General features: G+C 39.9%; 1 protein-coding gene across 1 annotated transcript; it reads left to right on the top strand.

The window, feature by feature from the left end:
- The first annotated feature begins 1,818 nt into the window (after positions 1-1,818).
- LCA5 (lebercilin LCA5) lies at positions 1,819-65,791 on the top strand. Its single transcript, XM_088840547.1, has 8 exons — positions 1,819-1,987; positions 19,651-20,033; positions 24,643-25,172; positions 57,200-57,337; positions 58,267-58,363; positions 59,084-59,226; positions 62,134-62,266; positions 62,636-65,791. Exons 2-8 carry the CDS (start codon positions 19,841-19,843, stop codon positions 63,493-63,495), a joined length of 2,094 nt encoding a protein of 697 aa, XP_088696673.1. The 5' UTR covers positions 1,819-1,987; positions 19,651-19,840; the 3' UTR covers positions 63,496-65,791.
- The last annotated feature ends 56,105 nt before the right edge of the window (positions 65,792-121,896 follow it).

Here is a 121,896-nt window from a genome sequence, read left to right as displayed (position 1 = left end):
GTCCTCTTCTCCTCCCGCCCCTAATCCCTCCCAGCATCAGAGCCTTTTCCAGTGAGTCAACTCGTCGCATGAGGTGGCCAAAGTATTGGAGTTTCAGCTTTAGCATCAGTCCTTACAATGAACACCCAGGACTGATCTCCTTTAGAATGGACTGGTTGGATCTCCTTGCAGTACAAGGGACTCTCAAGAGTCTTTAACACCACAGTTCAAAAGCATCAATTCTTTGGCGATCAGCTTTCTTCACAGTCCAACTCTCACATCCATACATGACCACGCGAAAAACCATAGCCTTGACTAGACCGACCTTGGTTGGCAAAGTAATGTGTCTGCTTTAACGGAGTACTAACTAGTGAGCTATTTTAATGAAGAGTATCAGCATTTAAACAAATTAATGAAAAATTATTTCAGTGCATTTTCTGATATTACTCATCTTTTTCACCCTCAGATAATTACTCTTCTTCAAACGATTATTAGCACATAGAGAAAATTACATTTAATAATGGTATTGTTTGGGCCTCCCAGGCAGCATTAGTGGTAAAGAATCCGCCTGCCAACGCAGGAAACATGTGAGACAAGGGTTCAATCCCTGGGTGGGGAAGATTCTCTGGAGGAGGGCAAGGGAACCTACTCCAGTATTCTTGCTTGGAGAATCCCCATGGACAGAGGAACCTGGAGGGTTACGGTTCATAAGGTCGCAGAGTCCGACAGTACTGAAGCCACCACGCAGGCACACATGGTATAGTTTAAGTGGGTTAATCTTTAACTTGAAATGAAATATATTGATAGTATGAAACGAAAGGTTTGAAACAGTGTAACTCTAAAACAAGGCCAAGCAAGAAACGGAATTATCACAATTCATGGTCAGAAGATCGATTAGAACGCTTTTGCCTTCAAGAATTAGACTGTCTGAAAAATGCAAGTCCTAGAGCTTTTAACAATGGCAAGGCAGCGGAGTGTGGTGTTAAACCATCTTGATAATCAGAAGGCTTAGAACGGCTTAAAAGAACCTTCATCACAAAGAGGGATTTTTTTTCTTTTAACCTTCCTCGCCTCCCGCAATTAATGCCGTTTAATACACTGTCCATTATTTTTAAAGGGAAAATATGCCATACAGCGGCTCTTAATAGTTACTGGCATGCGCCACAGATGTTTTCTTTAAAAAAAAAAAAAAAAGCCCAAATGTTTCACATGTCATTCCACCTCAAACCCTTTCTAAAACACGGGGCGCTTTTGTCCTTCACGAAAGCCAGGATCGAGGCAGAAGAATCATTATGGTTACTCTACACCCTCTTGAAAATCAGCAATTTCAGTGCTAAAAACAGAGAAGCGACTGGATGTTTCTAATTTCAAACCAAGTGATTTCCAAAAGCCATCCGAGACAATTTTCAATGTTTTCAATTAGGCAGTGGCTCATTTTTACAATTCACTTCACCAGAGGCCTTCACCTCCCAACCACCCACGAAGCTCCTAAACCCTCTGCGGCCACGACTGGCTCCGCGCAGCCTAAAAAGGGCCGGGCGCGCTTCTCTGCGCCGCGGCTCGCACGGCTTCGCCCCTCTCCTCTGTCGCCACAGCTAGAGCAGTCAGCCAATGGCCGCCTTCCCTTGTCCGCATCGTTCCGCCTTCCAGTTCCACCGCAGCCAGTAGAAAGAGAATCCTGTAGCAACAGAAGCCAATGGGAGGTCGGGGGCGGGCATATCATTGGCTGCGGGCGCCCCGCGGTGCAGTCTGGGCCTCCGCAACCGTTACCCTGGAGCCGAGGTCGCCGCGCCGCGGCCGCCCGGGGCTTACTGTCTCCGCCCCTGCTCTAGCGCCGTGTTCAAACCTCCCGCACCCCAGCCCCCTCCGCGCCCGCCCCGCAGCTTCCCCTGCCCCCCGCAGTCGAGTCAGGCACCCCCCCCCCCACCCCCTGTTTAGCCGACAGACGCCGAGGCCCCGCGGAGAGAAGGCAAGGCGGCGGGCGCCGCGGGGCCGGAGCGGGCTGGAGGTGGGCTTTGGGGTGGGCGTGGAGACAAGGGGGCGGTTGGGGGTGCGGGGCGAGGCCGGGCTTCAGGGGCGCTGGCGAGGTGGCTTTCGCGGACAGGGGCGTGCGAGTGGACCTGTTAAAGGATATGGGATGGAGGAGGATGTGGGGACTCGGGGAGGAGAAAGTCCCTAGAAAAGTAAATCTCGAGCCCGGCGCTAGGAGGGTCCCGGGAAGAGGGGAATTCGAGGGTAAAGAGTTAGGGGAAAAGGTTGATTTGGGGATCGGGAAGAGAAGGAAGGGAACGCATTGCAGGAGTACTTAGAGAAAGGGGTTCGGAGTTATTAGAAAACCCCAGAGGCCTGTAGACCGCAGGTGGGAAGGGAGGACCAGAGTCAAGAAGGGGATGGAGGCTGGGAGGCTTTGGGTAGCTCTGGGATGATAAATGGTGGGAAATGAAGACTGGTTAGCGGGGAGAGGATCTTTGGTGCAGGCTGTGAAATCTTTATGAATCCTTCAGAGATGGGATGAGAGGAAGAACGAGTTGGCCCCCAAAAATGCCTTTTTGGCGTAGGTGAGTTGGAGTGGGTGCTCAGATACTTGGTGTTTGAAGTTGGCAGGACCACGGGATACTGTTTAATAGTGGTGAAGAACACGGGTCCAGTTCACCTGAGCTTCATCTCCTCTCTTTGACTCACCTGGGCTTAACCCCCTCTCATTATCTCACCTGAACGTAAATCCCTCTCATGCACTTTGCGGCCCTGGATAATCTACAAACGTCAGTTAGTAACAGATTCCTGGCTAGGAACAAATCACTAGCATCATGTTTTCCCATTTCAGAATGGGAATGGTATAGATACCGTGAAGATTAAATGTATTGAGGCTGTTCACATCTATACCTCCTGCTAAGTCACTTCAGTCGTGTCCGACTCTGTGTGACCTCATAGACGGAAGCCCACCAGGCTCCCCCCTCCCTGGGACTCTCCAGGCAAGAGCACTGGAGAGGGTTGCCTTTTCCTTCTCCAATGTGTGAAAGTGAAGTCGCTCAGTGTCCGACCCTTAGCGACCCCAGGGACTGCAGCCTACCAGGCTCCTTCATCCATGGGATTTTCTATACCTACATAAGTGAAAAAAGAATTGGATATTAAATAGTATGCCCTGACTGATGATTTTCAGTCGTGGAGCACCCCTCTAAAAGTCTGAAGAAAGTTTTGGCCCCTGTCTCTACGAGAGTACACTTGGGCACCTACATGTTTATGATGGTCCTTTACTTCAGGTTAAGAGTTTGGATTAGGTATCTCTTTGGGATCAGAGTCATCATTTAAGTGATTTTCGTTGTTATTGAAGGGGCTTCATGCAATTTGGAAAACAGTAAAACAGAAAAGGATACAGTTCTGGAGATTCTTTACTTTTTTTCTCACTTTAGTGCGGTTATTATTTTAATCTCTGCAGTTGCAGTTTTACATTTGAATTTTATATTACTGTTCTAAATCTTTCACTTTAGGATTTTGCTGAATGTTGACTTGCATGTTTATTCAAAACATAATAGGAAATAATTTGATTCTCTTGGGTTGACAGAGTGTCATTTTAGATGTCAAAAACTAACTGTGACTTTAGAAAGGTGATTTTTCTTCTGTCAGAGTCTCATCTCTTCTGTTAAACAATCATGGAACCATAATTCTGCGTGACACAGTAGAGGACTGTTAGGATAAACATGCTAATCTCTCCTGGCTCTCCTGCCTGTCTCCTCATCTCCTGTATGGAATTCTGTATCCGCCACTTAATTATTGTGTTTCCTCATAATTCAGTCTTCTGCCTTCTGTTCACTCTGTGTTCTTTTCTTGGCTGAGTTCTTTCTCAGGCTTTTGATAGTCTTCACTTCCGCCTTCCATATTTTTGTCAAGATACAATGCATTTTTTCTTTTTAATCTCTCCTGGAACACTTGAGGTAGCTACAAATTTATATAATCGATTTTTTGGTATTTCCACATAGATTTCCCATAGGCATCCTCAACTCGCTGTGTCTGATATCGAATTCATCAGGTTTCCCCGCCAAATCTGGACTGTTGAATGGTACCATATTCACCCAATTTTTCAAGGGTTTATTTAGGTTCATTCTCCTACTCCATATATAATCGGCCACAATGTCCAGTTTATTTTACTTGATAAATATGTCTAAATCAATTCTGCTTTCTCTAAGTTACCAAACCTTAGTTCAAACCTCTATCATTTTTCACCTGGTCTCAAGGCCAGTTGTTATCATTCCTTAAGCTTTATTGCTCTCCAATTCATGAATTGAGGATGAATCATTGTATTTTTGAATCGTTGTCAGATCTTTGTTGGGGTGGTTATTTTAATCTTATTGAAGATCCTTTGCTTTCAGTCAACTTCAGTTCAGTTCAGTTCAGTCGCTCAGTCGTGTCCGACTCTCTGCGATCCCATGAATCACAGCACACCAGGCCTCCCTGTCCATCACCAACTCCCGGAGTACACTCAAACTCGTGTCCACAGAGTCGGTGATGCCATCCAGCCATCTCATTCTCCGTCGTCCCCTTCTCCTCCCGCCCCCAACCTTTCCCAGCATCAGAGTCTTTTCCAGTGAGTCAGCTCGTCGCATGAGGTGGCCAAAGTATTGGAGTTTCAGCCTCAGCATCAGTCCCTCCAATGAACACCCAGGATTGACCTCCTTTAGAATGGACTGGTTGGATCTCCTTGCAGTATAAGGGACTCTCAAGAGTCTTCTCCAACACCACAGTTCAAAAGCATCGATTCTTCGGCGATCAGCTTTCTTCACAGTCCAACTCTCACATCCATACATGACCACGGGAAAAACCATTGCCTTGACTAGACGGACCTTGGTTGGCAAAGTAATGTCTCTGCTTTTTAATATACTGTCTTGGTTGGTCATAACTTTCCTTCCAAGGAGCAAGCGTCTTTTAATTTCCTGGCTGCAATCAGCATCTGCAGTGATTTTGGAGCCCCAAAAAATAAAGTCTGACAGAGTTTCCACTGTTTTTCCATCTATTTCCCATGAAGTGATGGGACCAGATGCTTAGTATGGCATAAAAGTCATTCTTGTAATGGTCTCTTCCACTTAACTCTGTCTCACTTATTGTTATCAATACTTTATCACTACCCCCAGTCAATACAGTCATTTTAAACCAGCATTGTCCAATAGAAATATAATGTGAACTGTATATGTAATTTTCAGAAACCACCCAAGAAATTACATACTGGTGAAATTAATTTTAATGTATTTTATTTAACCCAAGATACCCAAAATGCTGTTTCAATACATATTGAATATTAAGATTATTAAGATATTTTATGTTCTTTTCATGTACTGTTTTCAAAATCCCATGTGTATGTTTTACTTAACAGCTTATTTCTTTTCTAACTAGCTGCACTTCAGGTTCTCAGTCATCACTGTTTTGGACAGCACAGTTATGAACTATTTGCAGTTTATCTCATGCGTTTTACTTTTGCACATGTTGTTTCGGTAAGAGGAATCTTACCGAAATAGGGTCTTCCTTCATCAGCTGTATTCTTTTGCTAACCTTAGCTGTCATCTTGCCCCCACAGAACACAAATACACAACCCAAATCATAATTTTACTTGACCTCTGCTAATACCAAATAACTCAATTTTAGGCATTTTCTCCTCTGGGCAGTCTTCCCATACTCCCTTTTGTCCTCTCATCATAGTTTTGAGTTTCCTCAGCTTCCGTTACTGCCCTTTATCATTAGTATTTAATACTATTTATCTTTCTTTTCAGTCTGGGAGTTTCTTAATAGTAGGGATCAGTTGTCTCATTTTTGTGTCTCCAGCTTTATCCATAGTTCAATGCCTGATAGTAGGTATTCAGTAAATGCCAAATGAATTAATATTCTGTGATGTTTGCATTTTACTGACTGAAGTTTGGGAATACATACTGTAGTTAAGATGCTTTAGTTTGACCCATGTTTCCATGTGCTATTTAAAAGAAGTTGATTATACCTTAAATCTTAAGTCTAGGCTTTACTGTGATCTGACCTAGAGTCTAGAAAACTATACTTAAAATGTAAACATAGTTTGATTTTTAAGCAAAAGTCGGTGTTATGTAAATATATGTAGGATAAGGAACCACTTAGCAACATCCTAGAATGTTGAGAAGTAGAGGAATGGAAACACTACTTGTTTCTAATCATTTCTCCCTTATAGGAGAGAAGGAGTTATAGCTTTAATGCAGCAATATTGTTTTTACCTTAATATCATCTTCAGTTATTTGTGTTTTTGGTGGGAGAGAGGGTAGATATTGTTCATATCTTTCTCTCCTGGTTTATTTTTATTTCACTCATCTAGTTGGCTATTGTGTGAACTCATGTTGGCAACAGAGGTAACAATGTTTTATGCAAAGAAGCTGAACACAGGGAAATGGCAGGAAAGTAACAGTTTTTTGATTTTACATAGTTTTTTTTTCTTTTTCTTAAAATGAATTTTTCTTGAAGTCACGTGGATCAGATGCTTATTATAATATTCAGTATACAGTGGACTCTACAGCTTTGGTTTACTTTCTGATTCATTTGAAACTGGATTTGTATATCCTTTATAGGAGGCAATTCTGTTACTGCAGAAGCTTGTGGTAATCTTTTTTCTGATTTGTGATGTGTATTACTTGGGACTTTTTAAAGACAAGTTGGAAAATGATAAGTGCTAGATTTGATGGCTTTCTAGCATTGCCACAGTAGCACTCCTGGACACTTTTGGAAGATAAACAATTCTTAGAAATTGAAATTGGACAGGATTTATAGTTTTTGTTTTTATCTGGTTACCCTTGTACAATTAAAAGAAACAGATGAACAACTGTTAACTGACTCATTCTATGTCACAAAAAATTAGTTTAAATTAGCTGGAGAGCTATACGTGAAGTATAAATCTTTAGTGTTCTCTGTTGATAATTTTTTAAGAAAAAATTTTATTCATTTAATGTGACTAGTTTATATTAGTCTAATAGAAATTTTTGTAACTGCAGGTGAAATTTATTTTGTCTCAAGCCCTATAGGTTATTTCCATCATTTAAAATTAACCCAGTAAGAATATTCTAACTTTATGATGGGAATGGCTCAGAGCAAAACTTTTGACTTGTTCGTTTTCTCCCTTCTTAGGCATTTTAGAGATTTATGTAAGTCTTATGCAATTAGTTGAATGTGGGGCGATTTAATTATTTTGTTTAAAATAGAAAGGTACATTTTACTGAACGAAACTACTAATATTATATTCAAAATAGCATTATAGATTAATCATTCATTTCACAAAAAGATTAATACATGGTATTTGTGATTATTCTGGTGAACTAGACAGATAAGATTTCTGTTCCCATGGGTCTTATATTTAACAGGAAGAGACAAATGTGAGATTATTCCCAGTAGTAACGAAGTCTGTGAAGAAAATAAAGCAGAGTAATCTCACCCTTGTGAAGTTCTAAGGGAAGGTCCTAGGTAAAAGGTGCAGCAGATCTCTGAGTTGGTGACATGTTTGGCATGTTAGAGGCACAAGAGAATGCCACTGTGGCTGCAGAAGATGAGGGGAAGAGATGAGGCCTGAGGTAAGGATGGAGATGGAGAAGGCAATGGCAAGCCCAGTACTCCAGTACTCTTGCCTAGAAAATCCCATGGACAGAGGAGCCTGGTGGGCTACAGTCCATGGGGTCGCTACTAGTCAGACAAAACTGAGCGACTTCACTTTCACTTTTCACTTTCACACATTGGAGAAGGAAATGGCAGTGTTCTTGCCTGGAGAATCCCAGGGATGGCAGAACCTGGTGGGCTGCCATCTATGGGGTTGCACAGAGTCGGACACGACTGAAGCTACTTAGCAGCAGCAGCAGCAGCAAAGATGGAGAAGTAGGCAGGAGGGCCAGATCTTACAGGAGTTTGTGGGTCTGGTTAAGGAATCTGATAACTATTGGAAGCCATTGAAAGGTATTAAGTGGAAGGTCTGCTTGATGCTGTCTGATCTCTGTGTCACGTAGCTTTCTATAACTGGGGCAGCAGGAATGAAAGCAGGATATCAGTTAGGACGCTATTGCAGAGAGAAGATGGTGGTTTGGACCAGGGCAGTAGCAGTGGGGATGATAAGGAATCATCTAATTTGGAATATATTTTGGAGATAAACCAGCCTGGTTTTACAGATGGTTTGGTTGTGGGGATGTAAGATTAAGAAGAAATCCAGGATGATCCTTCAATTTGTGACATGGATAATTTAGTAGATGGAAATGCCATTTAAATAATGAGGTCAGAAAAACAGGAAAGAGTTGGTGAGAGTAGAAAGTGAACAGATCATGATTTTGTATTGGCGTGTTTAGATAACCAGCTGGAGTTGTCAAACAGGAAGGTTAATGTATGAATCTGGAAGGCAGGTCTGGATGAGATCATCTAAGAAGAGAGTGTAGATAAAAGAAGGCCTAATGCATGGTGCCTTGTGTATCCCAGCCTTTAGAGATCAGAAAGAGGAGACAGATACACAAAGAAGACGAAGAGATAGCCAGTGAAGTAGTGAGAAAACCAGGAAAGCAGGGGGCTTTGGATGTTATAAAGAGTGTTGTAGGGAGGAGGGAATGGTTAGTCTTTTCATGTGCTTCGTGAGGTCAAGGAAAAATAGGACAGAAAATAGATTTTTGGATTTCCCCAGGAGGAATGTCATTGTTTGTTTTGATAAAAGCTATTTCAGTGGAATGGTCACGATGAAAACCTGACTAGTGCAAATTTAGAAAAACGTTGGGAAGGAAGCAGAGGTGTTCTAGATTATCATATAATATAGTATAATATTCTAGTATAGGTTGGGCTTCCCTGGTGGCTCAGTTGGTGAGGAATCTGCCTGCAATGCGGGAGACCTGGGTTCGATCCCTGGGTTGGGAAGACTATTCTGGTATAGATAGAATAGTCTTCTTTTATTGGAAGATTGGAGTGGAGAAATTGGGTTGTAAATGCAGTAGGGACCTGGAGCCAAGCAACAGCTTTAGTAGAGCCTCTTTGTTAGTAAGAATGATCCAGTAAAGAGGGCTGAAGTGCAGGTATGCCATCCTTGAGATGGAGAGGAGTGGAAAAGAAGGCAGGTGAGAAGTTTAGCTCTTAAAAAGAGCAGCAATGCTTTGTCAGTTTTAGCAGGGGAGAGCCACAGAATGGTGTAGTTGCAGATAGAGGCGCCTTTAAAGATAAGGTAGTTTTCACCTGATTGTTGGTATTGAAATATTGAATAGGTCCCTCAACTAAAAGTCAGAAAACTTGTAGTCCATTTCAGATTTTACTAATTTAACTCTGTGACCTTAGATAAATTGCCATCTTGGGTAAATCACTTTGTTTTTTGGGGTCTTTGTTTCCTTTATCTATGCAAAGAAAGGACCGATTTCTCAGGGTTCCTTCCAGTGCTAAAATGTTATGTAATCTTGTTTAACTAGTAGTAATTCATGGGTTTTTATTTGCTTGTTCAGTTCAGTCGCTCAGTCGTGTCCGACTCTTTGTGACCCCATGAATCACAGCACGCCAGGCCTCCCTGTCCATCACCAATTCCGGAGTTCACTCAAACTCATGTGCATACAGTCGGTGATGCCATCCAGCCATCTCATTCTCTGTCTTCCTCTTCTTCTCCCACCCCCAATCCCTCCCAGCATCAGAATCTTTTCCAGTGAGTCAACTCGTCGCATGAGATGGCCAAAGTATTGCAGTTTCAGCTTTAGCATCAGTCCTTCCAATGAACACCCAGGACTGATCTCCTTTAGAATGGACTGGTTGGATCTCCTTGCAGTCCAAGGCACTCTCAAGAGTCTTCAACACCACAGTTCAAAAGCATTAATTCTTCCACGATCAACTTTCTTCACAGTCCAACTCTCACATCCCTACATGACCATGGGAAAAACCATAGCCTTGACTAGACGGACCTTGGTTGGCAAAGTAATGTCTGCTTTTTAATATGCTATCTAGGTTGGTCATAACTTTCCTTCCAAGGAGTAAGCGTCTTTTAATTTCATGGCTGCAGTCAGCATCCACAGTGATTTTGGAGCCCCCCAAAATAAAGTCTGATACTGTTTCCACCATTTCTCCATCTATTTCCCATGAAGTGATGGGACCAGATGCCATGATCTTAGTTTTCTGAATGTTGAGCTTCAAGCCAACCTTTTCACTCTCCTCTTTCAAGAGGCTTTTGAGTTCCTCTTCACTTTCTGCCATAAGGGTGGTGTCATCTGCATATCTGAGGTTATTGATATTTCTCCCAGCAATCTTGATTCCAGCTTGTGCTTCTTCCAGCCCAGCGTTCCTCATGATGTTCTCTGCATATAAGTTAAATAAGCAGGGTGACAATACACAGCCTTGACGTACTCCTTTTCCTATTTGGAACCAGTCTGTTGTTCCATGTCCAGTTCTAACTGTTGCTTCCGGACCTGCATACAGGTTTCTCAAGAGGCAGGTCAGGTGGTCTGGGATTCCCATCTCTTTCAGAATGTTCCACAGTTTATTGTGATCCACACAGTCAAAGGCTTTGGCCCCTTTGTAACAAGGTTATTAGTTATTATTCTAATAGCTGCATTATCTTGTCTGTATCCATTTCTTGCCTTTCATCTTTTTGGTCTAATATTTTGTATATGTTCAACTTGTTTTGTTTCATGTTTGCTTGTTTGAACTGTTTTTTTCTGGCAGCAGTGTCAGCCAGGCAGCTGTGTTTTTACAAGGACTAACACCTAACTTTATAAAAGAAAAATTTCACAAATGTCTAAATTTCCATTCTTTAGGAATGCTTAGATCTTTCGGTTGCTATACATTCTAAGGAATGCTTGCTTGTTGTCATGAGGAATTGTAACATAATATGGGATACATATTTTAAAAATAGCCTACCTTTTTTTGGCATAGATGCTAAGTAATCAGAAGTTTGGCAAAGGCAAGAAAATACTGTCTAGTGTTCCAGGGACTATTCTTTTTTTTTTTTTTTTTAATTTTATATTGGAGTATAGTTAATTTACAATGTTGTGTTATGTGTTAGTTTCAGGTGTACAGTAAGTGATTCAGTTATACATGTATCTGTTCTTTTTCAGGTTTTTTTCCCATGTCACTTATCACAGAATATAAAGTAGAGTTCCCTGTACTGTACACTACTAGGTCCTTGTCGATTATCTATTCCTTATATAGTAATGTGTATATATTGATCCCAAACTCCTAATTTATCCCTCACCCAGTGTTTCCCCTTTGGTAAGTGTAAGTTTGTTTTTGACGTCTGTGAGTCTGTTTCTGTTTTATAAATAAGTTCGTTTGTATCATTTTTCTTTTAGATTCCACATGTAGGTGACATCATATGATACTTGTCTTTCTCTGTCTGGCTTACTTCACTTAATACGGTAAATCTCTAGGTCCACTGCAAATGGCATTACTTTACTCTTTTTATGGATAAGTAATTCCATTCTATATATGTACCATATCTTCTTTATCTATTGCTCTGTCATTGGACATTAGATTGCTTCCACGTCTGGCCTATTGTAAATAGTGCTGCAATGAACATTGGGGTGCGTGTATCTTTTCAAATTATAGTTTTCTCTGCATATATGTCCTGGGGCTAAATTTAATCACTTAAAAAAATGTTTTCATGTAGTTAGCATATAATATTTTTAGGGAATGTATAAAGGATACATAACATAATTTATTGTCTTTTTTTCTTAATTGGCCATCTTTGATAGAAGAACCAAACCCTACCTTAAAGGAACTCATAGCGTGTTTTTGCTTATCTTGATTCCCTCATTGTCTTTAAACGGCATCTGTTGCTGCTGCTGCTAAGTCACTTCAGTCGTGTCCAACTCTGTGTGACCCCGTAGACGGAAGCCCATCAGGCTCCCCCGTCCCTGGGATTCTCCAGGCAAGAACACTGGAGTGGGTTGCCATTTCCTTCTCCAATGTGTGAAAGTGAAAAGTGAAAGTGAAGTCGCTCAGTGGTGTCCGACCCTTAGCGACCCCACGGACTGCAGCCTACCAGGCTCCTCCATCCATGGGATTTTCCAGGCAAGAGTACTGGAGTGGCTTGCCATTGCCTTCTCCGAACGGCATCTGTAGCCATCAGTAATTTTTGTTGACTGAATTGAACAGGTGTATGAATTGAATAGTAGTTTCATAAACTTTGGAAAAGTGATTGCTTATATCAAGTTCTCTTAAAAGTTTGAGAATTATTATTAGGAATAATTAGCTTACAGATGACTCATCCTGTGACTGATTCATGTTGATGTATGGCAGACACCAACACAGCATTGTAAGGCAATTATCCTCTAATTAAAAATAAATTTAAAAGAAAGAAGCAGCCATTTACTTAAAGTTATATTTGCTGTTAAAGATGTAGATCTGACCATATGTATTTGTCTTTTCTTCTAGTTGGAGACAACATTAAAATCATATTAGGGATAAAAGAGAATAAATCTTTAACATTGAAAGGATGATAGAATACCCTCAGTGGATGAGAGATTATTAATACAACACGTTTCTGAAACAGGAAAGGGAAATGATGCATGAACAGATTAGAACAGCGAGAACTATGTCTCAAGATACTCAAGAGGGAAAGAAATATTCTGATGTATCCTGCAGATTCTCAGAGAATCTTAGGATTTAAAGTCAGAAAGGAAAAATTAAAAATGGGAAGAAAGAATAATTGAAAAACAATAAATGGAATAGTTATGTCTCCTTTACCACCCAGCCCTGCGCACATAATAACAGTCAGTGTGATTCTCTCTGCCCTTCACCCCTTCCTCTCTTTCCCATTAAAAAATACAGACGTAATTTCTTCTGGAAATGAAAACAAAGATGACACATAAAAAGTAGAGTTGCCATGGTGGACATTTGTGTTTGGAGATAATCCCTCCTCTTTGCTAACTTTCCGTAAGTCCCCCATATAGTGCTGATTCTCTGCTGCTCATCCTGAAGCAACGTGTGCTTGTCAGGAGGCTAGTTTTAGTCATTCTTTTTCTTCTTTCCTATGGGTGACCAAAAGGTCAAAGAAATAAAATCCACAGTATTTTAAAAAGCCTAGGCTAAACAAAGTGAAAAACTATAGCTATGTGAAACATAATTTCTGCATCAGAAGAGATCTTAAACAAAATGTCTATTTAAAGTATTCTCAGGGGAGGAAAATGTATTGCCTCATTAAAGCAACAATAGAATAATTGTTTTTAAAAAATCAGAACAAGAAAGAGTTCTTAGACAATAAGATTTTTGCACAAATTCAAAAACCCTGGATGGTTTTGAAGATAAATTGAGTAAATGTCTTTGAAAATAGAATAAAAAGACAAAGAGAGAAAGTCTGTTATTTAACCAGTAGAAGTTTAAAAAAGAGTAAAGGGAAAGTCAGTTCTCAAAAATGTAACCTAAGCACAATAAGGAAGAGGGAAGAAAAGGGCAACACAATGGAAAAAAAAAAAACCAAAAACCTCACACCTATGTGTACGTCTTTGTGACATTTCAGTATAGCAAGAGGAAAGTTCCTAAAGGCAACTAAGGAGTTTTGTTTTCTTTAAAGATTACCTATAAAGAATGAGAATCAGGTGGACAGAACTGGAGTGGAAACTCCGTAAGGCAGAGATTTTTTGTTGTTTTTTTCAGTACTATTGCATAATGAGAGCACAAGAAACATATGTTGAATAAAAGAATGGCTGTCACATCTCATAAGCAGCTCTGAGGCTTTGAAGACAGTGGAGCGGTGTCTCCAAAGTTCTGAGAGAGAATGACTTAGAATTTGGAACCTAGAAAAACAATCAAGTATGAGGCAAATTAAAGACATTCTCAGGCATACAAAGACTCAGAGCTTTCACTTCAGATAACCCTTCCTGAAGAAGTTACGTGAGAATATGGAGCAGTGAAACACAATGAAAACTGATAAAAATGACATGGACTACTAGAAAAGGTAGATTAACACAGAAGTACAATAAAAATAATTCCAGAATGACAGTGGTACAGCAAGTAGAAAGTAATTAAGTTAGAATAGGAAATTACTCCAAGAAAAAAATGTCTTTAAGAAGAAAAACAGATTTCAGGCTATAGATAGAATGACTAAGAAACTGATAGATATCAGTGACATGGTAAGAAGGATGTTTTTTTCCTCTCAAGAAAAAAGGACAGAAATTCTAAAGAAAAAACTCTGCATAACCAACGTGTTATGGCTGCATGTTGCAGCCATTTAAAAATGAAATGTGAGTTAAATCCTTGTCTTTCATAGTTTAAAATTACTAATTGAAGAAATTGTATAAGCACACTACTATATATAAAACAGTTAACCAACAGGGACCTGCTATAAAGCACAGGAAACTATATCAATATTTTGTAATGACCTGTAAGGGAAAAGAATCTGAAATTGAATATATATGTGTATTTATATGTATGTATAATTACTGTGTTGTACAGCTGAAACTTCCCAGGTGGAGCTAGTGGTAAAGAACTCTTGCCAATGCAGGAGACTTAAGAGACTCAGGTTCGTTCCCTGAGTCGGAAAGATCCCCTCGAGGGGGCATGGCAACCCACTCCAGTGTTCTTGCCTGGAGAATCCATGGACAGAGGAGCCTGACAGGCTGCAGTCCATAGGGTCACAGAGTTGGACACGACTGAAGTGACTTAGCACGCATGTAAACACACTGAAACTAACACAATATTTTAAATCAACTATACTTACTGGAAAAGACTCTGATGCTGGGAAGGATTGGGGGCGGGAGGAGAAGGGGACGACAGAGAATGAGATGGCTGGATGGCATCACCGACTCGATGGACATGAGTTTGAGTGAACTCCGGGAGTTGGTGATGGACAGGGAGGCCTGGCGTGCTGTGATTCATGGGGTCACAAAGAGTCGGACACGACTGAGCGACTGAACTGAACTGAACTGATACTTCAGTAATAAAAAGAAATAGTATAAGCAAAAAAGTATAGGCCATTAAAATAGTTGTCCCAGGGAACAAGACTTGGATAATAGGACAATGGATATTTCCTTATTTTTTTTAAAGATGCATATATTGGGGGCGGGGGGTGGGTAGGGAGAGAGCTTGTGCTGGTACATAGGAGATGAATGACAGGTAATGTTTTTGTGGATTCTTACTGGTAAAGACTCTGATCCTGGGAAAGGTTGGGGGCGGGAGGAGAAGGGGACGACAGAGAATGAGATGGCTGGATGGCATCACCGACTCTGTGGACATGAGTTTGAGTGAACTCCGGGAGTTGGTGATGGACAGGGAGGCCTGGCGTGCTGTGATTCATGGGGTCGCCGAGAGTTGGACACGACTGAGCGACTGAACTGAACTGACCTGAACCCTTTGCAAGAAAAGTTAGGTGGATTCCTGACTTAGAGGGGATAGGTCATAGGGAACTACTTCTGCTATATGCATATAAACAGAAATAATCCTCATCCGTATCATATAGTTAACTTTTAATTATGCTATTAAAATTAAAACTGAACGTCTTTGACAGGGAACGTTAATCAGAATTTACCGAGCATCTTGTATGTTTGTATTATAAATATAATTATTGATATTTACCAAGTGCTTACTGTGTGATAGTAAATTATTCCATTTAGTTGTCAGAGCAATTTTCTAAGGAAGATAACATTATTATTTCCATTTTACAGATGAGAAAATTGACATTTAGATGTAGATTGAGATTTGCACAACTGATAAGTGATGGACCCACTTAATTGCCTTAATTCATTATCCTTTTTCCTTGAACAGTTTTTTACATGTGTGAATATTTTCTTTCATGATTTGCAAAGTAAAAGATTCAGGCTGATTTCTATTTTTCTAATATTAGTCCTTGCCTTTGCTGATTTCAGCTCAAATAGCTAATTGTAACAGAGAGTGAGATTGCCAGGCAATAAGTCCTAAGTTAGTTTGCTTGATTTTTAAAAAATCTTTTTTTTTTACTAAGGGAAATTTCAAACAGATACAGAAGCAGTGATATTAGATTAATGAAGCTGCAGGTGTCCACGGTGTTCACATTGTTTTTTACTAATTCATGGCCAGTCTTATTATATACTTTTACCTCCTTCTCCATGGATTATTTTGAAGTAAACTCCAGACATTATTTAGTTTTATCTATAAATATCTCAACATCTACCTTGAAATATAAGGACTCTTAAAAAAATAACCATAATATCATGATCTTACCTAAAGCAATAGCAGTTCCTTAATGTCATTAAATATCTAGTCAGTGTTTTAATTTTCTCAGTTTTATAATTTTCTTTTGCATAATTTGTTTGAATTAGGACTGAAACAAGGCTCATAGATGGCAGTTGTTTGTTTTCCTGAGACTTTAAAAATATATAGATACCTTTCCCCATCTCTTCCTTTTCTGCTTGCAATTTATGTTAAAGAAGCCAGTTGTCCTATAGAATTGGCCACAGAGTAGATTTTGCTAATTGCTTCCTTGTACCTCTGTCCCCTGTGTTTTCTATAAATTGTCATTTCAGTTTAGAAGTTTCATCAAAATCAGATTTTATTTTTCTTGTAGAAGGAATCTATTACCTTAGTGGAATTGTTGCGTCTCTTCTGGAGGAACACTGTGTCTGATTATTTTCTGTGGTGTTAGCAGCCATTAGTGAGCATGATCTAGTTTCATTATGTTGTTAGTACAAAATGACAATGTTCTAATTCTGTCATTTGAATATTCCCCTTCTTAATTTATTAGCTAGAATAATTCTGTAAAGAAATACTTCCTCTTACCGACTATTTTGTTGTTCAAAGATACAGCTTGTAACAGTGTAGACAGTATACATGTTGGATTTTTTTTCCTCTTCATGTATCAATTTTCAGAGGAGTGAGTTGGTTCCTTAGTAACTTTCAGAGGTAACTCATTAGTTTTTGAAAATAACATATGACCTCATGAATTTGAACACATTCTATGTGTTTTAATCCTTTGCTAATACAGTTCTTACTGAGGATGCAATTGTCCCATCATTGACTGTGGGTGCTTCCTGGAGCACTGTCCTGAACCCTTCTGACACTCCATCAGGAGTGTTTCATAGCTTTCTTGTTTTCTCGTATGACCACATTTCTAGATTGTAGAATAATACCAGTAATGCGATTATGGAAAATTGTCTTTAGAAAAATTTTGGACCTCTTTTGTCAGTAGGATCATCTCCCTAGGGATTGTGTTCTTTAAAGTTGTTAGTACTGGTTAATCTGTGTGGCTTTGCCACCAACTGTATATATGAAAGTGAAAGTGTTAGTTGCTCATTGAAAGTTGCTTTGTTAGGTCTGACTCTTTGCGACCCCATGGACTGTAGCCCGCCAGGCTCCTCTGTCCATGGGATTCTCCAGTCAAGAATCCTGGAGTGGGTTGCCATTTCCTTCTCCAGGGCATCTTACCCACCTAGGGATTGAACCCAGGTCTCCTGTATTGCAGTTGGAGTCTTTACTGTCTGAGCCATCTACAGTTAGATTTTCTTTTGATTCATAGGAAATGCTTTTTAAAAACCTAATTTCCAAAAAGCATGATTTCCAGCATTGAGTCTACAGAAGTTAAGGTAAAGAAGTCTAACTCCTATCCCTGTCGCTCAGCTCAGCTTCCTCCCTTCCTCTGCAGCTGTATCGTCCAGTCAGCTAACTACCAGTGCATTTGGCTTTTAGCAGTTAATTAAAATTCACCATAATCCTCATTCACACTTAGCACATTTCAGTGTTCAGTAGCTGCATGCGGCTAGCTATCATACTGAACTGGTTTTAAAACATTTTTGTATTTTAAAATTGAAGTATGGTTGATTTACAGTGTTGTGCTAATTACTGCTGTACAGCAAAGTAACTCCATTATACAAATATGTACCTTGGTTGGTTTTTTTTAATACATACCTTCTATTCCATTATGGTTTATCATAGGATACTGAATGTAGTTCTTTGTGCTGTGCAGTGTCCATTCTATATATAAAAGCTTACATCTGCTAACCCCAACCTCCCACTCCAGTCTTTTCCCAGCTCTTTCCCCCTTGGCAACCACCACTCTCTTCTCTAAGAACATTTCCATTCTCGCTGACAGTTCCGTTGGACACCCCTGCCCTGGAGAACCCATTGAGTTTTCATGAAGTGTATAGTTTATTCCTCTACTTTTTAAAAATATGAAAGTTATAGATATGAATTTATAACCCTCCTTCGATAAGTGGTAGCATACTATGCATGCCTTTCTCCTTCTTCCTTTCCCTAGTGTATCTTGGCGATCACTGCAGACTGCAGAGAATACGCAGAGGCAGTCCTCATCTCCTTAAGCGCTTGGTAGCACAGTTCTTCGCTGTGTGGAGGTGTACAGTGTAGGTAGCTGGTTCCCTGTTGATGGCCATTTGGATTGATTTAGTCCTTTACCACCACACAGTGCCGCAATGAACAGTAGCAATGCTGCCTTGTGGATGTCTTTTTCATTTATCACTAAACCCAGTATTCTTTTAATACTGATTTCCTCAGTGGACTTTGTTTCTTCTAAATATTGAGAATTCTGATTATAAAAGTAATCTGGTTTCATTTTACTAGAAAATTGAACTCTGTTCAACAGACAGATAAACTTATCTAAAATTTGTGTTGCCCAGACAGAAATTATTTTTGTGTATGTGTATACCTTGGTTTTTGCAGGTGTTTTTTTTTTTCCCAGTTCCTGAGTTCAGTTAAAAAGAGTACTCAGCATTTTTCAATGACTGTGTAGTTGAGATCATATTGTATACAACACTTTGAATTTTTCCTTTACCATAATAGTATAAGTATCTTCCTTGTTAACAAACTTTTTGTAAACATTTCTGACATCTGCATGATATTATGCTGTATTGATTTTTCAATACGTTTCTTAATTTCTTATTTTGCACTGGTTAGACATTTAGGTTACTATTTTTCTTTTTAATTGTGCCACATTCAACATTTGTGCGTAACTTTCCTCCTGTTTTTAGGGTAATTTTCTTGGTATCCAGGAGTAGTAGTATTGGATAAAGGTTAAAGGCATAATTAAAGTTTTAACCTGTTTTGCCCGCGTTTTTCCCCCAGTCTTGATGGCCATTTTGGAAGCATTGAGTGTTATTTTGAGGAATCTTTGGAAATTTGATAGATTTAAAAATGATGCGTGAAGTTGAATTTTTGTGCCAATTTTTGTATTGCCTGCTGTGGGTCTTAACATGTATTTGCCCATTTATCTTTTGACCTCCTATCTTTCTTGTGGCATGATATGAGGTATTTATTGATTGTTAAGGATGGTCATGATTTTTCTGTCATATTGCAAATATTTTTCTTCAAGTGCTTTAATTTGATTAATTTTTTGCATGGTTTTACATTTTTATGCAGTCAGTCTTAGATATTTTTTCTAATTTTTGTTAGCAGGCTTGTTCTTTACCACCCTTCCCCCCACCCCCACCACCAAAACAAAAAACTGGTGACTTTATTATTCACCTAGCATTTGTGTTTGTTATAAATCTTAAGATTCAAGGGAGTCGGATTCAGTTAACATTTATTCAGAAGCAAGTGTATGTCAGATACTTTCCATGTTCTTTATCTAGCCTATGACAGTCTATCTTTTCTCCAAATATTGTAGACAACTATGTATGAAAATATAGATAAATTATGGCCTCTTTTTAAAATTCTAAGCAATATGTTGTTTTGCTTTTGGTATTTTTGATTGTAATTAACTCTTGAAATCTATTTCATGAAATATGATGAGTTTCCCTCCCTCTTCCTTAATTGTAGAGGAAAAAAGAATATCTTCTGGTTGCTATTGTGAATTGTGGACTAAAGATACAAAGAGAAAACAAAATGCACAGACCTGAATATTATCCCTGGGATCTGAAGACTCAAAAATTGCTCTTCAGGCTTCTTGTGGATTTTTCTGAGAACAATCTGTGAAACTGTGTGAACAGAGACTTATTTTTTCAAAGCCATGGGGGAAAGAGAAAGAAATCCAGCTACTGATCAAGAAAGTAAGACAAGCAGACCCTATTACTGTTCATCTGATTTTGGAACTACTCCACAGTCTTCTGGCCGGTCGTCAGTGGTGCATCCCTCCCCACCTGCAAGTGTTAAGGGAAAACATCCTAAAGAACAAATTTCAGATAGCCAAGCGCATCATCACGGTAAGCATCCTTTAAAAGATTCCAGTAGACTTAGAATATTCATTCTGAGTGCTTACGGAAACCTGTATGAATGAGAATAGGATGTATTTGTATAAATGTTGCGTACAGTGCTGATCTCCGAAGAATTGATGCTTTTGAACTGTGGTGCTGGAGAAGACTCTTGAGAGTCCCTTGTACTGCAAGGAGATCCAACCGGTCCATTCTAAGGGAGATCAATCCTGGGTGTTCATTGGAAGGACTGATGCTAAAGCTGAAACTGCAATACTTCGGCCACCTCATGCGACGAGTTGACTCACTGGAAAAGACTCTGATGCTGGGAAAGGTTAGGGGCGGGAGGAGAAGGGGACGACAGAGAATGAGATGGCTGGATGGCATCACCGACTCTGTGGACATGAGTTTGAGTGAACTCCGGGAGTTGGTGATGGACAGAGAGGCCTGGCGTGCTGTGATTCATGGGGTCGCAGAGAGTCGGACATGACTGAGTGACTGAACTAAACTGACTGACAGTGTACTATGCTTTGTTACATTCACAGCCATACTGTGTCCAGAAGAAAGAACTCTGAGGTTTTTCATTTTTGTTTTCGCTTGTTCCTGAATAAATGATTGTCTTGGGGTTTGTAAAGGCGAAAAAAAAAATCACAAAACATTTGTACTTTCTTTATTTTCAGAAAGTTGTGAAAGGCATGGATATAAAGTGGTTAAGGAGCATTTTTATAGATTGGGTAAAATTACTTCTACTTACTGAAAAAGTTCAGACTCAGCTTAGAAATGGAATTTGGGACCACCAGTCTGTTTTCTATTAAATGGTGTTATAATGGAACAGCATAAATCTTTAGAAATAATTTTTCTTGTTAGAATGTTATTAGTCTGGAGCTAGGTATTAATACATATTTGACTGCATAATATTCTGGAAATCTCTTCTTCATCTTAATAAATCCCTAGTCAAGAAAATCTGTATGTACTTAGTAACAAAATATGTAAGGACTGCTAGTACATCATACGTAAGCTAAGGTAAATGAGGTTTTATTTGTTGTTATTCAGTCACTGAGCCGTATCTGACTTTGCAACCCCATAGACTACAGCACGCCAGGCTTCTCTGTCCTTCACTATCTCCCATTGTTTGCTTAGATTCATGTCCATTGCGTTGGTGATGCTATCTAATCATCTCATCCTCTGCCACCCCCTTCTCCTTTTGCCTTCAGTCTTTCCCAGCGTCAGTAAAATGAGGCTTTATAGTACCAGTTATTAGATACAATGCAGCCATCACATTAGTAGCCTAGAGTGGTAAGATTGCAAGGCAGGAAGTAGTATGTCAGCTGAAAAGGAAAACAGGGTGAGGTTCTGAAATGCCTAGAATCCTGTGTTAAGATATTGACTGTTTCTGTGGGGGGCATAGTTAGCTATTGAAAAGTTTGAAGGAGGGGTTTGATTAATTTTCCTTTATAAACTTTCACTTTGAAAAGTAACATTTGCCTTTTTAAAATCTGCAAAGAATGTGTGTTCCTTTGGAAAGCAACCTTATCGTGAATCCTTGATCAGGCTTCCCAGGGATGTTGACACTTTTAACAACTTTTAAAAACTTTTTTTTTTTTTCTATATGGTTTTTGCTGGTATGTTTTTGTTTGTTTATTTTTGCTGCAAGTGCAGTGCTGCAGGTTTCATAGTCTCTTCCTCCAAGTTGTCTCGGTGTCATTTTCTTGTTTTGATTTTATGGTGAGAGCATGATCTGATTAAACTTTTGCTGTATAATTAAGAATAAACAGACCTTAGGGTTGAACCTTAGAAAATGACTGTTTATTCCCAAGAAATCATTCACATACCTTGGGAATTATAGGTAGGAATACTTTAATTTTTCACTTCTTACCTAGAAGCAGTTTTATTTAAGAAGATAATTGAGAAAAAGCTGTGAGAAACAGTTTGAGTATCACCCAGAAAAATTTCAACCTGACTTGTACTGTTTTCTGCTTTGCATTGTCTTTTAAATTAAAGTCTGTGGTAATATGTCTACTTTAGTGCACGCCAACGGGGCCAAACTAATAACGTCCTTAAACACTGATTTCTTTCACCTTAAGTTGGCAATTATCAGTGTAGACTAAACTAAGGAAAAACCAAATGTGATTTAAAAAGCATCTTGAACACTTGAATTTGCAGAATTTCATATTTGGTAACATATTCTTCCTTCTTCCTTTTACATTTTCAGCTTATTTTATTATTTTAGAAATAAAATTTGTGCTCTATCAGAAGTTACATGCATAATACAATTTAATAATAATTTAGGTTATACATATTTATATATTATATATTATGTACATATTCTGTTTCTTATTTTATCAGTAATATAAACCTACTAAGTTTTTGGTAGATGCATAGTTTGTCTTTGTTACATGTTTTCTTAATGAGTCATACTGTAATTTTAACACCTGATAGAAGGAAAACAGTATTTGTCCACCGTCTTTTTGGTGGTAACTTAACAAGGGGGAGATAAAGAATGATATATGCAACAGTCTGTCATCTTTCTTCTGAGTGTTACTGGCCCTGTATTTCATCTTGATCATTTTTAAAATGAAAGAGATAGAGGAAAGGTGAGAGATATTTTTTTGAGTTCTGGTTAATAGAATATAGTAGAAAACAATGTTCAGATTTTTAGGATGTCAAATGTTGGTGGCAGAAGCCCTTTTTGTCTGGCTATATCATAGAATGAAATATTAGTGGAGAATTTGTAACCTGATTCATATAATATCTAGGCTTTCACTTCTCAAATTAGGTTTCCATGTACATGAAATCTTACTTGCTGAGCAATATAATTTTATACATAAAAATAAAATATTTGGGATGATTAACACTTATTCTTATGTACAGCCATTTTTATGTATAAAGTTTCTGTCATTCCAAGAGCTGAATACATATTTTATAATAGCATATAGATACTAAAACTCTGTTCACTCAGTATGTTGGGAAAGAAAGAAAATTGAAATGATAAATGCTCCAATTTTTCTCCAATGGAAGTATTATGCAAATCGCAAATGCAAGCCACACATACAATTTTTTATTGCCACATTTAAAAAGAAAAACAGGTAGAAAGGTGGAATTAATTTTAATAATTTTCATTTAGCCCAGAATATCCAAAATATTATCATTTCTAAATATAGTTAGTATAAAACATAGTTGTGGAATATTCTGCATTCCTTTTTTTTCTCTTTGAATTAGGTGTTTGAAATCTGGTGTGTATTTCAGTTATGGACTCAGTTTGGATCACCCACATTTCAGTTTTCAGTAGCTACATGTGGCTAGTGACTACTATATTGGCTAGCATAATTTCCAAAGTTACTAATAGGCTTTCCTTCATTTCTTTTTATTAGTACTTCCTTTCAAATATTCAGGCGTGTATGGAGCTGGAATCCCAAATCAGTACATATTTAATATACCCTCTACAAAATTTCTGTCCCTTTAAATGAAACTTTACAATGTTAAATTGTAAACATGTTTTTCTTTACTTGTTTACATAGTAAAATCAGAGTATCCATGGCTGGTGAAGTAGGTAAGGAAAGATTGGATTTTCTAGTTTTTCTTCATTTTTCCCCCTCTGGAATGCATTTCCTTCTGGAAAAAATGCAGTCACCTTGGAGATTAAAGTTAGCTGTTTCAACTATGGCAAACTTCCAGATGCCTCTTTTAAAGGGCAGGTGCTCTGTATATTGAGGCCAAGGTTTAATGAACTTTGAATAAAGAATATTCAAAATTTTTTGTGAAATGTTGTGATATCTACACTTTAAAGATTTTGTGTGCTTTTATTTTTTTAGGCTGGAGTCGTTTATCTTGTTCTTAAATTATGCCAGATGTTTTTGATTTGAACATCACACAAAAGAAAGCCTCTGAGAAAGCGTTTAGAATCACATCTGTACTGCTAAAGTGTTTTCCATTTTCAATCACTGATACGTGGGATTAAGTTCTTAATACGGACAGAATATTTGTGGAGAATTTTCTGTCTTATATGCATCCTTCAGTTAATCCTCACAACAAAAGGGAAAACAGACCTGGAAAAGATTTAAGTTGAATCACCCAAGGACCTATGAAGTAGTAACTCCGAGTCCCAAATCTTCTGTCATGTTGTCATCTTCTTTCCTAAAATAAAGATTTCTAATTAATTTTTAAAAATCATACGTTTCCACATTTCAAATTATGATCCCACATATCTGGGCGCAGATGACTTGATTATCATGACATTTTGTATTTATTAGGCACCGTGCTAATGCTGACCACCGTATCTGCAAAGGTAAAAATGGTGGAGCCTGATGTTGCCGTCCTTTAAAACAGTGTAAAATAATTCCTTGTAAACCATGGGATATTGTTTTGCTGGATCAGAATATGTTTCTTGAACTGTCTTAAAAGATTTCAGACTTTTCTTAATAAAAATGATATATTAAAAGCCCTAAATAAAACCAAATATTTAAATACTGTAAAATCATTTTTTAAAAATGTTTTAAAAAAATGTTTCCTTAAAGGAGACAAAATGACTAAAGAATGTTATGGATTCGCTTGTGTTAGGGTGAGTCAATAATTCTGCATCTGATACAGCTTTCGCTTTACATTATTACTGTTTCTTTTTCAGCCCCTAGGAGACCAAGCCCTAAGGGTCCACCAAACAGAAAGGGAGCCCGAGCAGGATTTCGCTCCCAGAGCCTCAATAGGGAGCCACTTCGGAAAGATCCTGATCTTGTTACAAAACGGGTTCTTTCTGCAAGACTGCTAAAAATCAATGAATTGCAGAACGAAGTAACTGAACTCCAGGTCAAGTTAGCCGAGCTCCTAAAAGAAAATAAGGCTTTGAAAAGGCTTCAGTACAGACAGGAGAAAGCCCTGAATAAGTTTGAAGACACAGAAAATGAAATCTCACAACTTATTGCTCGTCATAACAATGAGATTACAGCACTCAAAGACCGCTTAAGAAAATCTCAGGAGAAAGAACGGGCAACCGAAAAAAGGGTGAAAGAGACAGAAGGTGAACTACTTCGGACCAAAATTTCCTTACAGAAACTGAAAAAGATCTCTGAAGCTAAACACCTACCTGAACGAGATGATTTAGCAAAGAAACTCGCTTCTGCAGAGTTAAAATTAGATGACACTGAGAGAAGAATTAAGGTAAAATCCCCAGTTTCACTGTGCTGTTTTGTGTTATTTTTCACTGGGCATTTGAGGTGCACTTTTAAGACTGCTTATTGCAGTGCAGCACTTGCTTAGAAATGAAATCTGATTTTTTTTTTTTTAGTGTCTTTCTGAGTAAGAGATTAGGGAAAATTTAAGATTTTAGTCTTTAAGAGCAAGATGTGAAAGATTGTATATATTAATGGGCCACATGATAATAGATGTTTAATTCCCAAATCTTAGCTATTTGGGGGAAATACACTGTTTGATTATGTGATTGTTTCTTTAAAATTGAAAATGATACTATAAGAGCTATAGTATATAAAACTGACATTTGGGGCCATTGTGTAAGAAATGCCACATGAATAATTTCTGTTTTTATTTCTTTGAACATTTGTGAAAGATATATTTTGGGGCAGGGTGTGCTTCTACTCCCTCAAATAAGACTTGATGTGAAAAGTGGGTGGAACGATGCTGAGTTAATAGTCTGAGAATACAGCAGATCTTACAAAAAAAATTTTTTTTCTTGAAATTAAAGGAAAAGAGTACTACCCCATGACTGTTATATGGAGAACTTTTTTTAGATGCTACCTGATATATATATATATATATATATATATATAATCTGTTTGGAAACAAAGGTTGGGAAAAAGTATGAGAATAATGTTTGCTGTCAGAGTTCTTTGAACAAGGGAAAGTCAGAACTATAAACTAGCTTTTCTGCAACGTATTAACTAGATATTTTTAGTACCTGGTGTATAAATAGTACTTCTTAGTCTATAAAATATACCAGACTCTATATACCAATGCCCTGCCCAAAGAGAGTGGCTTATTAAATAGAGCGTATATCAGTGGCCAGAAAAAGAATTTAGCTTATTCTCCAAAATTAGCAATCATTAACTTTTGCTTCAGTTCACAGAAGATATCTTATTGCATAGGTTCCACCAGTGATCAGGTCAAACTGCAGAGCAAACATATGAAAACCTTTTTTGAAGGACCATTTACCTGCCTATATAGTGGGGTGAGGGTAGGGGATGGAAGCAACTATTGTCATAAATAGCTGCCATTTATTTTTAAAGGGAGGTACAAAATGTGACCATATGGATTTTAAAATTAGGAACCAAGAGCACAGAAGGTTGATTATTAAGTATGGTTAAAAACAACCCACACCTCTGTGTGTATTTCTGTAAAACTAGAGAGAACATGGAATTGTAGTGCACACACATGTATGCACACACCCCACACACGTATACTGCAGTTCTTTCTCACAGCCTGTTATGAAGGGGGTTGTTGGAATGGTAGAGGAGGAAAGATAGGGAAGGAAGAAAGGAAAACTTGAACAAATCTGTGGATTCTGTGTGGTAGATGGAGTTGAATTATGTGGCTACCCACTTGAGAGCCTGAAAATCAGTCATCTGTGATAAGTCTGTGAAAGTGAAAGTATTAGTCACTCAGTCACGTCCGACTCTTTGTGACCCCATGCACTGTAGCCCTCCAAGGTCTTCTGCCCCTGGGATTCTCCAGGCAAGAATGCTGGAGTGGGTTCCCATTTCCTCCTCCAGGGGACCTTCCTGACCAAGGGATTGAACCCGCATCTCCTGTGTCTCCTGCCTTGCAGGCAGATTCTTTACCCGCTGACCCCTCAGGGAAACTTCTTATATAGTGTTCTCATTTCTTAGGTTTTTCTTACTGGAGTAAGAAATTTAAAAACAAATTTTGGTGTTAATTGTAGATTTACATGCAGTTAAAAAAAATAGAGAGATCCCATATGCTCTCCATCCATTTTCCCCAGTGGTAACATATAGCATAAGTAGAATAGAATATGTTATTGTTTAGTCACTTTTGCAACTCCATGGACTGTAGTGCACCAGGCTCCTCTGTCCATGGGATTATCCCAGACAGGAATACTGGAATCGGTTGTCATTTCCTTCTCCAAGGAATCTTCCTAACCCAGGGATTGAACCTGCGTCTCCTGTGTTGCAGGTGGATTCTTCACTGCTGAACCACCAGGGAAGCACATAGACAAATATAATATTATAATCAGGAAATTGGGAGTGATACATTGATACAGCTCATCCACCTTATTCAGATTTAACCAGTTTTACATGGACTCATTTGTGTCTGAGTGTGTATGTGTGTGTGTGTTTAGTTCTGTGCAGTTTTATCACATGCAGATTCACGTGACCATCACTATGGTCAAGATGCAGAACAGTTCCATCACAGGCTCCCGTGTGTTACCAACTTTTATAGGCATAGTTACCTTCCTGCTTTCCCTAGCAGTCTGACCTGTGGCATCCACTGATCTGTTCACCATTTCTATAATTTTGTTATTTTAAGAATGTAATATAAATGGAATCTTCTAGTGTTTAACCTTTCAAGGTTGGCAGATTTCATTTTTTCCCTTGAACTCAATCAGAGTTGTTGCATGTATCAATAGTTTGTTCCTTTTTTATTCCCAAGTAGTATTCCATGACATGGATATCAAGAGTGTTATGGTATATCCCGTTGAAGGACATTTGGGTTGTTTCCAGTTTTAGTTATTAACTAATGAAGCTACTGGCTTCTCTGGTGGCTCAGACAGTACAGAATCTGCCTGCAATTCAGGAGACCTGAGTTGGGAAGATATCCTTGGGAAGGGAATGGCAACCCAATCCAGTATTCTTGCCTGGAGAAGTCCATGGACAGAGGAGCCTGGCAGGCTACAGTCCTTGGGTCTATGGCCATTCATGAACAGGTTTTTGTGTGAACATTAGTTTTAAATTCTCTGGGTTATATGAATGAAAGTTCACTTGATGAATTGTTTGATAAGCACATTTGGTTTTGTAGGAAACTGCCATTTTCTTTTGTAAAGTAGTAGTACCATTTTACATTTTTACCAGCAATGTATAAGTGATTCACTTTCTCCACATCCTTGTCAGCATTTGGTGTTACCACTTTTTAAAATTCTAGCCATTCCTATAGGCATGTAGCAATATCTCTTAGTTTTAACTTAATATTATTCCTAATGGCTTATGATGTTGAACATCTTTTTAAATGCTTACTTGCCATTAGTAGATCCTGTTCATTTGTTTGTTTTTTGCCTATATTTCTAATTGTTTGTTCTTTTACTGTTGATTTTCAATAGTTCTTTATATATAATAGATTCTGGTTCTTTGTCAGATACATGATTTGCAAATATTTTCTCACTGTGTAGCTTGTCTTTTCATCCTCTTACTGTCTTTCAGAGAGTTTTAAAAATTTGATGTGGTCCAGTTTGTCAGATTTTTCTTTTATGGATTGTGCTTTTTGGTGTCAGGGCTAAGAATTCTTTGCCTATCCCTGTCACCCTTTGCCTATAGCCCTAAAGATTTTCTACTGTATTTTACCCAAAAGCATTACAGTTTTATGTTTTACTTTAAAGTTCATGATTCATGTTGAGTTGATTTTTATATAAGTTGTGAGGTTTAGGTTGAATTCATTTCTATTGTTTTTTCCCTGCCTATGAGTCGGACACGACTGAGCGACTGAACTGAACTGAACTGAACTGATGTTGTTCTAGTACCATTTGTTGAAAAGGCTCTTCTTCCTTCATTGAATTTGGCACCTTTGTCCAAAATCAGTTGGGCATATTTTTGTGGGTCTGTTTCTGGATTCTTTAGTCTCTTCTTCTGTTGTATATGTCTTTTCCTCTGTTGACACCACATTCTTTTCATTATAGACTGCGTCATAAACCTTATATGTATGATTACGATAGAGTGATTCCGCTCATCTTATGCTTTGTTTTTATTTTTTTATTTTATTTTTTTTATGCTTTGTTTTTAAAGTGAAAGTCGCTCAGTCGTGTCCAACTCTTTGCGACCCGATGGTCTATACAGTCCATGGAATTCTCTAGGCCAGAATACTGGAGTGGGTAGTCTTTCCCTTCTCCAGGGGATCTTCCCAGCCCAGGAATTGAACTGGGGTCTCCCGCGCTGCAGGCCGGTTCTTGACCAGCTGAGCCACCAGGTTTGTTTTTTTGTTTCATGCCTCATCCAGTGTTAAATTTTACTTAATCCTTTTTCTTCCCAGCTCAGTACCACTGACTGTAAGGGTAAGGGAGGAGTTTAAGAACTGTTGTGGTGTTTCATTTTGCAAATGAACTAAAAACAGAGAAAGTCCTGAGTGTCCCTTGAAATTGCAGTAAAATTCTTGTAGTGCTGACTTTAAGGTTTGTGCTATTCTTTGCTAAGGATGACTGATGTTTTTTGTTTTTGTTTGGTGTAGCCTAGTAGCTCAGGTGGTAAAGCATCTGCCTGCAGTTCAGGAATTCCGGGTTCAATCCCTGGGTCGGGAAAATTCTCTGGAAGGAAATGGCAACCCACTTGAGTATTCTTGCCTGGAGAGTTCCACGGACAGAGGAGCCTGGCAGGCTATGGAGTCTCAAAGAATCAGAAATGACTGAGCTACTAACACACAGCATTTTAACAGTCCTTAAACTGGAACTTGTGACAGGCAGATTTGTTTGTAGATTGCCTCATCCCGGAAGGGATTTTAAGCCACAATTCTTATTCCTCTTGTGTTATATTTTCTTTTTAGGGGAGGAAAAAGAAAGCATTCTTCAAGGTTACCTCTGAATAGTTGAGCTGTGAAAAACTTATCTCTGCACCCTCTATAGATTGTTTACAGGTTTATTTTGTTAGTTGATGAAAGTGACAGAATGCATAGTCTAGGTAACTTAAGAGTACAGTGACTTAGAAGTAGAGAGATGGTTAGAACCAAAAAAAGTATGAGTCAGGACAGTCACCCATGGCAGTTGCTGCTTGCCAACCTTGTGTGATGTGGTCTGCTGGGTCCTAGGTCATATGTATACTTGGGATAAAGAGCTGCTTGACAGGGTTAAATTTAAAATTGGTTAAATTTGAACTCTGTCCAAAAGGGAAGACAGCTAAATCAGGCTGCATGTTTCTTTCTTTATTTACAGTTGACTTTATACCTTCATTTTGGCTTTTACTTCAGTAAGATTGTTGAATACAGTCCTGTCAAAGTATCAGCCCCATTTAAGTATATTTATTTTTTCATATTAATAATTATATGCATATTATTATTTAAATAAAACTGCAACAAACTGTAAAAAGCTGCAAAAAAAAAAGCTGTTAAGGTGCTACCATTTATGGCAGTAAAATATTAATAGTTATATAACGTAGCAGTTCTCAAAGTTTTTGCTTTTAAGACCCTTTTATACTGTTAAAAATTATTGCACACCCCCCAGTACCACAGGAGTTTTATTTATGTGGGTATATCTATTGATATTTATCATATTAGAAATTAAAATTGAGAACATTTAAAAATATTTTTTAATTTATTTAAAATTAATAAAAACTTACTACATGGTATCATAAAATCTTTTAATGAAAAATACCTATTCTCTAAACCAAAATAAATTGGAACAAGAGTGGCATCATTTTATATGTTCACAAATTTATTCAGTGTTAGGAGAAGGAAATGGCAACCCACTCCAGTGTTCTTGCCTGGAGAATCCCAGGGACGGGGGAGCCTGGTGGGCTGCTGTCTATGGGGTCGCACAGAGTCGGACATGACTGAAGCGACTTAGCAGTAGCAGCAGACTTAACAGAGGACAGCTGGGTCCTCATATCAGCTTCCACATTCAATCTGCTTCGATATGTTGTTGTGGTTGATAAATACAAGAAAATTCAGCCTCACACAGATGTCTATAGGAGTTAGAAAATAGAGGAATATTTAAAAGCTTTTCAGATAACTGGATATTCTTTGATATTATATCAAAACTTAGTAAGTGGTGTTCTCAAAGGTTTGTTGCAATGTGGAATCTAAAATCATATCAAATAACTTTTCATACTCTATCATATTAAAATCCCTTGGTTTTCTCCTTTGAATGAGTGTTTTATCCATGAATGATTTTGTATTACCATACATTACTCATTTGGAAAATGTTCGTCATTTGGAAAATGTTCATTTGTTGCATTAAGCAATAAATGACGTTTCATTTGGTATGTAATGTCACATGTTATATAGCCTTTTGAAAACTCCACCATACATTCATGATGGTGAGTGAAAATAGCAAGCAATATTGTATCATAAAGTAGTTCTGACCTTGCAGACTCCTGAAAGTGTCTCAGATCTTTAGGGTCCCTGCACCACTCTTTGAGAATCACTGATTGAATATCAGTGGTTCATTGTTATCAGCTTCATTAGCAGTTTCCCCAATTTTCAGTTTCTATTAATGACTGCCCAGCTGCATTCATTGGGCCTAGAACTGGCCTCCAGTAGGGGCTGAAGACACCAGTTCTCTCCCATCCCTTATAAGAAAGACTTACAGTGGAGGTTGCTTTCCTGATCTAAGGATATAGTAGAGATGAGTCAGAGCCACGATCAACTCTGTCATAAAGCAAATACTGTGAGTTGCTAGCTATTGTAAGTATCCTTAATCACTAAATGGGAAATTATCTACTAAGCTTTATGAAAAGATCATAAGTGTAATAGCATGTACATAATTATTACAAGTAATCCAGTAAACTGTAGGGCACACATTTTTAATACATTAAAAAATCCAGCTCTGTTTTAACATTAAATTGGCACAGAGTGAATAACCTTGTCAGAAAAATATAATGACACTATTAAGTAAGCTTTCTCTCCCTTTTAAGAAATTTCTAAAGATTTGGGGAAATGATTTGAGTAGCCTGAATATCATAGAGCTCTCAAAGTTTGAATAGACTTCTTTCTCTTTTGTTAGTTTTTCTTACGAGAAACTGGCATTCAGATTCCTTTCACCCGAAAGATGCCTTCAAGTAGGTATTTGTTTCTTGTTGATAAATTAATAATATCGTCCTCCACTGGAAATCAGTTTCAGAAGAAAGAATTGATTCAGCCTTGTCTTCCCTACCCTTCCTAGTTTATTCAGAATGAGAACTGAGCTGTGCAGTGTTGGCCAGTTAGATTCCTTTTTCTGAATCTTTCCCTGCCATACCTTATTCTAGAAGCTAGTTCTCTGCTCTAAATGTTTTTCTGCTCTTTTACTTCCCCGCTTCCCCCCCGCTCCCCCGAAACTCAAATCCAGAAGACATGTTTGCCTCACCTACCTGCTTTGTGTCTTAATAAAAGAATGAAGTTAACTAAGACAGAGTAATAGAAGTCAGACCAGGAGTTCAGCTCCATTCTTCCCTTGCTCTGATGCTGTGAGCCCTCTTAATGCTCAGACTTAGGTTGCTTCATTTGTGGAATTAAATGATTCTGAGGCCACTCTCAGGTCTGAAATCTGATGAGTCTAAATCATATTTTTAAACTTTTCATGTCTCAAAAGGTTTTAGTATGGTAAACCATATTTATTTAAAAAATTATCCTTATGTCTATTACTGAATGTTGCAGAAATGAAAGATTTCTAATGTTGAAAAAAGGGACTGATTGTAAAATAAATATTTATTGAGATACTATTAATTTCTTATTGCAGAATAATTTAAGAAATTGGCTAGATTTTGTTACTTACAAGTTTCTTTATCATTTTTGGTAGACAAAGATTTACAATGAAATTATAAGATCTGTGATTGAAGGGCAAAGTTTAAACCATTGCAGAGAGTAAATTTTGTAGTGTTCTTAAACACTGCACATTAGAACAATTATTATAGGAATTTCAAGTTAATATTTAAAATCATAACTTTCTACTGAAAAAATAGTAGAAGCACTGAAACAGGCCTGAAAGTTCAAATAATACAGAGAGGTGTGTAATGAAACACCAGTATCCTTTCTATGCTATCCTTTCTATCTCTTCCCAAGAAGTGATCTCTGTTAAGAAATCATCTCTGCATGCACATGGTTATATGTGTCTGTGTATAGTTTTTCTAACTACAAGTGAAGGTGTGCCATACGCACTGCTTCATGTGTTTTCCACTGAAAATATATTTTGGTGCTCTTTGCATACCCTTGTGGATATATGCGCAATATATAAATGTGTGTAAAATCACATACTCATATATTAAATCTGACTCGTTTTTATTTTCTGTTTTTCCGGTTTTCAGTTCAGTTCAGTTCAGTCGCTCAGTCGTGTCCGACTCTCCGCAACCCCATAAATCACAGCATGCCAGGCCTCCCTGTCCATCACCAACTCCCGGAGTTCACTCAAACTCATGTCCACAGAGTCGGTGATGCCATCCAGCCATCTCATTCTCTGTCGTCCCCTTCTCTTCCCGCCCCCAACCTTTCCTAACATCAGAGTCTTTTCCAGTGAGTCAACTCGCAGCATGAGGTGGCCAAAGTATTGCAGTTTCAGCTTTAGCATCAGTCCTTCCAATGAACACCCGGGATTGATCTCCTTTAGAATGGACTGGTTGGATCTCCTTGCAGTCCAAGGGACTCTCAAGAGTCTTCTCCAACACCACAGTTCAAAAGCATCAATTCTTTGGTGATCAGCTTTCTTCACAGTCCAACTCTCACATCCATACATGACCACGGGAAAAACCATTGCCTTGACTAGACGGACCTTGGTTGGCAAAGTAATGTCTCTGCTTTTTAATATACTATCAACGTTGGTCATAACTTTCCTTCCAAGGAGTAAGCGTCTTTTAATTTCCTGGCTGCAATCAGCATCTGCAGTGATTTTGGAGCCCCCAAAAATAAAGTCTGACACTGTTTCCACTGTTTTTCCATCTATTTCCCATGAAGTGATGGGACCAGATGCCATGATCTTTGTTTTCTCAGTGTTGAGCTTCAAGCCAACCTTTTCACTCTCCTCTTTCACTTTCATCAAGAGGCTTTTGAGTTCCTCTTCACTTTCTGCCATAAGGGTAGTGTCATCTGCATATCTGAGGTTATTGATATTTCTCCTGGCAATCTTGATTCCAGCTTGTGCTTCTTCCAGCCCAGCGTTCCTCATGATATACTCTACATATAAGTTAAATAAGCAGGGAGACAATATACAGCCTTGACGTACTCCTTTTCCTATTTGGAACCAGTCTGTTGTTCCATGTCCAGTTCTAACTGTTGCTTCCTGACCTGCATACAGGTTTCTCAAGAGGCAGGTCAGGTGGTCTGGGATTCCCATCTCTTTCAGAATGTTCCACAGTTTATTGTGATCCACACAGTCAAAGGCTTTGGCATAGTCAATGAAGCAGAAATAGATGTTTTTCTGGAACTCTCTTGCTTTCTTCATGATCCAGCGGATGTTGGCAATTTGATCTCTGGTGCCTCTGCCTTTTCTAAAACCTGCTTGAACATCTGGAAGTTCATGATTCACATATTGCTGAAGCCTGGCTTGGAGAATTTTGAGCATGACTTTACTAGCGTGTGAGATGAGTGCAATTGTGCTGTAGTTTGAGCATTCTTTGGCATTGCCTTTCTTTGGGATTGGGATGAAGACTGGCCTTTTCCAGTCCTGTGGCCACCTCTGAGTTTTCCAAATTTGCTGGCATATTGAGTGCAGCACTTTCATAATTTGGCATATGTATAAGTTTAATGTGTACAGCATAAAGATTTGACTTATAAATATTGCAAAGATATTACTGCAACAAGTTTAAATCTCCATCACCTCATATAGATACAGTGAAAAGAAAAAGCAAAGAAAGAACTTTTTTTTTTTGGTAATGAGAACTCTGGTTGCTCTGTTAAACAACTTTCATATATATTCTACAGCAGTGTTACCTTTAGTCCTCATCCTATATATACATCAAATGCCTAGTACTTTTTAACTAGAAGTTTGTACCTTTTGACTACTTTCATCCAATTCTCCTCACCACCCCCACTCGCCGCCAGCTACACCTCCACATCTAGTAACCACAAATCTGACCTGTTTTCTCTATGAGTTTTTTTGTTTTAAAGATTATTACATACACGCACATACACACCCCTCACAACTTCTTTATCCATTGATGAATAATGGACATCAGTGGACACTTAGGTTATTTTCATGTCTTGGATATTATAAATATGTGCTGCTATAAACATGAGAATGCAGATATCTTTTTGAGTTAGTATTTTAATTTCCTTGGGATATATTCCCAGAAATGGAATAGCTATATCATCTAATAGTTCTATTTTTAACTTTTTGAGGATCCGCCATCCTTTATCCCATCGTGGCTATTCCAGTTTACAATCCTACCTCCCATCATTCTAATGGGTATGAGGTGTTAACTATTGAAGTTTTCTTGCATTTCTCTAGTGACTAGTCATGTTGAACATGTACTTTTGACCTTTTGTATGTTTTCTTTGGAAAAATGTCTATTCAGGTCTTTTGCCCATTTTTTACTTTGGTTATTTGTGTCTTTTGTTAACAAGTTGAATGAGTTCTTTATATATTTTGTATATTAACCTCTTAGTGCAAATAATTTTTTTCCCATTCTGTAGGTTTTATTTTCACTTGCTGATTGTTTCCTTTGCTGTACAGGAACTTTGTAGTTTGATGTAATGTCACTTATTTTATCTGTTATTTTGTTGCTTGTGCTTAGATGTCATATCCAAAAAAATCATTGCCAAGACCTATATTAAGGAGCTCACTTTCAATATTTTCTTCTAAGGGTTCCATGGTTTCACATCTTACATTTTTTAATCCATTTCAAATTGATTTTTGTGAGGCATAAGATAGGGGTCTAGTTTCATTCTTTTATATGTGATTAGTTAATTATCTCAGGACCATTTGTTGAAGAGGCTATGTTGTCTCCACGGAATGTTTTTGACTCCCTTGTCAAGTATTAGTTTTGACTTTATATGCATGGATGTATTTCTGGCTCAAAACTGTTTCATTGATCTCTTTGTTTTTATGCCACTACCATACTGTTTTAATTACTATGTGAGAATGTGCATCCTCAGTTATATCTGACTCTTCATGACCCACTCAGACTGTAACCCACCAGCCTCCTCTTTCCATGGGATTTCCCAGGCAAGAATGTTGGAGTGGGTGGTCATTTATTCTCTAGGGGATCTTCCTGACCCAGGGATTGAACCTAAGTCTCCTGTGGCTCCTGCATTGTCTGGTAGATTCTTTACCACTGAGCCACCTGGGAAGCCCCTTTAATTACTATATAGTATTAGCTTGAAGTCAGGAAGTGTGTGACACCTCCTGCTTATTGTTGTTCTTCTTGAGGATTGTGTTGGGTAATATGGTTTTTTTGCCAGTCAATATAAAATTTAAGATTGTTCTTTCTGCTTTTGTTTTTTTAAAACATGCCAGTAGGTACAGCAAAAACTAATACAACATTGTAAATCAGATATATTTCAAATAAAAAAGATAATTTAAAAAATACCATTGGAATCTTAATAGTGATTGCATTGAATCTGTAGATGGCTCTGGATAAGTGTGGACATTTTAGCAATATTCTTCCAATCCATGAACACTGTATACCTTCCATTTACTTATGTCTTCTTTGATTTCTTTATTAGTATCTTGTATCTTTCAGAGTAGAAGTTTTTTCATTTCTTTGGTTAACTTTATTGCTAAGTATTTTATTGTTTTGATGCTATTGTAAATAGGATTGTTTTCTTTCTTTTTCAGATAATTTTTTAGTGTATAGAAGTGCTCCTGATTTTTATATGTTAATGTTAGGTTCTCTAACTCTACCCAATTCAGTGATAGCTAACAGTTTTTTGGTTGAAGTCTTTGGGATTTTCTGTATATAAAATCATGTCATCTGCAAATAGAGACAGTTTTTACTTCTTCCTTTCTAATATGGATGCTTTTTCTTTTCTTGCCTGATTGCTCTGACAAGAACTTTCAGTGCTGTATTGAACAGGAGTGGTGAGAGTGAGCACCTGTCTTATCTTAGACAAAAAGTTTCAACCTATCACAGTTGAGAATCATGTTGGTAGTGGGTTTGTCATATATGGCCTTTATTATATTGAGATATAAATCTTATAATATATTAAGAATTTTTATCAGAACACATGTTGAATTTTGTCACATACTTTTCCTGCATTTTGAGATATGAGGTTTTTTTGTTGTTGTTCTGTTAATGTGGTGTACTACATTAATTGATTTACATGTATTGAGCCATCCTTGCATCCCAGCTATAAATCCTACCTAATCATGATCATCCTTTTACTGTGCTGCTGACTTTGGTCTGCTAGTATTTTATTGAGAATTTTTGCATTTCTGTTCACCAGAGATATTGATTGGTAGTTTTTTATTTCCTGGAACTGATATTTTCTATTTTTAGTGGTAGGGTGATACTGGCCTTGTAAAATGAATCTGGAAGCATTTCCTCTACTTTGACTTTGTTTTTGTTCTTCAGCAAAGTTACTGGTGAAGCCATCTGGGTCCTGTGCTTTGCTTCACTGCTTTTGGTTGCTGATTCAGTCTCCTTACTAGCAATTGGTCTATTCAGGCTTTGTTTCTTCTTGAACCAATCTTGATATACATATATATAATTTTTTCTTAGTTGAAGTATAGTTGGCTGTACATTATGTAAGTGACAGGTTTACAATATAGTGATTCAAAAATTTTAAAGGTTACACTCCATTTATAGTTATTGTAAAACATTGGCTGTATTTCCCTTGTTGAACAATAATATATCCTTGTAGCTTATTTTATACCTAGTAGTTTGAACCCCTACCCCTGTATTGTTCCTCCCCCTTCCCTCTCCCCACTGGTGACAGCTACTTTGTTCTCTATACATGTGACTCTGCAGACAGGGAGAGGCACTGGGCTTGCTCTCCATTCAAATGCCACTGTCAGCAGGGCTGTTGGGTCGGCTCTGCAGCCCACTGTGTGCTCTGCTGAGGCTCCCTGGTCAGGCAGGCTGAACACTGTCTTCAGCAACAAGTGAGGCTGTGAGTTCGTTTCCCGACCCAAGCTCATCAGCTCAGTATCTCCAAGGCCACTGCTGCTGTTTGTGGCCTTGACTCAAGTCAGCCTGCGCCCCAGGTTCACTGGCTGAACAGGTGCTACTGACTTTGCTCTGGGGGCCGCCGTTCTGCCCACTCACCTGACCATCAGCTCAAGAATTGCTGGGTTGTGCAGCTTCTGGGTGTTCTTGTTAGCCCTTCCCGTCAGATGGGGGCAGGCAGGGACCACACTCCATGGTGGGCAGGGCTGTGACCCGACTTCTGCCTGGGTGGAGCTGGGAGAGCCCAGTTCAGGCAGCTCCCCAGTTTTCCTGAACAGGCTTTCTGGTAGGAGGGGCTGGGAGCCGCGATCCACATGGTGGGGGCAGGGGGGCTAAAACTCAGCTCCTCTGCTGAATGTGGGCAGACCAGGCTGCAGGGCTGGGAGATCTCTTCATCTGAAGGCCCGAATTAGGCAGACTTACATCCCACCCGAGTTCCCTGGTCAGACTGTGCCAGCCAGTTGGGCTGCAGCAGAGCAAGCTGCTGGTTGGGTTTCCTGTATGTGCTCTGCAGGCAGGAGCCCTGTCCTCCAAGACCCCAGTGCTGCTGGCGGGAAGCCCCTCCTCCCTCTGTCTGTCACAGTCAGGTTCCCAGTGGCTGAGCCCACAGATGCTCTGTGATTCCCATGGGGCGAAACCAGAGCAGGACTTCCCAGAGGTGACCCCTGTGCGCTCCTTGGCCCTGGAGGAGCTGTCGGCAGGGTGCCGCGCTGGGGAAAGGGCCCTGCGGTCAGCGCGCGGCTGTTCCTCCCACGCTCTCTGAGTCTCTCTCGTCTGTGCGGCGCGGCACGTGCGTCAGCCTCATTTCTGTGTTCTGAGATGGGCTCAGTGATGTCTTCTTTTATAGTTACTTGTTTTTCTTTTAAAGTGGAGCCAAGTCAGGACCAACTGTGTCATCATCTTGGTTATGCCATTCTTGCCTTCTCATTCTTTTTAAAGGCTCTGTATTATTCCACTGTATGTATCTCATCCTCTGTCATCCCCTTCTCCTCCTGCCTTCAATCTTTCCCATCATCAGGGTCTTTTCTAAGGAGTCAGTTCTTTGCATCAGGTGGCCAAAGTGTTGGAGCTTCAGCATCAGGTCTTCCAATGAATATTCAGGACTGATTTCCTTTAGAATGGACTGGTTGGATCTCCTTGCAGTCCAAGGGACTCTCAAGAGTCTTCTCCAACACCACGGTTCAAAATCATCAATTCTTCAGCACTCAGCTTCCTTTGTAGTCCAACTCTCACATCCATACATGACTACTGGAAAAACCATAGCCTTGACTAGATGGACCTTTGTTGGCAAAATAATGTCTCTGCTTTTTAATATGCTATTTAGGTTGGTCATAGCTTTTCTTCCAAGCAGCAGGTGTCTTTTAATTTCATGGCTGCAGCCACCATCTGCAGTGACTTTAGAGCCCAAAAAGTATTCTGTCACTGTTTTCATTGTTTCACCTCTATTTCCCATGAAGTAATGGGACCAGATGCCATGATCTTAGTTTTCTGAGTGTTGAGCTTTAAGCCAACTTTTTCAGTCTCCTCTTTCACTTTCATCAAGAGGCTCTTTAGTTCTTCTTCACTTTCTGCCATAAGGGTGGTGTCATCTGCATATCTGAGGTTATTGATATTTCTCCCAGCAATCTTGATTCCATCTTATGCTTCATCCAGCCCAGCATTTCTTATGATGTACTCTGCATATAAGTTAAATAAGCAAGGTTCCAAATCTCATTCTATTCTGGGCTAACTTTATGATGTGCTTTACCACTTAGGTCATCTGAACCTGTTTTCAGTCTGTAAAACCTTGCAGGAGGTGATGAACCATGTTAATGTTAGAGATAAAGTTTATAAAGTTTCGGGTTTGGTTTTTATCGGCCACCTAATATATGAATGGAAAAAAAAAAGAAATATGCTGAAAGAAAAGTACACAATTCAGAAATAAATACTTCACAGTTAGTATCCTACAGTTTAAAAGAACTATAGAAATGGTTTAGTGAATTGGTTTTCAAATTGAGCTCAGTGGACTTTAAAGGTTCTTTTTTAAGTTTACAACTACTAATTTAGACAGGGTGAGCGTGAACTATTCTGTGTGGTGATGGATGAGTTAGGGTACAAAGAGGGCTTCCTAAAGTCACTTGCCCAGCAATCTGAGGCCACCCATGAAACTCCTTCATAGGTACTCTCTAGTCTGGTCTAACAGAGCATTTAACAGTTGAGGAGGTTATGACAGAGATGTTAATTGCCATGTTGTATTATTTACTAAATAATAGGTCACATAGAGTCACACGGGTCATTAGGACAACATGTCTGGAACTAGAACTGCAGTCTTTTGCCTCCCATTCTGTTGCTCTACTTTTCTATTTAGTAAAAGTCCTTGGGACTTTATCATGTATCTAAAAGGTGAATAATAAATGTTCCTCTTATTAACAGTTAATCTGAGGTTTTTCATAATTTTTAATAACAGCATAAATTAAGATGTTAAAATTAACTTGGGCTATTCTATCAGCATCCACATGTTAAAAGAAATCATTTTTTCAAAATCTCTCATCATATTAATTTTCTGTATGTAGTTGGGTAGGGGTCACTTCTGAAATCTGTTTTATTTTTGGTGCTAACTGCAGTAAATGCAGTGGAGTGGAATTTAATGATGTTTGGAAGACAAAAATTCAGAGTAAGCAAAGGCTTGCAAACATTTTAAAAGTAGTTGCATTAGAGTAATAGTACCAAAACACACTTCTTGAAATGCTCAGAGGAAGCATAACTTTTGCGTTCTGTATTTGCTTCTTTCTTTTCCTGCTCAAAACAGATGAAGGAATAGTCAGTGATGGGTAACTCATTAAAAAAAAAAAAAGTCTCCAGATTTAGATGAATTATATACCCCAGAGGGCTGAAGAATCTTGTGAATGTGATTTCAAAATCTTCATCAGTATACTTTGAGGAGTCAGAAGAGTAAGAAAGGCAAGAAAAGTAACAGGAATCAAGTACCAGTCTTTCAAAGATAGGTGGAAATAGATTAGGAATTATCAATCAGTATACAAAATGCTAATTTCTACCATATTTGTGAGGACGTTTTGGAAAATATTACTCACTTAGAGTGTCTTCACTTTTTTCCTCATAAGATTCTTAGATTGGTACATTAAGGTAAACTATTCTATTTACATATACTGTGTACATCCTTATTCTAACCTATCTGCTATACTCTATATAATATATACTGCATATTTTACTATACCACTTATATAGCATCTAATATATGCTATGTACATCTATATTCTGTAGGTGAATATATCTACTGGATTCTAGCGGGTATATCCTGATAAGTAGTAGATATAGTATATCTTGATATATAATAGATAAAGTAAATTTTTCATGTTTGTGATTAGTGAAGAAATGTGGACTGGTTGAAAATAATGTCAGAAAGCTTTACAGTTGATGAGTAACTGAACCCAAAGAGTGCAAATGAACAAACAGCTCTCAGCTTGGAGAGACCGTTTCTAGATGGCTGCTCTGGGGGCACGGTGTTAGGTCTTGTCCCGTTCAGCACGTTTATCAGTGAATTTGACTGGGCTCCTTAAGGGCACAAATAGGTCTTATTTGATTTTGCATTTGCAACATTTGACATGCTGTCTGGCTAGAATTAAAGAAATGAATGGATGGATAGATCAATAAAATAAAGTGGCATTTATGTCAGGTTCACAAATAGGAGGGACAGCTAATTTGATGGAGGTGATGATTAAGAGTGAATTGATTTCCATAGGTTCAAAATCTGGCAGAAAACAAGCAAGATAAAGTTAATCAAGTTCACTTTTAAGTTCTCAGCTTTTTTTCTATCCATTTTATGGCTACTATATGGAAGACCTGACCTGAAAGTTACTAAGGTTTTAGTTGAAGAACCTATAATCGTACAGCTGTTTAAAATGATAAGTGGAGGAAAGAAAAACAGTTAATTGAAGATGGTGGTACCCAGGTTCTCGAGGTAAAAATAACTAATTTTACTGGCCAGGTCGCATCTGATAACAGGTGTACCCACTTTTAGGTAGCAAACTGACATGTAGAGAGCAAGCTGGAGAGCCAGAGGGGTCAAAAAACTGGCATGTAAGGAACAGGGGAAGAAGCAGGGATGAGATTCAAATTAAGGGAAAATATAACTTCAGCATTTAAAGAGCTGTTGTGTTGAAGAGGAGGAATCAAAATGCTTTGGGTATGCAGATGACAGCACCCTTATGGCAGAAAGTGAAGAACTACTACAGAGCCTCTTGATGAAAGTGAAAGAGGAGAGTGAAAAAGTTGGCTTAAAGCTCAACATTCAGAAAACTACGATCATGGCACCTGGTCCCATCACTTCATGGGAAATAGATGGAGAAACAGTGGAAACAGTGTCAGACTTTATATTTTTGGGCTCCAGAATCACTGCAGATGGTGATTGCAGCCATGAAATTAAAAGACGCGTACTACTTGGAAGGAAAGTTATGACCAACCTAGACAGCATATTAAGAAGCAGAGACATTACTTTGTCAGTAAAAGTCTGTCAGGGTTATGGTTTTTCCCGTGGTCATGTATGGATGTGAGAATTGGACTATAAAGAAAGCTGAGTGCCGAAGAATTGATGCTTTTGAACTGTGGTGTTGGAGAAGACTCTTGAGAGTCCCTTGGACTGCAAGGAGATCCAACCAGTCCATCCTAAAGGAGATCAGTCCTGGGTGTTCACTGAAAGGACTGATGCTGAAGTTGAAACTCCAGTATTTTGGCCACCTGATGTGAAAAGCTGACTCATTTGAAAAGACCCTGATGTTGGGAAAGATTGAAAGCAGGAGGAGAAGGGGATGATGGAGGATGAGATGGTTGGATGGCATCACCGACTTAATGGACATGAATTTGGGTAAACTCCAGGAGTTGGTGATGGACAGGGAGGCCTGGTGTGCTGCAGTTCATGGGGTTGCAAAGAGTCAGACATCACTGAGAGACTGAACTGAAAAAAACCTAATGGATATTTTTGGGAAGCAGGTTGCCACTCATTTATAAAGAAGAGCTTTCTAATAGTTGGAATTGCCCAATGACAATGAAATCAGTACCCTTTGAATTACTGAGCCTTTCTGCCACCAGAGAAATCTGTCATTTCAGTTTAGTCAGTCAGTTGTGTCCAACTCTTTGAGACCCTATGGACTGCAGCACCCCGGGCTTCCCTGTTCATCACCAACTCCTGAAGCTTGCTTAAACTCATGTCCATCGTGTTGGTGATGCCATCCAACTATTTCATCCTCTGTCATCTCCTTCTCCTCCTGCCTTCAATGTTTCCCAGCATCAGGGTCTCTTCCAAAGAGTCAGTTCTTCACGTCAGGTGCCCAAAGTATTGGAGCCTCAGCTTCAGCAGCAGTTCTTCCAATGACTATTCAGGACTGATTTCCTTTAGGACTGACTCTAAAGAGTCTTCTCCAACACCACAGTTCAAAAGCATCAGTTTTTCTGCGCTCAGCTTTCGTTTATAGTCCAACCCTCACACCCATACCTGACTACTGGAAAAACCATAGCTTTGACTAGACAGACCTTTGTCGGCAAAGTAATGTCTCTGCTTTTTAATATGCTGTCTAGGTTGGTCATAGCTTTTCTTCCAAGGAGCAAGCATCTTTTGATTTCATGGCTGCAGTCACCATCTGCCCTGATTTTGGAGGCCAGAAAATAAAGTCTGTCACTGTTTCCATTGTTTCTCCATCTATTTGCCATGAAGTGATGGGACCAGATGCTATGATCTTAGTTTTCTGAATGCTGAGCTTTAAGCTAACTTTTTCACTCTCCTCTTTCACTTTCATCAAGAGGCTCTTTAGTTCTTCTTCAGAAGGATGGTGTCATCTGCGTATCTGGGGTTATTGATATGCACCATTGATTCTCCCGGCAATCTTGATTCCAGCTTGTGCTTCATCTAGCCTGGCATTTCTCACGATGTACTCTGCATATAAGTTAAATAAACAGGGTAACAATATACAGCCTTAATGTACTCCTTTCACAATTTGTACAGAGATTGAATGACCACCTAACTCGGAATGTAAAAAGTGTTCCTATAGGGTACATGAGGGTCCTTGGTTATATAAGGGTCTTGAAAGTGAAAGAGGAGAGTGAAAAGGTTGGCTTGAAGCTCAACATTCAGAAAACAAAGATCATGGCATCTGGTCCCATCACTTCATGGGAAATAGATGGAAAAACAGTGGAAACAGTGTCAGACTTTATTTTTTGGGGCTCCAAAATCACTGCAGATGCTGATTGCAGCCATGAAATTAAAAGACGCTTGCTCCTTGGAAGGAAAGTTATGACCAATGTTGATAGTATATTAAAAAGCAGAGACATTACTTTGCCAACCAAGGTCCGTCTAGTCAAGGCAATGGTTTTTCCCGTGGTCATGTATGGATGTGAGAGTTGGACTGTGAAGAAGGCTGATCGCCGAAAAATCGATGCTTTTGAACTGTGGTGTTGGAGAAGACTCTTGAGAGTCCCTTATACTGCAAGGAGATCCAACCAGTCCATTCTAGAGGAGATCAATCCTGGATGTTCATTGGAGGGACTGATGCTAAAGCTGAAACTGCAATACTTTGGCCACCTCATGCGATGAGTTGACTCACTGGAAAAGACTGTGATGTTGGGAAAGTTGGGGGCGGGAGGAGAAGGGGACAACAGAGAATGAGATGGCTGGATGGCATCACCGACTCTGTGGACATGAGTTTGAGTGAACTCCGGGAGTTGGTGATGGACAGGGAGGCCTGGCGTGCTGTGATTCAAGGGGTCGCGGAGAGTCGGACACGACTGAGCGACTGAACTGAACTGACCTGAACTGAAGGCCTTTCTAATTAAGTTACAATAACACTGAGCTATACACAAAACAACTGACATTTATAGACCTGTTTTAACAAATGCAGTTATTAAAGTATATATTGCTTTATTAACTAATAGAAAAACAAGTGAAAATAAGTTCAGTTATTCTTTGGGTTTACCTGCAAAAATTCAATTCTGTAAACCTTTATTTCTCTCTTTAAAGAGTTCGAATTCTATCTTATTTCTTCAGATATTTACATTTTTTCTGTAATGAAAATGTTTGTTACAGTTTTAGACGTACATAAAGTGAAATAGGGGAGAAAACACCCATGATCCTTCCAATCAAAGATTTTTTTCTTTTTCTATCCCATATCTTCAGTTTCTTAAAATATTTAAATTTTTTTCCTTATGAAATACTTTGAACATAGAGAAGACAACAATATTTAAAACATTCATCTACCTCCTTGATAGTTTGCTAATTTTGCTTTAGATCATGTTTTTAAAAATAAGATGTTACTTTAAAGTTTCCCTCTACATTTTCTCCAAAACACCCCTCTTCTACTCTCCCTCCTCAGAAGTAACTATTTAGAAGCTGATATATCTTCTTCCTTTTGTATTTTTTAAAAGTTAAATATGTTTTTAGAAATTGTCTTTTTATATAAAGTAGCACATGTACAGTTTTAAAAACTTGAAAAAAAAATCTAAAAAACAACATTCTTACACTCAGATATCATCAGTTTTAGCATTTAATGCGTATCCTTCTTGATCTTTCTGTATGTGTATAAAATGTATTATAGATGAAATTCCTTCTATTAGTAACTTGCTAAGATTTTTGTTTTAAATCACAGATAGTGTAGAATTTTATCAGATCTTTTTTTTTTTTTGCTTCTCATTTAATTAATATGGAAAATTACATTTATATTTTTTTCTGTAATACTACTCTTATGTTGTACTTTTCTGGGAGAAGTGCTGCTTGTGATATAGGTTTTATACATTGCTAAATTTCTTGTGCTGATATTTGGGATTTTTGACGCAATATGCATATGTAAGAATGGTGTGTAATGTAGTTATTTCAAGCTGTTCTTATCCAGTTTGGGGATCAAGATGATAAAAGTTCTCATGAATAATGACTTGGGGAGTTTTTTCTCTTTTACAGATTATAATGAAGATAGGGAATATCTCTCTCTCTAAATTTGGTAGATTATCACTTTTGAAACTTAGATCTAGTGTTTATTTCTGAATTTGTTTTTGTTTTTTCTTTAAAGTTTTTTCGACTTATTCACTGCATTCATAGATTGGTTCAGATCTTATATTTTTAGTTACTTTTAATAATTTATATTTTCTGGAAAATTATTCATTTTATTTCAGATTTTGTATTTGTCATTATTAGGCTCTTCATAGTATTGGGAGAAAAGGAAAGGTATACCCAACTGAATGCAGACTTTCAGAGACTAGTTAGAAGAGATAAGAAGGCCTTAAGTGAACAGTGCAAAGAAATAGCAGAAAATAATAAAATGAGTGAGACTAGAAATCTCTTCAAGAAAATTAGAGATATCAAGGGACTATTTCATGCAAGGATGGGCACAATAAATAGTAAGACCCTAACAGAAATAAAGGAGATTTTGAAGAGGTGGAAAAAATACACAGAACTATACAAGAAAGGTCTTAGTGACCCAGAAAACTATGATAGTGTGGTCATTCACCTAGAGTAGGACATGCTGGAGTGTGAAGGAAGCATTGCTTCGAACAAAGCTAGTGAAGGTGATGGAATTGCAGCTGAGCTATTTCGAATCCTAAGCAGCAGCAAGAGATGATGCTGTTAAAGTGCTGCCACTCAGTATGTCAGCAGATTTGGAAAACTCAGCATTGGCCACAGGACTGAAAAGGTCAGTTTTCATTCCAATCCCAAAGAAAGGCAATGCCACAGAATGCTCATACTACCGCACAATTGTACTCATTTCACATGCTAGCAAGGTAATGCTCAAAATCCTTCAAGCTAGGCTTCAGCAGTGTGTGAAACAAGAACTTTCAGATGTTCTTGATTTAGAAAAACCTGAGGAACCAGAGATCAAATTGCCAGCATTCATTGGATCACAGAGAAATCAAGGGAATTCCAGAAAAACAAAAGTCTTTGACTGGGTAGACCACAACAAACAGTGGAAAATTCTCAGAGAGATGAGTATACCAGACCACCTTACTGGCCTTCTGAGAAACCTGTATGCAGGTCAAGAAGCAACAGTTAGAACCAGACATGGAAGAACAGATTGGTTCAAAATTGGGAAAAGGCTCTGACAAGGCTATATATTGTCACCCTGCTTATTTAACTTATATGCAGTGTACATCATGTGAATGCAGGGCTGGATGAATCACAAGCTGGAATCAAGATTGCTGGGAAAGAAATCAGTAACCTCAGATATGCAGATGATACCACTCTAATGGCAGAAAGTGAAGCAGAACTAAAAAAGAACCTCTTGATGAGGGTGAAAGAGGACAGTGAAAAAGCTGGCTGGAAATTCAACGTTAAAAAAACCTGAGATCATGGCATCCGGTCCTATCACTTCATGGCAAATAGAAGGGGGAAAAGTGGGAGCAGTGACAGATTTTATTTTGGGGGGCTCCAAAATCACTGATCGCAGTCATGAAATTAAAAGATGCTTGCTCCTTGGACGGAAAGCTATGACAAACCTAGGCAGCATATTAAAAGGCAGAGACATCACTTTGCCAACGAAGGTCTGTATAGTCAAAGCTATGGTTTTTCCAGTAATCATGTACAGATGTGAGAGATAGACTGTAAAGGAAGTGGAGTACTGAAGAATAATGGTTTTGAATTATGGTTCTGGAAAAGACTGCTGAGAATCCCTTGGACTGTAAGGAGATCAAGCCAATCCTAAAGGAAGTCAACCCTGAATTCATTAGAAGATCTGTTGTGGAAGCTGACATTCCAATACTTTTGCCACCTGGTGCAAAGAACTGACTCATTGGAAAAGACCCTGATGCTGGGAAAGATTGAAGACAAAAGGAGAAGAGGGGGTGGCATAGGATAAGAGGGTGAGATGACTCAATGGACATGAATTTAAGCAAACTCCAGGAGATACTGGAGGACAGAGGAGTTGGTATGCTGCAGTCCATGGGCCACAGAGTCAGATATGACTTAGCAACTGAGTAACAGCAAATGATTTTAAAATTTCTATTATTTCTATAGTTATATGCCCCATTTTTATTACTAATACAGTTAATATGTTTCTCTTCTTGATAAAGCTTGCCAAAAAATGTAGCATGTATGGAAGCTGTGTTATTTATAAGTTCAGAGTTAAAACTAAAACCAGTTCAGGTTTGTTTTACCTTTCTGGTGATTGTTTTGTTTTGTTTTTACATTAAATAAAAAATCCTCTCTCTAATGCTTTTGTCTTGAAGCCTATTTAATCTACACTACTTTTTTTTAATTTTGTCTAATATATTTTTCCCTTTCATCTTTTTTGTGTTAATGTTTTATCTCTGTGCTTGTACAACATTTGACTAAATTAATTTTTAAAATGAATTCAGCATAAGAATATCTTGTTCCACATTTATTTACTACATTTGTTGGCATTACTGAGATAGATCTACATGGGTTATTTTTTTAAAACAAAGTTATTATCACCTTTTCTCTGCTTCTTTTTTTTCATCCTGCCTGTTACTCTTTACCGTGCCTTTGCATTGATTTCAGAATGACAGATTCTACTACTCTTCTTTTAGAGTTTAGCCTCAGATTTTTAAGATAATCTGTATTTGAATTAAGGGAGTCTAAATTACTTTGCCAACAAAGGTCCGTCCAGTCAAGGCTATGGTTTTTCCAGTGGTCATGTATGGATGTGAGAGTTGGACTGTGAAGAAAGCTGATCGCCGAAGAAGTGATGCTTTTGAACTGTGGTGTTGGAGAAGACTCTTGAGAGTGCCTTGGACTGTAAGGAGATCCAACCAGTCCATTCTGAAGGAGGTCAATCCTGGGTGTTCATTGGAAGGACTGATGCTAAAACTGAAACTCCAATGCTTTGGCCACCTCATGCGATGAGTTGACTCACTGGAAAAGAGTCTGATGCTGGGAGGGATTGGGGGCGGGAGGAGAGGGGACAACCGAGAATGAGATGGCTGGATGGCATCACCGACTCTGTGGACAAGAGTTTGTGTGAACTCCGGGAGTTGGTGATGGACAGGGAGGCCTGGCGTGCTGTGATTCATGGGGTCGCAAAGAGTCGGACACGACTGAGTGATTGAACTGAACTGAAAGTCTTAATACTTGTGTTTTTTCAAATTCTATCAGGACAGTGGAACATTATCTCTATTCTCATGTCATCATATTATTGTTGTCTGTTTTAATTTACCTTATTTTAAAACTCGTCAATTCTTCAATCATTTTTATGAGGTTTACAATTAGTTTCTTGGCACACTATTATTACTTGCATATCACTATTATTCATTATTGTTCACCTTTCCTTCAGGGTTCACTTTCTTTCTTATCCTTTTGGTCATCCTTTTAATGAGGGCTTTTGAGTGGTTAATTTTCTAGTCTTTCTATATAATTTATCTTCATTCTTGAATGATAATTTTACTGAGTCTTGGATTCCAGGTTGACAGTTAATTATCATTTAGAATTTGATTTTCTCTTTAAACCTCCAGTAGCTTTTTAAACATTTTGAGTTCAGTGGTTTCTTGTTTTGCCTCTAAGTGTCTAAAGGTACATTTACTTAAATTAACTTTTTATATGGGGATAATTTTAAGGTTATAGAGAGTTGCAAATATATACGTAGCTCTAACAACACTCATACTCTTTACCCAGATTCACCTTTTGTTAACATTTGCCCCATTTGTCTTATGTACACATATTCTTTCTCTGTCTTGTGTGAACAGAAACATACATGTATACATACATACCCATGTGATTTTTTTCTCTATTATTTGAGAGAAAGTTTTATGTGTTTCCTCAGTTGGTTAGTTGTAATCCTATGAACTGTAACCTACTGGGCTCCACTGTCCATGGCATTCTCCAGGCAAGAATACTGGAATGGATTGCATTTCCTACTTCAGGGGATCTTCCCAACCCAGGGATAGAACCCATGTCTCTCATGTCTCCAGCATTGGCAGGCAGATTCTTTACCACTGCACCACCCGGCAAGCTCCTGAAAGTTCTATACATATGCTTTTACCTCTAAATGCATTGCTTTTATTTCCTAAGAGTAAGGATATGTCCTTGTATAAACATAGTACAATTATGATATAAATTTACATTTATAAAATAATTTTATAGAATCTCTCCACAATATATTGGTTTTTTCAGCTGATGTAGTAATGTCTTTTATACCACTTTACTGCTGTAGTGCAAGATTCAGTCTAGAGTCCAGTATTGTGTTGGTGTCCAGATATCTTTAGCCTCCTTTAATCTGGAACATTTCCTCATACTTTTGTCATCTCTTTTACAACATTCACATTTTAAAAATTTTAGTTCCCTGACCAGGGACTGAACTTATGTCCCCTGACTGGAAGGCAATCTTAACCACTGGATCACCAAGGAAGTCTCAACATTCATGTTTTTGAAGAATATGGTACCCCATCCCTTTTCATTTAATAGAGTATTGTTAATTTGCATTTCTCTGATGTTTTCATATTAGACTGAGGTTTTTGTATTCTTCTCCAGAATACTGAATAAGTGATGTGATATTTCCTTGTTAAGCTAACACAGCTGGAGGTACATGATGTTCACCTGTCCTTTACTGTTGATGTTACTTTTGATCACCTTGACAATTTATTGCTTGATAAACTTACTATTTTTCTTCTTCAGTGAAACCAATAAGCAATCTGTGGTGAGCCACTTGGGATGTATATATCTTTTTCCCCATTAAAATTTAACATCCACTGATGATTCTTTCGTAATTCAGTCTTTATCATGATGGTTTTCCAGCTCTAATCTCTCTTTTTATATCTTCAGTTCTGGAAAATTTGTAGCCTTTTTGTTTTGTTTTTAATATTGTTTTTCCCCATTTTGTCATTATCTTCTAAATTCCTATTACACTATATAAAACTGTTTATAAAGGATATGAATGGCCAATAAACACAAAAATTAATTTCAGTATTATTAATCCAGGAAATACAAATTAAAACAGTAATATTCTGAGTTTTGCTAGTCCACGGATTTTAAAATGTCAGTATCCAGTCATTCCAAGAATAGAGTAAAATAAAGGCTACTAGACTTTTTGAAGAGAATGTAATTGTTACAATCTTTCCAGAGGGCATTTTGCTAATGCTTTTAAAAAGCTTTAAAATCATATAAATGTCTATCAATCCAGAAACTTCATTTCTTACATTTACCCTGAGGAAATAATATAAAACTGAAGACTCTTGAGAGTCCCTTGGACTGCAAGGAGATCCAGCCAATCCATTTTAAAGGAGATCAATCCTGGGTGTTCATTGGAAGGATTGATGCTAAAACTGAAACTCCAATACTTTGGCCACCTCATGTGAAGAGTTGACTCACTGGAAAAGACTCTGATGCTGGGAGGGATTGGGGGCTGGAGGAGACGGGGACGACAGAGAATGAGATGGCTGGATGGCATCACCGACTCGATGGACATGAGTTTGAGTGAACTCCGGGGAGGCCTGGCGATTCATGGGGTCGCAAAGAGTTGGACACGACTGAGCGACTGAACTGAACTGAAGTTGAAATGTGTATGTAATAGGATGTCCACCATAGGAGAAACTGAAAATGCTTGGATGTTGAGAAGCAGAATATGGTTAAATAAATTAAGATAATTTATTGTAAAATAAGTTTGGCAGTGTTATCTCCTCTTCAGTTTTTTGGAATAGTTTGAGAAGGATAGGTATAAGTTCTTTACATGTTTGGTAGATTTCCCCCACCAAGCCATCTGGGCCTGGACTTTTGTTTTCTGGGTGTTTTTTTTTTTTAATTATGAATTTTTAATTAAAAATTCTATTTACTTCTAGTGATTGGTCTATTTAAATTGCCTGTTTCTGCTTGACTCAGACCTGGCAGACTGTGTGCTTCTAGAAATTCATCCATTTCTTCTAGATTGTCCAGTTTGTTGACATATAACTTCATAGTATTTTCTTACGATTTTTTGTATCTCTGTTGTATTGGTTGCTGTTTGTCATTTTTCATTTCTTATTTACTTGAATTCTCTTTTTTCTTCTTGGTGAGCCCGGTTAAAGGTTTATCAATTTTATCTTTCAAAAAAAAAAAAAAAACAGCCCTTGTTTTCATTTGATCTTTTCTACTGTTTCTTTTAAATCTTTTTTTTAAATTTATTTATTTTAATTGGATGCTAATTATTTTACAATATTGTATTGGTTTTGCCATACATTGCCGTGAATCTGCCCTAGGTGTACATGTGTTCCCCATCTTGAACCACCCTCCCACCTTCCTCCCCTTATCCTCCCTCTGGTTCAGCCCAGTGCACCAGCCCCGAGCATCCTGTCTCATGCATCGAACCTGGACTGGCGATTCGTTTCACATATGATAATATACATGTTTCAATGCCATTCTCCCAAATCATCCCACCCTCTCCCTCTCCTACAGAGTCCAAAAGACTGTTCTATACATCTGTGTCTCTTTTGCTGTCTCGTATATAGGTTTATCGTTATCCTGTTTCTAAATTCCATATATATGCGTTAGTATACTGTATTGGTGTTTTTCTTTCTGGCTTACTTCACTCTGTATAATAGGCTCCAGTTTCATCCACCTCATTAGAACTGATTCAAATGTAATTTTTTAAATTGCTGAGTAATACTCCATTGTGTATATGTACCACAGCTTTCTTATCCATTCATCTGCAAATGGACAAAATCTTTATTTCCTCTCTGATTTTTATTATTTCCTTCTTTTTGCTGACGTTGGACTTTGTTCTTTTTCTTATTATTTCTTATTCTCTATTCTTTTTCTTATTAAGGTGGTAAGTTAGGTTGTTTGTGAACTTTCCTCTAAGGGTTCATTTTGGTGTATTTTGGAAAGTTGTGTTTTCATTTTCATTTGTCTCTAGGTATTTATGATTTCCTCTTTGATTTTATCATTGACCCATTTTTTAAATTAGTATTAATAAGTTATTTAATCTCTATATGTTCTTTAGCTACTTTTCTTTCTGTAGTTGATTTCTAGTTTCATACTGTTATGGTTGAAAAAGCTTGAAATAATTTCTGTCTTAAATTTGTTCAGGCTTGTTTTGTAATTTTGGTATGTGATCTATACTGGAGGACATTCCATGTGCATATGATATGAATGTGTATTCTGCTTTTTTTTGCATGAAGCTTCATGTAGGTATCAATTAAGATTAACTGGTCTGTTGTGTCACTTAAGGCCCCTGTGCCTTTTTGGTTTTCAGTCTCGGTTATCCGTCCATTGATGTCAGTAGGATGTTAACATCTCATACTATTGTTGTATCATTATCAGTTTCTCTCTTTATGTTTGTTAGTATTTGCTTTATATGTTTAAGTGCTCCTGTATTGGGTGTGTATATGTTAACAAGTGTAATACCCTCTTATTACAGTGATCCTTTTATCATTATACAAGGCCTTCCCTGCCGTCATTATAGTTTTTATTTTAAAGGCTGATATGATTTTGTGTGAGTACTGCTACCCACACTTGGTCATTTTTATTTGCATGAAACATCTTTTTCCATCCTCTTACACACTGTGTGTGTCTTCAGCCCCTGAAGTGAGTCTCATACAGACAGCATATTTAAGGGTCTTGGTTTTTGTTTTTAAATCCAGTCAGTCACCTACATCTTTTGACCAGAACATTTGGTCCATTGACATTTAAAGTAATTATTAACAGGTATGTACTTATGCCATTTTATTGCTTGTGTTCTGGTTGTGGCTACCAGGGGGTTCACATACGTTGACTCATATCTACTTGCTTTAAACTGGGTAATCTTAAATGTTTGAACTTAAATGTTCAAACACATTCTGAAAGATCTACATTTTTAAGCTGGAAAACCCACATTTTGTGTGTTTGATATCACATTTTACATCTTCCTGCTTATTCCTTAACTGTTTTAGTTACAGTTGCTTTTCTACTTCTTTCATCTTTTAATCTACATACTGCCTTTCCTACAGGGATTTTCTTACTTCATTTCAATTTACACAAGACCCTTCAACATTTCCTTAGGATAGTTTTCGTATGTTGAATTTTTTTACTTTTGGTTGTCTGACAAGTTGTTTGTCACTTCTGTTCTAAATGATAAATATCTTTCAGAGCAGAATATCGTAGGTTACAGGTTTTTCCCTTTCAGGGCTTTTACTGTCACTCACTTCTGGCCTGAAGAGTTTCTGCAGAGAAATCAGCTGATAGACTTATGGGGACTCCTTTGTCCTTTGCATATGACTCTTCTTTTCTCTTGCTGCCTTTAGAATTCTCTCTTTAACTTTTACTGTTTTATTGTATGTCTTGGTGTAGGTCTGTTTGGGTTCATCTTGTTTGGAACCATCTGTGCTTTTTCTGAATATCTGTTTCCTCCTTCAGGTTTGGGAAGTTTTCAGCCATAATTTCCTGTTATGAGATGGGACGTCTCTCTGTTCAGTGGCTGTCACCTCTTTGTCAGGGGCAGGGTCTGATCCCAAGTTGCCAAAGCAGAAGCTCTTCATGTCAGCCTCAAGCTGCCTCTGTGCCCTTTAAGTGTGTGTGTTTCTCTCTCCCGAGCAGGGAGTGCTGAAGCAGGTGGGGCCTCTTCACAGACAGAGGTTCTGCTTGGGCAGGTGTCTGTGGCTCCTTTAGATGCAACCCATGGTAGAGTCTTTTCCCTGGTCATGGCCATCCCACATCAAGTGCCACACGGTGGCCTGGACTGAGTAGGGATAGAGCATTTGCTTGGCTTTGGCACACAGTGAAGTCGTTTCAGGAAACCCGGAAAGCAGCCAGACCTCTCCTCAGAGGCACGGCAAGACCCCTTACAGCTGATCACTGTTCCCGATCCCCACTTTGCTCCACAGGGGAGGAGGAGCCTGTGTGGTTTCTCTGCGTTTGTGTGGCAGGGGATATTGAGGTATGGTACAGTGACTGCTTCCAGAAATATGTCCTGCTTCTGGGCACCGCTTAAAAAAGTGCCAAAAATGGCTGCTGCAGACCCACCTGGGCCCTTCCCAAGGACTCTGCTGCCTCTGTGTCCCAAGGTTGAGTCTTTCCCTCATCCTGGCTACCCCAGATTCATTGCTCCACAGTGGCACAGAGTAAGCGGGGCTTGACTGTTCACTTGGCTTCAGCTGGGGCGTGGAGTGATACGGCTGTGGGAAACCCAGTAGCTGCTAGAGTGGACCTTTATCCACCCGGCCTCAGAGGCACGCCAGTGTTCATGTGCTCCTCCTTAGTGGAGTCCAGGGTTCCCAGGACTGGGACCCCCGTCTGTGGCTCAACATACTTACTCCCCATGCAATTTCTCATTTCCTGAGTTCTCGCCCAGAAGCACAAGTCCCTACCCAGTCACTTTTCTTTCATTCCTGTTTACCTGTGTATCTTCCTTACAGCCTTGGTTGTACAGTCCTTTTTTCACTTTCTAGTTAGTTTTCAGTGAGAATTATTCCATCTGCAGACGTATTTTTGATGTGTCCACTGGGGCAGGTGAGCTCCATGTCCCCTTACTCCACCATCTTGATCTCCTTCCTTCCATGTTGGGAATTTGATTACTGATTCAGTCTCTTTACTCATTATTAGCCTGGTCACATTTTATGTTTCTTCCTGATTCATTCTTGGTAGGTTGTGTGTTTCATTTTTCCTAGGTTATATAAATTTTTAGCACATAATTGTTCATACTAGTCACTTATGATTCAGAGCATTTCTGTAGTAGCAGCTATAATCTCTCCTTTTTCATTTCCAGTTCTTTTTTCCTTAGTCCAAGGTAAAGGTTTGTCAGTTTTGTTTATCTTTTCAAAGAACCAGCTCTTAGATTCATTGATCCTTTCTGTTATTTTCCTGGTCTCTATTTCACTTACTTCCACTTTGATCTTTATTATTTCCTTCCTTTGGCTAACTTCGGTCTTATTCTTTGAGTTCCTCAAAGTAAAGTTAGGTTGCTTATTTGAGATCTTTCTAATATCGAAATATATGCATTGATGCTCTAAAATTTGAATTTTTACTGCATCCCACAAGATTTGGTATGTTGTATTAAATATTTCCATTGTTGTTGGTTTTAAGATAATTTTTTAAATTTCCCTTTTGATTTCTTTTTTGACCTAGTGGTTGTTTAGAAGTGTGTTCTTTTATTTCCATGTTTATAAATCTTTTCACTTTCTTCTTGTTGATTGATAGCACTGGTGGTAAAGAACCTGCCTGTCAGTGCAGAAGACATGAGAGACAAGGGTTCAGTCCCTGGGTCGGGAAGATCCCCTGAGGAGGGCCGGCCAACTCACTCCAGTTTTCTTGCCTGGAGAATCCCATGGACAAATGAGCCTGGTGGGCTACTGTCCATAGGTTCGCAAAGAGTCAGACACGAGTGAAATGACAGCACAAGCACACAAGCATAAGTGATGAGAAATGATAGTTGGTATGATTTCATTCTTCTTAAATTTGCTAAGATTTGTTTTGTGATTGGTATGATTAGTCTTAGAGAATGTTTCATGTGTACTCGAGAGGAATAAGTATTCTGCTGCTGTTGGATGTAGTGTTCTGTATATCTGTTATTTCATTTGTCGTAAAGTGTGGTTCCAACATTTCCTTGTTGATTTTCTGTTTGGACAGTCTTTCCATTGCTGATAGTGTGGTAGTGAAGTTTCCTACTGTTTTAGTATTGTTGCTGATTTCTCCCTTAAGATCTATCAGTATTTGCTTAATAAGTTTCAGTGTTTGGGTGTTGAGAGTGTATATGTTACAATTGTTATGTCTTCTTAATGTATTGACTACTTTATCATTGACCTTTGTTTTTTGTTACCTTTTTTGGCTTGAGGTTTGCTTTACCTGATACAAGTAAAACTATGGCACCTTCTCCTGGTTTCTGTTTGCTTAAAATACCATTTTCCATCCTTTCACTTTGATCTTGTATGTCTTTTGAGCTGAAATAAGTAAAAACTGGGATGATGCTCCCTGAACCTTGAATAGTGCTGCGTAAGTTTACACAGCTGTCTCAGTTTCTGTTTGCTAAACAATGATTCCCAAAGCCAGTGTTTCTCATCACATCCTTTAGCTGTCTTTTGCTCCCAATTTAAATGACTATCCACGTACTCTGCTTGCAGCATTTATGTATATATCATTGTGAAAAGCAGTAAGTGAAATAATAGGCTAAATATCTTACTAAATTGTTGATAAACCTGTGTTCCATTTCATTGTATTTTTTTGAACACAAAGCCCAGTCTAATTTGTGTGTCTTGTTTGGTACCACAAAGCATGTCATTTTGACACTGTGTGCAGTATTTTATGTTGAATCATTTTTTAAGTACTTTTTTCTATCTATTTATATATATATATCATAGGAACTATCAAGAAACCTTGAGCTAAATACTAACAGTTTCCAACGACAGTTGCTTGCTGAAAGGAAAAAGGCATGGGAGGCTAATGATGAAAATAAATTTCTTCAAAAACAGCTACAAGAACTATATGACAAATTAAAGGTAAGCATTTTATTTTAAATTGCATCATTTCTACCTATGATATATATTAGATGAAAAAAAATTTAACAGTTATCATTTATATTTGGAACTTTGATACAGTATCACTTACAAAATTCTTATTTTTTTTGACACTTATAAAGAAAATATTTATTAATATAATCACTGTAACTAAAAATGAGACATTAGATTCACTCATGTAGATAGGAATGCTACAACTGAAAAAAGTTATAGAATCCTGGAAGAAAAATTGTGGGTCTAGAGTCTTTCTGTGTTGCATGGTTGAATAATCCAATGTTCTTTCTCATATAACCCCATGATTGATTATTTTTAAAGTTGTTTCAAATAATGCCCTTTCTTTTCATAGTATTTAGAGGAAACATTCAAATTATTTAATTTTGTTGAAGTAGGTGTTCTTAATTCTATCCAGAGGTCACTGATGGGTTGACATATTGTGCAGCTTAAAGCATTTATGCATTATCCTTCATAGAATTTTCATTTTGTTAATCAAATTTTCAGAGAGAGAAAGTCTTAGCTGCAAAATTGTGAAGAACACTTGTGTCTTTAAAAATGGTCTAATTTTTAACTCATCATTAATTTGGAACCCAAATTTGAGAGATGCTAATTAAATTCTTTGTCTCTGAGGCTAGGCCTGGAAGTCAGTTGAAGACAATAGAAGTGGGTAGAAAAAGACTTCTGCCTTAATCTGATTTTCTTGACTGCTAGTGTGTATTGGATTTTTAATGGAAAATCGTTGGTCTACCCTAACCTAAATGCCCTAAAAGCATTCCTTTCTATAGTTGGTAGTTGCAAACGGAAACTGGACTTAGGTGTATTCCAATTTGATGAGGAAAATACCAGTGCACAAGATGAGGATTTTTATTTTAAACTGAAACTCTATACATTCTTAATTATATTGGGTTTGTTTTTAGGAAAAGGAGAGAGAACTGGAGATAAAAAACATATATTCTAATCGTCTGCCAAAGACTTCTCCAAAGAAAGAAAAAGAATTTACATCAAGAAAAAATGGTATAGTAGTTATTATTGTTGAAAGACATATTGCAGCTTTTATTATTAATAAAATAAATTAATAAATTAATTTTACATAGAAGGAAGCTGAGGGGATAAAACTGTATTGAAATAAATTTAAATTCCCTTATAGGTACTTTTCAGAAATCTTTCACTTTGTCAGCTTTTTCCCTTGAGGTCATTAAAATTATTTTTTACATAATTAAAAAATTTTTTATTACAAGTTATTTTTTTATCTTTTATGAAAAAATATAAGCATACCCTAAATGGGAGATTACAGTATAATGAACCTTTATTTGTGGATTACCTACCTTTTAACAGTTATACATTTTACTAATTTTATTTCATCTAGTTTGTCTACTTTTTTTCTACTTTAGAGGAGATCCCAGCTGTCATTCATTTCACTCATAAATACTTTGGTGTTTTTATGCATATCCATACTTTTTTAAAAAAACCAAAAGTGTAAATTTCCTTCTTCTCTGAATTCCAAAAAGTTAAAAACATAAACTTTCTAAAAGTTTAATAGGATTTATTCCTCAGAATTGTCTTCAAGTCACAAAATTGCCAGCAAATCCTAGAAATAAAAAAATAGTAATAGTGAGTAGTCATGGAGCCGAGAAACATGCATTATCTCATGTAGAGCATGAATATGTACCAGTTGAATTCCATATATCTTAGCACTGTACGATTAGAAAAATTCTTTTATAATTTTCATGGTAGCTGCATGCCAGAGTGATTTTACAAACCAGTGTACAAAAGGAGTACAAACCAGTGAAGACTTCAAGCTGGAGGAATATCCTATAACACCACAGACAGTTATGTGTTATGAAAACAAAAGGGAAGAACCTGAACGTCTTTCTTTGGTGAGTTTAGCAATATGATTAGGTACTAAACTCTAGGTGTGAAGTATTCCTAAATACACAATATCAAACATTTAAAAATTTCAACAATGAAGCGAGTGCTGTGGCTGTATAAATATGCAACTAGCCTTTTATAAGGAAAAAGATAACGTCTGTGCATTTTATTAAACTCCTTTGGATTGACTGTCAGTTAACACTGTCTCTCAGGTGCTTCAGAAAGGTTGTACTTTCTGGGCTGGAGAAACAAGAAAAGTTTTTAAGTTTCTTACCTTTTATGTCTCTTACCAGCTAGTCTGTAAAAATCCTTCTTGCTTTTGTGTTTAATAGCAAACTATAGTAGCTTTCAAATGATTTGTTAGAATTTGCCTATATTTTTTTGGCTTCCTGCATAAGAGACTTTTATAGGTTAGATGAATGTTGAACCAAGTAATTGCAGTATAATCTGACTTTATATCATTCAAATTAGAATGGCATTCAGGAGGTCTGTGTTGGATCTTCATTAAAAAGGATTCATTGAGTACTGAAAGGTCCTTTTCTCTAACAGGGTTTTGTCTTTGGTGTTTACAGTTGAGATCTCTTCCTGTGGTATAAAACAGAAAGGATGGATTAAATTGGTTCCTGTGTGTACTCTAGTTTTGTCCTTTATTTCATTTTGTTTTACAATATAAGTTACTGTATCTCCTTCTTTTTACATTTGAATATCATGGAAGCTGTGTGTGTGCGCTAAGTCAGCGTGTCCAACTTAGCGACCCCATGGACTGTAGCCCACCAGGCTTCTCTCTCCATGGGATTCTACAGGCAGGAATACTGGAGTGGGTTGCCAGGCCCTCCTCTGGGGGATCTCCCCAACCCAGGGATCAAACTCACATCTCTTATGTCTCCTGCATTAGCAGTTGCGTTCTTTACAACTAGCGCCACCTGGAAAACCCATCATTGAGACTAGGTCATGTTAATTTATTTTTAAAGGTAAAGCGTAGAATACCAAGTAGGAAGTAGTAGGTTTGCTCAGTCGTGTCCGACTCTTTGCGACCTCATGGACTGTAGCCTACCAGGCTTCACTGTCCATGGGATTCTCCAGGCAAGAATACTGGAGTGGGTTACCATTTCCTTCTCCAGGGGATCTTCCCAACCCAGGGATCGAACCTGGGTCTCCTGCAGACGCTTTAACCTCTGAGCCACCAGGGAGAGGCTCATAGAATACCAAAGTAATTCTTAATTTTAGAAAGGTAAAAAAAAAATTGCTCTTTTTAAGAGTCAGCACAAGCAGCAGCAATCTGGTGTGGTGAAAGAGAGGATGTTGCCTTGGAGTTAGCACTGCTTTTTAATTAGATTCTAACATTTTAGTGACTTGTATGACTTTTTGGAACATCAGTTTCCTAATCTATAAAACAAGGGCGGGTTACCCTTCAGGTCTGTGGTGGTAACTAATCAGGAAGCTTATCCTGTAAATTTAAGGGATTCCAGCAGATGGGAACTGTTACTATTGGGAAGAGACCCAGAATACAGTGGCTCAAGCAAGATTCAAGACACTTTCTCTTGTAATAAACTGAAGGTCTAGGGATAGTCCGGGATGGGTAGACACACCTTTGTTCCATGATAACCCTTCTTTGCCTGTTTTTCAGTCATAAAGAGTGTAACCTCATCTGTGTGGTTGGAATTGACTTGCCACACCTGGGAGAAGGAGGAATGAGGAAGTGGAGGGCAAGCAGTTTTTGTTTAAATAAATGTGGTCAGAAGTTGCATACATACTTCCAGGCACGTTCCACTGGTCCTGTCTAGCTTCAGGGAAAGGCTAGCAAATGAGACCTCCAGTTAGGGAGCCCTATGCTCTGCTGGAGACATTACTTTGCCAACAAAGGTCCGTCTAGTCAAGGCTATGGTTTTTCCAGTGGTCATGTATGGATGTGAGAGTTGGACTGTGAAGAAAGCTGATCGCCGAAGAATCGATGCTTTTGAACTGTGGTGTTGGAGAAGACTCTTGAGAGTCCCATGGACTGCAGGGAGATCCAACTAGTCCATCCTAAAAGAGATCAGTCCTGGGTGTTCATTGGAAGGACTGAAGCTCCAATACTTTGGCCACCTCATGCGAAGAGTTGACTCACTGGAAAAGACTCTGATGCTGGGAAAGGTTGGGGGCGGGAGGAGAAGGGGATGACAGAGAATGAGATGGCTGGATGGCATCACCGACTTGACGGACATGAGTTTGAGTGAACTCCGGGAGTTGGTGATGGACAGGGAGGCCTGGCGTGCTGTGATTCATGGGGTGGCAAAGAGTCAGACACGACTGAGTGACTGAACTGAACTGAACTGAATTGATGCTCTGCTGAAACTCAAGGGATTCTGTAACTAAAAGGAAGAAGAAATAAATGGATACGAGGGGACAGTTCTTTCTTCTGCATGTCCACTAACTATATATTCTACTTTTATTAAGAAAAATCACACACACATGTAAAAGGGACCATAAGAAACAATACATTTTAAGTTTACATTTTTAATTGATTTTAAATGTTAAGAGATTTACTAATTGGAGGCTTTGGGCATAGTATAAACTTGAAAGATTGAGTGTGTCACTTGGGCCTTTAATAGTTGATGAATAGCCTTTTCTTGTTAACTGAATTCATCAGATTTTTCTGTGAAATGTATGATGTAAGGGTACTTTAGAATTTTATGTAGGATATTGATTCTGATATGTCTTCCAAATGCCTCTTTAAAAATTTTAACTAAAGTAAGAATTTTGTGTGCTTGTAAAAATCTTTCAAAGGTGATAACTTGTGGCTTGCTGCTTTAGAAATGGAAAATTTGCTTTAATTTCTAACTTAGTTGGAATATGCTTAATGGGAGATAAGTTTATGATACTTTTCCCCCTTTTCCAGCATGTGAATTTGCTTTTTTTTTTTAAACACACAATAGGATATGGAATCTCAAGCGAGAGATAATCTTGGAGAAGCTGGGATTCTGAACCCAACTGTGGAAAGAGAAGACAAATTTGCCAAAGGTCAAGGACTCCATGTTGTGAAACAGGATGTTGAGAAGCTGGAGAATGGTAAGAGTTTAAGCAAATGATGAGTCAACATCCCCTGGGAAAGAATGGGTTAATATCCCCTAATGTCTTCCAGCTGAACAGTGAACTGGTTATACAGAACAAGAAAAGGTTGAGACAGTGGTGGGGGGTTTCTTATCAAGAGTCACAAACATCTGAATGAAGTTTTGAAAGAAAGAAAAAGAATGAAGACTTTAAGTCTTTAAGTATGTTTTGTAAACCGAGAATATCAAGTATAAAAATGAAATTTATAGTGTACTGATCATACACAAATTAGCTAAAACTGGTTTATAAATTAAGATGAGAGTTGTTTTCTTATTTGAAAATACTGATTACTATAAAATCCCATTTAAAAAATTTGATTTCTTACAGGGTGGGAAAGAGAAGAATTTGCTAAAAAGCCAAAGGAAAAGACATCTCTGTTGCAGAGAGAAGGAAAGCCAGTGTTGGAAACTGGAAGATACCAAGTGGAAATGTACCAAGTTCAGAAAGTTGATAAACTGGAAGAAGAGGAAGAAGAAAGGCTAAAGAGAGAAATGCTACTTGCTAAACTGAATGAAATCAACAGAGAACAAGACTCTCAGAATGTAAAATATCCTTCTCTGCCATCGCTTCCTGACTTGAAGCCAAAACTGCGTTCCCCAGAGAGAAACTCCAGAACACACATGTCCTCTGGATCCTCAGAGAGATTATTTAACGGGCATCATTTGCAAGACCTCAATCTTTCAATGATGAAAAGAGATGGTCAGAATCCAGGCCATACTCGAAGCCCAGCCTCTCCAGAGGAGCTTGTGTTTGGTAGCTATGTGCCTTCATTTGCAAAAACATCAGCGAGGTCAAATCCAGTTAGCCAAAAAAGTGACTTTTTGGATTTCTCAGGAAATAATACAGAGAAATTTAATAAAGACGGTGTAGATTCAATTACCAGACAAGAAAGAAAAGCCAACCTGATGGAACAGCTGTTTGGTACCAGTGGCAGCAGCAATCTTTCCTCTAAAAGCAGTGACCCAAATTCTCTGGCTGCCACTAAAGAAGACTGTGACCCTCTAAATTTTCTCCCTGGGGATAAAAGCAGCTGGGGTAGGGAACACAGTGATGATGATGACTTTTTCCTCAGCGAAGGAAGATGTTTTAATCCAAGTAGACACCGATTAAGACATGCAAACAATAAACCAGTGGTGCAAGTAGTTGATTCTATAGAAGATGAAATTGAAGAAGTAGTGCTGAGATGACTGACTGGAATGATTTTTTCCAATTGTAATTATTAAGATATTTTAATACAGTATTTATTATGAACATTTAGACTTTTTAATATTAAAAAGTCCTTATTAAGGAATAATTTTTAGTATATAAATACAGTGAAAAGTAGCTCATACCACACCATGTAGCTAGTTTGCCAATAAGGAAGGAGGCTGTTTTGAATGAAACCAAAAATAGAGATGTATCTTACTTTCTTTGTACAAATAGAGATATATCTCACTTCCTTTTTGCAAATAGGTTTTAGATCTTTAATCAGCTCTATGAGGAGTTTTACTCCATTGGCATACACATTCATTATCTGTTTTATCCCTATTATTTGAAACAGTGACAACGCGGGGATTTCCCATTCTTCTGGAAGTAACCACAGTTAAATGCTACTCATTTCGCAGTGACAGAGTCTCATTACATCATTTAGAGCTGTGCTAACTCATTAGGTGAAATTCAAAAGACGCCTTTCTGTTCCCACGAACGATGCCCTCCCTGTCTTGGCTTCCAGAGGCTCAGGTGAAGTGTAGTCAGTAATTCCTCTTCTTGAACTCCTATTACTCTTTGTATCTCAGCGATTGGTTGTGAGATGTCATACCAAATGCACAGAATGGAATAAATTTCATCCCACTAGAGCAAGATTTTCAACTCAATTATGATTGTACTTTAGGATTTGAACTTACTGTCAAACCAAAGAGACAATGATAATGTGATACCATTGGACTTAAGAGGACTAGTTTTAAAGCAGCCTTGGTGAAAAGTGTTTTACAGATGGACTCCTCCCTTGCTGAGTAGGGTGGATGATTTTTCTGTTGAAAAGTGATTAGTTTTTTCACAGCTCACTTCAGCTGCAATGGAGTCGATGACTTTGGATTATGCTGGGCATGATTGGTCTTTTCTAAAACCTGCTTGAACATCTGGGAGTTCAAGGTTCACATATTGCTGAAGGCTGGCTTGGAGAATTTTGAGCATGACTTTACTAGCGTGTGAGATGAGTGCAATTGTGTGGTAGTTTGAGCATTCTTTGGCATTGCCTTTCTTTGGGATTGGGATGAAGACTGACCTCTTCCAGTCCTGTGGCCACTGCTGAGTTTTCCAAATTTGCTGGCATATTGAGTGTAGCACTTTCACAGCATCGTCTTTCAGGATTTGAAATAGCTCAACTGGAATTCCAAGTTGACTCACTGGAAAAGACTCTGATGCTGGGAAGGATTGGGGGCAGGAGGAAAAGGGGATGACAGAGAATGAGATGGCTGGATGGCATCACCGACTCGATGGACATGAGTTTGAGTGAACTCCGGGAGTTGGTGATGGACAGGGAGGCCTGGCATGCTGTGATTCATGGGGTTGCAAAGAGTCGGACACGACTGCGCGACTGAACTGAACTGAGCTGAACTGAACTGATTGGTCTTTAAGAAGCAGAAATATACCACGAACCTAGGAGAAAACGCAGTGCAAATGAAGAGTGGTGGAAATAGTGTATCAGGCAAAGAATAAGTGGTTATTGGCACTTATTCTACGGTGAACTGTTATTTTCAAGAATTTGCTACATATTTGTTCACAGTAGGATTTCTGATGCCAAGCATACATACTGATCAGGGGATTAGAGTTACTGTTTTGAGTTCCTATAAATGTTTATTATTGAATATAATTTCATAATTATTTGACAAGACTTACTGGTTAGGTCTCTAATTAAAGGATGTAGTACACTGAACCTACATCTTCTAAATTGTGTTCCTGTTACTTCCTAGGAACCGAATCTCTCAAAAGTGCTAAACTATTTCCAATTTTTTATAAAGAGATTTTTGGATTGATATAAATAAGCATTTACTGTGTTGTAAATCATTCTAATATATGTAAACCACAATATTTTTGTAATGCAGTTCTTGATTAAATATGTAATGTTAATTTTTTTCATAGCTGCTAATTTTTCAGCCAAAAGTATTGTAATTTTTAGGCTGTTTTTTTTTAAAGGCTTTTTCCTTTCAAAAGTCCTTTAGTAAAGTTTTAAATTCAGGTCATTTTAATTAGTCTCTTTTTTCTACTTGATGTTTTCCAGTCTTTTTAACCAGATGTAATAAGGCAGAATTGTTAAAATTAAATCTAAAATTAAGTTATAGACTTAGAAGCATTATGGAGTTAAGCATTAAAATTGGAGATTAAAATGGACAGAACAAGTTTTTCTTTATGAAGAAACCTTAGTAGATAATTTTTTTTTTATAAATGCCAAGTTAAATTTATTTGTACTCCGAACTCTTACTAATAAAAATTTAAAATACACTGTGACTCTGTTTGAATGATATTTTCCCTTAGGTCACTTCAGTTCAGTTCAGTCGCTCAGTCGTGTCCGACTCTTTGCGACCCCATGAATCACAGCACGCCAGGCCTCCCTGTCCATCACCAACTCCCGGAGTTCACCCAAACTCATGTCCATCGAGTCGGTGATGCCATCCAGCCATCTCATTCTCTGTCGTCCCCTTCTACTCCCGCCCCCAATCCCTCCCAGCATCAGAGTCTTTTCCAGTGAGTCAACTCTTCGCATGAGGTGGCCAAAGTATTGGAGTTTCAGCTTTAGCATCAGTCCTTCCAATGAACACCCAGGATTGATCTCCTTTAGAATGGACTGGTTGGATCTCCTTGCAGTCCAAGGGACTCTCAAGAGTCTTCTCCAGCACCACAGTTCAAAAGCATCAATTCTTCGGCGATCAGCTTTCTTCACAGTCCAACTCTCACATCCATACATGACCACTGGAAAAACCATAGCCTTGACTAGACGGACCTTTGTTGGCAAAGTAATGTCTCTGCTTTTTAATATGCTATCTAGGTTGGTCATAACTTTCCTTCCAAGGAGTAAGCGTCTTAATTTCATGGCTGCAATCAGCATCTGCAGTGATTTTGGAGCCCAAAAAATAATAGTCTCACTGTTTTCCCATCTATTTCCCATGAAGTGATGGGACCAGATGCCATGATCTTTGTTTTCTGAATGTTGAGCTTCAAGCCAACTTTTTCACTCTCCTCTTTCACTTTCATCAAGAGGCTTTTGAGTTCCTCTTCACTTTCTGCCATAAGGGTGGTGTCATCTGCATATCTGACGTTATTGATATTTCTCCCAGCAATCTTAATTCCAGCTTGTGCTTCTTCCAGCCCAGCGTTCCTCATGATGTACTCTGCATATAAGTTAAATAAGCAGGGTGACAATATACAACCTTGACGTACTCCTTTTCCTATTTGGAACCAGTCTATTGTTCCATGTCCAGTTCTAACTGTTGCTTCCTGACCTGCATACAGGTTTCTCAAGAGGCAGGTCAGGTGGTCTGGGATTCCCATCTCTTTCAGAATTTTCCAGTTTATTGTGATCCACACAGTCAAAGGCTTTGGCATAGTCAATGAAGCACAAATAGATGTTTTTCTGGAACTCTCTTGCTTTCTGTAGGATCCAGCGGATGTTAGCAATTTGATCTGCCTTTTCTGAAACCTGCTTGAACATCTGGAAGTTCACAGTTCACATATTGCTGAAGCCTGGCTTGGAGAATTTTGAGCATGACTTTACTAGCGTGTGAGATGAGTGCAATTGTGCAGTAGTTTGAGCATTCTTTGGCATTGCCTTTCTTTGGGATTGGAATGAATTAGGAAATATATAGTGGAAATAAGACCTGAGAAGGGTTTTTATTTCCTTATTCACCTTTATAATTTTCCTGTTCCGTATTTTTAGTTGAAGTAGATGAATTTGCATTAAATCAGGTTAGACGGTATGCTTAGCCTTATCAGATAATTAGTTTTAATTAGTCATTTCACCCTTAATAGCTATCATAATGGCATATATTGCTCGTAATATTCAAAGGTAAGGAGGATCAAACTGAATCATAAACCCACTTCATGGCTGACTCGCCGTTGTTCTGCTCCTCCTCTCCACCTCGTTTTCAGACATAGCTCACTTCTGCTGTCCTGGGCTGGGTGTTACTTGGGTAGAGCCCACAAGTCTGCCTGGTGAAAAGAGGACAGGAAATTTGTTACTGTGACAGTGTGGACTTTCTAGGATTAAAGAAATTACCATAAAATCAAGAAGGATCTGCTCTTAAAGCTTTTTTTCTTTCTGCACAATAAGTGCCCGTTTCACTTTAAAGTCCCCTTTTATATCACTTGAAAGTGCTTTTTTACTTGTGAAGAGCATTGCATGTATTCATTCGTTAACTGTTTGAGTGCTTCCTGAGGGTGCCCTGCTCAGCATTAGGTGCCAGGAAGAGTAAGACCCTGCCCCTCCCTCAGTGTGGGCATGGAGCAAGGCCACCCCTGCCCTCTGTCCACTCCCTCTGTGTCCTTGGGTTCCTTAGCACTCACTGGTCTTTTATAATACTGCTTGGGCTTCCCCGCTGGTGCTAGTGGTAAAGAATCCGCCTGCTGATGCAAGAGATATGGATTCAATCCTTGGGTCGGAAAGGTGCCCTTGAGTAGAAAGTGGCAACCCACTCCAGTATTCTTTCCTGGAGAATCCCATGGACAGAGGAGCCTGGTGGGCTATAGTCCATGGGGCCACAAAGAGTTAGACGTGCTATGGGGTGTAAATACTTAGGTTAAGGTTTGGCAGGGTGTCTGGTACCTGACAAACAGTAAACATCAACTGTCGTCACAGCTATTTATAGCGTTTCCTTTAGGGAATAATTGGAAAAAAAAATAGAGCATAGATATGTACATGATACACTGACGCTATACTTCAAGTACAATATAAGCAAAAAGAGCTTCTAAGTCTCTGAATTAAGAGAAAACATCTGTACCAAATAGATCATGCCTCTTAGGCCTGCACTTTGCACATCCCTTACTGTATTCAGCACTGACCATGCAGCGTGATTGATGAGCTGCTTTCCTGGTCTACAAACAAGTAGAATAGCTAAATTTTGGAAAGGTTTTCTGAAGACAGGTTTAGTGACATAAGGAGGAGTGAGAGTTAGCCTCATAAGACAACAATGAAATCCAAAAGACCCAGGACTTCAATCACTTAATGTGACAATTTGTGTCCCAGAGCTCCCTCAATGTTTGTGTGTGTCCCTGGATAAGATGGGCTAATTCTAGTCTGTAGCTTATGGTACTTGTATACATTAAATGAGCTGATGCATGAAAAACAGAACTCTTTTTTGCTCAAGTTGTTGATGGAGGAAAGGGGGAATGATGTAGTACTGTTGAATTCTATATGTGCCGGTTGGCATTTTTAATGTACATGCTCTATTTCACTGAATCCTCTTTTTCTAAAGAAAGTACTTATTGCTCTCCTTTTATTGTTGAGACTAACAGGTTGCAATATGTGCCAGATCTATCATACACAGGTAATAGACGCATTCGCTAGTCTCAGTTTACATCCAGAGAAATAGAATATTTTAGGAAGAGTTTTGCATTAGTACTTTTTAAGTGGTAAAAGATACCTAAATTTCTGAACCAGGAGATTATTTTGGCTTGAATCTGGATGGCTCAAGAAAATGTAGTTTGCTCTAGAGGTTAAAATAGGAGTGCTTACTCTGTCCACTTCTCAGCCTTGCTGGGTATCATTTCCAGTTTTAATTCTACATTTGTTAATAGTATTGGAATTAGCAGCCTCAACCCACAGCATCCCTTCAGCTCACACCTACCTCAAAAAGAGAAAATCTTTTCTGTAGTTTTGGCAAAGGTCTGCTTGGCTAGTTGATGTAACGTGCTCGCCTGTAGGGCTTGTGGCAGGGGAGAGGTAGACAGACACCCTATTACATCTCTTCATGGAATGATCAGTATTACTGTGGAATGGCAAAGGCATTTTTCTTTGATGACACTTTGGACACATAAAAAGAAAACCATATTTACGGCATTGCCCAGTTTGTTAAAAATTAATGGCTATTGCCTGGTGGCTCACATGGTAAAGAATCTGCCTGCAATGCAGGAGACTCGGGTTTGATCCCTGGGTTGGGAAGATCCCCTGGAAAAGGGAATATCAAGAGAATTCCATGGAGAGGACCCTGGTAGGCTAGATTCCACGGGATCGCAAAGAGTTGGACAAAACTAAGTAACTTAACATTTTCACAGAAAAAATATTGGAAGGTTCTCAGTGGACTAGCACGAGAAATACTCAACAAGCCTTATTCCAAGGAACAAGCCATTTTAGGGATAAGATCTTGCAATGAAGTTCATTTTGTTGTTAAAGGTGAGCAGTTTCAGCATTAGATGAGTCTGCAAGATGTTTAAATTATGCTTTAGAGTTTGTAGAAAAGGCTTCGCCCTGGCGGCCGTCTCCGGCGGCGAAGACGTGTGCGAGACGCCGGCTCCTGCGGCAGCTCCGGCGCAACCAACCATGCGCAGAAGCGTGGCCGAGAGGAGCTATCCAATGCCCGAGGACAGGGGCGGCGGCCGAGAGGAGCTACCCAACATCCAAGTGGCAGTGGCTGCGTGGGCGCAGGAGGGCCGAGAGGAGCTACTCCACGTTCACGGTCCGGAGGGGCGGCCTTGAAGAGATACCCCTCGTCCAAGGTAAGGTGAAGCGGTTGCGCTTTGCTGGAGCAGCTGTGAAGAGATATCCCACCACCAAGGTAAGAGAAACCCAAATAAGACAGTAGGTATTGTGAGGGGGCATCAGAGGGCAGACACACTGAAATCATAATCACAGAAAACTAGTCGATCTGATCACATGGACCACAGCCCTGTCTAACTCAATGAAACTAAGCCATGCCGTGTGGGGCCACCCAAGACGGATGGGTCATGGTGGAGAGGTCTGACAGAATGTGGTCCACTGGAGAAGGGAATGGCAAACCACTTCAGTATACTTGCCTTGAGAACCCCATGAACAGTATGAAAAGGCAAAATGATAGGATACTGAATGAGGAACTCCCCAGGTCGGTAGGTGCCCAGTATGCTACTGGAGATCAGTGGAGAAATAACTCCAGAAAGAATGAAGGGATGGAGCCAAAGCAAATACCCAGTTGTGGATGTGACTGGTGATAGAAGCAAGGTCCAACGCTGTAAAGAGCAATATTGCATAGGAACCTGGAATGTTAGGTCCATGAATCAAGGCAAACTGCAAGTGGTCAAACAGGAGATGACAAGAGTGAAGGTAGACATTCTAGGAGTCAGTGGACTAAAATGGACTGGAATGGGTGAATTTAACTCAGATGACCGTTATATCTACTACTGTGGGCAGGAATCCTTTAGAAGAAATGGAGTAGCCATCATGGTCAACAAAAGAGTCTGAAATGCAGTACTTGGATGCAATCTTAAAAACGACATAATGATTTCTGTTTGTTTCCAAGGCAAACCATTCAATATTACAGTAATCCAAGCCTATGCCCCAACGAGTAACGCTAAGAAGCCGAAGTTGAACGGTTCTGTGAAGACCTACAGTACCTTTTAGAACTAACACCCAGAAAAGATGTCCTTTTCATTATAGGGGACTGGAATGCAAAAGTAGGAAGTAAAGAAACACCTGGAGTAACAGGCAAATTTGGCCTTGGAGCACGGAATGAAGCAGGGCAAAGGCTAATAGAGTTTTGCCAAGAGAACGCACTGGTCATAGCAAACACCCTCTTCCAACAACACAAGAGAAGACTCTACACATGGACATCACCAGATGGTCAACACTGAAATCGGATTGATTATATTCTTTGCAGCCAAAGATGGAGAAGCTCTATACACTTAGCAAAAACAAGACCAGGAGCTGACTGTGGCTCAGATCATGAACTCCTTATTGCCAAATTCAGACTTAAATTGAAGAAAGTAGGGAAAACCACTCAACCATTCAGATAGGACCCAAATCAAATCCCTTATGATTATACAGTGGAAGTGAGAAATAGATTTAAGGGACTAGATCTGATAGATAAGAGTGCCTGATGAACTCTGGACGGAAGTTCGTGACATTGTATAGGAGACAGGGACCAAGACCATCCCCATGGAAAAGAAATGCAAAAAAGCAAAATGGCTGTCTGAGGAGGCCTTACAAATAGCTGTGAAAAGAAGAGAAGCGAAAAGCAAAGGAGAAAAGAAAAGATATAAGCATCTGAATGCAGAGTTCCAAAGAATAGCAAGGAGAGATAAGAAAGCCTTCCTCAGCGATCAAGGCAAAGAAATAGAGGAAAACAACAGAATAGGAAAAACGAGATCTCTTCAACAAAATTAGAGATACCAAGGGAACATTTCATGCAAAGATGGGCTCGATAAAGGACAGAAATGATATGGACCTAACAGAAGGAGAAGATATTAAGAAGAGGTGGCAGGAATACACAGAAGAACTGTACAAAAAAGATCTTCATGACCAAGATAATCATGATGGCGTGATCACTCACCTAGAGCCAGACATCTTGGAATGTGAAGTCAAGTGGGCCTTAGAAAGCATCACTACGAACAAAGCTAGTGGAGGTGATGAAATTCCAGATGAGCTATTTCAAATCCTGAAAGATGATGCTGTGAAAGTGCTGCACTCAATATGCCAGCAAATTTGGAAAACTCAGCAGTGGCCACAGGACTGGAAAAGGTCAGTCTTCATTCCAATCCCAAAGAAAGGCAATGCCAAAGAATGCTCAAACTACCGCACAATTGCACTCATCTCACATGCTAGTAAAGTCATGCTCAAAATTCTCCAAACCAGGCTTCAGCAATATGTGAACCGTGAACTCCCAGATGTTCAAGCAGGTTTTAGAAAAGGCAGAAGCACCAGAGATCAAATTGCCAACATCTGCTGGATCATGGAGAAAGCAAGAGAGTTCCAGAAAAACATCTATTTCTGCTTCATTGACTATGCCAAAGCCTTTGACTGTGTGGATCACAATAAACTGTGGAACATTCTGAAAGAGATGGGAATCCCAGACTACCTGACCTGCCTCTTGAGGAACCTGTATGCAGGTCAGGAAGCAACAGTTAGAACTGGACATGGAACAATAGACTGGTTCCAAATAGGAAAAGGAGTACATCAAGGTTGTATATTGTCACCCTGCTTATTTAACTTATATGCAGAGTACATCATGAGGAACACTGGGCTGGAAGAAGCACAAGCTGCAATCAAGATTGCTGGGAGAAATATCAATAACCTCAGATATGCAGATGACACCACCCTTATGGCAGAAAGTGAAGAGGAACTAAAAAGTCTCTTGACGAAAGTGAAAGAGGAGAGTGAAAAGGTTGGCTTGAAGCTCAACATTCAGAAAACAAAGATCATGGCATCTGGTCCCATCACTTCATGGGAAATAGATGAGGAAACAGTGGAAACAGTGTCAGACTTTATTTTGGGGGGCTCCAAAATCACTGTGGATGCTGATTGCAGCCATGAAATTAAAAGACGCTTACTCCTTGGAAGGAAACTTATGACCAACCTAGATAGTATATTAAAAAGCAGAGACATTATTTTGCCAACAAAGTTCTGTCTAGTCAAGGCTATGGTTTTTCCAGTGGTCATGTATTTATGTGAGAGTTGGACTATAAAGAAAGCTGATTGCCGAAGAATTGATGCTTTTGAACTGTGGTGCTGGAGAAGACTCTTGAGAGTCCCTTGGACTGCAAGGATATCCAACCAGTCCATTCTAAAGGAGATCAGTCCTGGGTGTTCATTGGAAGGACTGATGCTAAAGCTGAAACTGCAATACTTTGGCCACCTCATGCGATGAGTTGACTCACTGGAAAAGACTCTGATGCTGGGAGGGATTGGGGGCAGGAGGAGAAGGGGACGACAGAGAATGAGGTGGCTGGATGGCACACCGACTCGATGGACATGAGTTTGAGTGAACTCCGGGAGTTGGTGATGGACAGGGAGGCCTGGTGTGCTGTGATTCATGGGGTCGCAAAGAGTCGGACATGACTGAGCGAATGAACTGAACTGAACTGAACTAGACATCCAGATACATATTTTCTCATACAAATGCTACAGTTGTGAAATCTACATCCTTAGAAAACAAAGATATTCCATCTCAATCCAGAACGAACAAATATTAGAAGTGGCCAGGGTAGGGGAGAAAGAACACAGGCTTTGGGGTTGGGAGTTTGTAACTTAAACTACTTACAACTTTGGTCAATTTTTCTTCAGGTTCCTCAGATGCAAAACAGGGCAGATCATATCTTACAAGGGTATTGGGAGGATTAATGAGATGATGTATTCTCAAGAGAAGAGAAGAGAAATGTAGTGTGTCAGCAGAGGGACAGCACCACCTCATCAGTATTTTACTTCTATCTCAACACCCCGAACTTCTCTTTAACAAGAAACGCTTGTTAATGTGGGACTTAAGAAACCAAACGTGCTGTTTTACCGTTATCTGCCATCTTGGAAGTGGCTCTTGTCTTTACAGACCCACATGAAGGTTACAGTCTTTCGCAGAAGGCACTTCGCTGCTTCTGGGAATCAGTAGCCCTTGGGAGGAGCAGTTTTACACACATAGTTTTGCTTCACCAACCATTTCCATGAAGGAGTAATAGATGGGAATCAGGAGCCCACACTGTGGTCTAGAGATGGCATTGAAATGCAGGGTGAAGCCTCCTTGCCTCGGAGCAAGGGTTGCCCTGAAGAGCATGGCCAAACGCAGCCACCTTGCCTCTCTGTTTAACTGACCTGAGTATCAGATTTCATAATTCCTGTCCCACATGATATGTGATATTGACCCTGGCTAGGTATACTTTTCATCCAGTCTATATAAAACAGGACATCATACATTTCAGATTTTTTTTTATCCTGATGAAAAGAACCCAAGAGTTACCTACCTAGGCAATCATGGATACTGAAAACTTCCGGGTACACCTGGGAGCAAAGGTGTATTGGAGTCTTTTTTTCTTCTCTAAGAACTTCCCCCTCTAAATCTTAAATTTATCTTCAATATTTGCTTCTAGTTTCAATCATATCTGTAATATTTACTCTCCCTAAGCACTTACAGAGGAGCTCCTTGAAATAATCAGTACAAATCTATTCTTTACCTAAAATATTTTCAGTAGAGAAGAAAATCTGTTCATGTTATCACCTCAAACGTTATTACCAGGGTTCAGAATCAGTGCTGCCTGTAACTCTGAAGTCAAACTGTGTAACAAATACAGACTCCTTGGTCCCAAGCAGGAAAGTATGGCATTTCCTTGGACGATAACCACAGTTTTCCTTTTGAAGAACAGACTCAGCATCATTCAAATAGACATTCGCTTTATACTTGAGGCAGTAGTTCTCAAAGTCTCTCAGCCCGTGACACACAGCCCGCAGAGCTGCCGCAGTGTCCCCCGAGAACTTGTTAGAAATGCCAGTTCTTGGGCTCCTCTCCAGACCTCTGGAACCAGAAATTCCCAGGGGTGAGAGTCTGTATATGAAGAGTCCCTCTAGGGAATTTCAATGCAGCTCAAGTTTGAGAACAGTTGCTCTAAGGTAACACGAGGCAGTGAGGGTGGGGGAATGTTGCTGTACAGACAGACATGGCTGCCTGCAGGATTTGGCAGCTTTGAATCCAGCACTTAGGACCTGAGGTCACAGTGTGCAGGTTCAGGATATGGACTTACCTTTGTCCATCACACTGCCTGCCACCTAGACTAGAAATAATCCACTTTTTTATGGCTATGACCAGATATGGTCTGTCAGCTCTCTGTGGATAATGTATCAGAAGATTTGAACTAGTCTTCTAGTTCAAACTAGTCTTCTATCAGAAGATTTAAACTAGGAAAGCGAAATGCTTTTGAACAACCAGCGCCAAAAAGATTGGGTCACTCCTCCATCACAGCCTCTAACCCCCAAGCTTCCAGAAAAACCTTCTAAACATCCTCCAACACTGCCTGAAGGAAAATTAATCAATGGGGTTTACATTTGAATTCTTTGTGAACATGCATTTTGTCATAGAAACACATTTTTTAAATTTAACTTTTATTTTATATTCAAGTATAGTTGATCCAGGTGGTGCAATGGTAAAGAATCTGCCTGCCATTGCAGGAGACACGAATTTGATCCCTGGGTCAGCAAGATCCCCTGGAGTAGGAAATAGCAACCCACCCTAGTATTCTTTGCCTGGACCCTTTAAAATTTACAAAGCACTTTCATAAGAGCTTCCCTGGTGGCTCAGACAGTAATGAATCTGCCTTCAGTGCAGGAGATCTGGATTCCATCCCTGGGTCAGGAAAATCCCCTGGAGAAGGGAATAGCTACCCACAACATTATTCTTGCCTGGAAAATTCCATGGACAGAGGAGCCTGGTGTGCTGCAGTCTATGGGGTCACAAAGAGTCGGACATGACTAAGCAACTAACACTTTCACTTTTTTTACTTCATAGTTGATTTACAATGTTGTGTTACAGCAAAGTGACTCAGTTACACATATATTCACTCTTTTTCAGATTCTTTTCCCATATAGGTTATTGGAGAGTTTTGAATATAGCTCCCTGCTATATAGTAGGTCCTTATTATTTATTTTATATATAGTAATATGTATATGTTAATCCCAGACTCCTAATTTATTTTCCCCTTCCAAGACCCAGTCAATTTCTACAGTAAATAAATTTTAAATGATTAATTTCAAACAGCAAATAAATAGGTGTCATGGAGAAAATGTAAAGAATAGGAAACTGGTTGCCTATTAAGACCCTAAGAAAATAGGAAAAAGACAAACTGTCTTGGGGCAGCCTACTCAAAATATGATCAGTGGGCCTGTCCTTGTTACTGATATAAGTACTGCAATCAAGGGTAAACATTTATAAACTTATCGGGTAAGTTTATTGGATGAATTAGGAGTCTTGGATTAGTAGCAAGTTTCTTAAATTTAAAAGTTCAGCTTTCTCAAAGTTTGAGATGTATATGTGTGTATGTGTGTGCTTAATGATCCAGGCAAGTAGCTTCTGTACCTAAGGTTTAAGAAATATTAAAATTATCTAAAAGAAATTAGCTTATATACAAGGACTATGTTAAATAAAATAAAAATGAGACCTAAATATTCAGCTTTCTTGAGTCCACTCCTTAGTGTTGGTGAAGGCAGATGTAAATAAACAAGAATGTCTACAGATATCCAGAGGAAGTTTTTATTTATAGATAAAGTACTATGTTTTCACAAGTGTGGATTTTGTTTGCTATACAAAGTCTCCATCTGTCTTTCTCTGGCTTCTTAAAAAAATAAAACCCTACCTTACCTAGAACAGAACTGTTTCTATATAATCTTTTATAAACAGATATAGATATAAACTATACAGATGGGGCCAAATATCAAGCCATGTGAAATAATGGGGAAGATTACTGGGTGTGAGGACTGGTGTTTGAAGGAGGTAGTGATGATGAAATTAGCTCTATTTCCAAATGCATGGTCAAGAGAAATGTGTTTCTCCAGGGCTTAGTCTCCTTAAAATACATCAATGCATCACCACTAGAAAACATACATGTAGGAAGTGCCTTGAAAATGTAGTGGGGTTTCAGGTTTATCTATCAAGCTATGATTATTCCAATGTAACTTTTGACCCTGGAACTAGCAAGCTCTTAGAGTAATTAATATATTGGTTCTGACACCCCTATTGTTATAACTTTACCAATTTCATTGCTACTCTTTTTGATAAACATGTTCCAGAGTAAAAATTTCTCTTTATAGTCAAGAAATTCTTCCCTTATGCCCTTTTACCAACAGTTCTAATTTTCAGCTGTGGGCTTAATTTCTGTTTTTAAGTATCTTTTTGTTTAACTGCATATTTTGCTGGAGACCAGCAGCATAATTAAACTGGTGTATATCATCATCTGGGTCTTTCCTTAGCTCCTGAGGGGTTGCTGGGATACTCTCTTAAAGGTACAATTCAAGTAGCATTTTTATTGATTCATAAAAATACAGGTCAGGATTACATTTAAATTTATAGCAAGATGAGTGTTATATTTCTCTGAATGCTTTTAATTTTATAGAAATGTGTGTAGGTACACTTACAAAGGTTGTGTTTTGAATAACACATTCTTAATAATTTAGTAGATGAAAATTAGTCACTTTTATTTAGGGAGATTATTCCTTTGTGTTGCATAGCATATATGGATTTAGCACTGAAAGAATTCTGAATTTTAAATTACCATGAAGAAAGACATCTCTACTGTGTCTATAGTACTGCCAAAATCCTCTTGTGATTATTTTAATTATTATCTATTGGTCTTTTCAACTCCAAAATTTCTTAAAATTGCCATCATCATCTCTGGTTGATTTAATGAAAATAAAATCAAGAAACTTACAAAGAAAAACAGTTTCATCTGTAATGGTTTGATGTGATTGGACAGCTGTTTCAGAGGTTAAATTCTAGCAAATCGTTTTAACTGGTTGGTATTTCTTCTAACAATTGATTTATAGCTAATAAGTCTGAAAATAACTGTGCCTAAATCTACTCACTGCTCATCATCCGGGTGTTCACGTGTTTGTTTTTTTAACAAGAGTTTATGGAACTTCTGTTATACAAAATGTAACTTCCTAGAAGTCAAAGAGGACTTTTGATGACATACAGGTTTCATTTTGGAACAATAACTTCTATACCAATGTGGAAAATGGGTTCAACTGTTTAGGAATTGCAGATCAGAAAAAAAGAATGATGCCACCAAGATGATGACACAGTTGGTCCTGACTTGGCTCCACTTTAAAAGAAAAACAAGTAACTATAAAAGAAGACGTCACTGAGCCCATCTCAGAACACAGAAATGAGGCTGACGCACGTGCCGCACCGCACAGACGACACAGACTCAGAGAGCGAGAGAGGAACAGCCGCGCGCTGACCGCAGGGCCCTTTCCCCAGCGCGGCACCCTGCCGACAGCTCCTCCAGGGCCAAGGAGCGCACAGGGGTCACCTCTGGGAAGTCCTGCTCTGGTTTCGCCCCATGGGAATCACAGAGCATCTGTGGGCTCAGCCACTGGGAACCTGACTGTGACAGACAGAGGGAGGAGGCTTCCCACCAGCAGCACTGGGGTCTTGGAGGACAGGGCTCCTGCCTGCAGAGCACACACAGGAAACCCAACCAGCAGCTTGCTCTGCTGCAGCCCAACTGGCTGGCACTGTCTGACCAGGGAACTCGGGTGGGACGCAAGTCTGCCTAATTCGGGCCTTCAGATGAAGAGAGCTCCCAGCCCTGCAGCCTGGTCTGCCCACATTCAGCAGGGGAGCTGAGTTTTAGCCCCCCTGCCCCCTCCACGTGGATCGCGGCTCCCAGCCCCTCCTACCAGAAAGCCTGTTCAGGAAAACTGGGGAGCTGCCTGAAGCGGGCTCTCCCAGCTCCACCCAGGCAGAAGTCAGGTCACAGCCCTGCCCACCATGGAGTGTGGTCCCTGCCTGCCCCCATCTGACGGGAAGGGCTGACAAGAACATCCGGAAGCTGCACAACCCAGCAATTCTTGAGCTGATGGGCAGGTGAGTGGGCGGAACGGCGGCCCCCAGAGCAAAGTCAGTAGCACCTGTTCAGCCAGTGAACCTGGGGCGCAGGTTGACTTGAGTCAAGACCACCAACAGCAGCAGTGGCCTTGGAGATACTGAGCTGATGAGCTCGGGTCGGGACTCGAACTCACAGCCTCACTTGTGGCTGAAGACAGTGTTCAGCCTGCCTGACCAGGGAGCCTCAGCAGAGCACGCAGTGGGCTGCGGAGCCCACCCAACAGTCCTGCTGACATGACAGTTCAAGTGGCGCCTGAAAAGACAGTACAGCCCATGTCTTTCCCCATCTGCAGGGCAAAGCTGCTGGTCTCACCTGACCAGGATATTCAGCCCACGCACTCTTGCCTGATTTAGGTCCCAAAACAATGAGCCGCCCAGGCCCTGGGTTCAATCCCCTAACCCCATGAGGGCAGGGACGCTAAGTCATAGCCCAGCCCACTGCTGAGGATAGCACCCGGACTGGACTGTCTGGTGAGACATCCAGCAAAGCCAAGCAATAGCAAGACCATCCTGCAGCCTCACTTGTGCAGGGAACCAAGCCAGCTGTCAAGCCAGCTGTGCTCAGCCAGAGGCACACCCACCCCTCCTGACCTCAGAGCTCAAGTAGCTGCCTCAGCCAAAAACAGACTTTAAAAGCAGGCACCCCGCATGCCCCCACCACCCCCGTCCAAGGATGTGACCAGCAGATGCATCCAGAAACCCAAACTGAGCTAACTGGTAAAGAAACGTCTAGGCCCAAGCAAACCTGGAAAGTTCACAAGAGCACACCACTCAAACACAGAGATAACCGATGCCAAGAACCAAGGATCTGAAAAAAAAAAAAAAAAAAAATCAGGGAAATGTGACACCACTGAAGGAAACTATTAAAGCTCTGATAACTGACCCTAAGGAAATGGAGATCTATGAACTTTCAGTCAAAAGGATTCAAAATAATCAATGTATGAACAAAACAAGAAGTTCATATCAGAAACAATAAAAAGCAAACAGAAATTCAAGAGTTGAACACTAAAATAACTGAAGAATTCAGTAGAGTTGACCATGTAGAAGAAGGAATCAGCAACCTGGAAGTAGGACACTTGAAATTATTCGGTCAGAGGAACCCAAAGAAAAAGGAAGGAGAAGGAGTGAAGAAAGCCTGTGGGACTTAACGGGACAAAATGAAAAGAAACAATATTTGAGCTATGTGAATTCCAGAAGGGAATTAAAAAGAGAATGAAAAAGGGGCAGAAAGTGTATTTAAAGCAGTAATGGTTGAAAACTGCCCAAATTTATGGCAAGAAACAGACTTCATCTCAAGAGATCTAAAAAACTCCAGATACGCTGAACCCTAATAAGGCTAGATTGAGATACATTGTGATTAAATTGTCAAAAATCAGACTTTGATTTTTGACTTAGAAAAAGGAAGGGAGAGAGAAGTTACATAGAAAGGAAACCCCATAAGACTATGGGTAGATTTCTCAGCAGATCAACAGTGTAAACAGACAACTTATGGAATGGGACAAAGTATTTGCAAACCATATATCTGATGAGAGATTAACATCTAAAATATATAAAGAACTCATATAACCCAATAGCAAAATTCAAATAACCCCATTTAAAAATGGGTAAAAGACATTCTTCCAAAGAAGATATTTGTCAGGCCATCAGGTACATGAAAATGCTCAACGTCACTAGTCATTCAGTTCAGTTCAGTTCAGTTGCTCAGTCGTGTCCGACTCTGCAACCCCATGAATCACAGCACGCCAGGCCTCCCTGTCCATCACCAACTCCCAGAGTTCACTCAAACTCTTGTCCATCGAGTTGGTGATGCCATCCAGCCATCTCATTCTCTGTCGTCCCCTTCTCCTCCTGCCCCCAATCCCTCCCAGCATCAGAGCCTTTTCCAGTGAGTCAACTCGTCGCATGAGGTGGCCAAAGTATTGGAGTTTCAGCTTTAGCATCAGTCCTTCCAATGAACACCCAGGATTGATCTCCTTTAGAATGGACTGGTTGGATCTCCTTGCAGTCCAAGGGACTCTCAAGAGTCTTCTCCAGTACCACAGTTCAAAAGCATCAATTCTTCGGCGATGAGCTTAGGGCAATACAAATGAAAACCACAGTGAGAGATTACCTCACACCTGTTAAAATGGCACCATCAAAAAGACAAGAGATGGCAAATGCTGGTGAGGATGTGGAGAAAAGGGAATCCTTGTACACTGTTGGTGGGGTTGGTAAATGGTACAGCTAGTATAGAAAAGAGTATTGAAGACCTTCAAAAAATTGAAAACAGAACTACCATATGATTTGGCAATTCTGCTTCTGAGACAAGGAAATGAGAATAGACTAAAAAATAATCTCTGCACTCGCTTGTAATAGTAGCTCTATTTACAATCGTAAAAACATGGAAACACTAAATGCCCACTGATGGGTGAATCCATAAGGAAATTGTGAGCTGTATCTGTATCTGTGTCTACGTCTTCCCTGGTGGCTCAGCTGGTAAAGAACCCGCCTGCCAATGCAGGAGAGCCAAGAGATGCAGGTTTGATCCCTGGGTCAGGAAGATCCCCTGGAGGAGGGCAAGGCAACCCACTCCAGTGTTCTTCCCTGGAAAACTCCATGGACAGAGGAGCCTGGCAGGCTACAGTTGATGGGCTTGCAAGAGTTGGACATGACTGAGCGCAGGTGCTCACGTGCACACACACACACACACACACACACACACACACACACACACATCTATGTCTATATAGATATATTAAAACAGCCATAAAACCAGGGAAATTCTGCCATTTGCAACAACATAGCTGGACCTCAAGGGCATTATGCTTGGTGAAATTAAGTGAAATAACTCAGAGAAAGACATATACTACACGATCTCATTTATATGTGCAATCTAAAAATGGACAAAAAAGCTCATAGAAAAAGATATGTGCTTAACAAAGAAGGCAGGGCAAAGCAGGGGCAGAGGAATTAGAGGAAAGTAGTCAAAGCTACAAACTTCTGGTTATAAGAAACCTGAGTATAAGGGATGTAAGGCATAATATGATGACGGTAGTTAACCTGTTGTATCTTATACACATGGAGAAGGGAATGGTAACCCACTCCAGTATACTTGCCTGGACAATCCCACAGACAGAGCAGCCTGACAGGCTACAGTCCATGGGGTTGCAAGAGTCAGACACGACTAAGCAATTAACACATACACATATGTTATACATAACTGTTACTAAAAGAGTACATCCTTACAGTTTTCAGCACAAGGATTTTTTTTTCTTTTTTGACTTTTTTAAAAAAATTAAACTATAATCAGATGATGGATGTTAGCAAAACTTATTGTGGTCATCATTTCATAATATACGTAAGTAAAACCATTATGCTGTATGCCTTGCATTTATACAGTGATGTATGTCAATTATATCTCAATAAAACTGAAAAAATAGAAATAATGAGAGAATCAATGGGAATACCCGATGGATGAACTGAGTTATTGCTGAGAGAACTGACAGCACTTGGTGATCCACTGGATATGGGAGCGGGGAGAGAGAGGAGGCGCCATGTAAGGGAGGAGGCAAGTGATGCAGAGTGAAACGGGGTCTCAAAAGAGCAAGCGTGAGAGGCAGGGGGTGGGAGGAAGTGCTCAGTTTGTTGCGGGGTGTCCACATGCACACGTCCAGCAAACTGAAGGAAGATCCACACCTGAGATACTTATGTGGGATTCAACCACACATGTGTGGGATTTGTAGCCATGGGTCTGCACAAGGCTCCGATATATAAGTGAAAAACTGAAAGCTGCTCAGTCGTATCTGACTCTCTGCAACCACATGGACCATAGCCTGCTAGGCTCCTCTCTCCATGGAATTCTCCAGGCCAGAATACTGGAGTGGGTAGCCATTCCCGTCTTCAGGGGATCTTTCTGACCCAGGGATCGAATCCAGGTCTCTCACCTTGTGGGCGGATTCTTTACCATCTGAGCCAACAGGGAAGCCCTCCTAAATATATAAAAGATGCAATTAGAAACATCAGTCATAGCAGACATGATCCTGTCAGTTTCCCTAAAGATCATTTCTCACTTTTAATTGAGTTTCATGAATACCTGTGTTGTACAATTAATGAAGTTGCTGGACCTTTCTCCTTTCTTTTGCCCTTAAAATTCTACAAGGGAAGAAATGTATCTGTAACAAAAAAAATTGGAGAGGCTCTCAGTTTTTTAACAATGCTATGAAGATGAATTGTCTGATTCTCAAAAGGCTTTGATCCATAATCATTTGCCTCTGCTAAACTTTCCAAGAGTGATTAAGGACATTTAATTATTTTTCTAGCGCTTCAGAAGAAACAAATTCATTGAGGAAATAGACAACACAGATAGGGAAAAAATGATGTGTGTGTGTGTGTCTATTATTGGACTTTGTAACTTGTTCTAATGATCTGCCTTTTCTTACACTAGTATCACAGATCTTACTGTTGCATCTTTTTTTTTTAATTAAACATTTTTGCCTAGGTAATACATTCGATGGTTCAACAATTAAAATATGAAAAAGTTTCCTTTCCTTGTCCCTAAACAGTTACACACAGGCACACATATAACTGAGAATCCTTACAGAATTTATGCAAATACAAACAAGAATTCTTATTCTTACTCTTGTAAATAAAACAGAGCATGTTTTATATACTGTTGTGAACCTTGACTTATTCATCACTTAATATATTCTTGGCAATTGTGATAGCTCATTTTGTGTGTCAACTTGGCTAGCTGTGGTACCGAGTTATTCAAACACTAGCCTAGAGGAGCGGAGAAGGCAATGGCAAGCCCCTCCAGTACTCTTGCCTAGAAAATCCCATGGATGGAGGAGCCTGGTAGGCTGCAGTCCGTGGGGTCGCTAAGGGTCGGACACAACTGAGCGACTTCACTTTCACTTTTCACTTTCACACATTGGAGAAGGAAATGGCAACCCACTCCAGTGTTCTTGCCTGGAAAATCCCAGGGACGGGGCAGCCTGGTGGGCTGCCGTCTATGGGGTCGCACAGAGTCGGACACGACTGAAGTGACTTAGCAGCAGCAGCCTAGAGGAGAACACCACGTGAGGATGCAGGCAGGTACTGCAGTGACGTCTACAGGTGAAGAAACACCAAGCACTGCCTGCAGTCAGTGGTGTCTAGGAGAAAGTCATGGAGCAAACTTTCCAGGACCTTCAGAGGGATGTGTGCGTGCTCAGTCGCTCAGTCCTGTCTGGCTCTCTGTGACCCCATAGACTGTAGCCCGCCAGGCTCCTCTGTCCCTGGGATTCTCCAGGCAAGAACGCTGGAGTGGGTCGCCATTTCCTCTTACAGGCGGTCTTCCCAACCCAGGGGCAGAACCCGCGTCTCCTGCGTCTCCTGCAAGCGCAGGCGGATTCTTTACCGCTGAGCCACCTGGGAAGCCCTGAGACGGAATGTGGCCCTAAAAACATCTTGATTTCAGACTTCTCATTTCCAGTAAAACAATAAATCTCTGTTGTTTTAAAGCCACTCAGTTTGTGGTGATTTGTTACCGCAGCTCTCAGAAACTAACACAATGATCTTTTTACATCGTTACATAGAAAGCATCCTTATTTTTTAAAAATAGCTTCTTGCCAGAAGATACGTCATTTGTTACTTTGACAGATAACTACAGTATTATCGTCCATGGTTTTAACCAATTCACACTCTTATCAGTAATATAAGTGCCTATTTTGCCTTCCTGAAGATCTCTAATATGGCTTTTATTTGCATATTTCTTACCAAGTGTGGGATTGTGTTTAAGAGTCATTTACATTTCTGAAATGCCTGTTCATATTTGTTTCCATTTTATAGTAGGTTATTAATCTTTATTTCCAGGATTTATTTACATATTAGATAGATTAGCTCTTCACCTGTGATATGACTTAGAAACTTTCCTCCCACATTATCCCTTTTCTTTTGACTTGCTTATGTGTTTTCTCTTTTCACATAATTCATTTTTATGCACTGGTCATTTATTTTGAATCACTATAGGGTTATAATTGGAGAAAGAAATGGCAACCCACTCCAGTATTCTTGCCTGGAGAATTCCATGGACAGAGGAGCCTGGAGGGCTACAGTCTATGGGGTCGCAAAGAGTTGGATATGACTAAGCAAGTAACACGCACATAGGGTTATAATAGAATTCTTCCTTATTTTAATCTAACAATTTCTTAGTCTCATTTTCTATAGAATTTATATTCATATATGCTTCCCTGATGGCTCAGCGGTAAAGAATATGTCTGCCAACACAAGAGAGACGGGTTCAATCCCAGGGTCTGAAAGATCCCCTCGTGAAGGAAATGGCAACCCATTCCAGTATTCTTGACTGGGAAATCCCATGGGCAGAGGAGCGTGGCAGGTTACAGTCCATGGTGTTGCAAAGAGTCAGACATGACTTAGCAACAACAACAACACTTGTATATACTGTGAGATATGGCTTCAACTTAATTCTTTTCCCAAATGGCTATCCAATTGTCATGACACTATTTGTTAAGAGTTCATCTTTGGACCTTGATTTGAAATTCCATCTTTATTATATACTAAATTGTTTTATCTATTTGGATGTATTCCTGGTATTTCTATTTTGTTCCTCTGGTTTGCTGTCTATGTACTTGCCAATATTACATTGCTTTAACTTTGAAATCATAAAATATATTTTACTATCTAGTGGTACTAGACTCTCCACCCCATTGCTCATTTTATGTTCTTCAGAGCTTTCCTTGCTATATATTGCTTTCCGCCTAACAACATTCAGAATCATTTTGTCTAGTTCTTTTAAAACGTTTTGGTATTTTTATTAAAATTGTATTAAATTGATGTGTTTATAATATTTAGCTGACTCATCTAAGAATATAGTATGTGTTTCCATTTGTTCATTTTTCTGTATCTTTCAGAACGTTTTATAGTTTTGTTATTGTTTTTGTATGTGCTTAATTGTTCAGTCATGTTTGACTTTTTGTGAGCCCATGGACTGCAGCCCATCGGGCTTCTCTGTCCATGGGATTCTCCAGGCAAGAATACTGGAGTGGGTTGCCATATCCTCCTCCAGGGGATCTTCCCCACCCAGGGACTGAACCCAGGCCTCCTGCATTGCAGGTGGATTCTTTACTGTCTGAGCCACCAGGGAAGTCCTGGTTTTGTATAGGCTTGCACATTTCTTGTTAAGTTCATTCCTAGGTTTTAAATTTTTTGCAGCTACTGTAAATAGTAACTTTACTTTCATCATATATTTTATCTGATTATTTGTGTATGTAAAAGTTGCTCTTTGAGTTTTCCCGGTTTGTGATTATTTTGATAACAGTAGTTTTAGCTCTTTGGTTTCATTCTATATCTCTAATTTCTTTTTTGTTAGTGACTGGAGAAGGCAACGGCAAGCCATTCCAGTACTCTTGCCTGGAGAATCCCAGGGATGGGGGAGCCTGGTGGGCTGCTGTCTATGGGATCGCACAGAGTCGGACACGACTGAAGCGACTTAGCAGCAGCAGCAGCAGCAGCATTGGCTCCTTTATCCAGCACAGTTTTATATAACAGTTGTGATAGCAGTCACACTTGTTTTGCATATGATTTTTGATAGAAATACTTCTATTGTTTTCCCTTTAAGCATGATGCTGACTTCTGGGTTGAAAAAGATTTCTTCTATCACATTAAGCAAATAATCATACTTTCCCATTTCTCTTGAGTATTTGTAATCAAGAATGGTTGTTCAGCTGTTTTCCAAATGCTTTTTTGGTGACTATCGATAGGACTATATGATTGTCTCTTAAGGTCTAGTAATGCAGTAAGTTATATTAGTATTAGTAGACTGTGTTTATATTTCTCCTCATAGGTTCTGTGATTTTTGTTTATAAAATTGCAGCAGCATTATTTGGTGCATGAAAGTTTCTTAATTACATGCTTACTGAGAATTATGCCCATTTAGGGTTAAGAAAGTCTTTTTTTGTGTGTATTGTTCACTGCTTTTGGTATGAATTCTACCTTTTTTGATATTAAGATCCTGACCCTATTTTTATTTTGGGAAGTCTTTCCATAGTATTTATTTTGAAATGTTCCAGATTGTTTAATTTTTTTACACTTAAAACATTATACTTATTTATTTATTTTAGCTGCACTGGGTCTTCATTGTCATTCATGAGTTTTCTCTAATTTCGGAAAGTGAGGGTTACTTTCTAGTTGTGGCGCATGGGTTTCTCAGTGTGATGGCTTCTCGTTGCAGAGCAGTGGCTCTAGGGCACACGAGACTTAGTTGCTCTGCAGCCTGTGGAATCTTCCTGGACCAAGGATTGAACCCATGTCCCCTGCATTGGCAGGTAGGGTCTTAACCACTGGAGAACCAGGGAAGTCCTAGATCATTTTGTTTTAGACCTGTCTTTTGTATAAAACATACAGTTGGGTATTATTTTGTGATCTAATCTGAAAATCTTTCTTTCAATACATAAAGTAAATTTACATTTATTGATATTCAGATAAGCTTAATCTTTGTTCCATTTTATTATTTTATATATTCTGTTTTAGCAGTTTTTAAAATGTCTTGCATTATGCAGCCTGTTTTCTTTGCACACAAATATGCCTCTGTGTGTGTATTTTGTCTGATATTAAGAGAAGTTTGTGGGTTTTCTTCCCCCTACTACCTAGTACCCTTACTTATTCTTCCACTATTTTGGACAACATATATTAATTTCCTACCCTGCAGTGTTAAAAAAAAAAAAATTATCATGTTTCTTCCCTCATCTCCTTTTCTTTTCTCCAACAAATTTTAGCTGATATTATCTTCTTGTTACATTGTTAAATGTTATTATATTTATGCTTCTTGGGTCATTGGCCTTAAATGATATCTTTTAATTCTAAACTATTACAGATGAAGAAATTAATGTTCTTACAATAGCTATTTCATTCTCTCTTCTTTCCCCAAGTTTTATTAGTTTTATCATTTCCCTAATACCAGGACATAAAACATTTACACTCTGTTCTGACACCCTGCATTTGCTTTAGTCTTAATTCTAAAGTTAAATATACTCAGTGCTCATAGGCAGCCATCCTTCCCTGGCAATATTCTCAGTCCTCTCTCAACCTCCTGAAGTTCATCCCCGCAGGGTGGGGTTCTTATTGCCACCTGACTGGTGAATTGGGTTTCAGATACCATCCTGAGGGTAAACTTCCTAGAACCTTGCTTGACCTAACTTGTATTCCTGGAAAAGGAACAAGTGAGCCTGAGACAAGAGTTTGTGTACAAGTAGTTTTTTGGGAAGTGATACCAGAAGCAGGTGGACTTCCCTGGTTGGTGAGACAGTAAATAATCCACCAAGGATGCAGGAGATGTGGGTTCAATACTGGGTGGGTAAGATCCCCTACAAGAGAGCATGGCAATCTACTCCAGTATTCTTGCCTGGAGAATCCCATGGACAGAGGAGCCTGGTGGGCTACAGTCCAAAGGGTCACAAAGAATCAGACACAACTGAAGTGACTGGTCATGCACGCATGCACCAGGAGCGGGAGAGTCCAGAGAAAGAAGGGACATTCAACGCATGTGTGCATTATTGAATTGATGATCATTATGTGAAAATGAAGCTGAGCGCTGAAGAACTGATGCTTTTGAACTGTGGTGTTGGAGAAGACTCTTGAGAGTCCCTTGGACTGCAAGGAGATTCAACCAGTCCATCCTAAAGGAGATCAGTCCTGGGTGTTCATTGGAAGGACTGATGTTGAAGCTGAAACTCCAATACTTTGGCCACCTCATGCGAAGAGTTGACTCATTTGAAAAGACCCTGATGCTGGGAAAGATTGAGGGCGGGAGGAGAAGGGGACGACAGAGGATGACATGGTTAGATGACATCATCGACTCAGTGGAGATGAGTCTGAGTAAACTCCAGGATGGTGATGGACAGGTAGGCCTGGCGTTCTGCAATTCATGGGGTTGCAAAGAGTCAGACACAACTGAGCGACTGAATTGAACTGAACTGATGTGAAAATGGCCCTTGATTTTAGAAGAACATTCTGAGGACTGCATTGAATGTGTCATAGAATTGTCTCCCCAAAGGACAGGAGTAAGAATTTCTTCTCCACTGACTCCCATCCCCATTGGTTGAGGTCTTAACTTACCCACACGTGCTGGTTGAGAATCCATGAGCGCTGAGTATCACCCACCCTTGAGGGGCATGGCTGTCCACACAAAACAAGCTGAAGCCTGTGGGGAAATACTTGCTCAGATACAGATGGAATTACAGGTGAAACCAAGAAGGATGCAAGGTGCACAGGCAGCATCTGATGTAATTCATCTCAACTTTCTGAAACTGTGACTTGAATTGTCTCTTCCACTAGCAGGTTTCATTGTTGTGGTTCAATTGCTAAGTTGAATCTGACTCTCTGCAACCCCGTGCACTGTAGCATGCCAGGCTCCTCTGTTCTCCTCTGTCTCACTGAGATTGCTCACATTCGTGTCCATTGACTTGGTGATGCAATCTAACCATCTCATTCTCTGCTGCCCTCTTCACTTCTGCCATCTATCTTTCCCAGCATCAGAGTCTTAGTTCTGAGTCAGCTCTTCCCATCAGGTGACCCAATGTATTGGAGCTTCAGCTTCAACACCAGTCCTTCCAATAAATATTCTGGGTTGACTTCCTTTAGGATTGAATAGTTTGATCTCCTTGCAGCCCAAGGGATTTGCATGAGTAATCTCCAGTGACACAATTTGAAAGCATTAATTCTTCGGTGCTCAGCCTTCTGTATGGTCCAACTCTCACATCTATACATGACTACTTGAAAAACCATAGCATTGACTGTATAGACCTTTGCAAAATGATGTCACTGCTTTTTAATATGCTGTCTAGGTTTGTCACAGCTTTTCTTTCAAGGAGGAAGTGTCTTTTAATTTCATGACTGCAGTCATCCCCACAGTGATTTTGGAGCCCAAGAAAATAAAATGTCACTGTTTCCACTTTTCCCCTTCCTATTTGCCATGAAGTGATGGGACTGGATGCCATGATCTTCGTTTTTTAATGTTGAGTTTCAAGCCAACTTTTTCACTCTCCTCTTTCACCCTCAGAAACTAGGATTACTTTATATTTTTAATTTATTTAAAATTTTAGTTTACTGTTATTTGTATTGGTAATTTTAAGTTTTATTTTTTACTGTCATAGGATATAGCAGGTAGAATTGTCATTTGCTGAATTTTATTGAGTTTCTATTTGGGCCTTAGTATATGAACAAATTTTGTAAATTTTCCTAATAATACATAAAAAGAATGAGTATCTTCTCTGTTCGCAGAGCACAAATTTCAACATGCCTTTTCATTTTTATTATTATTTGTTCAAATTCTCTGTCTCCTGTTCTACTTTTTGTCCTTTAATTTAGCATTGAAACAATGTTTAAGTATTCCTTCTAGAGTGTGGTTTTGTCAATTTCTGCTTATACATTGCTTTAATGCATTTTTCATTAAAGTTAATGGCCCCCATTTTGGAGGTTTGGAGGGTATAATTACCCACAGCTCTCTCTTTTCTAGTTTGTAAACTAATTGAGAAAGATACTCAGAAATCAGATTGAAATGAAATATTAACTTTGTTGTGTACTAAACTGAACTGGAAGATTTAGCTTGGATTTCTGCCAAACTGGGCTTCCCTGGTAACTCAGATGGTAAAGAATCTACCTGCAATGCAAAAGATGCAGCGTTTGATCCCTGGGTAAGGAAGATCCCCTGCAGAAGGTAGTGGCAAGGCACTCTAGTATTCTTGCCTGGAGAATTACATGAACAGAGGAGCCTGGCAGGCTACAAGTCCATGGGGTTGACAACAGTTGGACAAGACTGAGCAACTTAATGCTATCACTTCTAGCCAAATTATTTCCACTACTGACTGCATTTAGTCATTAACTCAGCAGTAGCCACAGGACTGGAAAAGGTCAGTTTTCATTCCAATCCCAAAGAAAGGCAATGCCAAAGAATGCTCAAACTACTGCACAATTGCACTCATCTCACACGCTAGTAAAGTCATGCTCAAAATTCTCCAAGCCAGGCTTCAGCAATATGTGAACCGTGAACTTCCAGATGTTCAAGCTGGTTTTAGAAAAGGCAGAGGAACCAGAGATCAAATTGCCAACATCCGATGGATCAGCGAAAAAGCAAAAGAGTTCCAGAAAAACATCTATTTCTGCTTTATTGACTATGCCAAAGCCTTTGATTGTGTGGATCACAATAAACTGGAAAATTCTGAAAGCGATGGGAATACCAGACCACCTGACCAGCCTCTTGAGAAACCTGTATGAAGGTCAGGAAGCAACAGTTAGAACTGAACATGGAACAATAGACTGGTTCCAAATAGGAAAAGGAGTACGTCAAAGCTGTATATTGTCACCCTGCTCATTAAACTTATATGCAGAGTACATCATGAGAAACGCTGGGCTGGAAGAAGCACAAGCTGAAATCAAGATTGCCGGGAGAAATATCAGTCACGTCAGATATGCAGATGATACCACCCTTATGGCAGAAAGTGAAGAAGAACTAAAGAGCCTCTTGATGAAAGTGAAAGAGGACAGTGAAAAAGTTGGCTTAAAGCTCAACATTCAGAAAACTAATATCATGGCATCTGGTCCCATCACTTCATGGGAAATAGATGGGGAAACAGTGGAAACAGTGGCTGACTTTATTTTGGGGGGCTCAAAAATCACTGCAGATGGTCCCTGTAGCCATGAAATTAAAAGACGCTTACTCCTTGGAAGAAAAGCTATGACCAACCTAGATAGCATATTAAAAAGCAGAGACATTACTTTGCCAACTAAGGTCTCTCTCGTCAAGTCTATGGTTTTTCCAGTGGTCATGTACGGATGTGAGAGTTGGACTAAAAAGAAAGCTGAGCACTGAAGAATTGATGCTGTTGAATTGTGGTGTTGGAGAGACTCTTGAGAGTCCCTTGGACTGCAAGGAGGTTCAACCAGTCCATGCTAAAGGAGATCAGTCCTGAATGTTCATTGGAAGTCCTGATGGTGAAGCTGAAACTCCAATACTTTGGCCATCTGATGCGAAGAGCTGACTCATTTGTAAAGACCCTGACACTGGGAAAGATTGAAGGCAGGAGGAGAAGGGGACAACAGAGGATGAGACAGTTGGATGGCATCACCGACTCAATAGAGTTGAGTCTGAGTAAACTCCAGGAGCTGGTGATGGACAGGTAGGCCTGGCATGCTGCAGTCCATAGGGTCGCAAAGACTCGGACATGACTAAGTGACTGAACTGAACCGAATGGAGTAGCCAGGATGCAAAAGGCAGTAGCCCCAGGATTTCTATATTGTTGGGGTGATTTTGCATAGTGAAGTTGGCAGAGCATGTCAGGGAGCAGACCTCGAATCTGGGTCTGCAGAGCAAGCATACTGTTTCACTGTTCATTCCAGTGGCTTCAGTGGGAACCTGGCAAGGTTTCCCCAAAGCCACTCACTAATGGAATCATTCTATGGTCCAGGGAGATTTCCAAGTGGAACTCATTACAGTTTTAGGTAGGTGGCTCTAAGAAATTGTGCCTAGAGAGGAGTTCATGAGCGTACACTGATCCTTGTCTGATTTCACAGGTCATAGAAGCCACCCCTTGGAAGGGACATCAGAAAGCAAAGAAGAAAGTCCTTCTGGGAGGTGGGGCGCTTCTATTATAGGGAGGGAGACAATGGCATCTCTTCTTCTGGTCATCATTGTGCAATTTTCAACAACATTAAAATCTCCCCTTTTCTCCAGATAATTATTATTTTACCTTGAGTTTTATATATGGGGTGTTGATATCAAGGCCTCCAACTTCTTTATGGTTTGCATTTCTCATGATATCTTTGCTTATCTCTTGAATTAGTTTATGCATTCTGTATGATTTTGTTTTCGATAGATTGCCTATAAAAAGCATATAGCTGGATTTCTTTAAAAGCCAGTGTAAGTGTTTTTGGTTTTTACACTTACAATTGTCATTATCCACTTTTATTTTACATCTATTAAATAATGCTAGAATTTCTTGGTGCTTTTTCTCTATTAGGCTTTTTTTCTCTCTTTATTTGAAAGCTATTAATCCTAAAACTTTGCTGTTTCTTCAGCATTAAATATGTATGTATGTTTCTATGTGTATGAATATATTTATTTTGCAAATTTTCCTTTTAGCATCAAGAATGAATCTAATCAGTGTAGAATATAAAAATTAGCATACTTTCTTCATTCCTCCTCTTCACCTCCTGGCTTCAGTCTTTCCAAAGAGTCAATTCTTTGCATCAGGTGGCAAAAGTATGAAGAGGACAACAGAGGATGAGATGGATGGGTGGACAGGAGTTTGAGGAAGGATCGGGAGTTAGTGATGGACAGGGAAGCCTGGCATGCTGCAGTCCATGGGGTCGCTTAGAGTTGGACACGACTGAGCAACTGAACTGAACTTCATTCCTCCTTTCCCACTTTTTAGTTTTTTGTTGAAGTATTATCGGATTTTAAATTTATACTGTTATTATTATCTTACTTTATCTTTCAAGGCTTTTTTTAACGTGAATTTTAAGTTTAGTAGCCATATTAACAATTATTTAGACTATTTTATTGGTTTTATTGTTTGCTGACTTTTCTTCTAAATCCTCTCTCTGCTTTTTAAATTCTGATTTTTTTGGTGCCTCAAATATTTCCCTACTAAGTTACTATAAATACTAAGAAGTTACTAGAACTATATTTTTTACATCAAATTGAAGTTCACTAGCATTTCCCACGGAGAAGGCGATGGCACCCCACTCCAGTACTCTTGCCTGGAAAATCCCATGGGTGGAGGAGCCTGGTAGGCTGCAGTCCATGGGGTCGCGAAGAGTCGGACACGACTGAAGCAACTTAGCAGCTGCAGCAGCAGCATTTCCCAAATAATGACTGTCATTCTGAATGAGTTTGGGAAATACCAGGGTCAACAAAATTAAGCATGCTTCTTTATTGTAAACTTCTCAGAGTCTGTACTGTGCAATTACATATTATGAATCTTTACATGGAACACACATGATTTCCAAAACTTGATACCACTCCAGTTCTCTTGTTGTTTAGTATTAGAGAGAAGAACTATTATTCTAATTCAAATCTCCTTCCCTTAGTAACTTCTTTTTTTGCCTAGGTTTTCTTTCTTTATTACTGAAATAAAAATGTCAACAGGCCATGTTAACTGACGGTGTCTCCTGTTTTTCCTGATACTCAGTGTATCAGACAGAGTTTAGCATAAGACAGAAACCACTCTAGAGACTTTGAACAGAAAGGATTTAATACCAGGAATGAAGTGCTTGGGCCTCCCTGGTGGCTCAGATGGTAAAGAATCCACCTGCAATGCAGGAGAGCTGGGTTTGATCCCTGGGTTGGGAAGATCCCCTGGAGGAGGGCTTAGCAACCCACTCCAGTATTCTTGCCTGCAGAATCCCACGGACAGAGGAGCCTGGAGGGCTACAGTCCATGGGGTCATGAAGTCGGACATGACTGAGTGACAAAGCACAGCACATATGAAGTGCTTATGAAAACAGAAGAACTGGAGGAGAGAGGGTGAGACTGGACTCCTACAACTCACTCCCAAAACTACCTGACTCATCACTGCACACAGTCAGGGGCTCCCTCTGACTTCAAGAATGCATTATCAGGGACTTCCCTGGTGGTCCAGTGGTTAAGACTCTGCCTTCCAATACAGTAAGTGTGGTTTGATCCCTGGTTGGGAGCTAAGATCCCACAGGCCTCACAGTCAAAAAATCAGAACATAAACAACAGAAGCAGTCCTGTAACAAATTCATAAAGACTTCAAAAATGGTCCACATTTTAAAAAAAAGAAAGAAAGGAAAAAACAAAACAAAGGAATGAGTTATTGCTGCTGCAGTCAGGGAATTAAAAGCTGGTATTGGAATACCGTCACCACGATTGCTGCACACTGGAGCCCAGAATTCAGTTCCTGCTGCCTCAGTAGTAACTGGAATTCGCACATAGGGTTTCCACAGTCTTGGCTGCCAGTGGAAAAAAACAAAAGTGCCCCAAACTGAGAGAAGGTAGCTTTCACTTCATTGCGTCCAGAACCCTAGGTGCATGCAAGTCTGGGGAATGTCATCTTTAGCTTTCTAGTCTTTGGAACTCAGGAAACTGATGGGTTCCTGACCAGTGGAATCTTAGACAACTGGGGTGAGCCAGTCTAATGGAGGCCAAATGCCTCCAGGGATTGACCCTGTAACCTGTACAACTGCAGAAAATGTCCTCAGGATTTATTTTCATTCTCTTTATCAGCAGGCTCAGAAAGCAGTTCTGTTTGCAGTGCATATTCTGAACCAAGGCTCACTTAGGTAACCGGCCCACTGACCCCATCAGCTCTTCCTTCCTCATCCTGGCTTGCATGTGTGTGCTCAGCTGCTCAGTTGTGTCCGACTCTGTGCGACCCTATGGACTGTAGCCCGCCAGGCTCTTCTGTCCATGGGATTCTCCAGGCAAGAATGGAACAAGTTGCCATTTCCTCCTCCAGGGGATCTTCCCGACCCAGGGATTGAACCCACATCGCCTGTGTCTCCTGCATTGGCAGGAGTCTTTACAAGTAGCAACCCTGGGAAGCCTCCATCCTACCTCACTGCACTTCAAATCTATCCCAAACTGTTCCTATCCTTCCGGTCACCAAAGCAATGCACAAATCTAGCAAAATAGAAGTAAAATGTGTGAGAATAATTGCCCCATTATCCACAAGAAACATCATGAATGACTCGATAATTGAATGACTATGGTGTTCCGGCAGAAGGTTCCCATATATACAGGACACGATCCTTTATCTAACTGATGTAGCGCCAATACCCTGTCAGCCTGTACTCCCAGCCCCACACAGAGCAGAATCCTAGTATCAGGGCCAGTTTACCTGAACAGCCAAAAGACCTGTGACGTATTCCTCAGCATCCTACAGGATATCTGAAAAGGTGCACATTTACTCACTGCTTTTCATCACCTACCCCTAAAAGCCACAAGAAAATGCTATCCTTTTCAGCCCCAAATTCTTACCAAGACAGTGAACACCTCAAGATGCTGTCTCCAGAAAGATCTTAAAGAGGGGAGACCAAGGGGGAGTTACTTTCGATCTCTTCTCATTAGTGTTAGTTCCTTTCTCAGACTGCGTCGTGGAAATCAAGTGCAGGAAAGCAAGAGGAGGGGTATACGACAGGAAGCCAAGAGCACTGCTCACACAGTGGGGCCACGGCTTGTCAGTCGGCCAAGCGTCCTCGGACTCCATCATTTCATTTCCGCCTTGGTTTCCTAGCAGCGCGGTGGGGATAATAATCTTTGCTCTTCTACCTTGTGGAGTTGCAGTCCATGCCATGTTCAAGCAGGACAACCATACCAAGCAGTATAATAATACTCATTCACGAGACAAGGCAGAGCTTGTTTGTGACACTGAGAAGAACCACTCCCAGTGGCTATGGAGTCAGTAGCATGGGGGATCCCTGGTGGCTCAGACTGTAGAGAGCTTACCTGCAATGCAGGAGACCCAGGTTCTATCTCTGAGTCAGGAAGATCCCCTGGAGAAAGAAATAGCAACCCACTTCAGCACTCTCGGCTGGAGAATTCCATGGACAGAGGAGCCTAATGGAGACGACATACAGTCAGACACGACTGAGAGAATAACACACACAGTAACTTACCAGCCCCATCTCCCACCCTCCCTGCTCAGGGCTGCAGGCTCTGACCTCAAACAGAGTTTACTGCATAAAGCAGAAATTACTGGGGACCTCCCTGGTGGTCCAGTGGCTAAGACTCCATGCTCCCAATGTACAGGGCCTGGTTCAATATCTGGTCAGAAAACTAGTTCCCACTTGTTGCAACTAAAAACTGATTCCACATGCCACAACTAAAAGAGCCTTCATGCTGTAACTAAGACCCAGCGGAGCCAAACAAATAAATATTAAAAGAAAAAGTACTGCTTCTGTTCACTGGCCAAGGCACTGAAGGCAGACAGCTTCCGACCCTCAGTTGTACTTAGACTGTTTCTCAGTTAGAAGTTTTCTTGCTCACCCATCTGGAAACCCCCATGAGCAGAAACTCCATCAAGAGTCATTTTGTTTTTCCCTAAGTGGAGGTTTGGTTCCAGAAAAGAATTCTGAAAATGCTGGGAGAAGGCTGCCCACATCCCACCCCACACTGAGATGGGCAGTCAGAACCAGGGAGCTCTGTGATCCAGGTCCTGCCAGCTATTGTGTTGGGTAGTGGTGGTGATAAACCCTTAGAAGTACATCTTCAGCACCTACATTAAAATAGCCTCCAAGTTGAAAAAGATAAGTCATAGGAGGAGGGGTTTTTGTGTAACCTCCTGCCTTGGAGATTTAAAGAAATCTATAGTTTCCAGAATCTGCCTTTTCCAAGAGCTATCTGGAAGGGAAACAGAAATGAACATTTAAAACCCCTTTTAACTTATCCTGTGAAGTTCAAAGGCATTCTAGGAGGCCCATGAGTCAATGTAGTGCTATAAGTGAGCCAGTGGCTCCTGGTAGCTTCCACACACCTGCTACTCTGATGATATACCTTTTAACTTCAGTTGTAGTTCGGGGAACCTGCTAAGAATGACTTAATTGCCGTAATTCTCCAGTCAAATGAGTCACATCTAATTAAGATGGTACTTGCTCTACTAACCACGGGCTTCCCTGGTGGCTCAGTTTGTAAAAAATCTGCCTGCAATGTGAGAAACCTGGGTTTGATCCTTGGGTTGGGAACATCCCCTGGAGGAGGGCGTGGCAACCCACTCCAGTACTCTTGTCTGGAGGATTCCCATGGAGAGAGGAGCCTGGTGGGCTGCAGTCCATGGGGTTGCAGAGTCAGACACGACTGGGCAACTAAGCATACACACTTACTACTAACCACAGTCATCGCTCCTGAACCGCCCCAAAAGGTGGTGGACAGCCCTGCTGTCTTAGCAGATTTTTAATTTCCTTTCATCTTTAACCTCACATATCCTCAGGTGTTTTAATATTCTAATCAATATCAAAAAGGATCACGAGAAATTAAATGCTTATGCAGTTTCTTTCATATAATAGGCTCTGTTATTGTAATAGTTGACCTGCTCACATCACAAAGTCAGTGGGAGGCTCAATGCAGTCTTATATTTGGATGTGCCAGGTCTCACCTCCTAAAGGTGTATGTGCTGAGTGCCAACATCACCGTGATCTTTATTGGCTGACAAAACTGAACATGAAGACTGAAGCAGCAAGTTGCGAAGTGCATTTGTGAGCGAGAGAGCAAGGACCCACTCATGTGCACGAGGTAGGTGTGACCTTGGGACAGGAGTGCAGTCCGCTTGCTTATGATGACCAGGAAGACAGTGAAAAGATCAAGCCCTGAGCCTTTGGAGTGGAAGCACTGACTCCAAGATCCTAGACTACCAGAGAACTAACCCTAAAAAATAGTGAGAACTCACACTAAGGAAACCACTTGAATACAAGACCTGGCATCACCTAACCACCAGTAGCACCCTGTACAGGACACCTCATCTAAACAACAGACAAAACAAAAATACAAACCCAATCATCAGTAGACAGGATTACCACCTCACTCAGCCTTGCCCATCAGATGAAAAACAAACAAGCAAACAAAAAAAAAAAGTCAGCACAAATCTCACCCTATATGAAGCTTACAAAAACCATTGGACCAACCTTAAGAGGGCAGAAACCAAAAGGAAGAAAGAATTCAACCTTAAAGCTGGTAAAAGGAGACTTCAAACACAATAAGTGAAAAAAATATATATTTATAATGAAAAGTCAGAGAAATACTGCATAAATGAAGGAACAAATTAGAAACACAGAAGTCCAAATAAATGAAGAGGAAATAGGCAAAATACCTGAAAAAGAATTCAGAATCATGATAGTAAAGACAGTCAAAAGCCTTGAAAACAGAACGGAGAAAATGCAAGAATCAATTAACAAAGATCTAGAAGAATTAAAGAATAGACACACAGAGAAAAACAACACAATTAATGAAATTAAAAATACTCTGAAGGAATCAATAGCAGAATATCTGAAGCAGAAGAATGAATTAGTGAGCTGGAAGATAAAATGGTGGAAATAACTTCTGAAGAGCAGAATAAAGTAAAAAGAATGAAAAGAACTGAGGATAGTCTCAGAGATCTCTGGGACAATATCAAATGCACCAACGTTCGAATTATAGGGGTCCCAGAAGAAGAGTAAAAAAGAAAGGGTATGAGAAAAGTTTTGAAGAGATTATAGTTGAAAATGCCCCCAACATGGAAAAGGAAATAGTCAATCAAGTCCAAGAGGAACAAAGAGTGCCATACAGGATAAACCCAAGGAGAAACATGCCAAGACACATACTAATCAAACTAACAAAGACTAAACACAAAGAAAGACTATTAAAAGCAGCCAGGGAAAATCAACAAGTAACATACAAGGGAAATCCCATATGCATAACAGTTATTATTTTGACAGAAGCTCTGCAAGTCAGAAGGGAATGGCAGGATATATTTAAAATACTGAAAGGGAAAAATCTACAACCAAGATTACTGTACCTGGCAAGGATCTCATTCAAAATTAATGGAGAAATAAAAAGCTTTTCAGACAAGCAAAAGTTAAGAGAATTCAGTACCACCAAACCAGCTTTACAACAAATGTTAAAGGGACTTATATAGTCAAGAAATACAAGAGAAAAAAGACCTACAAAATCAACCCCAAACAATTAAGAAAACGGCAATAGGAATATATATATCAATAATTACTTTAAATGTAAATAGATTAAATGCTCCAACCAAAAGAGACAGGATGGCTGAATGGATACAAAAACAAGACCCATACATATGCTGTCTACAAGAAACCCACTTCAGACCTAAAGACACATATAGACTGAAAGTGAGAGGATGGAAAAATATATTCCATGCAAATGGGAAGAAAAGAAAGCTGAAGTAGCAATCCTCATATCAGAAAAAATAGACCTTAAAGAAGATTACAAGAGATAAGGAAGGACACTACATAATTATCAAGGGATCAATCCAAGAGGAAAACATAACAATTGTAAATATCTATGCAGCCAACATAGGAGCATCTCAATACGTAAGACAAACACTAAGAGACATAAAAGGGGAAACTGACAGTAGCACAATAAAAATAGGAGACTTTAACACCCCACTCACACCAAAGGACAGATCATCAAAACAGAAAATTAATAAGGAAACACAAGTCTTAAATGATACATTAGATGAGATGGATTTCATTGATATATTCAGGACATTCCATCCAAATGCAAAAGAATACACATTCTTCTCAAGTGCACATGGAACATTCTCCAGTATAGACCACATCTTGGGTCACAAATCAAACCTCAGTAAACTTTAAAAAGTTGAAATCATGTCAAGCATCTTCTCTGACCACAACACTATAAGACTAGATATCAATTACAAGAAAAAAAACTGTAGAAACACAAACACATGGTGATTAAACAATACATTTCTAAATAACCAACAGGTTACTGAAGAAATCAAAAGGGAAATAAAAAAATTTCTAGAAAGAAATGACAATGAAAACATGACAACTCAAAACCTATGGGATGCAGCAAAAGCAGTTCTAAGAAGGAAGTTTATATCAATACAATCCTACCTCAAGAAACAAGAAAAACATTGAATATATAACCTCAGTTTACACCTAAAACAACTGGAAAAAGAAGAACAAAAAAACCCCAACATTAGTAGAAGGAAAGAAATCATAAAGATCTGAGCAGAAATAAAAGAAAAAGAAATGAAAGAAACAACAGTAAAGATTAATAAAACTAAAAGCTGGTTTTTTGACACGATAAGCAAAATTGACAAACCTTTGGCCAGACTCATCAAGAAAAAAAGAGAAAAGAAATCAACAAAATTAGAAATGGAAAAGGAGAGGTTACAACAGATAATGCAGAAATAAAAAGGATTATAAGAGATTATTATGAACAACTTTATGACAATAAAATGGACAACCTGGAAGAAATGGACAGGTTCTTAGAAAAGTTCAATCTTCTAAGACTGAACCAGGAAGAAATAGAAATTATGAACAACCCAATTACAAGCACTGAAATTGAAACCGTGATAAAAAATCTCCCAAAAAACAAAAGCCCAGGACCAGACGGCTTCACAGGAGAATTCTGTCAAACATTCAGAGAAGAGCTAATGCCTATCCTTCTAAAACTCTTTCAAAAATTGCAGAGGAAGGAGCACTTCCAAACTCATTCTACAAGGCCACAATCACCCTGATACCAAAACCAGACAAAGACAGCACAAAATAAGAAAACTAGAGGCCAGTATCACTGATGAACATAGAAGCAAAAATCCTCAACAAAATTTCAGCAAGCAGATTCAGCAACACATGAAAAAGCTCATACACCATGATCAACTTGGGTTTCTTCCAGGGATGCAAGGATTCTTCAATAAATGGAAATCAATCATGAAAGACAAAAAAAAATATGATATGCTCAATAGATGCAGAAAAAGCCTTTGACAAAATTCAGCACCCATTTATGATTAAAACTCTTCAAAAAATGGGCGTGGAAGTAACCTACCTCAACATAGTAAAGGCCATACATAAGCCTGCAGCAAACATTATTCTCAATGGTGAAAAACTGAAAGCATTCTCCCTAAGATCAGGAACAAGACAAGGGTGCCCACTTTCCCCACTATTATTCAATATAGTTTTGGAAGTCCTATCTACAGCAACCAGAGAAGAAAAAGAAACAAAGGAATCCAAATTGGAAAAGAAGTAAAGCTCTCACTATTTGCAGATGACATGATACTGTACATAGAAAACCCTAATGATAGTATCAGAAAATTAGAGCTAATCAACGAATTTAGCAAAGTTGCAGGATACAAAATCAATACACAGAAATCACTTGCATTTCTATATACTAACAATGAAAAATCAGAAAGAGAAATTAAGGAATCAATCCCATTCACCATTGCAATAACAAGAATTAAATATCTAGGAATAAACTTACCTAAGGAGGCAAAAGAACTACACACAGAAAATTATAAGACACTCATGAAAGAAATCAAAGATGACATAAACAGATGGAGAGATATTCCATGTCTCTGGGTAGGAAGAATCAATATTGTGAAAATGACTATACTACAAATGCAATCTACAGATTCAGTGGGATCCCTATCGAATTACCAATGGCATTTTTCACAGAACTAGAACAAAAAATTTCATAATTCGTATGTAAACACAAAAGACCCCAAAGAGCCCAAGCAGTCTTGAGAAAGAAGAATGGAGCTTGAGGAATCAACCTTCCTGACTTCAGATTATACTACAAAGCTACAGTCGTCAAGACAGTATGGTACTGGCACAAAAAACAGAAACATAGAACAATGGAACAAGATAGAAAGTCCAGAAATAAACCCACGCACCTATGGGTACCTTATATTTGACAAAGGAGGCAAGAATATACAATGGGGCAAAGATGCCTCTTCAATAAATGGTGCTGGAAAAACTGGACAGCTACATGTAAAAGAATGAAATTAGAACACTTCCTAACACCATACACTAAGATAAACTCAAAATGGATGAAAGACCTAAATGTAAGACCAGAAACTATAAAACTCTTAGAGGAAACCATAGGCAGAAGCCTCGATGACATAAATCAAAGCAAGATCCTCTATGACCCACCTCTTAGAATAACCAAAATAAAAGTAAACAAGTGGGACCTGATTAAACTTAAAAGCTTTTGCACAGTGAAGGAAACTATAAACAAGGTGAAATGACAACCCTCAGAATGGGAGAAAATAATAGCAAATGGACAAAGGATTAATTTCCAAAATATACAAGTAACTTATACAACTCAATACCAGAAAAACAAACAACCCAATCAAAAAGTGGGAAAAACACGTAAGCAGACATTTCTCCAAAGAAGACATACAGATAGCTAACAAACACATGAAAAGATGCTCAATATTGCTCATTATTAGAGAAATGCAAATAAAAACTACAGTGAGATATCACCTCACACTGGTCAGAATGGCCATCATCAAAAAGTCTACAAACAAATGCTGGAGAGGGTGTGGAGAAAAGGGAACGCTCTTGCACTGTTGGTGGGAATGTAAACTGATACAGCCACTATGGAAGACAGCATGGAAGTTCCTCAAAAAACTAGGAATAAAACCACCATATGACCCAGCAATCCCACTTGTAGACATATACCCTGAGGAAACCAAAATTGAAAGAGACACACGTAATCCCATTGTTCACTGCAGCACTACTTAAAATAGCTAGAACATGGAAGCTGGAGAAGGCAATGGCACCCCACTCCAGTACTCTTGCCTAGAAAATCCCATGGACGGAGGTAGGCCGCAGTCCATGGGGTCGTGAAGAGTCAGACACGACTGAGCGACTTCACTTTCACTTTTTACTTTCATGCATTGGAGAAGGAAATGGCAACCCACTCCAGTGTTCTTGCCTAGAGAATCCCAGGGATTGGGGAGCCTGGTGGGCTGCTGTCTATGGGGTCTCAAAGAGTCGGACACGACTGAAGCGACTTAGCAGCAGCAGCAGCAGCAGAACATGGAAGCAACCTAGACGTCCATCAACAGATGAATGGATAAAGAAATTTTGGTACATATAGACAAAGGAATATTACTCAGCCATAAAAATGAATGCCTTTGAGTCAGTTCTAATGAGGTGGGTGAACCTAGAACCTATTATACAGAGTGAAGTCAGTCAAAAAGAGAAAGATAAATACCATATTCTAACATATATATATATAGAATCTAGAAAGATTTTACTTACAGGGCAGCAGTGGAGAAACAGAGAATAGACTTACGGACCTGGGGAGAGGGGAGGAGAGGGTGCGATGTATGGAAAGAGTAACTTGGAAACTTGCATTACCATATGCAAGATAGATAGCCAACGGGAATTTGCTGTATGGCCAAGAAACTCAAACAGAGGCTCTGTATCAACCTAGAGGGGTGGGATGGGGAAGGAGATGGGCGGGAAGCTCAAAAGGGAGGGGATATATGTATACCTATGGCTGATCCAAGTTAAGGTTTGACAGAAAACAACAAAATTCTGTAAAGAAATTATCCTTCAAAAAAATAAATTAAAAAAAAAAGACTGAAGCAGTTTTCAAAATACACATAACATTCTCTATGTGCAGTTTTGGCCACAGAATAAATGAAATATTTTGAACTTTATCCTCAGCCATCTCATGACAATAACCTGCTTCAGCAATTTATATCTGGGATTCACATCTACTGTACTTATTGACTTTTAATGTCTCTAGGGCAGATATTAATCTCCAAAGCTTATCCCACTCCTAATCAATAGTAACAATACAAAATTGTGCCCAATATTTCTTGTACCATTATCAAGTCATTTGTGAGTAATTCTCTGTAATTACTCATGCAAGATAGGGGAAAGATGAAAGATTAAATCACAAAATTAGATGGACAGATACAAATCCATAAATGTTTCATATTACTATTTTCTTTGTATTTATGTGTGTTTTAACCAGACAAGACTGCCTGCCCCCTTGGAATTCAGTTGCTTTGGCTGTCTTCCCAATATACAGGTTCTACGCGTTGGCCCAGGGTAAAAAACTGATGTGGCGTCCTTGGAACTTGGTCCTACACACTTTTTCCTTTCAGGCAGCACACCTTCCCACCCAAGACACACACCTGGATTCCCTGCAGAAACTGTCACGTGTTCCCATTCCGGGAACCTTCCACCAGGATGGTGACAACAGATCATGGGGAACAGAATGGTCTTTCTGCTCCAACAGTCCTGAATTGGGGTGGGCAGCTCCCTAAGACACTTGTGACAAGGGCTGGCCTGCATTCTTTTTATAATTTTGAATTCTTTTTTTTTTAATTCATTTTTGGATTTACAATTGAGTAACATTTTAGCAGAATGGCTGCTGAATTAAACCTGGATATGGACTGTACCTCACATGGATTTCCTTTAGAGGGCACTATTGATTCTCTGGAACCATGGAAACCTTCACGTTTCCTTGGTAAAGTTGGCCAATTCTGAAATCATATTGGGTTTCATATCTACTCATGCAGAGAATAGTAGTACGATACTCATTACCAAATATATACTTTGAAAAGATTGTCCATGTACAGAACGTTTCAGAAGCTAAACCAGAAAACTGGTTGTTAGGAAAAGTCATCAATATAACACATATAGTTCTATATTTGGAAACATCAACTGGTCTATTTGCTTTTGAAAATCCTCTAAATGGAAATTTCCTTTTATCTGGTGATGCGAAACAATCAATTCAGTCTTTTGTTTCGGAAGACAAATTAGCACCTTTTTGGAAACTGATTTTTCACTCTAGAAATGGATAATTATTAACATTTTTTGGAAGAAACCATATTTATGGTATTTTCACTCAGATATTTATTAAAGACTGGAGATAAGTTTACTCAGATTTGTTCTTCAAATTTCTTGTGTTTCATAGCCTCTGCCAATTCACAGACTTTTGAAAAGGCCACGGGGAAAATTTTTCTTTTCTTTTTTCATTCTTTAAAGTGAACAGAAATAGAAATTTGTAAGCTAGTTCACTGCAATCTATAATTTCAAAATAATAGGAAACTGAAAATAGTTCAAAGCTCAGAAACACAATATTTCAGACTATAAAATACATTCATGCCACCATGTACCAGAGTTCACCTACCTTTCATAGCCTAAGATACTATTTCAACACATGGGCCTTGTATAGTAATTTTTCACTACTTCACCAATATTCTGGGATAGTAATGGGTAGTAATTCCACAAGTGTTTTGCAAAAAATAAATAAAAATGTCATTCATGTATGTAATAAAATAAGAGAAGAAGTGGTGGATCTTCAAAATTTAGATATAAGTTCATCAGACCAGCCTTTAAGACTCTTCCCAGGATGGTTCTAGTCTGTCTTCCTGGCCTCAGCTTTCTCTACCTGTAACCTAAGCTCCCAGCAAAAGGCACCACCTACTATTACCTGGACATTCATGCTTTTCCATATTCCTGCCTTTATTCACCCAGAGTCTTTCACTAGAAATGTATTCTCTCTTTCAACTGCCACCCCAGACCCAACAGAAGTCCAGTCCTCTCAGTGCGATTCTGAATACCCCTAATTGAATGAAAGGTTTCCTCATTGACTCAGTGGTAAAGAAATCTGCTTGCAATGCAGGCAGTTCAACCCCTGGGTTCGATTGCTGGGTCAGGAAGATCCTCTGGAGAAGGAAACAGCAAGCCACTCCAGTTTTCTTGCCTGGGAAATTCACAGACAGAGGAGCCTGCTGGGGTACAGTCCATTGGGTCGCAGAGAGTCAGATGCGACTTGGCAACTGAACAACAAGAGCAACAGTTCAAATGAGCTCCCTTCAGAAGTGGTCTACCCATCCTGTGAATTTCCTTGGCGAGTCAGGTATTTCCATGTGAAATTTTTATCAGTTTTTCGTATTTAAGTGGTTTAGATGGTCATTTCATCACTTTTCTAAACTCCCATTTTTTAGAGTTCATGTCAGGATCTATATCAAACTAAGTGTCCAACATGTGGTAAAAAGTCACTACCGTAAGTCCCCTTCCAGTTTTGAACTTTCAAAGACAGGAACATGTGCTGGCATATCCAGTCATGTAAATTAGTTCACGTGTCTGGCGTACATTGTCACAGGGGTGCACCAAGTAGTTGTGCTTCTGTGTGCTTTACTGTCCAGAACTGCACAGAGTACAGTATGAAGCCCAGGATGTCTGGAAGCAAGCGTAAAAGCGAGGCAATATAATTTATACTGCTAAGAAGCGCCAAGTGGTAACGACGGAAACAAAAGTAAAAATATTTGAGAGAATGGAGCGAGGCAACAAGATGGTAGACATTGCTCATTCTTATAACATGAGTCATTCATCCATCAGCACAATTCTAAGGAACAAGGGCAAGATCATGGAACACGTGAAGTCTGCTGGCCCGATAATGTTGACAATACTATCAAAGAAACGTGGAAAATCGAGGAGGTGAAGAAACTTCTCAATGTGTGGATGCAGGATCAGCATCAGAGTTGAGTCTTGCTCAGATTAATGCTGATTCAAGAGAAAGCTAAAAGCCTCTGCAGATCTGAAGAAGAGATGGAGAAGAATCAGAGGGTGTATCCTTTAATGCCAATCGTGGCAGGTTTTATGGGTTCAAGGTTAGAGTCAGCCTTTACACTGTAAAAGGAAGTGGCAAGGTAATGAGTGCCGACATGGTAGATGCCGGGAATTTCCTGAACTGCTTCAAGAAATTACTGATGAACGCGTGTATTTACCTGAGCAGGTTTCTAGTACAGATGAGACAGGACTGCACTGGAAGCGGATGTCAGACTGAAGTTACATCAGTAAGGAGGTAAAGCTGATACCAGGCTATAAAACAGCAAAGGATAGGTTAACTCTGTTGTTTGGTGGCAATGCTTCTGGTGATATGAAGCTGAAGCCTCTCTTCGTTTATCATTCAGAGAACCCAAAAGCCCTCAGAAACATAGCCAAGGGCTCTCTTCCTGTTGTGTGAAGCGGAACCCCAAAGCCTAAGTTGTTGTTTAGTCACTAAGTCATGCCTAACTGTTTGTGATCCCATGGAGTGCAGCCCTCCAGGATCTTCTGTCCATGGGATTTCCCAGGCAAGAATACTAGCGTGGGTTGTCATTTCCTTCTCCAGGGGATCTTCCTGACCCAGGGATCAAATCCATATCTCCTACATTGGCGGGTGGATTCTTTACTGCTGAGCCACCAGGGAAGCCTCAAGCCTGGGTTACACAGGCCATTTTCCAGGACTGGTTTTCCACCACTTAATCCTGGAGATAAAGAAATATTACTTGGAGAAGTACCTCCCATTCAACATTCTTTTTTTTTTTTTTTTCCATTCAACATTCTTTTGCTGTTTGACATGTTTCAACATTCTTTTGGCCCAGTGCTCTGGGCCACCTCCATCCACAGATGACTTTCATCCCAAGGTCAAAATAGTGCATCTGACACTGAATACTATGTCACTTATCCAACCTATGGAGCAGGGAATTATGGTAACTTTCAAAAAGTGTTATTTACGTCACACTTTTTGTCCAGGCAGCAAAGGTGAGTAATGAATCAGGAACAACCTTGTGACAATTTTGGAAGGACTAAAACATCTGCAAGGCCATAGAAGACATTGACTTTGTCCGGTGTGAGGTCATGGCTATCGCCAAAGAACTTTTGCCTGAGTTTGTTCACAATTTTCGTGGAATTGAGGAGGTGGAGGAGGAGTCCAGAGAGATCTTCAGCAACTTCATGACCCTCAGTGAGAAGCTGGAGCTAGATCTGCCAGAGGACAACATCACTGAAGTCCTTGCCGTGAACATGAGGAGCTTATGAATGAAGACCTGATGGAATTGGAGGCCCAGAGAAAGGATGCAGAGAGACACGAGAAAGAAGGAACTCAAGAACTGAAGAGATCCATGTTGCAGGAAATGACAAGGGGACTTTTCTTTATTTGGGGAAGTGCTGTTAGATTTTGAGGCAGAGAACCCATAAAATGGTACAGGAAGGTGGCAGCAGCCATTTGGGATGAATCATGATATGGAGGAGGAAATGGCTACCCACGCCAGTGTTCTCGCCTGGAAAATTTCACGGACAGAGGAGCCTGGCGGGCTACAGTCCATGGGGTCTCAAAAAGTCAGACTGAATGACCAAACAACAACAATGAGGGCACTTGGACACCGTGTCTGCTCTGGATGACCTGTTTTAAGAGGCATGCCAACAATTCAACAACCTCCAGATAAGTGTGTCAGGGCCATCGAAGGGTCAGGAAACCACACAAAAAAAGATAAACTAGGGATGTTACACTGAAGGAAAGAAGATTTAGGGAAAAGGAGGCGCAGTCTTTAAATAATTAAAGAGCAGTGATGTGTAAGGAATTGGATTTATTCTACCTGTCTCCCGAGGGCAGAGGGGGCCCCAGCTAGTGGAACCTATAGGAAGGCAGGTAGGAGTTTCAGTTAAGAGAGAATTCCCAAATATTTGGATCAGTCTGTAAATGGAATGAGTTATCTGGTGACTTAATAAGTCACTGAATTCAATGACCTCAAAGTCCCTTCAACTCTAAGATTTAAGGATTTATCGTCTTTCATATCTTGTCTAGTTCATGCAGAGAGATCACTACTAATCTGGTGTAAGCAGCCTTTCAGGGTTTTCAGTGCATGTTTACCTGTATTTTGTTTTTAATTTTCATTTATTTATTTTCAGCTGTGCTGGGTCTTCATTGCTGTGCACAGACCACTCTCCAGTTGCAGTGGGCTTCTCATTGCGGTGGCCTCTCTCCTTGTAGAGCATGGGCTCAGTGGTTGTGATGTATGGGCTGAGTTGCCCCCGAGGCATGCGGGATCTTCCTGGACCAGGGATCAAACCCATGCCCCTGCATTTATAGGCAGATTCTTAACCACTGGACCAGGGAAGTCCTATATGTATTATATACTTTATCTTCATAAAATAAGGACTTTTCTGTATATACTGATCATAATCTGCATAATCTGATTTTTTCTCTGAACATATACTAAATATTTTTCTGCATTATTACGTGATGTGGATGCTATACAACTATGCAACTAGCCCCCTATTCTGGGATGCTTACATTGTATCCAATTTTTAAATGATTACAAATAATCATGTAATGAATCTTTCTATGTTCTCTTCAGCGAGAAGGAACTCATCTTTAAGGAGTAGAGGTCTCATGACTATATCAAACAAACCAAGATTCAAGCCAAATAAAAGAGCTTACTCTTGTCCCTGGAGAAGGAAATGGCAACCATTCCAGTATTTTTGCCTGGAAAATTCCATGGACAGAGGAACCTGGCGGGCTACAGTCCATGGGGTCGCAGAGTCAGCCACGACTGAGCACATCAGCTTGACATTTTAAAAGCATCTAATTTTCCTTAGCCTGGGAACATTTTGAGGTAGGAATTCTGGCTCTTAAATGTTCTGTGCAGCAGGGAACACACCAATCATTTTGTATGATTTTATATTTTCCCATTTATAAAATTGTCCGCTTCATGTTAAAATTGCCTCAGGGTTCAAGTACAAACTACAAAACATTTAATTAAAATATATAAAGCAGAACACCAGAATGGTAGCAAAATCAGTGTTAATGACAATATGAAAATACAATAGTGATTTTTGAGAACATCAGAGAAAACCCTAGGTTAGTTTTTAAAATACAGGATATGAAGTATTTCAAATTACAGTTTCAAGTAATAAGATAAAGTACCACACATAACTGCCTTAGAAACAAATTGGATTATATTTAAATAATGCTGTTTATATTCCCTATTTATTTCATTTCACAATTCTGATATAAGAGCACTGGAAGCAACACACTTAAATCAAGAGGGTTTTTGCCCCAAGATCAAAATGCAGATGTGGGTAGGTATGAGCACATTTGAAAGGGCTTCCTTCGGCAAATAATGATCGTTTCTCTCAATTCAAGCCCTCTTATTTTTGTGCTGTTTGATTTTGTTAGATAAGTGCTTATGGAAAACATTTTATTTGCAAATAAAACCCTTTAGCATTTATAATGTAGGCCTAAACCCAAAGCTGAGCCAAATCTATTTTTTTCCAAGAATTTTTAAAAAACGTTTAAGGCAGGCAACCCTCATGGAAATCTCTAGAGATGTTTAAGCAAGCCTGAAGATGAGCTATGATTCAAAGTGGTGGCTGATCTAGGAAGAAAACAGCTTCCCATTATCGGAGAAGGCTTTCCCAAGGCTAAGCATTCACTGAAGGATGACCGAGAAAGGAATCACAAGTAAAACAAAAAGACCCCAGGGACGGTTTCAAAGGGAACTGTCTCAAGGCTTTGAGGCAGCCTGACCTGAATCACAGTCACTTTTTTTGCGGTAACTTTTTTTTTTTTTTTTTAAGATATCTCATTGAGAATATATGGCCCCAGAAATAGTCTTCAACACTCCATCCCTGGCAGAGAGGGGTGGTCCCTATGTTACCAAGGAAATCAGACTTTTAGTCCTTGGCCCCCAGAGTAAATTTTGTAATTTCCCAAGTTAGTAGGACTTGCAGATAACATTCTCCAGGGACCTGGCACCATGAGATCTGCCCAGCGCCCTCCGTGGAGTTCATCAAGCCGAGGATAAAGACATGTCACTGACCCTGTTCTCATTTCCTGCAGTCCATCACTACTGACTATAGCCTGATCTGACAGCAGCTATGAAGAGGGTGTTCAGGACACAGATTATTTTGAACCTTAAAAGATTTGGGGAAAGGAAGAAGGAAGGGACAGAAATATGAGGGAGAAGGGGGAAAAAAATGGGTGAGAGGGTGTGACTTCAGTGTGTGGTAAAGAATTAACCATACCCAAAGGGAGGTCTGGCTTTTCCCCTTGGGAGGTGACCTCTGAACCCTTGAAATGTTGTGTATGATCAGAGTGTCTGATGGCCACTGTCCAACAATGTGGCTCTCAGGGAGGAGGCTTTGGGTCATGTGGTATAAGTGAGACCTCCAGAGGGGCTAGATACTGAAGTCAGCAATGTGGGTGGCCATTCAGGTCTATATAACTGAGCTCTAATAGAAACTCTGGACATGGAGGATTGGGTGAGCTCTGCTGGTTGGCGTGCTGCAGTCCAAAGAGTCGGACACAACCGAGCGACTGAAAAACAACAACAACAATACTTTGTGCTCATTGTCTCACATTGTTCCTGGGAAAGTTAACACGTTCCACACTCCAGTTGGAAACTCCGGGTTCAGACCTCTCCTGGACTGCCCCATGCATCTCTTCCCTTGGCTCACTTCCATCTGTACTGTTTCACTGTGATACATTATCACTCTGGTTTAACAAGGACAGTAGCTTTCAGTAAGTTCTGTGAGATTATCTGGCAAATTATTGAAACTGAAGCTGGCCTTGGGTCCCCCCAGACTTGCACTTGGGGTTGGTATGAGGGTGGTCTTGTGGTCAGCTCCCTAGTTCTGCACATGGCAACCCTACAGCTCCCCCGTATTGCTCCTTATCATGCTCCACTGTGACCTGTCAGCCCCTCTTTGGCCCCACCCCACCAGTCTCTAACCCAGTGTCCACTGCTATACAAGATCGCCCACCAAAATATTTCTCCTTAACCTTCCATTACGCCCCCTCCAGGAGAAGCCAGCTGTCCCCGTCTCGCTGCGCCCCCTCTGGTTTCCCTCCCACATGGATATGCCGTCTTGGGATAATTTGTGGGGGAGGGATAAGTTTTAAAAATCCTTTTATTTTGTATTGGTGTACAGAGGATGAGATGGTTGGATGGCATTGCTGACTCAATGGACATGAGTTTGGGTAAGCTCAGGGAGTTGGTGATGGACAGGGAGGACTGGCATGCTGCAGTCCATGGGGTCACAAAGAGTCAGACGTGACTGAGAGACTGAACTGAACTGAATAGCTAATTAACAATGTTGTGACAGCTTCAGGACAGCAAAGGGACTCAGCCACACACATACTGGATCCATTACCCCCTAAACTCCCCTCCTAGCTAGGCTGTCACATAACATTGAGCAGAGTTCCCTGTGCTATACAGTAGGTTCTTATTGGTTATCCATTTGGGTGATACACTGTCTTTTCTCATTGTCTCTTTTCCTTCATTGTCCTTTTCCCCTCATTCAAATCCTACCCGGATGAACATTCAAAAAGAGAGGGAAAAAAACTACGATGTCTTGGAAAGCTTGTTTGAAATCAAGGTCAATTATAAACTAGTAGAACCCAAGGAGAGATAATATTCTACAGTGGAAGGTAAGAAAACAGAAACAATACTGGGTATCACCAGAATCCAAGCCACAAAATTCTTCATCCATTTCTCAGAGTGACTGTAATTTGCCGATATTTTATTCTTCTAAGGAGCCTCATTATCCCTATGAAGAATGCCATGATTAGCGCTCTGTGCTCACTAGCATCTTCCTCACACCCAGGCAGCAGTAGAATGTTTGGGACTTAAACATTCAACCTGTTCCAGGTTGATGACATTTCTGATTTGAGGTTTCTCTATGGATTTGATTGAAACATTATTTGTCCCACTCCCAATTTTCTGAATGTATTCTTTTTCTTTGTGCAGATATAAGGAATAAAGTAAAAATACAGTTACACTGCATTGCTGGTGGCTCAGACAGTAAAGAATCTGCCTGCAATGCGGGAGACCTGGGTTTGATCCCTGGGTCAGGAAGATCCCCCCGAAAAGAGAACGCCTACCCTCTCCAGTATTTTTGCCTGGAGAAACCCCTGGACAGAGGAGCCCAGTGGGCTATACAGTCTATGGGGTCGCAGAGTTGGACACAACTCAGCAATTAACAATACACAGTTTTAACCCAATAGCACCAAAACATAGAGACATACAAATGACCTAGAACCATCACAGCTTTTGAGTTGCTGAAAAGACCGCTATGGTATTTCTCTGGTTACCTGTATAATATGCATAGCTGTTTCCCTAGGGCTCAGGTGGGGCTGGTGACATCAGAGATTGGTCATTTAAAGATCAGAGGATACATACACCTTGCTAAAGCTGCACATTACTACAAGTTATCCATAATGGTTTCATTATGTGATTTATGTTATAAATATAATAGTAGAGTTACAAAATGGATAATCACTCAAAAAGGTCCTTTTGAAACAATTCCATGTCAGGCTGGCTTTCAATTCTGTAGTAAATGACCTTGTACCATTTCTGTACTTGTTTGTTCACAAAGAATCTCTATGACATTAAAAAAAAAAAAAAACAAACGCTTTTCACCTCTCTGGGGAAATAAAGTTCTTAAAATGTCATGTCCTGACTTTAGTGGGATGTTTACAGATTTTTCCTGCTGCCCATTTATCTCAATATAGACGAGGGGGTGAGACATCTGAAAAGAGCAGGTTACTTGGCCTTGGACCTACTGAGAGTTCTGGTGGTAGCCCTGCCCTTGTGTTTAGGAAAACCCCAGTTCTTCAGCTTTGGGGAGGAAGCTTTAACTCGGCATACAGTTTTCCCACCTCTTTCATTTCAGAGCTGCTCCAAAGTTCACATGTCCTTAGGCAACTGTCAGGTTTCTCAGATAATGTATGAATAGCTGTCAGGTTTTTGCTAAGCTCACCACTGCCTCAAACACAGTTCAGCTGCTCCTTTCTCTCAAGGGGGTCTTTCTGGCATCTTTCTTTCTTCCTCCATCGACATCAGTTGCCCTCTTCATCCCCCTGCCTAGCTTCTTCCACACCTTTGACACCCAGATAATGTTTTCTCTTTGCCTCATCTCCCCAACCGAGCAGTCCTTCATAGCAAGCCCCAGTAACCTCCTCCATCAGGAAGGCCTCTCTGCAAAAACTCCTGATTTTAGTTTCTCACCTCTCTGACCTCCAAACGAGCTCAAATATTCACACACTCATAAAGTGTTTGGAGAAGGCAATGGCAAGCCACTCCAGTACTCTTGCCTAGAAAATCCCATGGATGGAGGAGCCTGGTAGGCTGCAGTCCATGGGGTCGCTAAGGGTCGGACACGACTGAGCAAATTCACTTTCACTTTTCACTTTCACACATTGGAGAAGGAAATGGCAACCCACTCCAGTGTTCTTGCCTGGAGAATCCCAGGGACGGGGGAGCCTGGTGGGCTGCCGTCTTTGGGGTCACACAGAGTCGGACACGACTGAAGTGACTTAGCAGCAGTAGCAGCATAAAGTGTTTGGTTGGAAGGGACTTGGGAAGCTTTTCAATTCAGCCTCCCTCTGAACGCAGAACTCAGTCTGTGTCTGAACTGGGAGGAAATCACACTGCAGCCGGCTGGTGTGCCTCCGGTCAGCTGGCCTGTTAGGAGTGTTCCCTTACACTGAGCAATGGCTGCTACCTTCTGCCTCGGTCTGTCCTCTACAGCAAAATCGAATTCAACAAAGTCACAGTTCAGGCAGAGTTTTTATTTTAAAGTAAGCAGATGAGTTCAGTGTGACCCTTGAAAATCTCAGTCATCACTCAGAAATAAATGATAGTAAATCATTTCTGAATGATAGTGTACATAGTACCATCATTGAGAAAGTCCATCACGGCCCATCTTCCCTCCATTCTGGGGACAGATTTCAATTTCTTTGGCTGAACGGAGGCTGCAGTTGTTGACTTGCAATTAAAGGTCATATATATAAAACACTTTTAAAAAAACAGAATTACCGTCACATTGATAAGAGAGACTGACAAGACACCTGAGACCAGTCAAAATGATGCTAGTATACATTCCGTCCAGGACACACCTATCCCCTGTCATATATGATGGGATATACACACACACACACACACACACACATATGGAAGTGGAAGTGCTAGTCGCTCAGTTGTGTCCGATTCCTTGTGACCCCATGGACTGTAGCCCGCCAGGCTCCTCTGTCCATGGAATTCTCCAGGCAAGAATACTGGAGTGGGTAGCCATTCCCATCTCCAGGGGATCTTCCTGACCCAAGGAGGATTCAACCTAGGGTCTCCTGCATTGCAGGCAGATTCTTTACCATCTGAGCCACCAGGGAAGCTCCATACATACAAACACACACACTCATATATTTAATTTTTCTTTCATTTTTTTTTAACTTTGTGGCCATGCCACACGGCATGAGGGATCCTATTTCCCTGACCAGGGATTGAACCCACACCCTCTGCAGTGGAAGCTGGAGTGCCAGAGAAGTCCCCAGCTTCACACATGTAATGGTTCAGTTCAGTCGCTCAGTCGTGTCTGACTCTTTGCAACCCCATGAATCACAGCACGCCAGACCTCCCTGTCCATCACCAACTCCCAGAGTTCACTCAAACTCATGTCCATCGAGCTGGTGATGCCATCCAGCCATCTCATTCTCTGTCGTCCCCGTCTCCTCCTGCCCCCAATCCCTCCCAGCATCAGAGTCTTTTCCAGTGAGTCAACTCGTTGCATGAGGTGGCCAAAGTATTGGAGTTTCAGTTTTAGCATCAGTCCTTCCAATGAACACCCGGGATTGATCTCCTCTAGAATAGTAAGCCTCCCCAATTATTTGTATTGCTTTTGTCACTTTGATGATCCTCCCTGCCTCCCAGTACTGCCCAGTGCTTTTGTTCTTTTACCAGACAGCTCTGATGTTGATGTTGTGAACCTTCTGGGTTTTCTGAGAAACAATATAGCTTCACGTTTAGAAATTTTGAGTTCCGGTGAGAGTGGAGCAACCAAAAAAGAGAGACAGTCCGGGAGGCGAGAGACAGGCAAAGTATTACACCTGGACTTCAGGCAAGAGATCAGAAATGAAAACCTGAACATTTAAAACCATGCTTAGGAAGGTGACCATCTTGGCTTCCCAATGAGATTACATACATTCCAGCGGCAGGACTGCTCCATATATTTCTCCGAAGCCTCACATCAGGAGAACAGCTCAGCAAGAACGAAACATATATGATTACCAGTCAATCCAAGTTCTAGGGAGCCCAGAATAAAATCACAAGTAATTTAGACAAGAGGGGTCTACTGTTGAGCGTGTTACATTCTTATGAACAAGAGAATAACTTTCATCTCCACTGGCCTCTAGACAGGGCTTCCAAGGTGGCGTCAGTGGTAAAGAACCTGCCTGCCAATGCGGGAGATATAAGAGTCACAGGTTTGACCCCCTGTGACTCTTCCCCACAGGTTGGGAAGATCCCTAGAGAAGGGCATGGGAACCCACTCCAGTATTCTCCCCTGGAGAATCCCACGGATGGAGGAGCCTGGTGGGCTACAGTCCATAGAGTCACAGAGCTGGTCACAACTGAGGTGACTTAGCATGCACACACATACCTCTAGACAGGCCTGCACATGTACATGCTCCCCGCAGAGCCCTTGAAAGCAGGTCTGTGCAGAATCCGTCAGATACAGGGAAGAGGACAGGTTGTGGGGGTGGGTGCTCTCCACTCCACCTCCAGCAAAGCAGCCCTGTTTTTAATCTATTCACACAGAGGCTTCTGGTAAGAATTTCTTTGACAAAAGCATTCGCAAGAAGTAGCATCTGGAAGACGACGATGAGGAAGAAGGAGAATAAGAAGGATGGGAGAACGAGGAGAAGAAGGAGGCGGAGGAATGGGGAGGAAGGGGAGGAGGCCATGACCACCGCTCCAGCCACAGGAGAAGACCAGTATGAAAGCCATCTAGGCAAAAGAAATCTCAGGCTGAGGCTGTCCAAGTCCTCATTCTCAGGGTTAACAGCTAAAGGATATTCAGTCCGCCTCCTGCTTCCACTATGCTCACTTCAGTTCAGTCGTTCAGTCGTGTCCAACTCTTTGTGACCCCATGGACTGCAGCACGCCAGGCCTCCTATCCATCACCAACTCCCGGAGTATACCCAAACTCATGTCCATTGAGTCAGTGATGCCATCCAACCATCTCATCCTCTGCTGTCCCCTTCTCTTTCCACTTTCAATCTTTCTCAGCATCAGGGTCTTTTCAAATAAGTCAGCTCTCTGCTCACTAACAATCCTTTTTTTTTTTTTTTTCACATTATTACTTCCCACCAGGCTCCTCCGTCCATGGGATTTTCCAGGCAAGAGTACTGGAGTGGGGTGCCATTGCCTTCTCTGATATATTTTGTTGCAGAGACATTACTTTGTCAACAAAGGTCCGTCTAGTCAAGGCTATGGTTTTCCCAGTGGTCGTGCATGGATATGAGAGTTGGACTACAAAGAAAGCTGAGTGCCGAAGAATTGATGCTTTTGAACTGTGGTGTTGGTGAAGACTCTTGAGAGTCCCTTGGACTGCAAGGAGATCCGACCAGTCCATTCTAAAGGAGATCAGTCCTGGGTGTTCATTGGTAGGACAGATGTTGAAGCTGAAACTCCAATACTTTGGCCACCTGATGTGAAGAGCTGACTCATTTGAAAAGACCCTGATGTTGGGAAAGACTGAGGGCAGGAGGAGAAGGGGACGACAGAGAATGAGATGGTTGAATGGCATCACTGAGTCAATGGACATGGGTTTGGGTGGACTCTGGGAGTTAGTGATGGACAGGGAGGCCTGGTGTGCTTCGGTTCATGGGGTTGCAAACAGTCGGACATGACTGAGCAACTGAACTGAACTGAATATTTTGTTGAACTCATAACATGTACCGTAGGGCACCACTGAAGAAAAGAAAGCAACAGTATAGCTCTGGCAAGTCTAGATTTTGCACTTTGGAAAACTGAATACAATGCTTCTCTCTCCAGGGTCTGTCTCATGACAGAGAATTCTTGATCATCTCTAGAATGTGTCTGATCTATGACTCTGGTTCAGTGAAAAACCCAAACACTCCTTTGCAAGGGAGAATATACGGCAGGTAAAGCTGAAGGGGGTGGGTGTCAACTACGCACCCACCCAAACAACTTGGACTTTGTTCTCTGGGTAAATCCAGCTCTGCATATAAACTCTGTGACCTCAGGGAAGCTACTGCAAAATGGGATGATAAGAAGAGGACCTACCTTCTAGGGCTGCTGTGAGAATTAAATTTGAGGAATGCAAAGCACTTAGTAAGTATAATGCTATCAGCAAAGTGAGAGGTATAATTAGGATATTGTTATAGGGAATGGAATGGAGCAATTAAATGTGAGCAACACTGTTAAGATGGAATATGATAATGACTGTCTGTGAAAGATATGGTAGCCTCAAGATAACAGTGAGAAATCCCTTCTTAATGACCTAGAGAAAGTGGTGTCATTAATAGGAACAAAGCCAGAAGCGGGATAAGCCAACTTGTAGGACTCAAATCATGAGCTTGTTTTGGGGTTTCTTGAATGTACTAACAAGACATCCATATGGAGCTGTCTGGAAGATGGACGGCATTGTGGGAATGAAACTAAAGATCAAGGCCAGGGCGGCCTACACAGGCCACAGGTGTTTATGTGTCAGAATCAGTGTCTGAAGTTGTTGGATTGACTGAGATCACCAAGAAGAGTGTGAAGGAAAAAAATGATAGAAGATTGATAAAATGATAAAAAGTGATAGACATTTTGGGAAGCTGAGAAAAGTCTCTCCCCAACCCACCCCTTTTTAAAAAGCTTTTTTAATCGAAGTCTAGTTAATTTACAATGTTGTGTCAATTTCAAGTGTACAGCAAAGTGATTCAGTTACACATATATACATATCTATTTTTTTTTCAGTTTCTTTTCCATTACCAGATTTGAGTACAGAGAAAAGTCCCTTTAATAACTAGTTTTTAATGTGTAAAATGTTATCTTTCCAGAATAGTTTAAGAATGAGGAGTGAGAAAGCTGTCTCATGATTTTTAGGAACTTCTGAGCTATTATAGTAACACTTGCTCCCTGTAAATAATCCATAAATACAGGAAAGTGCAAGATAAGGAATAATAGTAGCCCCAAAGTCCACTATTAACATTTAAATACATTTACTTCCAGATAACTTTATTTCTGTCTCAATGAGAATTGTACTATTTTAAAAGTTTTATATCTTAGTTTTCTTTGTGTAGAAATTGTCTGATCCTCCCAAGCGAACTTTCTCCTGTCACTAAAGATTTGAAGGACATATCATAGTGAATAGCTGTGTAGACCTTATGGAGAAGTCAAACATGTCTTCAGTTCAGTTCAGTTCAGTTCAGTCGCTCAGTCGTGTCCGACTCTCTGCGACCCCATGAATCACAGCACGCCAGGCCTCCCTGTCCATCACCAACTCCCGGAGTTCACTCAAACTCATGTCCATAGAGTCGGTGATGCCATCCAGCCATCTCATTCTCTGTCATCCCATTCTCCTCCCGCCCCCAACCTTTCCCAGCATCAGAGTCTTTTCCAGTGAGTCAACCCGCCGCATGAGGTGGCCAAAGTATTGCAGTTTCAGCTTTAGCATCAGTCCTTCCAATGAACACCCAGGATTGATATCCTTTAGAATGGACTGGTTGGATCTCCTTGCAGGCCAAGGGACTCTCAAGAGTCTTCTCCAGCACAACATGTCATCAAGTGGGGCATAAATATTTCTATCTGAATTTGACAGGGAAGAGGAGTCACGGGACTTCCTGTGACATGACACCTCCCATCTCTATGGCGAGGCTTCGAGCATCTCACTCTAAGGAAGCAACCACCCCATGAAACATTAAGCTGGAATGAAACAGAACAGCTGCTAAAAAAACAAGGGTATTATTCACACTCAGTCATTGCCAATTAGAATTTTCTTTCTAGAAACAGATATAATCCACCAGTGTTTGAACACCACCTCTGAAGAAAGGAATTCTTTGGCTCTTTAGCCAGTAGACTCTACCATCTTCCACATTAGTAGTAAAGACTTGATCTCAATAGATGCTTTCCACCTGTCCAAGAGCATGAGATTATCTCTCAGACAATTTATAGCAATACTAGATGAAGAAAGCATCACTTAGAAAGCATCACTACTAACAAAGCTAGTGGATGTGATGGAATTCCAGTTGAGCTATTTCAAACCTTGAAAGATGATGCTGTAAAAGTGCTGCACTCAGTATGCCAGCAAATTTGGAAAACTCAGCAGTGGCCACAGGACTGGAAAAGGTCAGTCTTCATTCCAATCCAAAAGAAAGGCAATGCCAAAGAATGCTCAAACTACCGCACAATTGCACTCATCTCACACGCTAGTAAAGTCATGCTCAAAATTCTCCAAGCCAGGCTTCAGCAATATGTGAACCGTGAACTCCCAGATGTTCAAGCAGGTTTTAGAAAAGGCAGAGGCACCAGAGATCAAATTGCCAACGTACGCTGGATCATGCAGAAAGCAAGAGAGTTCCAGAAAAACATCTATTTCTGCTTCATTGACTATGCCAAAGCCTTTGACTGTGTGGATCACCATAAACTGTGGAAAATTCTGGAAGAGAAGGGAATACCAGACCACCTGACCTGCCTCTTGAGAAACCTGTATGCAGGTCAGGAAGCAACAGTTAGAACTGGACATGGAACAACAGACTGGTTCCAAATAGGAAAAGGAGTACGTCAAGGTTGTATATTGTCACCCTGCTTATTTAATGAATACACAGAGTACATCATGAGGAACGCTGGGCTGGAAGAAGCACAATCTGGAATCAAGATTGCTGGGAGAAATATCAATAACGTCAGATATGCAGATGACACCACCCTTGTGGCAGAAAGTGAAGAGGAACTAAAAAGCCTCTTGATGAAAGTGAAAGAGGAGAGTGAAAAGGTTGGCTTGAAGCTCAACATTCAGAAAACAAAGATCATGGCAATCTGGTCCCATCACTTCATGGGAAATAGATGGGATAACAGTGGAAACAGTGTCAGACTTTGTTTTTTGGGGCTCCAAAATCACTGCAGATGCTGATTGCAGCCATGAAATTAAAAGACACTTACTCCTTGGAAGGAAAGTTATGACCAACCTTGATAGTATCTTAAAAAGCAGAGACATTACTTTGCCAACCAAGATCCGTCTAGTCAAGGCTATGTTTTTCCAGTGGTCATGTATGGATGTGAGAGTTGGACTGTGAAGAAAGCTGATCGCCGAAGAATTGATGCTTTTGAACTGTGGTGCTGGAGAAGACTCTTGAGAGTCCCTTGGAGACTCTCCCTTGAGAGTCCAAGGAGATCCAACCAGTCCATTCTAAAGGAGATCAATCCTGGGTGTTCACTGGAAGGACTGATGCTAAAGCTGAAACTCCAATACTTTGGCCACCTCATGCGACGAGTTGACTCACTGGAAAAGAGTCTGATGCTGGGAAGGATTGGGGGCGGGAGGAGAAGGGGACGACAGAAAATGAGATGGCTGGATGGCATCACCAACTGGATGGACATGAGTTTGGGTGAACTCTGGGAGTTGGTGACGGACAGGGAGGCCTGGCGTGCTGTGATTCATAGGGTCGCAAAGAGTTGGACACGACTGAGCGACTGAACTGAGATGAAAAAAAGTGTTTATTAACTTTATTATCAGAATCTCACAAGTTAAACAGACGATTTGGGAGGAAGGAATCGGGAAATTGTTCCCTGAAGCTCATAAATCTGAGTTATCTGCAAAGGTGTAATACATCAACTTCTCCCGTTAGGTCTCTTTATCAAACAATTCTACTTTGTTACTCACCAGAAAACAGAAGAAGGTGAAATTAAAACTTTATTGGCTTGTGATAATAAAACATATAGGCCGAATGATGGGAGGATCCATAAATTCCCCTTGAACCCTGCCTCATCTGCTCAGGTGCAAGATAAATCTCTTAGTTAGCACGTGTGATGGGTTCCCCAA

Source organism: Moschus berezovskii, chromosome 10 (genome assembly GCF_049115385.1).
Source record: "Moschus berezovskii isolate FMDL1 chromosome 10, NW_MosBer_1.0, whole genome shotgun sequence".
Classification (NCBI taxonomy): Eukaryota; Metazoa; Chordata; class Mammalia; order Artiodactyla; family Moschidae; genus Moschus; species Moschus berezovskii.
This window is presented reverse-complemented; position numbering and strand designations above follow the sequence as displayed.

Coding starts and splice junctions, on each gene's coding strand:
- LCA5 (XM_088840547.1), top strand. CDS start 19,841: ATGGGGGAAAGAGAAAGAAATCCAGCTACTGATCAAGAAAGTAAGACA. Junction 59,227..62,133: donor AACCTGAACGTCTTTCTTTG/GTGAGTTTAGCA, acceptor AACACACAATAG/GATATGGAATCTCAAGCGAG. Junction 62,267..62,635: donor TGTTGAGAAGCTGGAGAATG/GTAAGAGTTTAA, acceptor GATTTCTTACAG/GGTGGGAAAGAGAAGAATTT.